We start from the raw sequence: 144,179 nt of genomic DNA on the forward strand, positions 1-144,179 counted from the left end.
GGGGGACCTTTCAAGATTTAAAGGCCCTGGGGCTCCAGCTGTGGCTGGGAGACCCAGGGCCTTTAAGTCACCCCGGAGTGACGAGCTGCAGAGGCAGCTGGGAGCCCCGGGGCTCAGGGACGAATTAAAGGGCCTGGGGCTCTGGCCGCCGCAGAGCTCCGGGCCCTTTAAATCACTGCAGGAGCCCAGCTGCCGGAGTCCGGCAGGGATTTAAAGGGCCCGGGGCTCCCCACAGTGGCCGGAGCTCCGGCGGGGATTTAAAGGGCCCGGGGCTCCCTGAAGCAGCCGCAGCTCCGGGCCCTTTAAATCCCCGCCTGAGCCTGGCTGCCAGAGCTCCAGTGGGCATTTAAAGGGCCCGGGGCTCCCTGCAGCGGCTGGAGCCCTGGGCCCTTTAAATCACCGCCGCGGAAGCCGGTCCAGTCCGGCATGGCGAACTGGCTCTTGCTGGTGCGCCGTACCGTACTGTACCAGCTTACTTTCACCTCTGGCTGGATGGACCTTTGGTCTGACCCAGAACAGCCATTCTTATGTTCTTAAACTGATAGCTGGGGTATAGATTTATTGTCAGTAAAATACTTAATTCTCAATTGTAATAAAATCCAGCACATAAATATAATATTTAATAGAACAAGCTGAACATAAATCAGAGAGCGAGCAGTGAAGCTGTGTGACCACTCCAGTTACCTCAGAAAAGTAATCATGGTTGCTGGATGTGCTAAATCACTCAGAAAATTTGTTTACCTGGACATTCTTACATGCTCCCAAAATATTCTGAGTGATTAACACAAAGGCTATTAGCTATAAACTCATAAACTACAATAAGATTAAGCAGTGAAAGTCTTTAAATGAAAAAAATGGTTTGTTTTAATGCCTTAGGCTCTATTCTTGCAAAGACTTACACGCATGCTTTACTTTATGCACATGAAGAGTACGACTGAACACTTGGGTAAATCTCTGCAGGCTCAGAGTCTAAGAATAAATCACAGCTATTTTAATGTAAAGACTTATAATGTTTGATCTTACTCTGTAGTTTATGTATGTATCAGTTTATGTGCAGTATGAATGGGACTGCTCATGTATGTAAAGTTAAGCACATGCATAGGTGTGACAGGTTGTACCAGCCCCGCACTGGTTTCGCAGGGGTTAATCCTACTCTGTGGGCCGAAAAGGGCCCACCCTGTCTGCTCGCTGTGCATGCGCCATCTGGAAACAGGATATAAAAGGGAGCAACTCTGCTCAGTCTGGGCTGACCGCTCGAGGGAGTGGAGGTGTGCTGCAGGCTCCTGTGGATTCCGGCACTTCGGGACATGAAGGGCCAGCCAGACTGTGATGACCCATGACCCCCAGGATCCTGACACCACAGAGGGAGGAGAGACATTGGGAACCCCGAGATGCCAAACTGCAGCGTACCGGGTAGGTAGTGACTCAAGGGAACTTTGCAGGGAATTGTTCATAGAACCATAGAATAGATTGGTGTGTTTCCCCTGCCGAGCTGGTGGCGTGCAACTCTGCCACCCCCAGAGCCATGGGTTGGGACCCAGTGGAGTAGGGAGGCCCTGGGTCCCCCTACCCTGGCCGATGCCCACCTCTCCAACCCTATTGACTCTGGCCGCTAGACCACACAGCCCAGACAGAAAGGGCAACCATATTGACTCTGACTGCTAGGCCACAGAGCCCGGCATAGGAGGACCACCTTGACGAGCCCCAAACATTAGGCCACACTGCCCCGAGACTAGGGGTGGTCATTCAAACTCAGCCACAGGGACATAATGCCCCTTCGCCCCGCCCCCAAAGCATGACAGGGTGTACTAGCTCCGGGGCAACAGGTCTTTAAAGTATTGGGGCTTAGAATAGTTAAGTAGATAGCTGCTAAAATATGTTTTAAAAATAATTTTAAAACTCTTTTTCAGAAATATTTTTTTTGTTGAATTGTTTTGGCCAAATTCAACACCAAACTTCTAATAAACATGGCTAGAATTGTAACCATGAGGCTGCAGTTTATTTCTGTCATGAGGGAATGAGTACATTGGTAACGGAATGGTTCTGGCATGTGTCAATGGGACGGGAGGTGCCATTCTGCTGTTACCAGTACTTGCCAGCATGAAATTCTGTCTGCTGATGTGTAAGTCTCTGACAAAGAAATTGCTCTGCAGCATATGATTGTATAATGGAACTGGAGACTTTCAAATTTATTTTAACACAAGTTCTATTTTGGGTAAAAAAAAATCTAAGTGGATTATATTCAATTATTTTTCATACTAAACCAATTTTAACAAACTTATTTCCAATAAGTAATACAATTTACCTTAAAACATCTGTGAGAAGAGCCTCAAAAACTGATAGCAGATAAACAAGATTGCAACTTCTTGTTTCTTTAGAAATCTTTGTTTTTTATATGTAATTACTTGCACATATTTTTACAACTAGATAAAGTAATTGTAAAAATATTCTAATTAAACTCTGTTCATTTTTTAAAATGGCATCTTATCCTTTCTATACTATCAATAGCTTGTGTGCAGTTTTCTAGTGAATAGCAAAATTACTGACTTTAAGCATGCAGGACTGGGCCCATGATTAGAAGAGACAGTGATTTCTTTCTTTTTGTCAGGGACAATACATAAACACTTGATTCAGTGCTGTGGAAATCTATTTAAGGTTTCAAGATTTCCACACATTCAAATTGTGGTCAATTGGTACCTACAATTTACAGTCCTTTCTTTCTGGCTGTTACCAAATTCAACCCTAATGTTTGAGAAAAATGTAATAAAATGAGGAGTATTGTATAACTATATATCTCTGAAGGAATGAAAAAGTGGATAATGCATGTGTACAATGACAAATGTTTGATTAATATAGTTTTGGATTCTAGAATCAGTCATCTGACTTTTTTCCACTATTTATTAATTAGAGTTACATACTAGCTAACATATTAAGAGCTTTATGTATCTGGTAACTTAGTGCATAAGCTTATTTGCTTCTGTACAGCCAATAAAATGCTACTTCAAAGGGCAAATTAGAGTAATTAGTTTTAGAATTACACATATCATTCAAAGCTCCACAGGCTCCTAGGGAAAATGAATGGGAGACCTGGCCAAAACAAAACTTAAATAATGTTCTGCATACATCTGCCAAGACAATTTCTCAGTGTGACCTCAGAGCAAAGATCCTACAGTTACACACATTCATGCACACTTTTAGTGCAATCTCAAGAAAGAAGGGAACATAACGTTATGATGGAAGTTGGGAGAAACCTCATTGAAGTTGGTGAGAGAGAGCTGCTCTTCATTCAGGATAAACGTAAGAAGTAGTTAAGCTCCCTTTTGGATAAGATAGCTGAAACAATAGGAGCTACTGCCCAAAACACAGGCCACATGCAACGCCAGTCAGTTACAGAGCTAGGTGGGTGGAGGGATTTTGCTGGGGGCTGAATGCAAACACAGGGAGCTGGATATTGTTGTTTGTAGGTGTTAGCAGTCAGATCAAGAAGATATAGTAGGCAGCAAGAAAGCCAAGGAGACAGTGAGAGAAGTACTTGTAGAGTGGCCCTAAGAGAAGGACAAAGATTTTTGGGCAGAGCGCTGGCTGGAATGAGGCTTGGAAGTGCGGGCAAAGAGACTGCCTCCTGTTTGTTTCCTATTCTGTTCAGTGAAACAGGACTTGGTGTACATTCTTTGCAAATAAACAAGATTGCATCAAAGAAATATTTGCTTCCATCATCAATTTCTCCTAAGAGAAAAAACTTGCAAAATCTTCAATACTGGCTAACTGCTTGATGGTAATTATTATTACCAAAAGAGGTAATAATAATTTCACACGCATTCACAGTCCATTTTAGATTGTAAAGAACAAGGCTGCTTACAGGATGATCCATAAGTAAAAATAGTGTGATCTCAAAAAAGAAAATTTTGTCTCTCGCAGAGCTGCACCTTGCAAAGGAAATTAAAACCAATAATGAAAGGTTCTTTAGTCATATAAATAAAAAGAAAACAAGGAAAGAAGTGGACTGCAGAACACTGAGGACAGGGTGGAGATTAAAAATAATCTAGGTATGGCCCAACATTTAAACAAATACTATGCCTCAGATTTTAATAAGGGTAATCGGGAGCTTGGGAACAGTGGCAGGTTGGCTAATGGGGACAGGGATATGGAAAAAGAAATTGCCACATCTGAGGTGGAAGTCAAACTCAAACAGTTTAATGGGAGAAAACTGGGGGACCCGGGTAATTTCCATCCAAGAATATTGAAGTAATTTCATGTGGCAGTTCCAAATCCAACAGCAAGGATTTTTAATGAATCTGTAAATTTGGTGGTGATACCCTCTGACTGGAGAATTGCAAGTACAGTACCTATATTTAAGAAAGGGAGGAAAAAGGTGATCTGGGAAACTACAGGCCCATTAGTTTGACATCAACTGTATGCAAGGTCTTAGGACAAATTCTGAAAGAGTAATTAAAGACATAAATAGTAATTGGGATAAAATACAATATGGTTGTATAAAAGGTAGGCAGATAAACCTGATCTCTTTCTTTGAGAAAATAACTGATTTTGGTAAACAAAGGAAATGCTGTACCAGGGCCGGCTCCAGGCACCAGCTTACCAAGCAGGTGCTTGGAGCGGCCACTTCGGAGAGGGGCGGCACGTCCAGCTGTTCGGCGGCAATTCGGGGGATGGTCCCTCGCTCCTGCTCGGAGCGAAGGACTTCCCGCTGAATTGCCGCCGCAGATCGCGATTGCGGCGGTTTTTTTGTTTGTTTTTGTTTTTTGTTTGTTTGGCTGCTTGGCTCCTTGGAGTCGGCCCTGTGCAGTACATCTAATTTGCCTGGATTTCAGTAAAGCATTACTGATATATTTGACATAGTTCCACATGGGAAATTATCAGTTAAAAGGGAGAAATGAGGATTAATAGATGGAAAGATGGGCAAGGAACTGGTTAAAGGGAAGATTACAGCAGGTCATGCTGAAAGGTGAACTATCAGGCTGTCTTGAGACCTATCTTATTTAACATTTTCATTAATGACCTTTGCACAAAATGTGGGCGTGTGTAGTAATAGCTATAGAAGACACAAAGTTGTGAGATATTGCCAATTCAGAGGAGGACTGGAATATCATACAAGAAGATTTGGACAATCTTAATGGGATGAAATTTAATTTAATAATGCAAAGTGCAAGGTCATGCACTTATGGAGTAACAGCAAGAGTTTTTGCTATAAGATGGGGATTTACGAGTTGGAAACAACACAGGAGGAGAAAGAGCTGGGTGTATTGGTCAGTCACAGGATGGTTATGAGCCATCAGCAAGTTTAGGCTTGGAATTAGATGAAGGTTTCTAACCATCAGAGGAGTGAAGTTCTGGAACAGTCCTCCAAGCGGAGTACTAGGGGCAAAAAACTACCTTGTTTCAAGACTGAACTTGGTAAGTTTCTACAGTGACATATGGCCTATCTGTGTCTGGTGTTAACAAATATCTCTAATGGCCAGCTATGGGACACTAGATGGGGAAGGCTCAGAGTTACTGCAGAAAATTCTTTTGCAGGTGTCTAGCTAGTGCAAGGGTTCTCAAACTGGGGATTGGGACACCTGAGGGGGTTGCGAGGTTACATGGGGGGTTGTGAGTTGTCAGCCTCCACTTCAAACCACGCTTTGCCTCCAGCATTTAGAATGGTGTTAAACATATAAAAAAGTGTTTTTAATTTATAAGGGGCGGGGGGTTGCACTCAGAGGCTTGCTATGTGAAAGGGGTCACCAGTACAAACGTTTGAGAACCACTGAGCTAGTGGGTCTTGCCCAAATGCTCAGGGTCTAACTAATCACTGCATTTGAGGTCAGGAACCTCCATAGGTGCGCCAGCTGACTCCATGGGTGCGCCAGCCCTGGAGCACCCACAGAAAAAAACTAGTGGGTACTTAGCACCCATCGGCAGCCAGCTCACCCCTCCCCACCCAGCACCTCCTGTCTGAAGTTGGCCCCACCGATCAACTCCTCCCCTTCCCTCCCAGCACCTCATGCCCGCTGCGATCAATTGTTCTGCAGTGTGCGGGAGGCACTGGGAAGTGGACGGGGGGAAGGGAGGACAAGCGGGGATGGGGCATGTTCAGAGGAGGGGGAGGAATGGGTGGGAAGAGACAGGATGGGGTGGGGACTTGGGGGAAGGGGTCAGGTGGGGGCGGGGCCTGGGGTAGAGCAGGGGGTTAAGCAGCCCCCAGAACCAGAGGAAGCTGGTCCTGTGTCCAGGTCAGATTGGCAGAGATCCTAGGGTTTTTTCCACCTTCCTCTGCAACATGGGGCACAGATCATTTGAAGGTTTGAACTAAAGGAAATGGTGAATTCTCTGTAACTTGAAGTCTTTAAATCAAGAATTGAGGACTTTAGTAACACAGCCAGGGGTTATGGGCCTGTAGCAAGTGTAACACTGATAGACCTTGGTCGGCGGCGGGTGGGATTGAACCTGGGACCTCTGGAGCTAAATGCGTGGGTCTCTACTGCATGAGCTAAAAGTCATGTGGCTGTTAGCTAAGGCTTTAGCAGGCTCATTAATCTCTAAGTGGTCTCGGTGCCACTAGAGGGGACAGAACACCACACCCAGGAGTAAGGGTGGCAAGTTGGTATATTTTTTGGTGGTGCCCAGAATGCGTCTAAGTTCTGTTTCTCCCCCGCCTAAGACTCTGGGAGGGAGTTTGGGTGCGGGATGGAGGAGGGGTCGGGCTCTGGGAGGGAGTTTGAGTGTGGGCTCTGGGTTGGGGTAGGGGGTGTGGGGTGCAGGAGGGGATGCAGGGGGCAGGCTCTGGGAGGGAGCTAGGATGCAGGGTCTGGGCTGGGGCAGGGATGCAGGAGAGGGTGAGGGATGCAGCGCTTACCTTGGGCGGCTCCCAAAAGCGACCCACACCCCCCTCTGGCAGCAACTCCTAGGTGGTGAGCCGGTGGGGTCTCCATGCGCCGGTGCCCGCAGGCACCACCCCAACTGCTCCCACTGGCCACAGCTCTGGGCGTGCGGGGAGACATGCCCCCCCACAGGGGCCACAGGGACATGCCATCCGCTTACGGAAGTGAAGTGTGTGTGTGGGGGAAGCTCCCTTAGCCCCGTTGCGCTGTCGGTGGTGGCGGCGGCAGCCCAAGGCCCTTTTAAATTGCCTGGCGGGGGGGCAGGCAGGGCCAGGAGGACGCTCCCAGGAAGGCACGCAGAGTGGCAGGCCAGGCCGGGGGACAGACCTGGTCCTGAACTTTGGTGGAGCTGGGCCCCCCGCTCTCATATTGGTGGAGCACGGGCACCATGGGCCCATACAACTCGCCGCCCCTGCCCAGGAGGTGTGTGGGTTACACAAGCACAAGAAATGGTGGTGTGCACTTTGCCTTTGACTCTTTTTTGTGTATGTCTACACTGCAATTAAAAACCCATGGCTGGCTCACGCAGTCTTGGGCTAAGGGACTGTTTAATTGCAGTGTTTGGGCTGGCACCAAGGCTCTAGGACCTGCGAGGTGGGAGAGTCCTAGAGCTCAGGCTGAAGCCAGAGCTGGAACCTCTCTACACCAGTAGTTCTCAACCTTTCCAGCCTACTGTACCCCTTTCAGGAGTCTGATCTGTCTTGCACACTCTTAAGTTTCACCTCACTTAAAAACGATTTGCACTGCTTGAAGATGGTATAGTGCTTACAAAAGCTTTTTTAATTTTAAGCTGGCAAATTTGGAACTCAAAGCTTTTTTTGAAAAAATCTACTGGCTTATCTGCATACACAGGTTGTTTTGTCTTCAAATGTCATTGCAAATGCGCCAGGTTCATACCCATAGGCGTGCGCAGCACATTTCATTAGGGTGTGCACCCAGGGAGTCTTGCCCTAGCCCCGCCCCCCATCCTACCTCCATCCACTCCCTCCTACTTCCCGCCCCCTACTGCCACCCTCAGAACCCTCAACCTCCCCTGCTCCTTGTCCCCTGACTACCACCTCCTGGGACCCCTGCCCCTAACTTCCACCCAGGACCCCACCCCCTATCTAAGCCTCCCTGCTCCTTGTCCCCTGACCATCCCCTCCAGAGACCCCCCCACCCTAACTGCCCCCCCAGGACCCTCCTTGCTCCCTGTCCCCAGACTGCCCTGACCCCTATCCATCCCCCACCCCTGACAGACCCCAGGACTCCCATGCCCCATCCAACCCCCCTGCTCTGTGACTGCCCCCTCCAGAGATCTCCCACCCCTAACCACCCCCGCTGGGATCCCACCCCCTATCCAACCCACCCTGCTCCCTGTCCCCTGACTGCCCCCACCCCTTAACCAACCAGGGCTGGCTCCAGGTTTTCTGCCACCCCAAGCAGAAAAAAAAAAAAAAAAGCTGTGGCACTGCGATCGTGCCGCTCCACTCTTCAGCGGCAATTTGGTGGCAGGTCCTTCGCTCCAAGAGGGACTTGCCGCCGAATTGCTGCTGAAGACCCAGACGTGCCACCCCAATAGCGGCCGGAGTGCCGCCCCTTAGTATCTGCCCCCCAGCTGCCAAAGGCTCTGGGATGGAGTTTAGGTGGGGGAGGGGGTTTGGGGTGCAGGCTCTCGGATGGAGTTTGGGTGCTGGGTGCAGGCTCCAAGCTGGGGCAGGGGGTCGGTGTGTAGGAGGGGGTGAGGGGTGCAGGCTCTGGGACGGAGTTTGGGTGCAGGCTCTGGCCTGGGGGTGGGGGCGTAGGAGGGGGTGAGGGGTGCAGGCTCTGGGAGGGAGTTTGGGGATAGGAGGGGGTGCAGGGGTGAGGGCTGTGGGGCTGAGGATGAGGGTTCATGATGCAGGAGGGGGCTCAGGGCTGGGGCAGAGGATTAGGGTGTGGGGGGATGAGGGCTCTGGCTGAGGATGAGGGGTTCACGATGCTGGAGGGGGCTCAGGGCTGGGGCAGAGGATTAGGGTGGATGAGGGCTGGGGTTGAGGGGCTTGGGGCGTTGGAGAGGCTCAGGGCTAGGGCGGAAGGGCAGGGTAAGGGCAGCCTGCCCTGCCATTAGGGATGGGGGGCACTAGGACCCTGGGGCAGCAGACAGTAGTTGAGCAGGAATGTACTACGCCAGCAGCACAAGCAGGCATGGGAGAGGTGCACACTGCTTTCTTTCAGGCAGGGATGCTCCGGGTTGGGGGGGGGGGAAGACCCGCAGGGGGGTGGCAGGCGAGACCCATGGGGGTGGGGGTGGCAGGTGGGGGTCAGCCCAGGAAGGTGGGGGAGGGGCCAGCGGCTTGCTGCTACCGGGAGAGTGAAGCCATTTGCCCACCCCTGCATTAGGGTGTGCCTGTGCACGTCTGGCACACCCCATGCGCACGCCTATGTTCATACCGTTATTTGACAGAGTTTGTTTGCAAAGGAAACACAAAGCTTGAAGTGGATTGCTAGCTGTAGATGTGAATCCAAAAGCAATAGATTCCTTGCAGAAGCCACAATTTTTTTTCCAGTTGTTTTCAATTTCTTACTATTTTCGGTGTGGCCACTACTGCTGCTTCCAGCTTCTTGTTTTAAAAAAATCTATCCATTTTTATATCGCAACTGCATACATTCCATGACAACTTCAATTTCATTAATGTGCTTGCATGCATAAGTAAACGACATAGAACATGTGTAATACAGTGCGTATACACGTTACTTTACAGTATAATACAGTATATAGAACAGCATAAACAAATCATTGTATGAAATGGGCATGGCTACACTTGCGAGTTAGAGCGCATTAAAGCAGCCTGTGCGCTCTAACTCACAACGCGTCCACATTGGCAAGGCACATAGAGCGCTCTGACTCCGCAGCTGGGGCACTCCTGGTAATCCACCTCCGTGAGAGGCATAATGCTTGGTGCGTCCTGGCTGGAGCCCCGCGGCGCTAGTGTGGACAACCTGGTCTGTTAATGCGCTCTGATCGGCCTCCAGAAGTGTCCCATAATGCCTGTTCTAGCGACTCTGGTCATCACTTTGAACTCTACTGCCCTGCCCTTAGGTGACCAACCGTCAGACCCGCCCTTTACATTCTCTGGGATTTTTGAAAATCCCCTTCCTGTTTGCTCAGCAAGATGTGGAGTGCACTCAGTGCATCTTTGCAGGTGACCATGCCTCCACCTGCCAGGTGATCCCCACTATGGAGCAATGGCAAGGTGCTGGACCTCATCAGTGTTTGGGGGGAGGAAGCTGTCCAGTCCCAGCTGCGCTCCAGCCGTAGGAATTACGATACCTTTGGGCAAATATCAAGGACATGATGGAAAGGGGCCATGACTGGGACATGCTGCAGTGCAGGGTTAAAGTGAAGGAGCTGCGAAATGCCTACCGTGCAGCCCGCAAGGCAAACCGCCGCTCTGGTGCTGCCCCCGCGACCTGCTGTTTTTACAAAGAGCTGGACACAATATTGGAGGGCGACCCCACCTCCATTCCAAGGACCACCATGGACACTTCAGAGCCCAGTTCAACAAGGGAGGAGGAGGAAGAGGAAGAAAGCAGGAGCGAGGGTGCTGAGGAGGAGGAAGACACCCCAGCATCCCTAGATGCATGCAGCCAGGAGCTGTTCCCAAGCCAGGAGGAAGGTAGCCAGTCACAGCGGCTGATGCTTGGGGAAGGACAAACACCAGAGGACATGCCCGGTAAGCGGCTTTTATTTTGGGAAGAAAGTTATTCGGTGCAGGCTTTCGGGGCGAGGAGGGTTAGGGCTGTACACATACCTACAGAATAGGGCGTTGATGTGCAGGAGCGGTGCCAAGGTTTTTGCTGCCCTAGGCGGCAGTGCTCCTTCTCTGAGCATTTGGTGACGGGGGTCCTTCCGCTCCACGTCTTCGGGGCACTTCGGCGGCGGGTTCCGGAGCGAGTGAAGGACCCGCCGCCAAATTTCCGCCGAAGACCCAGAACGGAAGGACCCCCCCGCCGCCTAATTTCCGCTGAGGATGGCAAAATGCTGCCCCCCAAATCCTGCCGCCCTAGGCGAGTGCCTAGGGTCGCCTAGTGGAAGCCCCGGCCCAGTTGATGTGCTCTCTCACATCTCGGTAATCGGCCTCAAGTGATCTCTTCAAAGGTCTCATCCAGTAGCTGTGCAATGCGCTTTCACAGGTTCCTTGGGAGCGCTACTGTGGTCCTTGTCCCAGTCAGGCTAACATGTCCACGCCACTGTGCTGTGACGGGCAGGGGGACCATTGCTGCACACAGGCAAGCTGCATATGGGCCAGGGCAGAAGCCACATTGTAGTAGAAGACACTTCCTTGCTTCCCAGGTCACCCTTGGCAGCGAGATATCTTCCAGGATGAACTCCTGTGGAAAATGTAGGGACAGTGTTCAGCATAGGGGCCCACTGCAGCTACTGGCTCTCCCCAAGGCACAGAACCCCAGAGGACAGTACAGCAGTGAAACCATCAGTTCCCCCCAACCTTGTGCATACTCACCATTTTGGGGCTCCTGTGGGTTATATGCACTTGCTTTGGGATGGGCAAATTCTACTATTGTGTAGACTGTGCTTGTCTTTAAGTATGGGCAAATCATTGCTCTGTCTGGTAGGAACAATGCTGCCTCTGTTAAGTGTTGCATTTTGCCTTATAGATGCAACCTTGAGATCTCAGCCGTCCATGTTATCACCGTCCGAAAGACTCCAAAGAATTAGGAAGAGGCCACGTAGATGCAACGAAGACATGCTGCATGAAATAATGCAGCAGTCCCTTCATGAAAATCAAGAAGCGCAGGAATGGAGGGAGGGTGAAAGGAGGTACCACCAGCAGAATGCGGCATACCGGTACCAAAGCGTGGAGCACCAGCACCACAGCATGGAGTGGCTAATAAGCATTATGAAGCGCCAAGCAGACTTGATCCAGGCGCTTGTAGTCATGGGGGGGGCGCCCCCCCCGCGCCACTCCCCCCCCCCCCCCGCAGCCTTTGTCTCAAAACTGTTTCCCTTGTGCCCCCATGTCACTGCCAACCCACTTTCCCCAACATCCAGGTTCTTATCGCCACCAGCTGCCTCCAACACCTGTAGCTTCACCACCCAGCCCTGCAAACTATGACCCTTACCCACTGCACTCAACCCCCATCATCATGCATTTTAGCCAGCCTGAAGTGCAGCACTCATTGCATAGCACTCCAGACAGGAAGGCTGAGTATGAGAACAGGACATACACAAATCTGTGATTGAACAGTTCCCCACCCCTTACCCTTTCTGTTTCCCAAACAGTTGTGTTTCTTTTCAATAATTTTCTTTTAAATAATTGGCTTTGAAAACATTCTTTATTAATGCATTAAGTAAAAGATACCTTAGCCCAGGAAAGCAACAGGCACTGCAAGTCAGTGTAGCAAGCACAGATTCCTACTAACATTGAAACCACTGCACTTCACTCCCGTGTAGGGCACCAAACATTTCTGGTGGCTTTCAGCCTCAAATTGCTCCCTCAAGACATCCCTAATCCTTGCAGCCCTGCACTGGGCCCCTCTAATAGCCCTGCTCTCTGGCTGTGCAAATTCAGCTTCCAGGTGATGAACCTCCAAGTTTCATGCCTGAGTGAATCTTTCTCCCTTCCCTTCACAAATGTTATGGAGGGTACAGCACACGGATATAACTGCGGGGATGTTGTCATCAGCCAGGTCCAGCTTCCCATACAGAGAGGGCCAGAGGCCCTTTAAATGGCCAAAAGCACACTCCATGGTCATTCTGCACCGGCTCAGCCTGTTGTTGAACTGCTCCTTGCTGCTGTCAAGGCTGCGTGTGTAGGGTTTCATGAGCCACGGCATTAAAGGGTAAGTGGGGAATCCAAGGATCACAATGGGCATTTTGACTTCTCCTACAGTGATCTTCTGATCTGGGAAAAATGTCCCTGCTTGCAGCTTCCTGAACAGGCCAGTGTTCTGAAAGATGCGTGGATCATGCACCTTTCCGGGCCAGCCTGCGTTAATGTCAATGAAACGCCCATGGTGATCCACAAGCGCCTGGAGAACCATAGAGAAATACCCCTTCCGATTAACGTACTTGGATGTTAGGTGGGGTGGTGCCAGAATTGGAATATGCGTTCCATCTATCGCCCCTCCGCAGTTAGGGAAACCCATTTGTGCAAAGCCAGCCACAATGTCATGCATGTTACCTAGAGTCACGGTTCTTCTGAGCAGGATGCGATTAATGGCCCTGCAAACTTGCATCAACAAGATTCCAACAGTCGACTTTCCCACTCCAAACTGGTTAGCAACCGATCAGTAGCTGTCTGGGGTTGCCAGCTTCCAGATTGCAATAGCCACCCTCTTCTCCACCGTTAAGGCAGCTCTCAATCTTGTGTCCTTGCACTGCATGGTGGGAGCGAGCTCATCACAGTCCCATGAAAGTGGCTTTTCTTATCCGAAAATTCTGCAGCCACTGCTCGTCATCCCAGACTTACATGATGATGTGAGCCTACCATTCAGTGCTTGTTTCCCGAGCCCAAAAGCAGCATTCTGCGGTGGTGAGCATGTCCGTGAATGCCACAAGCAATCTTGTGTCATATGTGTTACGCGAGTCAATATCATCATTGGACTTCTCACTGTCAGTTTGTAGCTTAAGGAGTAACTCGACTGCCAAACGTGACCTGCTGGCGAGACCTATCAGCATAATTCTCAGCACTTCGGGATCCATTCCCACAGACCGAAAGGGAAGACAGAGCGCACAGTACAAAAGTTGAAAGATAGCACCAAAGGTGGATGGAAGCACAGGGATTGCTGGGATGCGAAGCGATGCATCACAGGGCACTAGGATAGGACCCAGAATGCCCCGCACCCCTTACCCCCTTCCAACAAGCCACAGTGCCAGAATGGGAAGAGGTGCTCTGTGGGATAGCTGCCCATAATGCACCGCTCCCAATGCCGCTGCAAATGAGGCCGCACCAGTGCACTTGCAGCTGACAGTATGGACACACTGCAGCGTTTTCGCTACTGCGCTGTCCGAGGGCTGGTTTAACTCTCAGTGCTCTACATCTGCAAGTGTAGCCATGCCCTTAGTTTGTACTGACTTTGCTAGTACTTTTTATGTAGCCTGTTGTAAAACTAGGCAAATACCTAGATAAGTTGACATACTCCTTACAGAACCTCTGCATACCGCTAGGGTACCCCTGATTGAGAACCACTGCTCTACACCACAATTAAACAGCCCTGAAGCTAGCTGAGGGTGTCTACTGCACCGCAGACATACCCATCATTTCTATTTTCATAATTCCTCCTTTTTCATCTTCATTTTTATTAACTATATTGCTCCCTCTTTATAATTTTATATACATCGGTATTTTAAAAAGAACATGAAGATACATTTTTACAGTGTTTGAAGCTTAATAAAACAGCATCTAAACACTACAGAAATCAACTTCTTGGTGTCCATTCACAAGTAATGAAAAAGCAATTTAAAACCCTCGTGCCTCATCTTTTCAAACGTGCAAAATCAGTAAGTTTCTACAAGGAAACTTCTGGCAGCCCTTCTCAGGAATGGGGCTGGCAAACGCACTTCTCTGTTGCCCAGCAGAAAACAGTAACGGACACAGGCAAAATTCCTAGTTCTTCTTCCTAGGCCGCTTCTCTGTTTTCTTTAGCAACTTCTTTGAGGCCTGGGCTGCGACTTGTACACCACCAAAGCCACTGTCAGCGCTTAATACGCCGCGAGGATCCGAGTCTCCTGGGGCGGCTCCAGCATGAGATGACCCGCAGACCCTCGCACAGCCCAAGCGCCTCACTACATTGTGCACTGAGAGTCCGCGCAGTGACGCGCCAGATGGTGCAGCCTGCCCGACCCCAGGTGGGGTGCGGTGGGCAGGCTCAGCCCCGCACGGCGGCCCGTGCGCTGGAGTTCAGGGTTACGTAGGAATATGTAAATTAGCTCAGGCAGGCAGCACTTGGGATAAACAGTTAGCGCGAAAGCGAGGCCCCCGCTACCCAAGCGCGTGCTCCCAACGAGCGGCTCCTCCCGCCCCGCGTGAGCCCATGGCTCTCCCTACCAGAGACGCCCCGAGCCCCTTCCCAGAATCACACCCCCTCCCTGGCCCCGGAAGAAGTTGTGGTGGTTGCCCCGGAAGTTGTCCCGGGCAGAGTCCGGCCCAGAGCGAGGCCCTGCTGCTGCCGCTATCGAGAGTTGCAGTTGTTCCCGGGGCTGTGGAAGGACAGAGCGCCGCGGTCTCCCCGCCCCCGGAGGCTCGGCCCGGTCCGGGCCGGTCCCGCCCCGCCCCTGCCGGTTTCGCGGCCAGTCCTGGGCTCATGGAGAATGTAAGTGCTGGGCAGGGCCCGGCGCCTTCCCCCGGGTGCCCGCAGCCGGCTTCTGGGGGCGCAGCGTCCTGGGGCCCGGCCCGGCTCTTCCTGGAGGTGACTGGTGCCAGCGGGAGAGTCCTGGGCTGCGGGAGCCGCTGCTCCCTATTGGCCCTGTTCTGGGCGTCCCTTGGGGAGAGACGTGCCGCTGGGAGAGGGGGGCCGGGCTGGGGACGTGTTTCTGTCAGTGGGGGGAGGGGGACCTGCCACCGTGCTTGGGGGGCCGAGCGTGGGGTTGGCAAGTCGCTGAGGTGAGTGTAGGGCTGGAGATCATCGCCGTGGAGGGCTCAGGTGAGGGGTTGGGTTTGGTTTGCGGGGGGGGCGGGGGGCTAACCTGTCGTGGCGTGTGTTGCCAGTGGGGGTGGAGTGTGTGTTGGGAGGAGTTGGGGGAGGTCAGAAATGACTGTAAAAACAAAGGTGAGCCCTAAAAGCTGTCTTGAGTGTGGGTTTACTGGAGGCAGAGCCTTTATGGTGTGGTCCCTGGGCTTGCAGACCATTCACCAGCTGATTTGCGTGCTGGTCAGCCTTACTTACCCTGTGTGTCCTGTCAAGGTTCCCTCTATAGCTATTACTGCTTCCAAAATGTGCATTTTAGGACTAGTATGTTTGCTATTGCATGTCCCTGATTGTGGTGTATTAACTCCAGGATGCCCAGTAGTCCTGGAACTTTAAAGGTACTGGTCCTGACTCTCAAAACTAATTCTGAGTTTAACTAGATTGATGAGTTAGTGCCAAAATAGCAGAAGTGTCTGATATATGTGGATGGGGCGGGGATTCTGAAAATTTACCTCTGTCAGTGAAAATATATTAAAAGTTATACCTAACAGAATATATTTCAAGTAGAAAATTCCCTTTTTGTAATCTCCTGCTAGGATTGGGGGGGATTGGCCTCAGAAAGTTAAACGTACAAATGGTGTCTCACATCCTAGTTAATTATAGTGGACCACCAGATCTGCTATAGCTAAGGTTTAGACCAGCTTTTTGTTTAAATCAATTCTGTGACAGTTTTGCAACTTTGTAAGTGCTATGTCTGCAATACTGAGTTTTAACATTTTGAGAAAATTCTTAGCTAATTTTAATCTTCCTTTCATTGGCAATCCATAGAAACCAATGATCATATTCAGGTACCACTTAAAATTTTATTTGACACTTAAGTCATAGAATGATATACCTTTCAGTTGTGGTGCATGTACATAATAGAAGTCAGGCTTAATATTGGGAAGAGTTTTGTATTTGTAATTTTCTCCAATGTAACCTCAATATTTTGTATTAGTAGTTTTTTCTGATGATTTCATTTCCTAATGACTCTTTTGTAAATATACTCCTCTAAAACTTCTTAACTCTTTTGACTGAACACTAATACGTAAGTGACATTTAGCATAATGTGCATATAGTTTTTCTGAATAACTTATTTTGGTCTTAAACAGCCTTAAAATATTTGTAGCCCTTCTACATTAAAATACCACTTTTATAATCTGGTAACTATGTTGTCATTTTTTTCCTTTTTGGGAGATGAGCTGTATGCATTATTGCATGTTTTTGTGGTGCATTTGCGATGGTCTGGTATTAAGACATGTGGGTTCAGATCCAGTAAATGCCCTGTATTCCTACTGAAGTCAGCATGAATTCTGCAAGTTGACTCTGTATATTTTCCTTGGTTAAATACTGCACTGAAAACATACAGTGCTTTATAAATGTATTTGCTGGTTTTTGTTTGTTTAAAAGGAAATGTGTTTATATTGGAATAAATTTACTAGTGCAATACTAATATTAATAAATTTCGTTCCCTTCCTTATTTGACTCTAATTTGGATGTCGCTCCTTAACTAACAACCCCTTAGTTCATATGATTCTGTGTCAAGAAAAAATGAAAATGCTTATTGAAACAATATTCCTGCAAATATATGTCTAGCTAAACTTCTTTCCATGATTTTTGCTTACTTTCATGCTTGTTTATTTTAATCACAAGGTGGTCACTTTAGTTGTTTAAGATTATACTGCAATTTTTCTGTGGACCATCTCCTTGTAAGGTTGTCAAGACTTCAGATTTGAAATGAGCATGGAGGAAAGAAGTTTAGTTTAACTTTACCTGAAAATTTGCTGTATTTGGTGGAATTATGTATGCTCAGAGTAGCAAGGCTAATCAGTTCATTAGAGGACAACCTGATCCTTCCCAGGGTCATCCCTCTGCAGAACTGTCGCAAGCACTACTTTGAGACTAAAAGTAATTTAGCACTCAGACTGATAAGTGACAAATAACAGAGTCATCTGACATAGGTAGGTGGGGAGGGGATTTTCAAGATGTACCAAAAAGTAATCCTGTATGTACACATGTATGAAAAGACATCCCTAACTGAAATATATTTATAGTGGCAAATTCCCCCTGGTTGTTTATTAAGTAATCAATAAATAGTTCTAGCTTGTTTTGACTTACTGTGTTCAACTACCTCATTTCTTTGTCTTCATAGGTACTCTACTACTGATTCATGGTTGCCAGTTTGCCATCTTTTAACATTAAAAATAACGCTAAAAAGTAAATAAGTGCTGATCCTATCTATTGCCAATCATTTTTGTCAGGAAAAATAAAATATTTGACACTTAATGTATATTAACATTTGTGTTTGTATAATCTGTCCTGCAAACACTTTTACATATGTGCTTAATTTTACACATTAGTTCCTTTGGAGTTAGTCGGGCTATTCGGGTACGTAAAATTAAGCATGTAAATTTGAAGGATTTTGTCTGCTTGAATTGATATGATTATACATGTCTATTCTGTGTTCTGTACTGTTGTTAGTGCTCAGTCAGTGAACTACCTGGAAATTATACCCTGCTAAATCGAATGTCCTAAAAATAATAGTTAAATTATGTTACAAAAAGTAATCTTGCTGCATATATTCTTTATTCTTATTCAGTACTTTGAGAGACTTCTTGGTGGTTCCAAACTAATTATGAATGCAGTTAGATCCATTTCGCTATGTGTCCAATCAGAACCTGTTGAAATCAGTTCATTCCCATTGACTGCAGTGAGCAGTGGATCAGGCCTTATAGTTTAAAGAATGCAGCTCTTAAGATAGTGGATGAAATTCATGCCTGATTAGAGGGGCCAGTTAACAGGGCACTTCCTAAAGCAACATTTAAATACCATATAACTTTAATTTGGAGTTGAAGTGGGCATAAATGGTGCATAGGGCCTTGTGTTGATGTTCGGCATGTTAAAAAACTGCAGCCAGTTTGAGCTGTGACTATTTGGATCTCTCAGCTAGGGGTATAATAGTTAACTCAACATTTATGCTGCTGCTGTTTTGCATTTTATTCAACATGGAGAATGAAACTAAAACAGTGAAGTTGATCAGTTTGTAGTTGATTTCATTTTCTGGGTTTTGCACGTCAGCAGTTAGGTTTCTAAACATTTCCGACAACACTTAAACTTTAATTGAAACAAGTTTATTTTTTAACTTACTAAAATCATGAATAGAGCTCTATTTGTGTTAGGTATTGGTAAACTTTTTAGCAACCTTAGACTGAAAAATACTACATCTCTTTAATTCTGGGGTGTCAAACTCATTTGGCTCAGAGGGCTGAATTGCATGTTAAATTATGGTTCATGGTCTGGGGCATAGAGGACTTCAGACTCTTCTCGATCCAGACCAGTCTGACATTGATGTCACTAGGAGCTTTGCAGTGAGATCAAGGGAAGGATCTGCCCTTTTTGTAGTATCTAAACTTAGGCATTCTTCATTTAGTACTTTGTCACATTCAGTAGGAAAAATATGACCCCCTTTTAGAGCCACTGTTTCTGCCCTCTCTCCCCCCCCCCGTCTCCTTTCTTTCTCTCTCCATCTTCCCTGTCTGTTTACTCTGTTTTTCCCTCTGCATTTCCCTACCTGAAGCAACTCCCAGTTCCCACCTTCTTGTAAGCTTACCTCCCACACCTCCTTCCCCATTCTATCCATGAAAATGATCAGCTGAAAATAGTTGATGTGGACACTGAAATGTTGTCACTGGATTTTAGATCTGAGCCACCAGGCTCCTCCCCCGCACCCCATGAGATTAATAGGAAGAAGGGGAGTGCATGCTCCTCAGTCACTGTTTCCAGCTGTCTGCAGACTCAGGCACCTGTCATTGCAGCAGTTTAGCTAAGTTCACATTTACAAACTTGTTTTTTTTTTTTTTTTTTTTTTTAACTATTAGGATTAGGAACTTATTTAAAGAAGAAAAAGAGAGCTGAAATTCTACACAGTCTGAACATGTCCTGTGGGAAACGTAAATACATCAAGCACACCATATCCAGCCCATGGGCATTATGTTTGACAACCAGCTTTAATCGGTTTAACTGAGAAACTTTTGGTGGTGAGGTTAGGAGGGACAAATCTGTTGAATATGTGCATGTTCTTAAAGGCATGAAGAATCACAACATCCCTACCACCTAAATTAATAAGAGGCTTCAGTATAAGTTGAGCTTTTTAGTGTTGCTACATTTGTTATAATTTTCTATGTATTTACATTAGTGTGGTTTATATTTTGGCAGTGATCATTCATAATGCAAATAGGTTCCTGAAACAATGATTCTTAATTTAGCATTTATAGCAGATGCAGCAGTGAATTAAAACGTCTACCAAGGAAATGGTAAGACTCTACAATGTAGTAAAGGGGTGTGTGTATGTGCTCTCTCTCTGTCAGTAAAATTGATCACATTGACATCTTCAAAATAATTGAAATGGTTTTTATCACCGTAACTCTTACACATACACAGAGAAACGATTGTCAACGGTGGTCAAATTTCTTGGTATAACAGAAGTTAATATTCTGATTGTGTGGAAGTTGAAATACAGCAGCTCTAAACTGTTCCACTATAAAAATGTTTAAGGGGGATGGATTTAAAATTTTCTGTTAATAGCCTTTTTCTGTCGTAATCAGTGTATACAAACTCATTCTCTTTATACTTGGATCTGTGATGTATTCTCTGGCATACCACTATCTTCTGCTCTTACCACTTCATTGCTTCTAGCTGAGTTGCAAAGCAAAAGTTTCTAATTGTCATGTTTGGGGAGAAGAGTTTGCAAATATGGATGCTAATGACTCAGAAACCAAAGAGTGAATAAAAAGAACCCCACATTTATTTAGTTTTAAAAATCTCATGATTTGTTTGGGGGCTTGGCTCATGATTTTGGTGTGGTTGGCCTTGACAATATTCTGCACACTGCTTGGTGAGGACAGAGTGGTGCTCCTGCATTGTTGTGACCAGCTGCTGTCTTTCTGTCTAGGACATCACATCTGTTACCCACACAACTTGTTTTGGCTTTACCCAAGGTGCTGTCAAATCCATGAGCGTGGTTCAATGGTTGGAGCAGAGAATTGGGTGTCAAGACCTGGGTTCTGTTCCCATATGTCACTGATTTGCTTTTAAGTTAATGATAGCTGGTTTGTGTGGAAACAGTCCTATTACAGTACACTTCTGAATCAAGGTCTCAAGTACATTTTTAGGTTTTATCTACCTTCTCTTTCACGCTATGTAGTAAGTCAAAGAGGAAATATTCTCTACTGCAAGTGAATTAGTTTGTTGGATGTAAACTTCATTTTTTAAGTTTATGTTCAATAAGCTTTTGGCTTTTTTTCAGGTATTCAGATTTCTTTCTGTGTATATTTGACTTTGTGACTTTTGTTCAGGAAAATGTGTGCTTCAGAACTACTACTTTTTTGAAATATCTATATCTATAATAAAAGCCAAGTACTATACAGCAGTTGGCATATTTGTAATACTGCAAGATTTTTGGATGACTACTCAAATTCAAGAGGGGTTTGATCATCACATTTTTAGTTCTAAGAGAAGACCTTCTTTTTCCTTGACTCCTCTCCGTTGGTTTTTCTTCTTGGTGGTATTGGTACTGGCAGAGCTGAGATGCTGCTGCAGTCATTCATATAGCAGATGACGGTTAGTGTAAACCACTGATCCATTACTGTGTGCTGGCTCAATGGTGAAAAGTTGCTGTAATTTCCTGCCTCTCTTTCAAAGCGAAAATGGACCCTCTATCCTGGTATTCTGGAAGCTGGAATTCTGTAGTTTGCAACAGTTGATCAAAGTTCTTTAACGTCTCTTCAGAGCTGGAATTTAAATCATGTTGCCTTGCTGATAATTCTGGTGATTACTATTGTGTGGTCCAACAAACTTATGTCACCCCACAGACTTATTTGCCGAATTGCTTATCCTTGATTGATCCTATAACTGCAAATATTATTTTTCAAGCAAGTTGGTCTGTAAACACTTTGGGGGAGAGGCCATGCCTTCCAACATGTTTGTACAGCATCTAGCACAATGTCATCCCACTCTGGATGGAGACATTTTCAGTATTACCGCTATACAATTACTAATAATGATTATAATTAATTGCTTAAACATTTGGATGATTGTACTTAAATGTTAAAATATGGATGTCAATAATCAATATAATACTAGTTAAGAACCTGACAATTGTATTTTCATCTTCATGCTAGTTGACAACATTTCCTTAATTATACAAGTATTCCTAGTATGGAATGGCTTTATTTTATTTTTTGTGTGGTAGAACAAGCGTTTTAGAGGAAATTTTGAATGTGTTGGAGAGTTGGCTGTTTTTGTATGTCTTTAGAAACTAGTGACACCTTTGCCCCTCATGGAGACATTGAAGCAATAATTTTAGAGGAACTCCCACTGTACTTCACAGAAATGCAAACTTGGTTTTATATATAAACTGTTTCAAGTGAAGAATGAATGATCTAGTGTTTGCTATATTCCAGTTCAGTACAAATGCATCGTACGCTGAGCTTACTTGAAGTGACAGCAATAGTTCTTTATTTAGTTGCATAGCAGAGCAAAACAGAGCTGACTATACAGCAGTTGTCTTTCGGACATGTCTAAATTTTTCAGTCTATTTATGACTATCAACAAACACTTTGTGCATAGTTTTGCTATGTGTTGAATGCTTCTATTTTCCTTTAATTTAGCTTAAAACTAGTAATGGAATTCCTGAGGTTTTGAAAGGAATAGTTCTTGGCAAGCCTACAGTTTTGAAACCAAAGGCAAATTAAGATACCAAGCAACACAGGGAGGACTAGGACTAAGTCAGAGAAGAATGTTAAAATTCTTCTGACATTTTAGAGACAGTCGTATTTATATATATAAAAAAAGACTTTTCTTTTTTAAAATAAATGTTTAACAGTGCAAATGTAAATATTATTTTTTTTTTTTCAAAAACAAAATATAATCCTCTAGCTCTACTCAGTGTCACTTAGATGTTAGTTTTTTTTCAGCCAAACATTAAGGCTACAGAATATTTCAGACTTTTGAGGTTTTTCTCTGATGGACTGTATTAAATATTATTTCAAAAATTGATTTGCAGATGTAATTATTTCCTTAATCTATAGAATGATATTGCTTTTAAATTACAGCAAAAATGGTAACTGAAAAACAAATCTAATCCTCCTCAGCAGTAAGAACTGTACAACTATCAGAGGGGTAGCCGTGTTAGTCTGTCTCCACAGAAACAATGAGGAGTCTGGTGGAACCTTAAAGCCTAACAGATTTATTTGGGTATAAGCTTTTGTGGGTAAAAAAACCCACTTCTTCAGATGCATGGACTGAAAATTACAGATGCAGGCATAAATATACTGACACACGAAGAGAAGGGAGTTACCTTACAAGTGGAGAACCAGTGTTGACAGGGCCAATTCAATCAGGGTGGATATGGTCCACTCCCAATAATTGATGAGGAGGTGTCAATATCAAGAGAGGGAAAATTGCTTTTGTAGTGAACCAGCCACTCCCAGTCCCTGTTGAAGCCCAATTTAATGGTGTTAATTTTGTGAATGAATTGTAGCACTGCAGTTTCTCTTTGAAGTCTGTTTTTGAAAGTGTGTTTGTTTTTTTGGAAGGATGGCTACTTTTAAATCTGTTATAGAAAAATTCTCTATGTTATATCCAGGGAGATTGAAATGTTTTCCTACTCGCTTTTGTATGTTACCATTCCTGATGTCTGATTTGTGTCCATTTATTCTTTTACGTAGAGACTGTCCGGTTTGTTCAGTGTACATGGCAGAGGGGCATTGCTGGCACATGATGGCATATATCACGTTAGTAGATGCGCAGGTGAATGAGCCCCTGATGGTGTGGCTCATGTGGTTGGGTCCTCTGATGGTGTTGCTAGAGTAGATATGGGGACAGAGTAGGCAACGAGGTTTGTTACAGAGATTGGTTCCTGGGTTCGTGTTTCTGTGGTGTGGGGTGTAGTTGCTGGTGAGTGTTTGCTTCAGGTTGGGGAGTTCTCTGTAAGAGAGGACTGGCCTGCCTCCCAAGGTCTGTGAGAGAGAGAGTGAGGGATCATTTTCCAGGATAGGTTGTAGATCATTGTTGATGTGCTGGAGAGGTTTTGGCTGTACGTGATGGCCCGTGGTGTTCTGTTATTTTCCTTGTTGGGCCTGTCCTATAGTAAGTGACTTCTGGGTACCCGTCTCACTGTCAATCTATTTCTTCTGTTGCCTCACTTCCCCAGGTGGGTATTGTAGTTTTAAGAATGCTTGATAACTGTACAACTATTAACCAGTGCAATATGCCAGTCCAAAATTTATTTAAAACTGGGTGAGACACACCTGACTGCCCCTCTACACACCACTTCATGCACCATTTCTATGAATCACTTACGCAATACTCAGCCTTTTTTGGTGACTGCATCACCTCCTGATTTGTGTGCCACCATTCAGTCTTGCGTCTCCTGCTTGATTTCTTGCAGTCATTTTAAGACTAATGTGGCCTAAATTGAACTCCTCTTTCCTTCCAATCTCTGCTCATTCCCTCACCATTCTCAATCACTGCTGACAAATACCACCATCCTCCCTATCACTCGGGCCAATAACCTGGGAGTTGTCTTTGATTACATTCTCTCCCTGGACCTGCACATCCATGTTTTTTGTCCAAATACAGCTGCCTCTTTCTCCAAAATGTTTCCAAGATAAGTCCTTTCTTTTTATCTTCACAGCTAAAGCCCTCGTTCAGGTCCTTATGTGACTTAAGGTGTCAGGGTAGCCCACACTGAAAATGCCAAGATCAGGGCAGGCAAAAAGGAGAGCAGATTCTCCCCAAACTTGTGGCTAACACTAGTTAGTTACTAGTCAGTTCACAAACTGAGCTCCTGATCCCTCATACTGGTTATCAAGAAGCTTAAAAAAAAGAAATCACACAGCCCCCTTTATTGCATTCCAGTTTCTGGCTCCCAATCAGCAAATAAGTCTAATAAAGTGAGAAGTTATTTAAAACTCTAGATGCTACAAAATGTTCTTCTGATCCCTGAAAGGCCAGTCACATTACCAGATCAAGATAGTTTGGATCTTACCCAAAATACCACGCTGCCAGTCAATCCTTTAGTATCTAAAACTAAAGATTTTATTGTAAACAAAAAGAAAGAAGAGAGTTGTTAAGTGGTCAACACAGTCAGATAAATATATAGACTTCAGAGTCCATATTTCAGGTTCTTAGCAGCATTGGTGAGTTTGCTGTCTTGTAAAGTCCCTTTGGAACACATGCAAAGTTTGAATGGTTGTATCAGTCCTTTATTCAAAGCTTCAGTTTGTGGAGAAGTTACTCCAAGGTGAGAAGCAGGTTTGAAGACAAAATGGAGAAGATGCAGCTGCCTTTTTATATCTTTTGCTATGTGGCTTGTACATCCTCTGTCCCAAACACAAGCTCTCAGCATGTGGAAAAGCACTCGGAGTCCCCTGTCCACAGGCATGTCCCTACATGTCCTGTAGACTGATAGGTGTAGCCACAGTTTCTCTCAGTGGGTTCATTGTACAGCTGAGTGCCCTTGATGGGCCATTAAACAGGCTGGATAGTGTTGATGCCAATCTGTTTTGGTGTGTCACCCAGATCCACAACACGTATTTGAGATCTCAATATATCACACACATTTATAACTTGCGATACAAAGGTGATACATATAAATAAGCATATTTAGCAAATCATAACTTTTCCATTGGTACCTTACATGGCACCTATTGTAAGATTCATTGTGGTCACCCATATTCCATACAGCGTCACACCTTATTTACTACTTTGACTACTGTAAGTGCCTCTTTTCCAGCCTTCTTGACATCCATATTGCTGCAGTCCACACAGAAGACAGATGCTAAGAATTACTTCTGTAGTTGCTAGGTCCCCCTTGTGTACTGCATCAAGTTAGAGCTCTTTTTCCTTACCATGAAAACACTGTTTAATTCTTATCCTCCCTCCTTCTCTGCCCTTGTTCTTTTGTGCATAAACCCAACCCCACTCCTCTGCCATTGATGTCACTCACCACCCTATATGTCTGTTGCCTTTCTTTCCATGCCACATTTTATATCTTCAGAATAGGGACTATCGCTTAATATGTGTTGCACAACACCTATCACAGTGGAGCCCTGATATTAGTTGGAGAACTGTTATTTATTAATAAGTAATATACATCTATGCCTATGCACAGCAAGAAGACCAAGTTGTTGTCCTAGTTGTGTCTCAACCGAGAGTAGGTCAGCATAGCTATGATGCTCAGGAGTGTGGATTTTTCACACCCCTGAGTGGTGTAGTTATGTTGACCAGACCTCATGATGTTCAGGTACCCTAGCATGTCTGTCTGTCTCTGTTTATAAAGCACCAATTCCTGAAGCCTGCCATGGGCTGCCACCTTGCCTCCTTAAACTGATAAGGAGGCAGGCCAACTATGCACCTCCGATTATAGACACACATTTGGTCTCTGTCTTGTGAGTGTAAATTATTCCTTCTAATAGGCGTATCCCACAGTCTTATACTTAAGCACATAACTAACCTGCCTGAAAAAGTGTGTTGGGTGAGTCTTCCAAAACTGGTTCCCTTTCCTAGTAATTCAAAGTGCTTTTTACCTGTCTCATAGAACTGGAAGGGACCTTGAAAGGTCATCAAGTCCAGTCCCTTGCCTTCACAGCAGGACCAAGTGCTGTCCCTGACAGATTTTTGCCCCACATCCCTAAATGGCCCCCTCAAGGATTGAACTCACAATCCTGGATTTAGTAGGCCAATGCTCAAACCACTGAGCTATAGTGGTGGGCTCATTGGTGACACTATGACAATGCCATACAATAAAGGTTTTGTGGGAGGGGAAGATGGCTTTTTATAACCATAAGTAAATGGTTGCTAACAGTGATTTCTTGCATGTGGTTTGTCTCTGAAACACTTTTGAGCCCAGGGTATATGGTTTGGTGAGAAAAGTAATACAGTAGGTTGTCATCACTAATCTGCTGATCTAGGTGAAAATGACCTAAATATTTGTTTAAAACTTGAACAAAATTAATATTAAACAAGTTGTCCTTTAAATGGTCTTACTGCAGAATTAATGAGGGAAACACATTTTTGAAATTGGGAAGGCCAAGTGGATATTTTAGTCACAATGTTGCCAACTCTCATGATTTCATTGCAAGTTTTGTAATATTTGGTGTTTCTTCTTAAAGCCCTGAGCTCTCGGAGTTAAGTGATTATGGTTAACTCTTTTTATCGCTTTTCTTTCTTTTAAAAAAAAAAAAAAAAATCCTAGGTCTCACATTTGTGGAGAAAAGCTTAAACATGAACCCTAAAGGCTCAAAAACTAAAAGGTAAATAAAAACATCAGAATATTTTTAAAGTTTTAAATCTATTCCAATTACTGTAAAGAGTTTTTGAGGCCTTCATGTTTTGAATGTTTGCAGTTCACGGACAGTGAAAAGATGAATTTATTGTTAAGCTGTCAGTTGAAACATAGTTACAGTTTCTAAACTTATTTTAAAAGCAGTTTGGTTCTCTGTTCAGTAGGAGGTCAAACTGTTAGAAACAAGACCTACTTTTAAATCAAATTAAAGTCTGTTAAAGGCCCTCTGTTAGGGGTATAAACAAGTTAGACAAATGCTACAAAAGTTACTTCATCAGTAGCTTTTGAAGATGTCCTCCTGTTGCCTCTTTCTTCAGGAATTTATTTTGTTGACATTCAGATTGATTGGGGCCTAGATTCATCATAACATCTGACAAACTTTACCTGTTGCATCTGACTTTTATAACTTGTAGAATTTTAGAACTTAAAGGGGCAGATCCTCATCTGCTGTTTTGGCCGAAAGTGTTTGCCTTTTGCGTGTTTAAAACCTTTAATCAATTAGGATAGCACTTAATATCGTAGCTTTTATTGTACAGCATTTAGGCTAGTCATTGGTTTGGGAGTTTCCAGATAATAAATTGCAAAAGTAGAAGACATTGGTCATTTGAGTATTAATTTTCTTTTTATACACAAAACATGACCAAAAAAAATCTAACTGGGTTAATATGGTAAACTGGACGGTCTTCATCATCCTACATGATACTCATATTGGTACAAAGGATTATAGTTAAAACAAATAATTATTCCTTAACCTCTGCTTTAAATTTTTTAAAAGTATTTAATTGAGGCATGGTTGGTCTGAGAGGATGCCAGCTTTTAATGCATTCTGGGACCTTGCCATTATAACTGACTGCAGTTTTTCTTCGTTCACTGTGTTTTTTTTAGAAGTTATGATATCCCAGTTCCTGATTTACCCTCCCTCCCCCAAGTTGGAGTTTTGGTGGGACAGATAATACTGCATGAGCCTTATTAGTTATAGACGCTTCAGATATTAAATAAAATAGTCAGTTTAATTTTAATCTTAAACTGGAATTTTAAAGTAGAGATGTTTAGGTCTAGGTAGGTGGTGGTTTAGGGTATTTGCGGGTCCCACTTCTGCAATGGGGTGAAGCATTGCCCAACTCTGTACCAAACCTGTATGTCCTGGATAATCTCATGTTGGCTGCTATTTAGTATTATGCAATAAGGAAAGGAGTTGCATTAAAACTGGGCATTGACAAGGACAGGATACATTTATGATAATAAATGGAGTGACATTAACCAGCTTGTTATGCCTTCTGTATGTTTTTCTGTTAATTATATAAGGTAAATGGATGAAATGGAACTCTAGAGATCAACTGGCTTCTATACTGATTTAAAGTCAGAATAGGATTGAGTGTAATACTTCTCTGAAATGTTAAATCCTAGGCATAAATTATTAAAATTTGAATGAATGCAATAGTGTATGTATAAAGCAAGTAGTTATATTCTTCAATAAGGATGTCTTCTGCTTTATAAAAATTCGGAAAGTTATTTTTGTTCCATTTGCTATATCTTTAGGTGCCGCAATGTTTGACAACCATATACAGTTGCATAGTTCCTTTCTTAAAATAACAGTCAACATTTTATTCCAAAACCTGTACTCTGTTCTTCATGCGAGAAAATCTAGACGGGATGTTCACATTTTTACTTTCAGTCTCAAATATTCTACATAAAAGCTTGTGGCTCTTTTTTTAGAGAGATACTTTATTCTAGTTATGAAAGGTACTTCAGTCTTTATGTAGATTTATATCTAAAATTATGGTTTTGTAAAAAGAGGCAATTTGCTACAATTTAGATGACAAATTAACTTATGTTTTCTTGATAATGCTCATAGTTTACTGATTATATACTTTTTCTGTAAAACAGATTTTCAGCTTTCTCTGTTTCATCATATGAGTGCATTCAGGCTTAAATAAGTTCAGCTCTTCCATTACTAGAGTATACAAATGCTAGTCATTCAAAATGTCAAAATTTGGATGTAACCCAGAAGCTGAAAAGAATGTAAGCTTTCATGTATTGAGAGATATTAAGCCTTCCTAGTGGGGAGGGATAAGTGAGATACTGTATTTATGAGGTTATTTAAACAGTTAGGCTTTAGAGTTGTTGCGTGCCAAATGTTTTTCTGAAGTGTATGGCATACTGTACCAATTAAAGAAATGTAGCTGCAGAGTCCTTTAGTGTTCTTGACTTTTTTTCTTGAGTTTTTAAGATTAATCATGGAAACATAGCAGAACACTTTGAAAGAATGATGGAATACTAAAAACTAGCAATTTATGGTGAAAAGTTGGAGTATTTCTGTGTCTCTGCCACTAACAGTATACGTTCTGGGCTGTCGGTTGGAGTTCTTTTGAGAATGAGCTTTTTTACTTACCACTACAAATGTTTGATATGAATCCAGCACCAAACAAAGTATTAGTGGATTTTTCAGTCAGACTACCTTCCATGAATGCTCTACTTGAGGTAGCTGGTCAGGAATGAAACTTCAAATTATAAAGTGACCATGTTTAACATTGTGGCATTTAGGAAGATTATAGAAATGGAAGGAAAGAGAAGATGTTTCATTTTGCTTATAAACCTATAGTTGCTATAAGTGAAACTGTAGCAAAGACTATTAGTAAAAAGTATGGTGTTAAATTCTTTTATATCAAAGGAAGCTTCCTGCCAGGTGCCTCATAATTTAACCCTATTGACAAATGTAAATTAACTCTCTTCTTGCAAATTCTAATTCTAGATTGGTTGATTGCTTTTTCCTAATCTAGATTGACAGGGAGCAGAGATTGCTAATCTCAGGAGTTTTGGCTCAATTTCAGTCTGTTTTCCAGTGCTTCAGGAGACAGTGGTACCATACTGCTGCCCCTTCACATTTACTTTCAGCATGGAGAAAAAAGCAGCACGTTTAATCTTGAGAAAAGAAGGTAGGGGTGTGTGTGTATGTATGTATATATTTGGGGGCGAGAGGGGGAGCTGATAACACATTTCAAATAGGGCTGTTATAATGAGGATTATAATTAATTGATCTCCATGTCCACTGAAGGTAGGACAGGAAGTAATGGGCTTAATTTGCAGCAAGAGAGAGTTAGGTTAGGTATTAGGAAAAATTTTCTAACCATAAGGGTAGTTAAATTCTGGAATAGGCTTCCAAGTGGAAAGCCTCATCATTGGAGTTTTTTTTTTTTAGAGCAAGGTGGACAAACAGACAGGGATGGTCTCAGTTTACTTGGTCCGGTCTCAGTGCAGGGCGATGGCCTTGATGACTTCTCATGGTCCCTTCCAGCTGCACATTTCTATGATTTTATGATAAATTGGTTTTAATCTGAGCTTTCATCAGAACAGTTTATAGTTCTAGCATTTAGGATTCTGCTGTTAGTGCAGGAGCCCAAGTTAGAACTGAACTTTGAACATGAAGCTAGGAAATCTCAATTTCTCTCTTGGTGCCACTACAGATTAGTCCCACTCACGCTTCCCCTAGATGTGTGCATTTCTGTTTTGGAAGTTAACCTTTTGTCCAGCACCCTTTAAGTGTTAGTAGCTGTTCTATGAAAAGGGGTAAAACAGAAAAGGTTTTTCAGATGACATCCATTAGTGATATGATAGGTAGCATCTTGATTAGATCTCCAGTTATACCAATAGTTATTTCCTGGAACCTCAGTTTGGCTCAGAGGAAACTCTGAAAGCTCGCGTTTGAATGGCCTGGTTGTGTATGTTAGACTGCATCTTCCATAGAGAATTGAGTAAGTGGGATATGTGGTACTATACGTACCATGGTAGCCCTGCCATTTTAGGTGCAGTTTTATCCTGAGTCTGCATTCATTTAATTACTTCATTGCAGTTGCATTGGGTTTTTTTGGGTAGTTATGCCATAATTTCTGGCACAGGTCTCTGAAGCAGTGATCTGAGAGAGATTTTGAAAGGCTTTTTGGAAGTCGCGTAGCATTGTGGAAGATGTCAACCTCCCATGATTTTAAGGAAACGTCTGTAATTTCATGGCCACTCTGTAACATTCACCTCTGCTAGATGCACTGACAACCAGTCATAAACCAAAATGTTCCAAGTGACTAAATTCAGGTGGGTCTGGATCTCCTAACTCCCTTGATGGCTGGTCAGCAGCAGGGTGATTTTTTTTTTTAAATGATTTTTTAAAAAAATAGATTTTTATTTTATTTTTTTATTTAAATCAGATTTTTTTTGATAAAATGCTTTTTGAGGCAAAAACTTAGTTTTAATTAAGTTACATTATAGCTCAAAGATATCTCATCATGGAATAGGGATTATAAATTCTAATTCTATAGTATGAGACAATATATTCATGTAATGTTTAAGAAAATTTTGTAAATGAGTTCCAATAGTTCATAGATTAGGGACCCAATTTTATGGGGTTCCAGGGGCTTCTGTATAAATTATTTAGGTTAATCTTTCTATCTACCCAGTGGTGCTCAGTCTAGAAGATACCATCAGAGATGCTTAGTTTTGCGGTTCTCAAACTGTGTATTTGTGTCTCCAGAGATAACATGCTTGTTAACGGCAAAAATGTTTTTAAATAAATAATGTGTAGAGCTGAGAAATAACAGATCTCAACCCTATTGTCCCTCTGGAAATTTGTGTACACAGAGTCAATCCTTTACCTCTCTCTAAAAGTGCAAAGTTTCAAAAAGTTCAATGAATAGAAGAGTTTTGGGGGTGGAAGTCTGGAGATAAATGTGAGAAGGGAGGGACAGGCAGTAGAAACAAAAGTGAAACTGTTTGAGCAGCATATTCCAGAAGACTTGGGCTGTGGCTACACTGGCACTTTACAGCGCTGCAACTTTCTCGCTCAGGGGTGTGAAAAAACACCCCCCTGAGCGCAGCAAGTTACAGCGCTGTAAAGTGCCAGTGTAAACAGTGCCCCAGCGCTGTAAGCTAATCCCCTTGTGGAGGTGGAGTACCTGCAGCGCTGGGAGAGCTCTCTCCCAGTGCTGGTGCGTGACCACACTCGCACTTCAAAGCGCTGCCGCGGGAGTACTCCCATGGCAGCGCTTTGGAGTTTCAAGTGTAGCCACGGCCTTGAGGTCTTTCTGAGTGTAGCCTTCATTGATTTGAGATCTACCATACCATTCTCTTGCTAGAAGGGAAAACCTATAATGTCAGCAGGCTGTAAAAGAGATCCAGTTTGGGGAAAAGAACCATTCAAGAAATAAATGTTTGATGATGATGTTTTAAAGAAAGTCACACCAATGAACTGGTGGAAGTCACTTAAGCACTTGGATTCAGAGACTGTTGAAGTGATAATCTTACTTTTAACAGCAGTAGCTTCTTCTTCTGATGTAGAAAGAATATTTTCTTCCTTTGGACTAATTCATTCCAAATTGAGAAATCATTTGGGACCTGAAAAAACCAGGGAAGCTTGTTTTTCTTTTCCAGGTTATGAATAAACAGGAAAATGAGGTGAAGACGCCTGAGTTAGTAGCAGGAGCCAATATTTTAAGTTTCTCATGTTGACATGGCTGACATAGTCAATTAAATTTTTGTTTTTGTAAAAAGTAAAAAAAAAACAAAAAAAAAAAACAAAAAAAAACAATTTTAACAAAACACGAATTTAAAAAACTTGAATATTTAACTAAATTCAAAAATTCATATGCTTGTTTTATTAAAATATTATGTTTTCTGTTGAAGAAGAAAATCCAGAATACATAATGTTGTTGTTTTAGTTAAATAAAACAATTTAAACGTCTGTCTGGTGGTGATCTCCTCCTAATACAGCATGGCAAGAAAATCCTCCAAATATTAATGATTAACTTGTTGAAATGGAGATAGTTCACCTCCCAATGACTTCATAAATATCTGCTTCCATTACCTTTGATAAATTCATTTTCTGATATAGCTGTAAAACTAATCTGAAAAGTTTTCAGAGTAAATCACTTAAAGTATAGTGTGTATCTTCTAAAAATGAAATCTACATCTATCTCTGAGTTGTGAAGAATATGTCTTAAGGTTATAACAACCAACAAGAATGCACTTTTATATAGAAATCCATGATTAAATTGAGTCTTCCTGCCTAGTGATTTAAATCAAATCCACCCTGGTCAGCAGTTCCAGTGTGTCAGCTATAGGCCAACTGACAGTACACTAAATAGGAAGGCTGCGATGTGCTATAGATTGAAGCAGAACAAAATCTAATGAAACTGAAGAAATCAGCCACTCCTTAAATAGTGCATAAATGAATTCCACAGTGTTTGCAGAATTAATTTGTACAGGGAAATGTCTTCTACCTAACTCAACTCCCATGTAGTGGAATGTAGAAACAAGACCACAGACTACCTTAGCAATGTGGGGTAAATGCATGTGTGGTAAGGTAGTGGGAGGGTTATTTTACACCATTGGTGCCCATCCAGACTGACTCTACACTGGTGGACATTGATATGGTGGAGGATTATATGCTGATTTGTCTTGCTTGAAGAAAGTCTAAATCAAAATAGTGGTGTGACTACCTGTCTACTGTTGGGATATTTTATGTGAATGAATGGAGCCAGATCCTTAGCTAGTGTAGACTGGCATAATTTATTAACTTTAATGGAGTGACAACAGTTTACAACAGCCCAAGATCTTGTCCAGGAGGTGTTGCAGGTGTGCTATAGGAACCAGTTGCTGATTGTCATGCTAAGTTTTTCTAGGATAGACTCAGAGTTAGGTTTCTTACTTGAAAAGTGACTTTTCTGTTAGCCCTATACTTATAGAATGATAGTTAGGAACTTTATCATATAGATTACAATTTATAGTTTTATCGCTGGTAGGAGGACATGATGTACAACTTCTGGGAAGTTGGCTGTTTGAAACTCCAAGATATTGCTCTTCAGAGTTTCAGCAGTTGTTCTACTGCAGAGGTAGGCAACCTATGGGACGTGTGCCAAAGGCGGCATGTGAGCTGATTTTCAGTGGCACTCACACTGCCCGGATCCTGGCCACTGGTCTGGGGGGCTGTGCATTTTAATTTAAATTTAAATGAAGCTTCTTAAATATTTTTAAACCCTTTTTACTTTACATACAACAATAGTTTCATTATATGTTATAGACTTATAGGAAGAGACCTTCCTAAAATGTATTACTGGCAAGCGAAACCTTAAATCAGATTGAATAAATGAAGACTCAGCACAGCACTTCTGAAAGGTTCCCGACCCCTGTTCTACTGTAATACCGAAGGTAGTCCATTTAGAATACTCTTAATTGCAATACCTCGATGCCTTTCAGAATTCCTATTAACTGAACACATATTAATAATACTGCTGTTCAGGAACTGTAAATGCGATCATGCTACTGGACAGGCCCATGGAGTTTGGAGACTGCAAATCAGTACTGGGACAGAGACTGACCTTGCTGTCTGGCCAGGGGTATCTGTGGGATGGGATGCCAACCTTGATTTGTTGGTGTGGAAGAAGCAAACAGGTAGTGATGAGCAGCTTGTATGCTCTTTGTTTGTATGGAGCAGGTCGAATACAAATCATGATTTAAAAAATCAGTTTGTATTTAAATCATTTTTTTTGTTTAAATTTGCTAGTTCTTTTCTTCCAATTTTATTATCTGAAATTGCTAATATGGATATCTTGTTCTTGTTCCTTTAGTTTTCTAATGTTCAGATCTTACTTAGATTTTTTTTTCTACTAAAAAGTTTCAAACTTAAAATGTTCATCATGCTGAAAGAGATGAGTCCAGAAATTCAACCACCATCTTCCAAAATATTGAACCATCACAATTCAGGAAAGCAAAAATGCTTTGATCAGGCTACACTCCTACAGCAGGGTTTGAAGTCAATTAAATTTGTGCTCCTAAATCACTTGTGATTTTGAAAATCCCACTAATGGGTACCTAAATATGAGTTTAGGAGCCTCGCTTTAGGCTCCTGTTTTTGTTAACTTTGGGTTGTGCATATACAAATAATTGTACTGCAGATCTAAGTAACTTGAGCATTTTTGTTTTGAAGTGACAAAGATTTTTGTGCCAATCAGAAGTTTTTAATAAAAATACATCACTTTCTGATGCTGGAAGCACTTATTCAGTTATTGTACTTTAAGTACTTAAATAATCCCATTGGAATCCACAGGACTGTACATGTGAGTTAAGTTCTTGTTTGTGTTTGTGGTATCAAGGCCTTAATTTTCAATATAGTGTGTTTTGCTTTTAGCCTATAGCAGTTTTGTAAAATTCAAGTAAGAGACCCTATCAGTACTGGCATTTAAAAAAAAAAAAAAAAAAACAACAACTTAGCAATATATAATATAGTTGAATATACCTATTAATCTAAAATTGGTATAGCAAAATTTTCAATATAGTTTTATGAAGTCCCAATCTGATTTAAATCAATGACTTCAATTGCTCCACCCTGCTATGGATATTGAAAGTTTTAAGAGCAAACTGCCAAAACCATCGTGACACACTACTAAATCAGTTGAAGGCATCTCCATTGAGCAGAACTACTGTCCCATGCCAAATATATCAGGATATGTGAGGAAACCTTTGTTGAAGGAGTTCCAGTTTCTAACATCCTAAAAGCCCATTTCACTGTTTGTACTTTTATATATTTTAATACAGTATGATTCTGGTAAAAAATTAAACATCCAACAAAGATAAATAGTCAGAATTCAATAACAATACATGTACATGGACATATGGTCTACATAATAGTATGGCTGCATGACAAGCAGCAATGATCATGGAACAAAGAACCCATATGTAATGACCTGTTGCAAGGTTAGTGAGCCTTTCAGATTGTTCAGGTCCCAGCTTTCACCTGAGCTTAGGTTCCTTAGCTTGTGTAACTGTTGGCCTCAGCAAGGCCTGGACTGGGCTAGAAAAGATCTCCCTCTTGCTCCTTGCTGTTAGTACTCTTGTAGCAAGGGGTCTGGAGCCAAGACTGGTGTGGTTCCGTGCTGAGAGAGAGTTGTAGAAGGAGCAATAGAGGTCTACACCTCGGACTGGCCTGGAGAGAAGGTCTAAGAGGAGACAAGCAGATGTTTGACATGGCCCTGGGGAAGAGTAAAGTAGAGCAGTTTGGAGTGAACAATTACTTCATGGTTTTGGGTCCTAAGGCCATAGATAATGGAAGAGAGAAGCTCCTCTGTAGTGCCACAAGTAGGTTGTATGAAAACCCCTACAGTTTAGGGGAAGGACTTGGAGGAAGCTGTGGCCCACCAACAGCAAAGTACTTATTTGTGAAAGGCTTTGTTGTGTTTTTGGTCTTTTGTTTACTCCAGAAAGGAACTTTTTGGTTTGGCTGCAGTCACAGGGAGCCCAGGACTGGTGGGGAAACCAACGCATGGCCATCAGGCTCAGACAAGGTAAGCTACATCTTCACTGTGCCCAAATAAAGTGAAACAGACCTCTAGAAATAAGGCATAATACAGTCACTCCAAATCCCCTGTATAGTTCCTAGGAAAGCCTAGAAGAACAGATATGTCTTGCATCATGCCTGGGAAGTTAACAGACTTGGGGTCTCTTGGACCAACAGGAGAATTGAGTTCCAGAGTCAAGAACACATTCTCAGTAGTAATTAACTTTTAAAATGAAGTGGCTGTGAGCTTTGTTGCCTCTGATTGCAGCTGCTGGAGCAATGCACAAGGAGAGATGTGATTCTTTAGGTAGTCCGGGCCCAAGCATTTGAGCAGGGATTTTCAAAAGAGCATATGGGAGTTAGGAACCCAAAAGTCATTGAAATTTGGGCTTGTGGCTAACTCACTTATGGTTTACAAGTCCATAACTTGTAAATTCCCTCTGGAGTTTAATTTAAAGGCAGTGCAGCTCTTGGAGCATGCTAATGTACTGTCTGTATAAAGCACTGCTTGCTTGTTTTCTGCAACTTAAATATCACCTCGGTTCTTCATTGTGTCTCAGCTGGCTAGCACATCTCCATCCTTCAGTCTCATAAATTAGGTAAGTAACTCAACTGCTTCAGCAAGTTCAGATGAGATTGAGAAATAAGGCTGAGTTTTAGTGTACTAAATGTGCTGTAGCTCATACTATCTCACTAATTCTCCTAGCAGCCTCGCATACACACTGAACATGACCAGCTGAGAAACCTGTAGCACTGTAAATGAAAAAGCTATGGGGCGTGGAGTTATTGCTCAGCATAATCAAAGTGACTCCATCAGTCACTGCTAGTGACTCCAGGCATGTGACCAAAACCTCATGATCAGTAGTAACAAAGGCAGTAAGCACCTAAAAGAATCTGCTTGCATACTCGATCGTAATCCATCACCAGCAGGAGATTTACCAACAAATCCATTGCAGCGACTGTATTATCTAGGCTTGAAACCAGGGTCACATGGATGAAGGGTATTTGAGGATCCCAGATATTGAAATGCTGTCCGTCATCTTCTCCCAAAAATATTTCTGTACTTCCTCCATATTATCTTTCCTCAATGGTAGGCCTATGAGATGTGCCTAAAGGGATCTGGAAATACCTGAAGTGAATTTAAAGGTACTTTACCATATGAGAAGAGAATAGCCCACTCTTCAATTCAGAATTGTTAAGATAAAGTAATCAAGCAGGTAGAATTTTCCTTTTTGTACTTTGCATTCACTAATCTGGTACCATATTTCTGTGTTGAGGGTTTTTTGGGCGGGGATGGAAGGAAGGAAGTGTATGTCTTTGTATATTTTTCTATCATATTTTTTGTGAAGGAAGGATTTATTTGAATTTCCTCATAGTTTAAATTTATTCCCGATTTTGATAGCTATTTCTTAAGTATACTATGGAAGCTGCAATTTCAGATGCCTAGTGAAGGCAGGAGTGCAAGTTCCTAGGGTATATAAAAACCTTTCCTAGGCACTGGTTCTGCTACCTTTCAATGTAGATGATAAATGCTCAGCTGACTAGTTTTAGACTGGTATACTGAGATGCCAATGGGACAAAATTCTACTGGTTCTCCTCTAACAGCAGTTGGCCACCATATTTTTACATTTGCTGTTCTAAACTACTTTTTTAACTTCTTTAATATTGCTATGTACTGTTAAACGGCTGCTGTGCTCCATTTTGGAGGTAGCTGGCTTCCAGTAGTGGGCAAAATAATCACAATATAATTTGTAAAGCATCTTTGGGATCTATTTGGATGAAAGATGCTGTGTAAATAAGATGTTAAATAACTTATCTGAAAATAAACTATAGTACAATGGTACATCAGGTGTTTAAAATAAATTCTTATGAATGCTGAATGAAGGGGAAAAGTTGTCAACAGTATACATATACTGCTCGTGGTGGCTATGAACTATAGAGCTTTATAGTCCTATTTCAATACAGAGCTTTATGTCAAGATCTATTCTTGTAAAATTTGCCTCCATTCAAGTGCAGAAGTGAGGTTTTTACTCACAAAAGCTTATGCCCAAATAAATCTGTTAGTCTTTAAGGTGCCACCAGACTCCTTGTTGTTTTTATAGATACAGACTAACACGGCTACCCCCTGATACTAGTAAGGAGGAAATTCTGTTGAATCCATTGACTGTTTTAAGAAAAAATCGTTACCTTCTTCCTCTATAAAAATGTGCTTGCTTGCTATTGTGAAGTATCTGAAATGTGTGGTTTTAGTACTCAGGTTTAAGTTCCTCTGTGAAGAATAACACCGAGAGCTTTATGTTGTTTGCTTGAGAGAAGGGAGAGCGGAGTGATGAAAATCTTCCTAATGTTTGTAACCACCTTCGTGTTGGCCATAATTGGATAGACGTAACAAATAAAGAATTTCCAAAGGGACAGTCTGTTCATTAATGCCAAGTTTTACATAAATGCAATTTTTACTGAGTCAAGTCAACACTTTTGAAGGCAGCCCTTTAAAGGCTTGGCTTTCATTTCAAAGCTGCTGAGCACCCACAGTTCCCATTGACATTTTAATGATGCTGGGAGTGCACAGCATGTCTGAAAATCGGGCCAGTAGTTTCATTTTGATGGGCAAAGGTTTGACCAGAACTTCCTGGGCATTCAGGTGAGAATACACCTCTTATTTCCAAGAAGAAATAGTTTGCAGCATTTAGCTTTATCTTATAAATTTCTCCCTGCTAGTTAAGTGGGCTATACTCTAATTCCTAGATATTTGGAATTTTGTATTGGTTCTGTCATTTTTGCATGGTATATGGTTTTGGATGCTTCTAATGCAATATAAAAATAAGTTTAAAATATAGACAGAGACAATTTGAAGGTCACCATGCTATTCACGTATGTCTAGATTTGCTAAGTTTTAAAAAGATGTATAAATGCCATTTCTGACATTAGAATTTAAATTTCTATCATAAGCCCTATTTTTCAGGAGTTTATAAATGGGGTTTCAGTATTTGTTTGAAATGAAACTTTTCTTATGTGACTGCAGGTTTGTGAAGAATTCACAGAAAAATCTTATTAAGCAAGCTTAACAAACTGGCTATTTATTTTATTTTACTGTAAGTTTAATGTATTTTGGTCAAACTCTATGTGAAAAGTCTAAAGTACAAAAAGTCTTTCTTAAATTTGATCAGATGCCTCTTGGTATCTTTCTAAACAGTCTAGTGATTTGTTGATTTTGTGTGTGTTTAAAAAAAAACAAAACTACTGAACATTCATAGTAACTTTTTTAAAAATAACTGCTTTGGGGGAAAAATAAAGCCTTGATTTTATTTTTATTGGCAGTTGATCAGCAATAGATGGTTCATCAGAACGAAACATTTTAACACATCTTTTAGAACTGTTAAGATACATCTCCTTGGGTCTACTTAATAACATCCTTATATTATAGAGCAAGGTGCTTTTTTTGTGTGTGTGGGTACTCTGTTCCATATAACTGTCTTAAGAGAGAAACTACAAAACCTGTTTTAAAATCTTTCAGGTTCTGACACAAATCCAAAGCAAGCTATTTGAAATGCTCCAGCCTTCTTTCTAGGTTGCAGTAAAAACAGTATGTAAGATCATACATTTTTAGCAGATCCATGCAATACCTTAATAATAAAAAAAAAATCATAGTGAGATAAAGGAAAGAGATCCTTAATGTAGAATTTCCTGACTTAAGATTTTGACTTGAGTGTTTAGCATTTTAAAGTTTTTCATTCAACCCTTTTATGTCCTTAACCTGACCTTTTCTATGTGGTTGGAGTATCAGAACCCCCACTCCCACAACCATGGCTACAGATTTGTATACATTTAATTTGTATTACCATAGGAATAGAAGAGCTTACCTTTTGATATGTGCATACTGATAATTACTGAAGCTTGTATAATTTACAAAAATTTCAATATTCTTTTGGTATACTAAATGTTAATGGTGACCAAAAAAACCCAACCCCAGCAAGTTGTTTGGGTGTGATTAAAGTATGTAAATATTAATCCTGAGTCACTTGGATTTCTTTTGAAGTATTGAAGATCATAGCAGGAAAACTAGTCTGAAGTTAAGGTAGAAAAAAGAGCTGGTAGTCTAATAGTTTGCGCAGGAGCCCTCTGCAATATTTGTCTGTGAGCTGTATTGAGTCTTTTGTCTTTTATAAAATGCAGTTGTTGGATTGTTTCTGGATATTCACAATATTTTGGCTTGGTTAGAATTGGCTTTATAACATATTTTCAACTTAAGATATAGTACTTATTGAGTAATATCAACTGCTCTTGTTGAAGTACACAGATTATACAGTCATGGGTATGATAAAAGAATAGCATATACTGCATTTCCATTACAAACCTGATTTTGGTCCCTTTCTCATTCCTCCTTGCCTTCAAACCACCAAGCCACCACACATTCTCTAAAATGGTCAGATTTAAGGTAGTTTGGCTTCCTTAACTGTGAATTTTCATACTTCCAAAGGTTTGAGTTTTGTGTATGTTTTGAACACTGAATTTATGGGAATTTAACTTTTTTGCTAGCGCTAACATTTTTTGAAAGATCATATATGCTTTGCAACGTTAGCTTCACTGAACAAAACCTTTTTGTGGTAGGGGTATAAAATGTGCAAGCTGCTCAGTTAAATTGTCTATGTACAAGAGCAAAAGAAACTTGTTTCTGTAGTCTTCGGTATTCCTCTCCCTTTCACCCCAATAGGATGACTTGTTCCTATGGATAAACTTTGGGTGCCTGTGCAAACTACATGTTGTTCTACCCTGAAGTGTGAAAGATCATATAGCCTGTAATTACATTTTCCAGTTTTTTAAGACTTCCCTTTGTTAGCAGAGGTCAAGGTTGCATTGCGTGGTCTCCGCTCACTCGTCTTGTGAATATAGACAATTAAATTTTTTTGAAGGGATCCACCTATTAGTGAACTAGGCAAAGTGATCCTTATGTCAGATTACAGATGGGCATAATGGGGGAGGGCCAATCAAATCCCAGTTCAGTCCAAGGAATAGGTACCAGAGAGAGAGTGTGTGTGTGCGCAGCATCCACCAGCTGGAGTACTGTGTCCAGTTCTGGGCACCACACTTTGGGAAAGATGTGAACAAATTAGAGAGAGCCCTGAGGAGAGCAACAAAAATGATTAAGGTTCTAGCAGATACAATCTCTGAGGAAAGATTTGAAAAAAAATTGGGTTTGTTTCATCTGGAGAAGAGATGACTGAAAGGGGACATGTACTTGAAGACTTGTTATAAAGAGGATGGTGATAAATTGTTTTCCTTATCCACTGAGGACAGGGCAAGAAGCAATGGGCAAATTGCAGTAAGGGAGATTTAGATTAGGCATTAGGAGAAACTTCCTATTTGTAAGGGTTAAAGCCTGGAGCAAATTACCTAAGGAGGTTGTGGAATCTCTGTCATTGGAGGCTTTTAAGAACAGGTTTGACAAACACTATCAGGGAAGATTTAATCTAGATAATACTTAGTCCTATCTCAGCACAGAGGACTGGATTAGATGACCTATCAAGGTCCCTTCCAGCCCTACATTTCTATGATTATATGATTGGAGGTTTACAAGCACTTTTTCTTCCATGGATATAATGGACTTGGGCTGGTTGTGACAGTCAAAATGGTTGGTGCGGTTTTCATACATCAGCTAGGAAAAACACGATTGGCCCGACTCCATAGAAAGTATCAACTCTGCTCTGCTCAAGACAGAAGTTTCCTTTCTCTGTGTATGCTACCCCTCAAACGAGACATGGAACACCAAGGCTTATGTAAATCAATTTGATAGGCTGATGATTGACTTATTTGCATCTAGAAACAGCAGTGAAGTGCCCTGTAGTCTCTTCATATGTCAGGACCTGGGATGTGAGGAATTGAATGAACTGTTCTAAAACTGGGCCATGTCTCTATATTCCCACCTCTTCCACTACTCCTCAGGACCATACACAAATAGTAAAGAGAGAGCAGCAGTCATACTGTTTGCTTTTCTGGCTGTAGAATTTATGGCTCTCTGGCTTTATGAACCTACTGTGACAGTTTGGAATCTGTGTGATTTCATGAATTCCAGTTAGATTTTATGAACTCTGTTTATTTCCTGGCTGTCTTCCACTATATCTCTTGTATCATATTTATTGTAATAAAGGGAGGGTATTGGCACCTGGTGACTGCTCCTGGATGGGACAGTGGTGAAGGGCCATCAGCAAATGAAAACTTTGCCGTAGACCTGAGGAAGAGCTCTGTGTAACTCAAAAGCTCGTCTCTCACCAGCAGAAGTTGGTCCAATAAAAGATACTCTCTCACCAACCTTGTCTCTCTAATTTGACATATCAGGACAGATAGTGAATGCTCAGTGTAATCTGTTCTTCCAGGTAGCTGGGTAATCAAGCAATGGATCAATCAATGAGGGATTGGGAGTCACTGAAAAGTAGTCACCTGACAAAAGGACCTGCAACTGTATAAAGGAGGCATTCTGACTGGACACTTAGAGAGAGAAGTGAGCAGATCAGGACCAGAAGCAGGCAAGGTGTATAGGACTGAAGGGAGAATCCTGCACCCCTGAAAAGGCACTACCATATCCCAAATGACACTTGGAATTGTTAAGAACTTGAGGTAGGCTTTTGTTGTTTTTTCATAGATCTGTATATCTCTTGTACTTTCTCCAAGTGCATTCACTGTCACATCTCCTTGGGGGAGAATAAACTGGAATGCAGCAGCTGCTTGTGAGGTTTGGGAGAGCTGGTGCCAGTTTCAAGGCCTAGGCAATTGGACTGTAGGATCTCTGCAGCCAAGAGGAGTATCACTCACAGGTTCTGCACCTAGTGAGGGTGCCTAGAGGCAGAGCTAGAGAGATGGTGTCTAAACTATGTCAAGTCCCAGCAACCCAAGGTCATATGGGATCATAGTTCCACCAGTAAACAAGTAAAACATAACCTTGAGTTTCTCTAGGAGGGTCTTAATGTAGTTATGAATGTCCAGGAAAAAGCCAAATCTCCATAGTGTATTATCAGCATGTTCAGGAAAAGGAAGTTTTGTACAAATCCCATCCTTAAATGCTTTATTTGGGCAATGATCCTTATTCCTGCCCCATAAGGTCATACAGAACAGCCTTGGAACCTGGTTCTGCTCCTTACAGAATTGCTCAGATTGAGTTCCTGCAGGAGGTGTCATATTTCCTGTCCATTAAGGAAGACATCTCGATTGACACTACCTCCAATCATCACCAATCAGGAGGTGTGGGGCTTTTTTTATTTTTTTATTATTATTATTATTATTATTTTAAAGTTAGGAGCTTTCTTGGATAAAACCCAGTATTGTACTTCTAGTTCCAATCAGTAGTCCTTTCAACTGTCATAATATTAATTTGCAGAGTAAATCAAGAAATATTCTTCCTTTGGCGAAGCGTCAAAGTCCAGTCCTTTGCAGCATTGAATCTCAGAGCAGAATAGTCATGTCTCCTGTATTGAGAACTTCAGATGGCCACCTGGCCATGAATACAGAAGTTCACCTAATTTTATACATCTGTCATCCAGTCTTTAACCAATGCCATTTTTTGGCATAACTCACTCCACATCTTAATGCCAAGTGGAAGATAAGGGGATGTATAAGCCTTATGTCCCTCGGTTTCTCAATCTGTAAAATGGGGATAATGCTACTGACCGCCTTTGTAAAGTGCTTTGAGCTCTATGGATGAAAAACACTATATAAGAGCTAGGTATTATGTATTATTATAATATACTTAATTTTGGATTTCCATATTTAAATGATCCCACTTTCTATCCTGGAAATGTGCTGCTGTGAGAATCACATTATAACAAATCTGTTGACTTCAGCATGATGAATAGGCGAATGTTTCTCTGCTTATCTGAAAACTTTCTTCAAGTATTAAGGTCCACAGATCTGGGCCACCCGGAGACAAATGGAGCATTCAGAATAGAGACAGAAATTGACCTCCAAACTTTTGAGAGCGTTTTCCACACTCTACAGTAGGAGAAATTATTGTGCTTTTTCCTAAAAGTATACTTAACACAATTTGTAAATTAGGAAATGAGAATTGAATTAATCTGATTGTGGAAGTTCACAACTGTAAGGAACCTTAGTAGTAGAACATTTTTGTTTCTAGTGACTGACAGTTCTGGTGCTGTTCCAGGAAGTATCTATTGCATTGGTTCTCAAACTTTTTTGTATTGGTGACCCCTTTTACATAGCAAGCTTCTGAGTGTAATTAATATAAAAAAAGTGTTTTTAATTTATAACACTATTATAAATGCTGGAGGTGAAGTGGGGTTTGGTGGTGGAGGCTGACAGTTTACAAACCCCTCCCCCCAAATAATAACCTTACGACCCCCTGAGGAGTCACAACCCCCAGTTTGAGAGCCTCTGACCTATTGTAACAGATTTGTGGACTTCATTATTCAAAGGAAGGAAGTTTTCAGATAAGAATAGATAAATTTCTCTATTTGGCGTACGTTTTTATGTTTATGTGAATTAAATGTTGCACAATAATTCTCTCTCGCTCAAATTGGAACAAGTGATTTTATTTTCCCTAGATGAGGAGCTTGGTTTTTAATGAGTTTTTCCCCTGCAGTTGGGTGGATTGATTTAAATCAAAGCTATTTAAACCGTCAATTGTAATCACGATTTAAATCAGCAAGCAGGGAACCTTGATTTAAATAAAAGATTTTAATCATGTTTTGCAGTAGTACTTTTTTAGTTATTTTCCTACGGAAAGGTTGATTCTCATTGGTTGGTAACCCATTAAAACGTTAATTTTCAACTAATTACAGTTTTTTCTCTAAATTTGGTGCTGCTTTTTACAAACCAGGAGAATACATTATATCTATACACTTGTATAGTTTAACATATATTCGTGCACATTCTTATTTTTTTTATATTGTTAGAAAGTGGTAAATGATGCATTTCTTTAATTTTTTTATTCATGATTTGTGCCAAACTGAGTGGAAATTCAAATTCAATTAATGCACAAAACAGAATTTTGAAATTATTCAATAAAACAACTAAATGTGCTGGATACATTAAAGTTTATGAAAACATATTTTGCATTTAAATGGATTTATTAAACAAAGGAAGTATTGTCTGTAGTTGGTGAATGGAACTGATTGTTTCTGGTCACTAGTCCTTCAAGATTTTAGAACTACTAGATCTCATCCTTCTACACCTACTTTTTACTCATAGCTTGGAAGGGGAAAACAAGCTTTCCTGATTTTTAACTCCAATTTTAAATCCAATTTAAATAAATCCAATTATTCTCTTTAAAATAATCTTCCCCCACCCCCCATCCACCTTGCCAGGTAGTAATTAATCAGATTTGATTGTTCTGGATTGGAATGTGTGACAGTCGCAACATTCACCATATCACTTGAAAAGATATGTTTAAACGTGTTGTTGTTTTTTTACTTCTACAGAGGTATACTTTGAGTGATAGTCATACCATTATTTTATCATACTTAAGCCAGTATGTCATGAATCTGAAGTCAAAGCTAGTAGTGTACACTTAATCATCAATGGAAGGTAATCTCATGTTTTTAATTATACTGTACATATACATAGAATTTTCTTGAGTATGTCATGCTTAACAAATATATAGTAAGAGTCTTTCCTCAATAAACCCTAGTTTTATACTGTTCAGGCCCCCACCTCCACAAAAATAACCTTGTTAGAATATCATTTATGAAGGTCGGAAAGTCAAGGATATAGAAGTTAGGGAATTCCAGTATTTTGTCTTACTGATTTTACTCAAAACCTGTGTGTGTGTGTGTGTGTGTGTTCGTTCGCACACACGTACATATATATATATCGCTAGTGTCTCTGTAACCGTGTTTCTGTTGCTGATACCTGGTCTTCCTTCTGAATCCTTTTACTGTACAAAGAGGGTCCTCTGCCATTGCTTTTTCTTTCATTGTTTGCTTTGCTACTGTTTATCTGTAGAATTGCACATAAAATCTCCTCAGTGCTGCAGTTTCATTTTAAGGTAATCTTCAAGAGGTGTGATCAACTTAATAAATGGAATCCTTTCTAACATTAGTGGAAATTACAGCCTGCTTAACAGCAGCTGTTGTATACAACAAACTTTTACGGTCTGGGTAGTCCAAGGCAACAGGTTACTCCTGTTGTGAGGAGAGGAGTGCAGTAAAATGGGCCAGCCCAGTTAAACAGACCTAGATTGATGGAAAGCGCTGCTCCTTAGGGAGCTAGATTTTCAGGGAATTTTGACTGTTGACACAGCTCATCGACCAAAATAGTCAACCGTCTGGTACACATCCCCCCCATTGATTCGCTGAAACCTCCATTGTTTATAGGGGAGCCAGTTGCTGCTGCCAGGTATCACTCAGCTGAATCGGAAATTCTCTTAGGAGAAGGAACAGTGTGTTTTCTCTCTTGAGAAAAGACAAAAAACATATATAGATAGAGAAGGCAAGGGTAAGAAAGAAGGAAATTGAAGAGATTACTGTTTTCAGTAGTTAGGTTTAAGGGATCAATTATTACATATTATAGCTTAGTTGGAATATGCACTCCTTGAGACTGTTTCCTTATTTGTAATTACAGTGAGTCTTGATTTTTATTTATTTTTTCTGTCTGTGCACACTATAATTGGCAAATTTGAAAATACAGGTTTGGGCAGGCAGAGTATATATTTAACTTTTATAACCTTGCTGCTTAGTGAAGACTTTTTATGTACGAAATCTGTCTAAAATATATTTGGTACTCTTTCAAGATGCATATACATACATACACGCACGCTAACATTGTCTTCCCCCATGCTAACAGTTTAATTTGGTCGTCCAGTAGCCACTTACATGTTTTTAGTCAGTCTGAGAAGTTTGACAGTGGGATATTCCAAATCTTATTTAACAGAACAACATATAAGGTAATTTAATGTTGCAATGCAGTCACCGACTGTTCAACCTTGCAAGGTAAAATTTGAACGGTAGCTTTTACTTTTATGTATTTCAGAATTCTGTGTAAAGCCTGTGTGTAGAAGTTCAGTAGTATTTTGTCTTATGGTCTTTAAACATTTTGAAGCACAGTTTTTGTTTCAATAATGTAGACAGTGTGACAGATTCAGAGGGTTTAAGGTCAGAAAGGGCTATTAGATAATATAGTCTGACCTCCTGGTTATCATAGGCTATTGCATTTCATCAGCTACCCCTTTATGGAGCTAAAACAGGGGTGGGGAACTTTTAGCTTGTTTGGCTAAAACGGGTGGGGAACCTACGGCCGGTGGGCTGGATCCAGCCCATTGGTTAATGTCATCCGGCCTGTGGCGGACCCGATTTTTCCCCCCCCCCTCGCGCTCCCCGGGGCTGGAGCCATGAGCACTGGCTCGCCCCATGGGGGGGTAGGAGGAGGGAGGCCTGAGTCTCTGTGCCCCCTCCTATCCCCCCATGAGCACCAGCTGGCCCCGCTGAAGGGGAAAGCCCTGAGCCTCTGTGCCCCCCGAGCTGGTGAGTGCTCTGTGATTGATTTCCCCAAATATGTCCTCCCTGAGTTCTTGATTACCAGATACTTGGACTGTTCCTCTCTGTTTCGTCACTCCCCAAAAGTGTGAAACCAGTCCCCAGTTCACTTTGGGGTATACACTCCACACAGTTTGCACATCAGAGACCTGCTTAGGATAAATTAAACAAAAAGCTAATTTAATAGAAAAACCACAGATTCAGAGATGAAATAATCAGGAAAAACAAACATATACAATTTCTTATAAAGTCAAAGTTCAAGCTGCAACCTCAGGCTTTACACTTTCATATTAGATAAAATCCCTTTTCTAATAAGAGTTACCTATTGCCTTAAAGTAGTTTCCTAGCATAATCCTAGCTAGGGATCCAGTGTTCATGGACTGCCTTGAGACTGTCCCCCAAGTTCTGGATACTCTTTTAGTTCAAACCCCTTCCATTTTAAAAGGTTTTACATTATTTCTTTTCCCTTCAATCACTATAGACTGGGGTTTTCTTTTCAGTTTCAAGCTGTTCCTGTTTGCTTTGATGGTTCCTCACTCTTCTTTTCTGCTCTGGACAATGTCTAGTTGCTTGAGGCTAGTCACATTGGGTTGGAGAGGTAGCCCCTCCCTGTCTCTCTGCTTCCCAGCGCTGTTTTGAGGTGATGCTGAAGTTGCATCACAGTTATCATTACAGGTGGGTGGGTGGTACACATACATTCACACCATCGGTATACATATCTCATAATGTCAAGTTCCATGCATTACAAGCTTTCATAAAAGAGCTTACTTGATGTACTTTTACAGTAAAGTAAAGTAGTTGGTTTCACTGATTACTTTTGGAGATTTAAACCTTCTGATCTCCCCTTGGTGTCTTTACCCTGATTGTCATAGTTGTCTTTTTAGAAAACAGTGTTTTGGTTTTTAGTTATTTGTGTTTTTAAAAGACCCTTACTCTTAAAGGTGCTACCATGATGCCATGGGGTGTAAGCAAAGGAGCAGCCCAGTCTCCATTTCTAACACATTTGAATGTTTGGGGTTGGCAATACTGTCTAGATTGCTAAATCTAGAAATCTATTGCCAAAATCTTATTTAAGGCTCATTTGCTCATAGCAGTGACAATCACATGGGCTATAATATCCTACATCTCCTGTGAAGACATTATAAATCATTATTGCCCTCCTTCACAAAATAATACAAAAACAATGTACATTTCTCACCTGACAGTGTTCAGAGGGAAAAATCTACATGCAGTGGTTCCCCAATAATTGCTGTTAGATTAGTGTACTTAGTTACTAAAGACAGCTAATTATTCCAGTTAAAATCACCATCTGTATTTTGAATGCTGTTGATTAAATTTGATTTTAGGATCTCTGAACCTATATTTGTTGATGAATGGTAAAACATGCTACCTAAATTGTCCTTCCTTCTAGTAGATGAACCAGTAGATCTGGGTACCTCTATCAAAAGCAGAGAGAGAAATCTAGTCAACTGTCTATTTTGTGTTTAGAGTTTTCCTGTCTCTTCATTAGAGCCGTCTACTTACAAACTAATCATTTAACTTTTAACAGAATTAATTGGTTTTATCTGACATAAAACCTAAGATATACTAGCTTTGACATTTGTTGCACTGAGTCATCAATGAGTGAGGCTTAGCACCATGCTAGTAGCCTACAGATATAGATCTCCCTCCAGAGCTACCTAAAGTAGTGTCTGTGGACCTGTCTACTTGAAGAAAGGGATTTTTAAGATAAGTAAACACATTTTCCTATTCTAATTAGCACATTGTCAATAAACTGATAGAAGATCCATGGTGTTACTTTCCGTTTCTAACTTGATTATTTTGTTTTTGATGGTGAGATTCTGATCAAACAATGCATTAAAAGAGAAAAACCATTCCTGGTTTCTCATGGTCTTAATTGTATTTAATTTCACTGTCTTTCCCGGTGGACTGAAAAATGTTCTGGAGTGTGAAAAGGTGTGGATATTTAAAATAGTGACAAGAAATTCCTTTTAATTGAAACAATTTTAGTACAGCTTTATTTCAGAAATGGTAATAAAGATAGACGCTAAGGGCTTGTTTACACTAGCAAGCTTACAGCAGAGCAGCTGTGCTGCTGTAAGATGGCTCATGTACCGCTCTAAGCCGATGGGAGAGAGCTCTCCCGTCAACATAACACATCTCCCCGAGACATGGTAGCTACGTGGGCAGGAGAAGCTCTCCTACCGACATAATTGTCTGCCGCTGCGCTTCTGTTGGTGTAAATTTTTGTTGCTGGGGGAGGGGTTTCACACGGGGTAGTGTAGACAAGCCTTAAGTCAATGAGCGAGTCTACTTTTGATTGTAAGCTCTTGAGGTAGGGGCAGTCTTTGTCTGTTTATAAAATGCCTAGCATAGCGGGGTCCTGGTTCATGACTAGGACTCCTAGGTGCTACAGTAATTCATAATATATGCATATTGCTGCTATGGTTTCTCACCTAGAATAGTATATATAGAAGAAAATTACTCTTGAGCTTCTAAATTGGTCAGAATTTTGTCTAAATTTGACTTGATTTTTAGGTTCAGCACTATTTTGGATCTGATCTTTGTATATTTTGTGATAGACCCAGACCAGTTGGGAACAGTAGAGTAGTCGAAGGGAGATATACTGTTCACTGGATAAGCAGTTTTCTGTTCCCTGAGTGACCAGAACAGGGGCTGCTCCAGGCTAATAGACCACCTGACTCCAATTAACCTGCTAAGAGTCAGGTGAGGCAATTAAGCACCTGACTCTAGTTAAGGCCCCTCTGATGCTATAAAAGGGCTCACTCCAGTCAAGCCAGGGGGAGCCAGGGAGCGGAAGTGTGTGTGAGGAGCTGGGAGCAAGAGGTGTGCAAGAAGCTGAGAGTGAGTAGGCGTACTGCTGGAGGACTGAGAAGTACCAGCATTATCAGACATCAGGAGGAAGGTCCGGTGGTGAGGACAAAGAAGGTGTTGGGAGGAGGCCATAGGGAAGTAGCCAAGGGAGTTGTAGCTGTCGTGCAACTGTACCAAGAGGCACTCTAGACAGCTGCAGTACACAGGGCCCTGGGCTGGAACCCGGAGTAGCGGGGGGGCCCGGGTTCCCCGCAAACCTCCCAACTCCTGATCAAACACAGGAGGAATTGACCTGGACTGTAGCTTCTACCGGAGGGGAAGGTCTCTGGACTGTTTCCTGACTCACAGGGTGAATCTGTGAAGCGAGTAAATCCGCCAATAAGCGCAGGACCCACCAAGGTAGAGGAGGAACTTTGTCACAGTTTCTTTACTTGAATTAATGTATAGCTAACCAAATTCTAGTATAATTGTTGGACTATGTCATCTAATTTTAAACTTAAAAAAAATGCTGGTACTAAATGGGTGTGTTCTTAATATTAGGCACATTTGAACTTTTCTTTGAGCAGGCTGTAGTGCAAATACTTATTTCTAAATGTATATGTATGCAGGCTTATGCATTTTTTAAAAATACTTTACTACTAAAAATATTTTAAACCAGCTGTGTTAGGTTTTGAGTCGATTAAAATAAAAGTCTGGCATCTGCTTTGCTCCAAACTCTGTCTTCAGCCATACGATCACATTGCTGAAGCTGTGGGAGCTGTGAAAAATCTATTTTGTGTGGAACTTGGGGCAACTTTTAATCTAATAATGCCCTTAATATGTAACTGACTTACTATTCAAAAAAAGCTTAAGTTTAACTGGAAACCTCTAAATTTTCTAGAAAGTGACTGTCATAAAAGAAAATTGCATCCACTTTGTTCATTCCAGTGGCTTAAAATTCAAAAGATGAAAGGATCATTATGAATGAAGCGTGAAATTTGTTTGAGAATAAGTTTAAATATAAATTCTATTCTCCTTTTCATCAAGACAGCAACCAAAAATAGCAAAGCATTTGTCACACTTGCATTACTAGGAGGAGGCATATGAACAGTGGAAGAGAATGAAGTTTGGGCCTCGACTGTGGCGTGTACTTTTGCAAACGCTTGCAATATTTGGTATTTTTCTTAAAGCCCCAGCTCCTGGAGTCATGTGATTGATTGCATGAAAATCTCAAACATACCTTTAAAAGAAATAAGTATCTAGCTTTCCTGGCTGCAGAGGAAAAACTTGAAAATGTGACCGTAAAGGCTCAAAAAACAGATGGTCAGTACAAAGACCCCAAATTTTATTATGTTTTAAACCAATCTCATAACTGTTGGGGGACCTAACTCATGATTTTTAGCGCCTTTTGGGACTTGGGACTATGATGTGTAAAGCTTCAATTTGATGCAAAAGACAAGGGGATTTGAAGAGGCAAATTAGTGTATTGACTATGTCGATCCTGCATAAATAGGGCCCTACCAAATTCACGGTCCACTTTGGTTAATGTCACAGTCATAGGATTTTAAAATAGTAAATTTTATGATTTCAGCTATTTAAATCTGAAGTTTCATGGTGTTGTAATTGTAGGAGTTGTGGGGGGGTCGCAAGGTTATTGTAAGGAGGTGTTGCAGTATTGCTACCCTTGCTTCTACGCTGCTGCTGGCAGCCATGCTGCAATCAGAGCTGAGCGGCAGCTGGTGGTGGGAGCCCAGCTCTGAAGGCAGAGCTGCTGCCAGCAAGCAGCATAGAAGTAAGGATGGCATGGCATGGTATTGCCAGCCTTACTTCTGTGCTGCTGCCTTCAGAGCTGGGCTCTCAGTCAGTAGCCGTCACTCTCCGGCTGCCCAGCCCTGAAGGCAGCAGCGCATGGTATGGTATGGTATGGTCACCCTTACTTCTGTGCTGCTGCTGGCAGGGCGCCGCCTTCAGAGCTGGGCAGCAGCCAACAGTCACTGCTCTCCGGCCGCCGAGCTCTGAAGGCAGCAACGAAGTAAGAGTGGCAATACTGCAACACCCTAAAATAACCTTGTGACCTTCTCCCCCGCAACTCCCTTTTGGATCAGCACCCCCAATTTGAAAAACGCTGGTCTCGCCTGTGAAATCTGTATAGTACTGTATAGTGTAAAAGCACACACAAGACCAGATTTCACGATCTGTGACACATTTTTCATGGCTGTGAATTTTGGTAGGGTTCTATGCATAAATCCATCCAAATGATTCGATATTTAAATTTATTTTAGGATTTTTTTCGTCTGGTTAACTGGGCCCATCTCTTCTCCCAGCACCCTCTGGGCCCAGAACTGTATTGAAGAGACCCCCCCCCATACTTTGGTGGCTCTAGGACCCAGGTGGTGCCTCCCCTCCACCCAGCCATTGAGATTTGGGGGAGGGGTTGTAGAAAGGAGCCAGGTAGAGACTCTAGATGATAGGTTAAGGAGCAGCTAAGCTCTTTGGGGCAGGGACTATCTTTTAATTCTCTGTGTTTCTACAGTGCCTAGCACCGTGGTGCCCCATTCTTGGGTGCCCCTTAGGGAGTGCTGTAATAAACACAATTAATAATAATTTATTATTAAGCCAGAATTGTGGAATGTTGGAATCTGGCCTACACTTTAATTCTGGGCTTCCAGACAACCTGACACATGAATGATGTCACCTCTTAGCCAGAGAGTTGCTCTGAGTAGTGGCTTAAGAAATGCCAGTTATAATTAAAGCTTTATTTTTTAAAGTAACTTCAGTTTGTTCATGCAGAACTTTTCTTACCTTTTGAACTTTCAAACTGCTGGACTGAGCAAAATGAGCATGATTTTCTTTTATGCTGGGGACTATAAAAGGATTCTTCAGTCCCTCTATGCAACCTAAATTGGCTGCAAAGTTGAGTATGTTTAAAGGCTATTTTGGAGTCATAATCATATTTAAATAAGCTGTTTTTAGCCAATTGTAATCTAATTAGATGTTCTTTGGATTGAATATGGAAATAAGTGCTGTTCTAACTAGAAAACTGTACTTCACTGTTTTTCTTAGTGTTGCCTGTCCCATGATCCAGATTTTTTCAGACTACTTTTTTGTTTGTTAGAAACCATGCAAATCAGAGAACAGCTACTCTGTATACAAGTAAATATTTAGTCCAAAAATTACTCTTCTGGGCTGAAATTTCGACTTTTTAAAATGTTTTCGCAAATCAGAAACTGCAGTGGAAAAGGTTGTCTCGTTCTCTCTCTTTTCTCCCCCTACCCTCCAAGTTTTCTTACTGGTTCTGCACCACCTGTATCTCCTGTGTCATTATGAATGGGTCTTTGATTGTAGTATAAGATGGTGAGAGAGAATCTCCAATACATCTTTGTTATGTATGGGGGTTGGAATAATACTATTGTGATGTTGTCCAGTGGGGGCCATTTGTTTATGGTACTCCTTAGAATGAACATAATGGTATTGTTCCTTTATTTTAGGCCTGGATGTTATAAGTATAAGCCAGGAAGGAACAAATTAGTTCTGAATTGTGCTCACAGAATGTTTTGGTCAGGTACTTGAGAATTATTTGCATAGTTCTCCTGGCTAGTATAAGATATTAGGTTTAATTGGGGCTTGGGTTTCAACAAGCTGGCTGGGAGGCAGTCCTAATAAGACTGAGGTGATGCTGGTTGTTTGAGAGAAGTAGTGAGTAGGTATGAATGGTGACTGCCTTCATGATTGAGGCATCTTGCCTGTTCCTAGTCAACGAAGAGCATAATTTCAGGGTATTTCTGGATCCCTGATAGTTCCTGGAATTTCAAGTGGCTTTGGTAGCCAGAAGTGCTTTTGTTGGTATCTGCAGTAACTGATTATCTGATGTGGACCGTGCTGTAAGCATCCTTGCTTTTTGTAACCTCCAAACAAATGCGTTCTACCTGCCAAATGAAGATATCTTAGATATTACAGCTGTCACAGAATGCAGAGAGTTGTCTCTTTGCTTACTTGTGTATATATAACATAAACTTGAAGGCTGGCTGTATTATTTAGCTGGTGCTTGTAAACTAATTTTTGTACTATTTTAGCATGTCCGCTCTGGCTGACTGTCAGCCTGCGTGGGGCTCACAGCTGCTGGGCACACTCTTCTCCTTTGGCCAGGGGCTGACAGCAGGAGCTCGAGAACAAACGCTAAATAGCAGCCATGAAGCTGACAAGAATGACAATTTCACTGCTGGTAGACTTCCTGCTGTGAAGCTGAGCCCCGCCCCACACTGGGCTCACAGATGAGGCTGTCAGCCAGGTGGCAGGAAGGGGGGGCCTCCCACTTTGAGCCTTGCTGCCAGGGCAGGGAGCTGCGCTCAGGCTTTCTCCCATTCGTCACTGGGAGGTGGCAGCAAGGCTCCCAGCCAACAGGCGATATAAGTAACCGTGTCTGTATAGACACTATGTTGCCCTAACTACGTGGACCTAAGCACTATGCTTCTCGCAGAGGTGGAGTTATTAGATTGATTTAGTGGGCAACTTACATCGATGGGAGCACAATTCTAGTGTAGACACTTGCATAGTTAGGTTGAGTAAGCTGACTTATGTCAACCAAACTCTGGAATGTAGACCAGGCCTGAGTACCTTTCCCGGGCCTGAAGAAGAGCTCTGTGTAGTTCAGAAGCTTGTCTTTCATCAATAGAATTTGGTCCAATAAAAGATATTACCTCCCCCACCATGTCTCTCTAAAGTTACTATTTGGCAACTTGACAATATTTTGTTAATTACATTACATTACTATCTTTGATCAAATTTTCATGTGTGTACATCTGTTTTAATTTTGGCATATACATTCTGTACAATAGTTATGTATGGGATAAAACATGGTTTTAAACTGCTTAATAAACAAATGCTTAGAATAAATAAAACATTGGATAAGACACATTCTTGAAAAAAATGTTTTATAAATGGGAGCTAGCCAACATGGAGGAATAGAAACATTGCAAAAATAAAATGTTGTTGCAATATTGGCTCATAGGTTGTGGGTAAATAGATATGTGAAATGACAGCAATAGGCTCTCAATCATAATTCATAGGAAGTAAATATAAAGATTGTGTGAAGGGAGGAGGGTTAAAGTTTTATTTTAATGTTTTCTTAACCTAGTTTTTAGAACTAAATTCCTTATTTTTAATAATAAAGGCAGAAGAGTGAAATGAGAGGGCTTGAGACCTTGCATTATTTTTGAAGTATTTTGCAGAATGTTAACACCCATTACCAAATTTAATTTTTATCCATATGGAATGTTGTTAGAAAAATTAGCTTTTTTTCTCTTCACCTGCAGAGCCATTAATTATTATGCACCCCCTTAAAAATAGCAAATATAGAAATCCATCTTGCCATAAATAAAATTGGGTCAGTTAGAATAGCAAGGTTATTTCAGTTCAAGATTATAGCACATGTCCAAGTGAACAAACAAATAATGAAAGCTTCTCTTAATTTGCAGTTTGTGACATAGTCCCTCCCCCCCCCCTTCCCGCCCCCAAAGTACCTTTACCAGCTAAGAACTGGAAACCTTTGCATCTCATAGCAATATGTATTGGACTGATATGGCCTGTGCAACAACCTTCTTGGAATGTAGGAATGTCCAGTCAATGAAAGATGGTGTGTGTGTGTGTGTGTATGTGTGTATATATATATATATATATATATATATACATACACACACACCCTTCATCAATCCTGAACTGCTTTATTTCTTTAGTAACTCGTGGTGATGCACACTAAGGTCCATAGCTCTGTTATATTGGGTATTGCAGCCTCTATGCAGTTTAGGGACAGAACCAAATCTGTCAGAATTGACACCCGGAGAATGTCCTACCCCAGAAGTTCACTACAGTTTTATTTGCCTCCACAGTGACAGGCACAAACAAGCAGATCTCTCTCCTTCAGTGCTTTTTCTAAGGAAAATGCTAAACTTTATTTCAAATTTCTGACTATTTGGCTGATTAATTCCCAGCTGTGTGCCAGGGATGAATTTCCCTTTTCTCACAATGCAGTTGGGTGGATAATTCTCAGCACCTGGTTACATTGTTCACCTTCATGGAGTGTAACATGGAATATTAATGCAGAAAAGACCAGATTACAGATATGTTGATTTTTGTGGCGTATGTGCATACACATACGTAGGGAAATTCTTCCTTTGGAGAGGAAGGCCAGCAGAGTATTGTTTTAACCACGATCAGGAGGTCTGCAGCTGTCCTAAACAATAGTTTATATACCACTCCTCATTTTTTCTAGTAAAATGTAATAGAAGGGTGGGGGGAAATATTGGGCTGTCATCACCTGCCGCTTCTGTGGGTTGCCGTGGGCTAACTATTGGCTGTCATTTCCAACTAAGGGCTGGTCTACACTTGGGGGGGGGGGTGTCGGTCGATCCAAGATACGCAATTTCAGCTATGCGAATAGCGTAGCTGAAGTCGAAGTATCTTGGATCGAATTACCTGGGGTCCACATGGCGCAGGATCGACAGCCGCGGCTCCCCCATCGACTGCGCTACCGCTGCTCGCTCTGGTGGAGTTCCGGAGTCGACGGTGAGCACATTCGGGGATTGATATATCGCGTCTTAACGAGACGTGATATATTGATCCCAGATAAATCGATTGCTACCCGCCGATAGGGCAGGTAGTGAAGACGTACCCTAACACTGTGGGTCACCATACTTTAATGTCCAGGATATTGTCCCCAGCTTCTGACTTCCCTTCCAACCCTCCAAGCAGCTGGCCATGAAGTAATGAGAAGGCAAGAACTAAGCAGGCAGTAGGAGGCCCACCATTTATCTTTCTAGTCCCACTGTACACTATTTTATTAGGTCAGAAGATTCCTTTGTGTGCACCAATCCATATTCAATGTGGTATCACTAACGGAATTAAACATGGCTATCTTTCCTGGTGACTAGAGTTCAACATTTCTAAGTGGGGGATACTTTCCATTGACAGTCTGCTGTACAGGCCCTTCACAGGCAGCCAAGACCAGGCAGGCATCACCTCAGCCCTCTCCTTTGGCTATGAAAGCTCTGAGGTGGCATCATACCAACCCAATAAAAAGGAAAATATTCTGAACTGCTATCTGACATTGTAGATGCCTCGATATGCTTTCATAAGGAGGGATAGTATTGCAGGTATGGTCCCTCTCAACCTAAAGATCCTATGTCCTAACTGGGTTCTCCCTGGGAAACTGTGTGGGTTACAAATCTGTTTCATGCAAATATATGGGGCTTTGAACCTTGAGATTAGGCACTCAGGCAAATGAGTTTCCAAGTCTCAGTGCTACAATGAGAAGCTTCATGGAAAGCTGAGGCTACTCATAGTAATTGGAAATGTCTGCTTACAATTTTTGGCTTCTGCCAGACACTATAGAAAGAAATACATGTAATATAGCTAGTCGAAATTGTCTCTGAAGTACACAAGGGGAAAGACCACTCTGCAAGTTGTAACTAGAATAAGTACAGGGTGCTGAGGTAAAGTTGGCAGCGGCTCTCAATTGGCAGACAAAGAAGGGGGAGCCAATGGATGGAAGGAAAGAGAAGGGTAACATGCTGAAAGAATTCACATAGATATTGGAAGTTTTTTATAGTACATATCAAAATTACACTGCCTTACTTTTGGTAAATTCTGCTGCATTTACTGAATCTTATAATAAGAGGGTAGAACTAACATTTAAAAAACCAAAGATCTACTATGGCTTTAAAAGACTGTGCAGACTCTGTGCTCAAAAACTTAAAACAAAGTTTAAAAAATCTGTATAAAAATGTTTGGATGAGTAATATTCAGCCATTAAAATATAAAAAAAAAAATTTCATGACACTGAAAGATATAGTTAAACTGACAAGAATTCAGAGGAGACTAATACAGTGATTAAGGGTCTGGAGGGATTGTTCTATGAAGAAAGATTAAAATAGCTTACACAGGTATGGATTGGCTAAATAATTATATCAGATGGGTTGGACATGGACATATCAATCTATAAGTATCTTGAAGGTGTGAATACCAAGGAAGGAAAGAGTAAATTGTTCAGACTGGCACAAAGGAGTGGAACAGGGCATAGTGTGACTAAATTAAGCAAAGGAAAATTTAGTTAGAATATTAGGAAAAACCTAACAGAAAGATGTATTTGATTATGGAAAAGTCTCCCTAGACAAGTTGTGGAAAGACCATTGAGACTGTTAAAACTAGACATACAGAGGACTGAAAAGCAAAATGTATGGAACAATCCTATGCTACAAAGGAGGGATGGGCTACATGACCTAACTGGGTCTCTTCTGTGCCTAACTACTGGGACAATAATGTGGCTTAGACAGCTCAAAATCCTCTTGGAGTTGATGTCACCTGACTCACGTAGCAGATGGACCAGTCCAGCAGCCCACAATGGTGTAATCAAATCACAGGAAAGAATTGATTATATTTTATAAATTGTGTTGTGCATATTGCTCCAGTTCTCACAACAAACTTGTCTTTAAGGTTAATTTAGATTTCCTGCTCCATATTTAGGATTTATTTTAATTATTTCTATTTTTATCCCATTTAATTTTTATTATTTGTATTGTGGTACCATCCAAAAACTGCATTCAGGATCAGGGTCTCGCTGTGCTAGGTGCTTTACAAACACAGGACTCCAATCTGCAAGTAGTTAGTTCCCTAGTCCTGTAGACAGGACTGAGGAAGTAAATGGGGACTCCACATGTGATCTCTGGGTGTATAAATGTGAGTAGCAGTAGGGTACTGTGTCCAGTTCTGGTGTCTACATTTTAAAAGGATGTGAAAAATAGAGGGTGCAGAAAAGAGCCAGAAAAATTATTTGGGGGGCTGGGCTTTACAGTGAAACACTTTTAATATAGTCTTTTTTAGTTAGTTTTTAAGTCTTGACCCGTCTTAGTATTTGTCTTGCCGTTTTCTATTTTTCTATTTAATCTTAGCCTTATCTAGCTGTTTGAATTATACCCTTTTTAATGTAACACTTGCCTTTTGCTATTGCATATTTTACCCAAATCTTTTCTATTTTTAATTTTGTTTTGAACTCTTGCCTATTTTCAAGGTGGATGACAGATGAATGATGGAAAGCTTGTTGTTGCTGCTGGAGGTGTTTGAATTGCTGTTGAACTTGGTAGAATGCAAGGTAAATCAGAAGAGTAGATTAATAGAGTCCAGAATCAAGGTGCTATGCCACTGGGAAAGCTGTGGTCTTTGAAGATTGTCCTGCAGTATATTGCCTACGTTGTACTGAAATATGATGGAATAAATGAGTGAGTGCTATCATCTGAGGACTTTAATAGAAACAGTGTGTATTTAAGTAAAATTTTAAACAAATGGAATGGTGAAGATTGAAAATTGTGTTTAACATACAGGAACTTCTGTATTGCTATTAAATAGAATAATTCATACCCAGCTCTCCCCTCAAATCCAAAGTATGGTTACCTCTTTTACCACCTGAAGATATGCCAGAGTGTATTTACCTTACTTGATAACTTGATATATATTCCGAGTGGTAGAATTAAGGGAGTAAATGATATAGAGTGGAAAAAAGAATCATAAGAGAGATCTTATGAAAAAGATGTCATATATTTGGTAGGTTCAGCAGTGCATAAATCTTGGTCTTTATTAATCCCTAAGTATTTTGAGATTAATCTTTGATTTTATCAATGGCCAGTTCTCCACACTCTCTCCTATACCAACCCCCTGATAGTCTCTCTCTCCGGTCCTGTCCCCCCCCCCCCCTCTTTTTTTTTTTTTTTTAAATGAGCACAAAGGCATCCTCAGAGTGATTGCCCTTGCATGGTTTAAGTGTGTGTTTGTAAATGGCCATTAGTCAGGAACAGTTGCGAAACAAAATTTAGATAGCTTCTTGCAGTTTAATAAAATCATTATTCTCAGTTTTGAGAAAAATGCTGTGTTTTTGAAATCAAGAGAAGTGAGCTTTCTGGAATGGATGTTCTCAGTTTTACAATTTAATATACTGGCACTTCAAGATTTTCAGTTTATTTTTACAGGAGGATCTTCAGAGATCTTTCCTTACAGCTTAGTCTGTTCTCTTTCCTTCCCTCCCCCAAATATTTTCTCAAACTGTGTTGTTTTATGTACTATGACATTTACTTTGATTAACAATGTTTGACAAATACATAGGAAATAGCTCATCAGTTTTTTTTTTTTTTGGCCCAAATAGCTTGAAATGCTGCACAAATCTCTGCAACAGAACAAAAGTGCTGATCAAGTTTCAAAATTTTAAGTGAACCCCTGTGATTAGTAGTTTGGGAATTAAGAGGACAAACTCTTCTGAATTTGAGGGAATAACCATTTCAGTTGCCATCTGAGGCTGACTTTAAATGGACCAGCTGTCCATATTAGGAGCCAGAGGGTTGCTAAGGTTACAGTGCCTGTTTTGAAGAAGAATGCAGCTGAGAGGGCAAGTTCTTGATGTGTGAGCTGAGGGAAGGAATTTAGTGTGATCATGCATCAGCCCTCCTAATCACATATTCAAAAAGTGCTGTGTGGGCAGTATGTAGAAACTACAATTGTGTGTGCTGGCACTTGTGTGTGGTTACAATAATTTTGTTTTTCTAGGAGTCAGATTTATTACAGTTTTATCATGAAAATGTCATGATTTTGTTCTGGGAAAGGGGTAGAGAGAAAAGCAGTCTAAATTCAACATAATTTGAATAATTAGTCTGTGAATGTATTTAATTTAAAAAAAAAATCTTTTACTTAACACTTCTTATCAGAGACAAAGATATAAAGTACACTTTTTTTAATACCTTCAGCTCCACCATTCAGGATTTTAGATTTTATTCACCTTTCATAATCGGGCCACAGCACTAATCAAAACAATTTCCCAGTACCTTTACTTCCCACTTGCATCTCCTTCACTGTAGTTTTGGGTCTGCTTTAGTTTGATATTAGCGACACTGCTTTTTTTCCCTCAAGTACTTATTCTCTTTTTGTTATGACTGATGCCAGACAGATGAAAGTGCAGGATTATGCTCAGTGACCCCACTCAGCTTTCTTAACTGTTAAAATGCCCCTATTGTCTCTCAAATAGACAAAATGGGAAGCTAGTTGCTGTTAGATCTTCATGAGCCAGAGAATGCAAGGCAAGAACTCAGCAGGACATCTTGAAGAAACAGTTAATTTGAAGAGAGGCTGAATTATATGGGGGTGTATGGAAAAGAACATCATGACCCTTCTGAATCTTCTTTCAAGGGTTTCTGCCTTTTTAAACATCCATATGCCCCTTTAAACTACTCTCTTTTCATGGGAGAAGTTTCCTCCTCTGAAACCTATCACTTTTTCTGTTTTATTTCCAAATTCCTAGTGAATGTTCCAGTCTGGGCTAATAAGCACAAATCTGGTTTTTCTTCAGATAACTCTTAAGAAGTTCACCGCTGTGGGCCAGCTCCAAGAGGCTTGCCTGCACAGCTAGCAATTACTGGTTGGAAGCAAAATTTTGATACAGAAGAGATGTTGCATGTGATGCCTTATCCCAGGATAACCTCATAGCAGCAACACATGCTCTCATGACCGTAAACTCAACTGCAGTCCCCTCTCCACAGGGCTTCTGCAGAGCTTGCAGCTTGTGCAGTGTGTAACAGCACTTACTTATTTTCAGCATTTTACACCAGCCCTGCCTTCTTTATATTGCCCTAAAGTGGTGAATGGACTATATATCGATACTGTTGGTTTTTCAAACTCTTACACCACAAGCTGGTGTAATCTAAAGAATTTGGCATCATTCTAGGAAGACACTCTAGCCAGAAAAAAGACAAAGGTCAAAGTAAGAGCTACTTAAGTCTAAATAGGATACAAGACTTAATAGGATTTGCCACATCTGAGCAGCCAATGGTCCCTCTTTTCTTCCACACTGTATTCTACCAGTGTCCACTACTAAGTTATTCAGATGAAGCCTAGAGAAAGAATCTAGGGCCAACAAGTAAGATAGCCATCAACTAAGTTCAGAGTGTTGACTGTATTGTCACCTTATGCTCCTTATCTTCTGGAGGGAATAAGGTGGTTCTTAAGGATAGTCCCTTTGTTTTACTCAATAGCATTTTTTCTATATGGTAGGTTTCCCATCTGTTTCTGTCTATCCAATTGCTGACACTAACTTAGTGTCTGGAGGGCTTTCCAGTTCTATCTGAACACAAATCTGTGTTCTGTGTAGGCCACCCAAAGACATCAGCATTCAGAGTACTAGTTTCTTGCCCAGAGAATGAAGTCAATTCCCATGCAGCCTATCTGCTGCATTATATAGCAGGAATCTGACATAATGTAGTCACACAATACAGTCCCTCATTTTGCAGACCTTCTTTGAGGTGTCAGTATTTCAATGGAAACCCTGCATTTCACTGAATATTGATAAATGGCACAGTGGAACAGTGATTTTGGTGGGAGTCGGGAAAACTGCAAGATTTATTTTAAATTACGTAGAAGCTTGACTGTATTTTCTCCAGACACTACAGAGTTAGCACTTTTTTCATTGGGCTGTTTTTGGTAATAGGGTCCTTAAAGCAGATGGACTCTGGGTATAAATCTGTCCCATCTAGGTTTCATAAAATTGAGGTTCCAAGTAAAGACAATGTTATTAACCACTATCGTAATAGTCAAACAAATAAAAAGCAAATAAGGCCATTAAAAAATGTTGGTGGAGGGAAAGGAATGAGAGAAATATAGCAGGGACCAACTGTGATTGTTCTTTTCTAAGGGAGGAGATGACAACTTACACTCTTTGCAGACAGATAAAGATATTTTAAAAAATTGTGAAATAAGTATTGGGATCAATTTCAGAGTATTTCCATGCTCTGGAACCCTCCTCAGTAAAGGCATGTTTGTTTTACCAACCTGAGAGGCAAAGGTGGTTCATTGAAAGGCAGTTGGTGTATGACTGCAGACACCTGTCAAAATGAGGCCTCAGCCTCTAATATAGCTTGGGCCTATAGCATTAAAAGTTTAAAAAACCAACAGTGTCAGTTTATGGTCCATCCGTCAATTCAGGGCAATGTAAAGAAGGCAGGACTGGTGTAAAATACTGAAAAATAAATGTGTGCTGTTGCAGTCTGAATGAACTGGAAGCTCTGGAGAAGCCCTATGGACAGTGAATTGCAATTGAGTTTATGGTCATGAGAACATGTGTTGCTGCTACAAGGCTACACTGGGATAAAGAAAGATGTAATCTGTGCAAATTGTGCAATTGTAAATTTGTTCTGTGTCTAATATGGCAACTGTTGTGGCAAACTGAATGTTCCTTAAAAGGGGAATGTTTGAAAATAGGATTTCATAACTCATGAACTCAATCCTTTAAAAACGCATTTTTTCTCCTTAGTTCTGTGAGAGCACCCAGTACTCAAGTATTTTTCATTAAGTATGTAGGTTGATTTATAAAATACACCCCTTATGTGCTACTTAAGTATTTTTGCAACACAAAAGAATTCGGTGTTAAACAAGGTTCAGTAAAATGGATGTAACTAAACAAATAGCAAGTAATCTTAATGACTAAAAGTATAAGACAGTTGTGGATGAAAACAAGACATGTCAAAACTGAAGGGAAATCAGTTACAATGTAACTAACCTGTAGATAATCTTAAACGAGATTTTTTTTTTTTGTAATAGGTCAGGCCTCAAAAATCCAAAACCAAAACAAAAAAACCTCTTGCGCTCAAATTTAATGACTGTGTTGTAGGAAGAAGTCAGCTAATAGTGATATGAATCAGTAAATGCTGCTGTTAGTGATGTGACATTCCATATTCTTGAGATCAGAGCTAGTTTACTGTTAGAAAACTGATTTTAGAAGTATATGAGAAGCTTGTTAAGGTGGGACAACAGTGGGGATTTCACTTTCCGAAGCCAATCATCCAAGTATGGTAGAAGTGTATTTCTTGTCATCTTGAATGTGCTGCTACTACTATCAGATACCTTGTGAAAACTCTTAGGTTGTAGACAAGTTAGCTGTCCCAGACAAGCGGCAGTGATAGTGGTTGAACTGAACCTGCGGCCTAATCAGCACACAGCTGTGGCCCATGTGACCTCCTCAGGGCCATACAGGTAGTATTGGATGAGGCCCACAATGGTAAATGGATTGAGAACCACTGATGTATTCTGTGGGCTGGATGAATCACTACTTGAAAATAAGCATCCTGAAGGTCAAGAGCAGAAAACCAATTCTATGCTTCTAAAGAGTTGATTATGGAAGCTAGTATCTCCATTCTGAATTTGAGCTGGTATCTGAATTTTAATTGTCTGAGGTCTAGGATATGATGCACTTGCGCACACGCACACTTTTTTTTTTTTTTTTTTAAATAGGGAAGTAGTGTGGCTAGAAATCTTTTCCTCTAAATTCTTGAGTTGGTAATTCTAATGCTTCCTAGCTGAAATAAGGAATCCACTTTCATCCCTCTTCTCCCCCCCACCCCCCACCCCCATGTGAGATTGGTTCTTGCAGAGGGATGGGGAAGGGGACTAAAAAGGGGGCAAAGACTAGAATGTAACGTTATAGTTATTCATGCATAAGATACCTACATTTAAGACTATTTTATGCAGGAATTGTTTGGCAGAGAATAAGCCATTTCTTCAGCATACAGCTCTTTAAAAGAGTTCTACAAGAGGCAGTGTCCAAGCAGCAGTAGGGTTGTCATTTTTAGAGCTAGCCTAATTTGAGTTCTCATTAATACTGAGTTAAATATTAAGTATTAAAAATGGTCCATTTTTGGGCCCCTCCATGTCATTTTTCAAAGTGGGATTTTCACCATCTCCATGACAACTAGAGCTGGATGACATCTTTGCTCTAAGGCTCTTCCTGCATGCTGCGCACACAAGATTATTGCAGGAGCTTCTGCAGGATTCTTAAGACTATCAACTGTGTGTCTCAAATTCTTCATTGGCTCTGAGGTTTTTCCTGAAAACAACTAAACTTAAAAAAAAAAAAAAAAAAAAAAAAAAATAGGTTGGCTTTCTGAGGAGGGTTTGGAGAACAGCACCTTGCCTCCCCATCCTCTCCAGAAATGGCAGACAGCAGGCCACAGGAATTCAGCTCCCAGCTAGCATGTGGGCAAGGTCCATATTGAGACAGTTGAGCAGACTGCATGGAAGCTTCTTTCACAGAGACCAGGCCAGAATCAGTGTCATTAAACTGGGGGTAAGTTTCCCCCTTCCCCAAAACATGGGATCTCTTTTCTTTTTTGCTTGTTCTGAAAGCTGAGTTTTCACTGGAGCCCCCTGAATCTTGGGGTAAGACTTGGTCCCACTCCATGACAAATCAGGAGGAAGAAATTCTGGTTTCGAGCCAGTTAGTAGGTGTAGACTGTGCCGAGATGGCCAAGAAGGCTACAAAGCATCCCCCCTTTCCCACAAGCTCTTTTACCTGCAAGGCCACAGCCTGTGACCTCCCTGATACCAATGGGTCACTTGTCTCCAGTGGCCCCAGCTCATACCTCATTCTGTGCAGTCAGTTCTTGCTCAACTTGGACCCAGCAGCAAGGAGCACGGGGTAAAATGATTTGAATCCCCTCCTTGGGAGATGAGCCTACTACATCTCCCCTTCTATCCTCCAGAATTCACAAAGGTCATAAAGTGGCTACTCTTTTCCTTGTATAGAAATGAAGGATATATGCCTGCAGACTGTCATTTCAGTCTCTCTTGTAATGCACTTTCCCTCTCAGAGGGCTCCTCCCCACTTCTCTCGAAGGTTTGATCCAAGGACTGGTGAAGAATGTTTCTCACACTCAGATCTTAAAAGGAAAGCACAAAGTCTTAAAACCTTTCATGAGTGTCCATCTAGGTCCTCTAGGAGAAATCTCTAAAGTTGAGGCTTTTGAGCAAGATGCTCAGACCGTTGACTAAGCTTTTCACAGTCAAGCACAAATTGCGGAGGGAGGGGGGTCTAACTTCACAGATGCTTATGGATTTTTAGAAAATGAAACACAAACAAAACAACTTGCAAAGTTAAAGAAGATTTGTGGTGTTAATCACCTGATTTGTGGGGGTGTGATTTTAAGATGGAGTGGCAATTCCCTACCTAAAGTCTTCATTAGTCTGCCTAAGGTTAAGCCTGTTGTGACCTCCTTGTTAAAGGGCAGAGTCATACCAACTGAAGGGAGTAATCTTGCTAAACCTGCAGATGAGAATAAGATGACTCAGACTAAACTTGGATACAGTAGTCTCAGCCTGAGCATTTGGGTGCAGTCATATTGTGGAGGTCTATGCTTAACTGTTAGCAGCTTGTGACCACGCAGGAGGAAAAAGAAAAACAATCTACTCTAAACTAGAGTTCTTTAGTAGCTTTTTTTAGGATTGATGCTTCACCTGATTCTGACTTGCTGTATGTAGTGTTGTTGTAGCCATGTTGGTCCCAGGATATTAGAGAGACAAGGTAGGTGAGGTAATATCTTTTTATTGGTCTGAAGCTCTGTGTAAGCTCAAAAGTTTGTCTCTCTCACCAACAGAAGTTGGTCCAATAAAAGAGATTACCTCATCCACCTTATATCTCTGACTTGCTGAACATTCAAAGCTTCCAAAGTTGTGTCCCGGGGGCAGCTATGGCTGCACTTGAAGAAACTGGAATTACGGGCTAAACTCTGATATCCTTCCAAATATCTTGTTGTAAGCATTTTGGGAGCATAGAAGCAAAGCAGACACTGAGACTTTAGACAAGGGAATAATTTCCTCCTAGTGAGAGAGACTTCAAATTACCTTATCTCAGCAGGTATTTCCTTTGAAGCCAATCCTCCTCCAGATTCCAGCATAGATATTACAATTGGGAAGAGGCCATTCTCTCTCGTGGACTTAGAAGACCATCCAGCCCTGAAAGCTGGTCTTGGTTTTTTTTGGTTTCCCAAGTTTGGGAAGAACTCCCTCCCCTGAGCAGGGATGCTTCAGGGTGGGCCCTGATCTAGAAGTGAACCACCTCCAGAGAATAGGAGCTTGAGATAATCAGGAAAGGATATTCAGTAGAACTCACTTATTGTCCTAGGGAGAAGTTTATCTTTTACTCACAGTAAATTAAAACAAATCCGCACTATCAGCAAGAACCTTTGTAGCATCAGAAGATAAAGCGTGGAATAGTCCATCTCCCATACATTGAAACAATAAGAACCAGTTCTGTGAGAGATGAATATTTTGGAAGAGGCAAAAGATTCTTTGTGGTACAAATTTTAGATCTCTGGTCCCTCAGCAAGTCCAGAAGATCATATATTCCAGTTAGAAATACTAAAATCCATCATTGCAGCATTTTCTTTCCAAGACTTTGGAATATGAAAATAAACCTCCCAGGGCTCTACTGAAGATATGATTGGGGAGACTTGCCCAGAGATACTTTAGTTTCTGCTACAACAAAGTATCCTTTTTTGGACTTCTAACTTCTACATGGATATTCACAAATGCCATTTCATTCCTTCCTTCTACTGAAAGGGATACACATTTATCCTAGTCTGGACAGTCTTCTCATCATATTACACTGGACCCAGCTGCCATTGCTAAAAAGTCTTCAGAAACATGGCTTTGAGCAAACAGGTTTGAAGAGCCAATTACAGCCCTCACAAAACTCTAACATCTAAGTTATTGTCCGGGACAATCTTTATTTGGGAGCGGCAGGAGGGAGAGAAAAGAAAATAGTGTCTTATTTGCCAAACATTAGCACATCTCTCATAGGAAAAATCTGACTCAGCTCCTGGGCTAGTTGGTCTTGTGTGTATGCCTGGCACAATTCTTGCTTCGCTTTGAGCCAGCAATTGCAACAAAATAGTATATAAAGTTCTTGGTCCAGATCCAGTATTGGTATCTCAATGAACTTATTCTTAATATTATTTAACAGCTGCCTGATGTTGGGTCTGGAGGAACTGGTCATCTGCACAGATACCAGACCCCATGTAAGGGGAACATAGCTGGACTCCTAGTTGACTTGGGAGAGTAATATAGCCCAAAAACGAGACATGGAGTATAACCTGTCTCATTCTGTGGGCTGTCAAGCTTACTCCTGCATTTCCAGCATTTTTGATTCTTTGGAAACATAGTCTGTATGTGCCTGCTAAGGCTGAAGATCTTCAGCCCTGCTGGGAGAAGTATTCTTGCTTGTGCCCTCGGCAGAAACATGCATGTATGCTCACTTGCTCTCCCTCGCTCCCCCCATGGTTCTACACAAAGAAGGAAAGTCGGCATCTGAAGATGCACTTAGAACCAAAGGAATGCAGTTTAGATCAGCTAGCCTTTCTGTGCTTCACGGGTCAGGCTTAAAGCCTATTCATGAACCCATTTACGTCCAACTTCAGTTGGAAAGCCAAGAGGTATCATGTGAGCTGCACACTCAAAAGCGGAGGCTGTGGTCCCCCTATCTGTGAAAGTGGGCTAAAAGTCTCCTTTTTGTTTTGTTTCCTTCCTATCCCCAACTTCCTGCAGCCACTGAGGTGGTACAAAATGGTAACAGATTGTGAAGGAGCAGACTACAGTGATTACACCTCATTAACCCTCACGCCTTGGTTCCTAGACCTGACCCATTGGAACCTCATCTCAGACCCCACTCCTGCTTCTTGTGCCCCTCACCCTTCGACCCAATACTGCAACAGGGACCCATCTTGAACCAATATCCAGTGCTGCCTAATCAGTCAGCTGGGAAGCAGATAGAATGAGCATCTGTAATTCTTTCCTAAGAAGTTGATAAACTTTCTCCTCGAGAGAGAAGGTGGGTGAGGTAATATCTTTTATTGGATCAACTTCTGTTGGTGAAAGAAACAAGCCTTCAAGCTACACAGAGCAATTCAAGTCACATTCTGGGGTACAATCCAGCCCAGTGAGGGTTTGTCACTGCCTGCCCTGTAACCATGAGTGCCTCAAAATGCCTTTCTGCTGTAGCTCTCTTGACGGGGTGTTTCCAGCCAGCACACAAGCACGCACCGAGTAGCTGTGTTAAGAAGCTCGGGTTCAGCGCTCTAATTCCAGTAGCCTGCTTATTACACCACTCCACTCTGGCTTCCATCAGCCTTGGTTACATCTGGGAAGAAGAGCTTTGTGTAGCTCAAAAGTTTTTTTTTTTTCACCAATAAAAGATACTACCTCACCTACTTTGTGTCTCTAATGTCCTGGAACCAGTGTGGCTATAATAATGAGCATTAGCCTGCTAAACCCAGGGTTGAGAGTTCAATCCTTGAGGGGGCCATTTAGGGATCTGGGGCAAAAATCTGTCTGGGGGTTGGGCCTGCTTTGAGCAGGGGGTTGGACTAGATGACCTCCTGAGGTCACTTCCAACCCTAATAGTCTATGAATTCTGTAACAATGCAAAAAACATTCTCCTAGCATTTTGGAGGAAATTCACAAATGATGTCTGTGTATCATGTGGTGTTTATATATTTGTGTTACAAGGGATACATATCAGGGAAAGTCAGATGAGGCAAAGAACAATGTTGGTTGTGGGGTTTTTTTTGTTTTTTTTGTTTTTGCAAGACACCCTGACCATGGATGTCAAGGTCAACACTTTTTTGTTTTAGAACAGTGGTCCCCAAACTTTTCATGGTTGCCCCCACCCGCCCAAGCCGGGGCCAGAAGCGGGGCCACTGCTCCCGGGAAGAGGGGTGGGCGCGGACAAGCGTAATGGGGGGCCATGGCTGAGGTCAGGAGCGGAGCCAGGATTGGGGAGCTGCGGTGGTCAGAGGCCAAGACTGGGAGTGGGACTGGGGCAGGGCTGGAGCAGAGCTGGGGATGAAGAGGGGTTGGGGGGCACTCCCTCCCTGTCCCCCATGGGGACTGGCCCCAGGCCCCATTGTGACCCCTGAATGTTCCTCCATGCCCGTCTGGGGGGAGAACCACACAGTTTGGGGACCACTGTTTTAGAAAGACAAGTCAGTTTCTGTTAGCATATTGCACAGTAAGAAAGGCATAAGAATCTCTCATTATTGCCATATAATAGATTCCTAACAACCACCACTTTTATCAGTCCTCTGGCAATATGCAGGCTCTTGGCATGAATTTAATCTATGTCTTACAAGTACTAATAGAACTACCTTTCAGTCTCACAGTTGGGTAGGTGCCTTTCCCTTCTCACTCAAAGTATCTTGCTTATTCACCACTTTCTTGTCCGAGAGTTTGTTTTTGGTAGGATCTTGATGAAACCTGACTTATACTTTCTCTCAAATGTGGTTTTGTGAATTAGCCAGCCCTCCATCCCCAAGGTCACTACAATCTTTCTTGTATAATAGGACGTTTTATATTGCCCTTCTGGTTGAATCCAGACATCCTAAGGAAGTAGAAATGCATTAAGCTGGATGGGAACAGAGCCTACAGATAAAGATGTTCATAGCAGAGGCATTCAACACTCTTCTCCTTTTATTTCTGTGCACTCTGTGAAAAGAGGAGTGACTTTTTTGTGGATGGAAATCTTAAAAGGAAATCCATAAGGCTACTACAGGGTTTTCCATCAACTTTTTCAGACACTAGAGTTGACATCCTGCAGCATTTGGTAGAAGGGTGTTAAGGATTACTGGGGTACCCTGTTCTGTAAATTCCTTTTTAGTTCTACAGGAGTAAATGGAATCCTCCTTCCCAAGGGATTATTTGCTGCTTCCCACTGTGAAGACTCTTGATATGGAAGGGACTGGAAGGGAAAATTCTGTCTTATCCATGAATTTTCATTTGAGGAACCTCCATGTTGCAGTCTGACTCTCTCCCTCAGAGAATTGATTAATGTCCAGTTCTCCCCCTCCCCCCGACTATTGTTTCAAGCCTCTTAAGAAGGTAAACAGAAGAAGGTATTCTTCCAGGAAATTTCTAAATTTCTTGTCAAGGCTCTGCTGCAAATGGTTTGTGTTGACTAGCACTTGCAAACTTTTATATAGATTCCAAAACTGGAAAAAAAATACTCTCCAGAATGATTGTTAGTTCTTCCTGAGGTGTGCCGAAGCCCAGGCTCAGGGAAGAGATTTAGTAGCCTTCTCCTTGCCATAGAGATGGGGATTGCCCTACTACAAAGACCTGACATGGAGGGTTCTAGAAAGAAAACTCACAGGTAAGACCGAATTTTTCCTTTCCAGTGAAGGGACTTGAAATAATGTACACTAAATGTGGAGTCTGAACAGGTTGCAGACTCAAAAATTTGTTTTTTCTTGTTTCAATAACTTAGAAAAAATAACCGGCCTTTTTTGTTCATTCCCTTACATAATTCATTGTTGGTGTTACCACTGGTATTTTTAGCAGAATTCTTCCGTTAAATCAGTGTTTCCCAATCTTGGGACACCACTTGTGTAGGGAAAGGCCGGGCCGGTTTGTTTACCTGTTGCGTCCGCAGGTTCGGCCGATCGTGGCTCCCACTGGCCGTGGTTCGCTGCTCTAGGCCAATGGGAGCTGCTGGAAGCAGCGACCAGTACGTCCCTCGGCCTGCGCTGCTTCCAGCAGCTCCCATTGGCCTGGAGCAGTGAACCGTGGCCAGTGGAAGCCGCGATCTGCTGAACCTGTGGACGCGGCAGGTAAACAAACCATCCCGTCAGGGGCTTTCCCTACACAAGCGGTGTCCCAAGTTTGGGAAACGCTGCGTTAAATAATTGACAGCAGTGTTTTTTCCACATACTTGCCCAGGATTTTAAAATGATTTCCAGTTTTAAAAGTCAAGTTATGATTTTACCAAGAAGAATCTGAAAGAAGAAAAATATGTTTAGTAATCTGCTTTGTGATTGTGCTACAGTAGCATACTTAATTTAACCTGAAAAGTGAGCAAACCAGACACTTAATAAAAATGTGATAAAATGACAGTTTACTCTGTAGCTAAAAGAGCAGTTTTGTAACGTGAGTTTGAAAATTATTTGAGGTATTGTTGTATTTCAGTTTAAGTAGAAGTAACTGTCCGGCAGGCAAATGACTTGAATTCACTGCCCAGAGGGGACGCCATGAAATAGAATTCTTCCCAGGTTCAATCCACATCACAAACATAACATGTTTTTCCAGTTATTCAACTTTCCTCCTTCAAAATCTCAAGGATTTATCTTGAAGCTTCAAATGCAACTAATTTCCAAATTTTTGTTTAATGAGCTGGCCCTAGAATTAAACTATGGTGTTTAAGTGGACCTACAAATAGAATGTAGTCCTTTGCTTGTTTTTGACAACAGGCAGTTGTGAAAACCCAGTTAAGTATTTCTGAAGCCTTTGACCATGGTAGTACTACTGCAACTGAAAATTCTTAATTGTAACATTCAAGGAGTGCTTGTAAGCTTTTTGGCATTGCATGTTAAATATTTGCTTTCAACTCTGGTACAAACGTAGTAAATTAATTGTTGGCTAACTAGTTTAGAGTTTAGACAAACCATGACTTTTGTTTTACTGTTTTAATATGATACTTATTTTGAGAAAAAATATTTAGGAATGGGAAGAATTAAAACTGTTCGAGGATTTGATCCTTGTTCTATTACATTTGTATTTTCTTGGATTTTAGTACCCAGGTATCCCAGCATTAGTTATATTATTAAAATGTGTACTGTAATATAAATTAGTGATCTCAAAAACATTGTTTATCCAGTATCTCAAATTAACTGTTAAGGAAATGCACGTTGTGGAAAAAATAGTTTTTTAGCTTCATTCTCTTCACTCTTTTTGACCACAAATTTGCAGTCATAATGGAGTTCCTAAGTTTAAAAACCAACAAACAAAAAAACCTCACACATTACACACAGCTTTAAGCTAAAGTTGAATTAATGCATCTCAGGAGCAATGGAATAACCTCATTGTTTACACTGATTTCTGTCCTAGCTATTCTGCTTTTTGGTGCTAGATAAGTTAATGTTCAAAACCAATTTAATTTGACTATCCTTTATCTTCTGTACCTTTTTAAAATCAAATATATATGATATGTAAAGTTAGAATTTAAGGTAAGCATTAAAATAAAAGCACAGCAGTTCTGTGTTCTAGTTTCAGGATTAAGCCCCTTCTTAAAAAAGAAAAATATCATAAAGTAGAAAGCTAGAGTGTGTGTGTGTGTGTGTGTGTACATATATGTGTGTACATGCATGCTGACACTTTAATTTTAAGGTTAAAAAGTAGATGTGGTCTTCTAAAGTGTTGCATTTAGAATGCTCTAGGTGAAAATGATGATGTAAGTATATTTAGCGTAGCTGTGGTCAACCACTTATCTCATGGTTGAACACTAAAAATCTGCCAGAGAGAACTGTTTTTTTTTTTTTTTTTTTTTTTTAAAGGGGGGGGAGGGGCTAAACTTCCTTTCCTTGAGGTAAAAATGTGCTAGAGAAGAAAAGATATCTTACAATGTCTTTTGACTGAAATAATATTTTATAAACATGTTTTGCAATGCAAGAACTTAAAATTGAGTTATTGGGCAAAGTGGGCATGATCACAGGACTACTCATTGCTCAGTCAAAACTGGAAGCTATGAGCAAATGGACCTAGCCATGTCGTAGCTATTGGATTTGAAGAGCCATACTCTCCTTAACCAACTCCCAGATGACGGGAGAGCTTTCAAAGGAATGAGGGCTAGAGAAAGAAGGCTCCTTTTCTTTTGCTTCCTACACTAATAACTCAATTTTTTTTAACTTGGACGATTGCACACTTTATATCTTTTATCACATACAACCTCCGCCCCTCCCCCCCCAATATTAACAGGTTGCAAAGGCAAGCAATCAAAAATTAGGAATTGCCAGTTTTATGTCCATTCAACTTTAACTCTGCCCCCTTGTGCATCAAATAAGCTGGGGGTCTTGTGGAAAAATGTGATTGTGTAATTAAAAACTGTATCATAATGCATAAATGCAAGGGGGCAAGATGAAATTATATCAAGATTGGAAGATGAGACGCATGGGGGGTAGAGGTAGTGAAGTTTATGTAGTCTAGTAAAGAAGATTGTGAGGAGGACATGAGTTTACAAATAACTAAGTTACAGTGAAAGCTAGAATAGGCAGACTTCAGGTTGGGTGTTAGGCAGTTGTCCCTGAAAGAGCAATTTGAATGGAAAATTTAATGCAATTATATAAATCATTTATACATCCTCACTTGCTGCAAGGCTTTGATATTGACTACCACATGTCTTCGAGGCAACAACATAGCCATGTTAACCATGCTTGCACTATATAAATTTCTTTCAGTGTGTTTGTGTGTATACACACACTTAAATGTACAGCATATAAACTGTGATCATCCTACATCTCTGCACAACTCATATTTTATTGAAGTTCAGCAAAGCTTGTGCAGTTTTGTATGTAATTGTAGTGTCTTAAATGTGATCACTCAAGTTTTTGTTAGTCTAATGAAAAACAAGCAGTATTATGATACTCTGCTTTTGAATGTCCACTGTGGTGACTTTATATAGATTAAAAAGTAATTTAAAGATGGGGGTCATCCATACTATCCCTAATTATTAATTTGTATTACCGTGGCACCTAGGAGCCTTGCCATGGATCAGGACTCTGTTGTGCTAAGCACTGTAAATATACAGGAAAAAAAGACAGTCCCTGTCCCAAAGAGCTTACAATCTAAGTAACACAGCAGATGTACTCATTTATATAATATTTAGACAAGGGAACAAAGAGACAGCATTGGTCAGCTTGATAAACAGTGCCACCAACAGCCTAACCATTGTCAAGTTTTTGTAGGCATCACATCAAAGGAGAGTTTCAAGGAGGGAGTTGAAAGTGGTTAATGGGGTAGCTTTACAGATGTTCCCAGGGGTACCTGCGAAGAGTGAAGGACAACATGAGAGAAAGCACAAAGGTGCTTGTTTGAAAACAGGTGGGCAGTGGAAGTTGGCATCATGGCCCAATGGAAGGTGGGAGTCAACCTTTCAATAGTAAGTGAGATGATCATTCGTGAAGGGCCTTGTAAGTGAAGACAAACCACTTATGTTGTGATAGAGAAGGAGAACCTAGTGGAGGGTGCAAGGAGGGTTGGCATGCTAAGAATACCCATTGATACTATCCTACATGTTCTATAGGACAAGGAATAAGAGACATACATGCTCCTCTGTGCAGCCTCCCCAGTGTGTCTGTTAGCTCCTGCTATACACCACATGTCTGTGTATCAGGTACTTCCCTTCTCTCAAGTAGTTGGGGTGTGGGTAGCGAGTGAGTATAGTCCCCCGTTGCAATGGTTCTCAACCTTTCCAGACTATTGTAGTCTTTTCTGGACTCTGAATCCCAAACCCCACCGCCTGGGGCTGAAGCATGTAACTTAGCTTTGTGGGGTCCCTGTGGTGTGAGGCCCAGGCAGTTGCCATACTTGCCACCCCCTAATGCCAGCCTTGCACTTGCAATCCCACCATAATCTCTCCGGTGACTCCTCTGGGGCTGATGACTCCCAGGTTGAAAAACACTGATCTATATGAATTGACGTAACCCCTGGAAGATCTCTATGTACCCTGGTTGAGAACCACTGCTCCAGTGCACCAGTATTAGCAGATTTCTTCTCCCTGCAAGCAAGATGGGAGCAGGAAATGTATTGTGACTCTGAGACCCTGGGGTCCTTCTGGGGTAGCACGGTTGTGCAAAGATTTGCCTCTTACACAAAACTGTACCTAAAGCCGTCTAGCCCTATACAATGCCTCCAAAATACAGTGTTGACTACGTATAAATGCACATTAATAGCAAGTTTTTTCTGAAGGAAAGGATGTATAAAGACAAGTTGTTCAACTTTTCCCCTCCTCACTTATATTTTTAGTTCAAGTGGTTGCTAATGTGAGAAGACAACATGCCATTTTGAAGTATGACAGAAGTCCTGATGCTGCAGCAGAGGTTAGGAATATTAATGGCCAAATCTAGGTGAGTGAATTTAGTTAAGTTCTATCAGTTCTCAAGCTTCCATACTGTGGGCCTTTTAACCTCAATTCCACACGGTCCCTGAAATAGCTTTAAGTGCTCTGTGTCCTAAAACATTAAGGAGGCAAAACCATAAACTCCTCTGACTATTGGATTATATTTCCCTTCTCCCTTTTTGTATGTCTATTTATTTCCTCTTCTTGGGGGGGTAGTGTTGAAAATTAAGTACCAGATCTCTTCACTTCATCTGCAACTCCCATTGCTCTATATGTGCAAGTCACACTTCCCCATTGTAACTGAAACAGCTCTTCACCCATCTGGAAGTGCTCTGTGGACGACAGAGCGAGCCCTTCTGTTGTAAATGTGTTTATTTGTATTAACTTTAATATCTATCTGCATTATAGCTACCTTTCATAATTGTTTTCAATAATACTTCCTCAAAATAAATGAGCAGCATCAATAGACTACAGTAGGGGTTCTCAAACTGGGGGTCAGGACCCCTCAGGGGGTCACGAGGTTATTATATGGGGGGGTCGTGAGCTGTCAGCCTCCACCTTAAACCCTGTTTTTCCTCCAGCATTTATAATGGTGTTAAATATATAAAAAAGTGTTTTTAATTTATAAGGGGGGTCGCACTCAGAGGCTTGCTATGCAAAAGGAGTCACCAGTAAAAAAGTTTGAGAGCCCCTCCCCCAGTTCCAGTGTCCCTGGATGAGCTTCTGTGCTATGTCTCCAAGGGCACTCCCAATACTGGGATGCTTTGAAGGCTGGAGAGGTCCCTGATGTAGCTCAGACATCCCTGGGGCCTGTCTAAGTTAGGGCAGCCTTCCAGAGCTGCCCTAGAAACTTCTTGTGCTGCCAGCTACTGGGACACTGTCCTGGTGCATACTCCTTATAACTGGAGTTTGCGTAAGGATCCATAGGCTATCTCCATGGTGCCTGTGCTGAGGAAACTCTCCCTGAGCCAGAACTGGGCCTTTTAGAGCCTTTTGGCCCAGTTGTGAATAGTTTGGAGAGGGGTGAGGGTCTCACCAAGAAACGTTTCCGAATGTTGTCATGGGAATTCAATTCACAGCTCAAATGAGTCTATTTGGTTACTGCAAGTTTTACTTATGGCAGGATTCTCACAACTTTGTATGGACATTTTTTTTCCCAGTCAAATTGTTAGAAAATAACATTTTAAAAAAGGGCATGTTATCATTATGTAATGTTTTAATATTTTTATAACAGCTTGTGTGACTGCTGCAAAATACGTCAGACATTTGTCATCTCAAGGAGAAATATTAGTGCATTTGGTTTTGTTGTGTCAATGAGATGTATATATGGTTAGTGGCTGTTATTGGGGTGTCTGAAAATTAATTTTAAGTTTAAAAAGGGATTTAAATTAAATAGGTATATTTTTAAAAAGAAATATATTTAAAATTGACAACCTATCCTAAACTTACTAAAATCTATTAAAAATCATTGAATTAAAAAAAATCAGTGTGTATTAGATGCTGAAGTTTAAAAGGTAGTCAGAATACTGACTTGGAGAAAGTCACTGATTAAATACCTAGAACCAAAGTGTGTTGAAATGTGAAACCAACTCTTGATAGCAGTAGCCTCTTCTGCAGATAGAGGGAAAATATTTTCTTCAAATCAGTTTATTCAACTAGTTTTAGTTCAGTGACAGGTTCATTCAAAGTTAAGAAACTGGTTGGGAATCAAAAAAGCAGAAAAACTTGTTTTCCCTCTTCCAATCTATGAACAAAAATAAGATATGAGAGAGTGAGATCGACTAGTTTTAAAATCTTGAAAGACATGGTGACCAGAAACTATTAGTTCAATTCACTAACTACAAGTACTTATTTTGTTTAATCAAATTTAAATACAAAACATGTTTTGGTAAGCTTACTTTTCCCCTTAGATATCTATCATATTCAGGATAGTTTTATTTAATCAAAAACAGAATTTTAAAATTATTTTATTAATCGAATTGCAATTTTCGTCCAAATACAACTTGACTCAAATCATGAGTAAAATATTAATCTAGTAAATAAATTCATCATTAACTATTTTCTAACATAATATAATGTAAAAATTAATCTGAAATGTTAAGGTATATAATTGCTTAAATAAATATGAACAGATATAATGTATACTCCTGATTAGCAACAAGTACCAAATTTAGTGTAAAGGCTATATTTAGTAGTTGCAAATGAACGTGTTCTTAATGATTACATGAACCAGTAAGAACCATCTTTGTTAAGAAAATAAAAATGCAAAAAAAAATGACCTTAAATCAAGCTTTCCTGCTTGCTGATTAAAATTGTTGATGTAAATGTCTTTGATTTAAATCAATCCTCCCTGTGTATTCTTCGGTTCCCTTCTCCCAAGTAAATTACCACTTTCTTTTTTGGCTCTAGAGAGTACATGGTCTTCTAAAGAAGCCATGGGTAGCTGCTGTAGCTGTCCAGATAAAGAGACTGTCCCAGACAACCATCGAAACAAGTTTAAGGTAAGCAGTTGATTTTTTCTGTTGCAAACTGTTTTGTCATTCCCTTGCAAAATAGAACCCAGATATAAGAATTGGAATGAAGAAAGTGTTTGTAATGTTTATGAAAATCAAGCCATCAGAGACTTACCAGTTTATATGGCTAAGAAGTCTTCTTTATCCATAAGGAGCCCTATATTCGGTCCAGTAAAAGGAATATTTTAAACAGGTCTGGTTTTGAGTAGTGATGGATATTCATAGACCTTTGGCCTTCTGTAAGGTGAAAAGCCATGTGTCTTAGGCAATTCTTGGGTGGTGTATCTCCATTTAAACAGAAGGTCAGTATTAATGTAGCATTTTTGAGAAAACTTGCTTTACTTGAAGAAGTAGTAGTGGTATTTCCAAGTCCTTGTTGTCACATGCAAAGAATTCCTAGGAGTTTTAGGCCTGCAGATACTTTTATGCATGTGCTTAACCTTAACCATAAGTAGTCCTATTGACTGCAATGGTCTCATGTTGCCCAGTTACACAAGATTGATATTTGATTTTCTGTCCCAGTCTGTCTCACCGAGATCCCAGGAGAATGAGGGCGAGTGGCTGTACTTTCCATCATGAACAGTGACTCTTGCAGACAACTTAAGGGGATGTTGTTAAATACCACATTAATGTCTGGACATTTTTATTTACTTTTGTTACAAATAGCACCTAATAACCGAAAGATCAGAGACTTTATTTCTGCTTTTTCAATTTGTGCTTTGACAGCATTTTGTTTGGTAGTCAGTTTCTCTTTTCCCCCTATACAGTTAACTCCTCTGTTGTTTGTGTGAGTCTTTTACTTAAAAACCAGGGAGAGAAAAAAGAGACTATTTGCGAAACCACAGAAAATGTCAGGAGCCTCAGTGGCAGGTGAAACAACTTCTCCTTTTTAAAAATTGACTAGATTTCAATTTGACAATATCTCTTTTTAAGAAGAAAATTAATTCTAACCAGTTTTTTTTATTGAGTAAGGAGTGGTTAGGACAAAAGGCACTGAAATAGGGGCTGTTACACTGAATAAATGTGGGAATTGTCCAAGTTCTATCAGGGATAAAGAGGGTGCAGTGATAGTTTTAATGTGCACATTATATATAAAAAATACAGACTCAGATTTTATTGGATTTACACTTTCTGCTTCAAATGTCTGTCGTGTTGAGGTAACAAGTTACAGTAATGGTTTGCGCCTTTTGATACACACTTCTTTAAACATACACTTCTTTTTTTTAAAAAGAGGCAAATACTCTCATCTAGAGAATTAGCACTTCCTGACTTGCTCTTATACAAAAACATTTTATTTTCAAAAATAGTTAAACCTGTAATGTGTTGTATCTCACCAGCAGCTATAAACTTTTTTCAAATTTGTATTTGATGGGTCAGATGCTGTATGTTAATGAAATGTCCAAGAAGCTTATATAATGGTATATAACTCTTATTTTAAAGGTCATTAATGTAGATGATGATGGTAATGAACTGGGTTCTGGCGTAATGGAACTTACAGATACAGAACTAATTTTATACACCCGTAAACGGGATTCCGTAAAATGGCACTACCTCTGTCTCCGTCGCTACGGCTATGATTCAAATCTCTTTTCTTTTGAAAGTGGTCGACGATGTCAAACTGGACAAGGTAGGTAGCACCTATATGTGTGTATATATATAAGTATTTTAGCAACCTATTTCACAAGTCTGCAAATGAAATGCAGCTCACTCAGTTTTGCCTTCTTGAGAGCAAGAACGGAAAGAGTGGGTTTTTTCTCCTTGAATGTAGGCATCACAGAAAAATCTTATAGGTAGCACTTTGGGGAACAGTTCTGGTTAAATGGCCAGCATTTTAAATAGAGTGCGCCTGATTGCTCTGGAGCAGTTTGTCTGCACTATATGAAAAGATCTGGGAGACTTCTAGTTTCTGAAATCACCAAAGACTTGGAATATTTTGTACTCCTTTGCTGAGCTCGCTAATCAGTTTAGGAGCTGATTTAATGGGTTTTGTAGAGGGTTGCAGCCAACTCTCCTTGCTTGAAGTGTTGACTTTTCTGATGTTTCTCATTTTGGGGAAGGAAAAATATAAAAATGAAGATTGCAGAGCAGCCTTTCTGAAAACTAACAGATTATTTTAGCTGAATTCATCACTACACCTGTTATGAGGGCAGCAAGTGGGGGGGGAGAGGGAGGGGGAAGGGAAGTATAATAAACCTGAGCACTTGCATGATCAGGTCTGTCTGCCTTGTTTATTTTTAAACATAGTATTTAAAACACACACTTGCATTTTCTATCCTTCTACCTTAAAAAAAAATACAATTTTTTATAAAAGCCAAAAACATCAGTGAAATCATACTTTTTCCTAAATTCTGTTTTTATTTTAAATATGAAGCACTTAATTTCAGCACATTTGAGAAGTATGAGGGAAAGGTGGCTCCTACTATTCCATTCCCTTAATCCTGAGCTGACTGGGGCATCAAAATGGCTCCCAGTTGAAGGGCCAAACAGCTACACTAAGTTACACCCACTGCAGCAGTCCCTATGTGACAGCTGCACTGGTCAAGGAACAGGTGAAGTACCGTGTGCTCCATGACACCATTTCTATGCTTCCCTATCCCTGACGCACCACCTTCATAAAGGTATTGGGGTGGTGGCTACCCCATCTCCAACGTTCAAAATTCCTCTGTGTCAAGGGGAATCTATGGCTACCCGTTCATTGCAGCTTCTTGCAGCACAGTGCAGCCAGACGGGCTGGAGATCTGGCTTGAAGTGATGATTAACTTTACCTTTTAAAAAGCAACCACTATTTAAAGCAGGTGAGAGTAGTTGGAGTCACCCATTTTTACTATTTTGTTAGATTAAGTTGCATTCTTAATCGCCCTTAACATTGTTTACTCACTATTTTTTTTTTTTTTTTTTATTATTATGAGGCTGGTTTAAAAAAAAAAAAAAAAAACTCCACACCCCCTGAGTGACATAGTTATACCTATTTATCTCATAGAACTGGAAGGGACCCCACAAGGTCATTGAGTCCAGTCCCCTGCCTTCACTAGCAGGACCAAGTACTGATTTTGCCCCAGATCCCCAAGTGGCCCCCTCAAGGATTGAACTCACAACCCTGTGTTTAGCAGGCCAATGCTTAAACCACTGAGCTATCCCGCCCCCTCCCAACTGAACTGTTGCTGTAGACCGTGCTATGTCGACAGGAGGTCATCTTCCATCAACATAGCTGCAGCCTCTCAGGGAGTTGGAGTACTTATGCTGACAGGAGAAGTTCTCCAGTCAGCGCAGGTAGCATCTTCAGTAAGCCCTATAGCAGTACAGCTGCACCACTATATGTGTAAACAAGAACCAGATTATTTGTTGTCTTTCTAAACTTGAAGCCCACTTCAGAACCTCACTGACCACGCAACATTGTTTCTGTGTTGGTAAACTGGGTATAGTACATGATATGAAAAAACCCATGGCATCCTAGCTAACTTGAGGAGGGGAGGGAGTTTCCTTTTCATAGTTTGGCTTAGCCACAGGTAGTTTGGCTTTTAAGATGAAAATATTTGAGAAATTGCTGCAGTAAAAAGTCTTGATTTTTTTTTTATTTACTTTCTTTCTATATATGCAATTTAAGTGTACCTCATGTTCCGAAGAACTAACAATTTGGGAACAGAACACATTTTATTCTTCCTTTTTAATAGAAGGGCAAATTTGAATTTCTCAAGAGTACACAGTTATTTCAAGTATTAATACTATATCAGGCAAAATGTCAAAAAATTCTGGAGAGGTTTCACAGAAATTGTTTAGATCTAGAGTACTGCACATCTTGTAAGCTTCTACCTTTGGAGCATTTTTTTTATGATTAACACCAAAATATAGTCAATATGTTAGATCGCTCCTTTTTCCATGGTATTCAAATCAATCAAAAGCTTGTAGATCACAAGAAGTGAATGTCATGATATATAAACATAATTGCATTGTCAAAATGTAGTAGGATGTAGGTATCTTAAAATAAAGATACTTTTTAGATGTATTCCAGTCTTCTTAAAAAACACAACCACACACACACTCTTCTTTTAACAAGAATATGTCAACTTTAAATTAATGCTTTCAATGGAAAGAATAATCCAAAGCTGCGACTTCACTGCTTGTCTCTTTGCTTGGGATGGTAAGTTGGGCTCCCTCTACTGTTCAAAGACAAAGTGGCACAATACTTGGGCAAAATGCATAGTATTGCTGCCAACTTTGTATTTTGTGTCTATCCCTAAGGCAGAAAAAAACAATTGGTTTGTTGCTGTTTGTTTCACACAATCTGTCTTCTAGCCCTTCATTTTAACCTTCTTTAAGAACCTGGACTTTTACCCTGTGTCAAAACCCTTCTTCCCTATTGTGCAGGTATTTTGTTTTTATGGTAACTCACTATAAACCTGATAAACACATAACCTTGCAGCACCAAAATTCTATTCTTTTTACAGGTCTACTTATCAGATTATTCATTTTAAAACTTCGCTGTTTCGTGAAGTGTTTTTCCTCATTTAGCAACCAGAAATTTTAAGATTTTTCTCTTATTGGATCTTTTATTTTCCAATCTGTTTTTTGGTGCATTGGAAGCTTATTCATTTATCAGGTATTCATTTAAAAGGGTCTCACTGTATATTTTTATTTTGATTGTTGCACAAAACATATAATAGCTCAGTTCCTTTAACAGGTATTCGTTAAGTGGACTCCCGTTTAGTTCTTAAAAATTAATTGCATAACTGTTTTTAGAAGCAGTTGTTGTTTCACGTAAAGGGATCTAAAACAATTTATTGTGTGTTTATAGGAATCTTTGCCTTTAAGTGTGCTCGTGCAGAAGAACTATTTAATATGCTACAAGAGATCATGCAGAACAATAGCATAAATGTGGTAGAAGAACCAGTAGTAGAAAGGAATCATCATCAAACTGAGTTGGAAGTTCCAAGAACCCCTCGAACACCCACCAGTAAGCATGGTTCTGCTGTCAGAAATTATACTTTGTGTGTATCATGTTACCTTGCTTTAAATTTGATTTAGCTCTTCAGTTAGCAGCATGCAAGTAATCTAGTTAAAGAATGAATACTGATTTAAATGCTATTGCCAGCTAAAGTGTTTGCGGTAGGTTTTTTTTTTCTTTAAATACCATCACAGAATTACATAAGAACATACATAAGAATGGCCATACTGGGTCTGACCAAAGGTCCATCAAGCCCAGTATCCTGTCCTCTGACAGTGGCCAATGGCAGGTGCCCCAAAGGGAATGAACAGACAGGTTATCATCAAGTGATCCATGCGCTGTCACCTAATCCCAGCTTCTAGCAAACAGGCTAGGGACACCATTCCTGCCCATCCTGGCTAATAGCCATTGATGGATCTGTCTAGCTCCCTTTTGAACCCCTTTATAGTATTGGCCTTCACAACACCCTCTGGCAAGGAGTTCCAGAGGTTGGCAGCACATTGCATGAAAAAATACTTTCTTGTGTTTGTTTTAAACCTGCTACTTATTAATTTCATTTGGTGGCCCCTTGTTCTTGTATTATGAGAGAGAGAGTAAATATACCACTCATGATTTTATAGACCTCTATCATAGCTCCCCTTAGTCGCTTCTTTTTCCAAGCTGAAAAGTCCCAGTCTTATTAATCTCTCCTCATACGAAAGCCGTTCTATACCCCTAATCATTTTTGTTGCCCTTGTCTGAACCTTTTCCAATTCCAATATAACTTTTTTTGAGATGGGGTGACCACATCTGCACGCAGTATTCACGGTGTGGGCATACAGTGGATTTATATAGAGGCAATGTGATATTTTCTGTCTTATTATCTATCCCTTTCTTGATGATTCCCAACATTCTGTTTGCTTTTTTGACTGCTGGTGCACATTAAGTGGATGATTTCAGAGAACTGTCCACAATGACTCAAGCTCTCTTTGAGTGGTAACAGCTAATTTAGACCCCATCACTGTATATGTATAGTTAGGATTATGTTTTCCAATGTGCATTACTTTGCATTTATCAACATTAAATTTCATTTGCCATTTTGTTGCCCAGTCACCCAGTTTTGTGAGATCCTTTTGTAGCTCTTCACAGTTTGCCTAGGACTTAACTATCTTGAGTAGTTTTGTATCATCTGCAAATTTTGCCACCTCACTGTTTACCCCTTTTTCCAGATCGTTTATGAATATGTTAAATAGGACTGGGACAAATACAGGTCCATGGGGGACACCACTATTTACCTCTCTCCATTCAGAAAACTGTATCTCCTTGCCCTGGGGCAGGACTGGCTAGAACTCCCAAAACTGAAGAATTTGGCTAGGCTCTATTGGGACCTAAGATCACTACACAAAAGCACCACTTTAGAATGTGCACATATGGTCGCTTTACGAGATCTTGTCTAAGGATTGCCTTATTGCAACCACAGAAAATTATTTGACAATTGTAAACGTCAGAGTCATTGTCCAAAATGTTCATGCTTTAAGTGTGTCAGTGGGCCCCGAGGAGCTGAATGAAGGTGGAACAGCAGAGTTGGATCTCTCTTCCTATCAGTGAAACAAGAAATTACTGACCTTTTCTTTATAGGGAAGGCTCCTGTAAGCATTTCCAACGCTCTGTAGCAGCAAAGGGCTTGGCAAAGTTTGAATCTTCTTTGAGTATTGTCCCTTTGGCACCTTTGACTGGAGGTTTTCAGTAACTGCCCATTTGGCTTGCGCATGCATTCCAGACATCCTTGTGCCCATACCAAGGAGGATATATAGAGCTGCATAGGAAAAATGCCCTCTGTTCCTTCTCAACTGCCCTTACACCAGAGACTGAGCACCAAGCGTGCCTGGTTCACTTTAGGTGTAGTTTAGCTTGGTTTGTTCTTCTGTTAGTTTTCTTACATTTAATCTAGTTCTTATTATTTAATTTTGGGGGGATTCTGTTTGTTTTATTTTCCCCTCTCTTCTTTCTCCACTTGAGGGGTTATTTTGGAGATCAGCACTTCTGGGGTACACTAAGATCCCCAGGCTTCAAGAACTCTCTCTCCTGCCAGGAAGTAATCAGTCAGTGACGGCTATTCTCAGTGCCTCCGCTCTTTGGGAGACATCCATATACTGACCAAGTGTAAGATCTGCACCTCTTTTAAAAGCAGAACTCGTTAAGAATAGAGTGAGAAAATTTAGATTGATTATGACGGAACAAGCCCTAAGACTGGACTCTGATCCAGGCTCATAGAACCCCTCTGTACTCTGGCCTCTGAGTACACTTAATCTACCTCTGGGTTCAGGTCACCAAGAGCCTCATGAAACAAGACACTGGGTGCCAACAAGAGGATGAGGAAAACTAAGTTTCCTACCTGGGCCTTACTAATGGAGTCGGCATTGACCTCAGCACTGGCATGCTGACGCTATCTGGCGCCAGGTGCGTTGTCGGTGCCCAGTGACGCCCCATCAACTAGTCAGTACCGCTCCCCCCGCTAAGAAGCAAGGGAAGACTCAGTGGCGCTGAGAAAAGGACAGGGGTGAGGCCGCACCTGAGTTGGGCAGCCCACGATCCCCCTCGGGACCCAGACCTCTAACTCGTGCTGAGCGGAGTATTCCGGTCCCATCCACGCGTGCCTCCCCTGTGGGGAGAATACTGTCAACGCCAGAGGTAGCGCAGGCAATGCGTGATATCCTCGCCCTTCCGGTGCCGAGTGTGCCGCCCGAGATGGGCCCTCACTTCAGAGGGAAGCCGCCCCTAGGAGCTCATCGGCCCTCTCAGGTTTGGCATAGCCCCTGCTCCGGGGTGAGCTGCCTACCCGTTCTGCAGGGCCATCTCGTAGCCCGCGTCAGACGCCCACGCCATTGGCCGACTCACCTGAGAGGGAGTCCCGAGGGTCCTCCGCTACCAGGAGGGGTCGCAGGCACCGAGGCAGCAGGCATCGACACTCCTCTTCCTACAGGAGTTATAGGAGCAAGTCTCGACGCCATTGGCACCGACGCTCAGACTCAAGTGATCGCTCCGACAGGCGTCGTTCGCAAAGCACCCTTCGGCCGGCACCGGCACCTAGCCATCGTAGCCACGGTTGCCGTGGTGACTCTGGAAGCAGTACCTCTGATGGGTACAGGTCTTCCTCGTTGAGATCAAAATCTCGAGGCCTGCACCGACAGGGCCATGGATGCTCCCGTCGCTCGTTTGGCACTGTGCGCTCGGCAGTGACGTCGGCCTCAGCACCCCGCCACCCATCCCCGGGGCACGCCACCCTGCATGATCAAGCGGCTCTGCTAGGTCCCCAAGTGGGGCACTGGCAAGGGGCAACCTGGCAAGGGCAATGGTGTCAGTGGGCACCTTGGCCCCAACCGCCGGCACCGGCGAGACCCCGTTTGATGGCCAGGGCATCATAGGTGCATTCAACGTCCCCGCCTCGACACCGGGAGAAGTCAGCTGGCACCGAGGCAGCGGCACCGCACCCAGGCTTGGATTCGGGGGTTGAACCACCGGTACCACCCGATGCCCTGGGAGCAGATCCGGTCCCTTCACCGGCACCGGAGAAATTCATTGTGGTGCCACCACCCGCCTTACAGGAAGATTTTAAGGCTCACCAGGAGCTCCTTAGGCGGGTCGCCTCCAATCTCCAGCTCCAGGCTGAAGAGATGGAGGAGCCGTTAGACACGTTGTTCAACGTCTTGTCCTCCTCGGCACCGGGCCATGTGGCCCTACCTCTCCACCAAGGGGTGGCCAATATCTGCACATTGCTTTGGCAAACCCCGGTGTCCTTGGCGCCTATTTCAAAAAAAAGCAGAGAGAAAGTACTTTGTTCCAGCAAAGGGGCACAAATATTTGTACTCTCATCCGGTACCCAACTCTCTGGTGGTGGAGTTGGTAAACCAGCGTCAGAGACATGGCCAACCCGCTCCCACCCGCAAAGATAAAGACGCCAGAAGACTGGATATCTTTGGCAGGAAGGTTTATTTATCGGCGAGCTTCCAGCTCAGGGTGGCTAATCATCAAGCCCTCCTGAGCCGCAATGATTTTAACTTGTGGGGGTCCCTGCGAAAGTTCGAACCTCTTCTTCAGGAAAAGGATAAGAAGGAGTTCAGAGCTCTGGTCGACGAAGGTGCGGCGGCGGTGAAAGTGGCCCTCCAAGCAGCTTCGGACGCGGCGGATACAGCAGCCCGTTCGATGGCCTCCGCTATTGCCATGTGCAGGGCATTGTGGCTCTCGCTGTCAGGGCTGTCTGTGGAGTCCCAGTCCCTCATGCAGAACTTGCCTTTCGACGGGAAGGCCCTGTTTGCAGATCAGACAGACCCGAGTCTACACGGGATGAAGGACTCCTGCATCACCCTCAAATTCTGGGCCTATATGTTCCACCAGCTAAGGACAAACCCAGGCCACAGACCTCAGCTCCTCCAAGTAGGGGCAGATATGAGCCTCCCTCTAAGAGGCCGAGGGAGCAGAGACATAGGTCCCAGCACCAGTCCCGCTCGGCCCCGTGACCTGGGCCCTCCAAGGGCAAAAAGCAGGGGAAAAGGTGCTTTTGACTCTTTGTGGGGGGCCACCGGGCCTGTTGCCAGCGGAGCCCCCCAGTTAATAAAGTTTGTGTTCTGCAACCATTTTATCTGCCTTCCGAGTGCAATGGTCCCATATAACGTCGGACCAGTGGGTCCTCAGCACCATTTCCAGGGGCTACATGTTGCAGTTCACTTCGCCCCCCCCCCAACCCCCAGAAATCCCTGGGGACCCGGAACACGCCCTCCTTCTAGACCAGGAAGTGACGTGCCTCCTCACCCTGGGTGCAGTGGAGAAGGTGCCTCGAGAATTCCAGGGCAGGGGTTTCTACTCCCGGTATTTCCTGATTCCAAAGGCAAAAGGTGGGCTCAGACCCATCCTCGACCTGCAGAGCCTCAATCAGTTTATGGTTCGTTACAAGTTCCGCATGGTTTCCCTGGCCTCTATTATTCCATCCCTGGACCCAGGGGATTGGTTCGCAGCTCTGGACCTCCAGGATGCCTATTTCCACATCCATATTTTCGAGGGTCACAGGCGCTTCCTCCGCTTCCTGGTAGGGCGGGATCACTACCAGTTTACGGTCCTTCCCTTTGGCCTCTCCATGGACCCCAGGGTTTTTACCAAATGCATGGTGGTAGTGGCAGCCTACCTCAGGAGGAACGGGCTGCAAATTTTCCCCTGCCTGGACGACTGGCTGCTCAAAGGCAAGTCTTGGTCCCAGGTGCAGATAGAATTCCTGCTGGCCACTTGCTAGAGTCTAGGCCTAGTGGTAAACGAGGACAAGTCCACGTTAGTGCCGGTTCAGCATAGGAGCGCAGCTGGACTCAGTGGTGGCCACAGCCTCTATTCCCAGGGACAGGTTCGAGAAGCTCAAAAGTCTCATAGCCTCGGTCATGCCCTTCCCCGTGACTATGGCAAGGGTGTGCCTTCAACTCCTGGGCCACATGGCAGCCTGCACCTCCGTGGTGCGACATGCCAGGCTCAGAATGAGGCCCCTCCAACTCTGGCTGGCCTCCCAATATTCCCAGGCCAGTGACGGCCTGGACAAGATTGTCACGGTACCTCCCAACGTAGTGGCTGACCTACAATGGTGGTCCCTCCCGGGCAATATGTTACAAGGGATCCCCTTCTGAGATACCCCTCCCTCACTAGATCTAGTTTCGGACGCCTCGGACCTGGGGTGGAGAGCCCATGTGGGGAACTTCCAAACCCAGGGCAGATGGTCAACCTCGGAATTGTCCCTGCACATAAACATCAGGGAACTCAGGGCGGTGTGCCTAGCGTGCAAAGCGTTCAGCTAGCACCTTCGGGGAAAGATGGCCAGAGTCCTCACGGACAATACGACCGCGATGTATTACATCAACAGGCAAGGGGGCACGTGCTCCTCGGCCTTGTGCCAGGAAGCCCTGGACCTATGGGAATTTTGTATAGCCCACAACATCTCTCTAAGGGCTTTTCACCTACCCGGCACGCGCAATACGTGAGCCGATCACCTCAGCAGGGTTTTCTCCCACCAATACGAGTGGTCACTCCACTGGGAGGTCGCGCAGCAACTCTTCCGAGAGTGGGGAGCTCCCCAGGTAGATCTCTTTGCTACTGCCCAGAATAGTCTCTGCCCCCAGTTCTGCTCCAGGGCAGGGACAGAAAGGGGGGTGATCTCGGACACATTCCTCCTACTGTGGTCAGACCAACTGTTCTATGTCTTTCCAATGTTTCCACTGATAGGCAAGGTCCTGCAGAAAGTAAAGGCAGACAGGTCGAGGGTCATCCTCATAGCCCCGGATTGGGCCCACCGGCATTGGTGTGGGACCCTCCTGCAACTGTTAGCGGCCCGTGGAGGCTGCCACTCCACCCGGATCTCCTCTCCCAGGAGAGGGGATGCCTTCTCCATCCCAACTTAGCCGCACTTCACTTGACAGCATGGTTGCTCCATGGTTAAACCAGGAGGAGGGAAGGTGTTCAGAGGATGTCAGACAAATTCTGCTGGAGAGCAGAAAGCTGTTTACATGACCGACCTACCTTGCCAAATGGCTTAGGTTTTCTAGGTGGGCAAGGGAGCAGGGCACCTCCCCATCATCCGCATCCCTCCAACTTATTCTAGATTACCTCCTGTCCCTTAGGACCCAAGGTCTAGCTTCGGCCTCCGTCAGGGTACATTTAGCGGCCATTTCCGCCTTTCACCCTCCTTTGCGGGGTCACTCAGTGTTTCCCCATTAGATGATCTCCCACTTTTTAAAAGGACTAGATTGTACATTTCAGTATGCCAGGGCCCTGGTCCCGCAATGGGATCTGAACCTAGTGCTATCCCGCCTCATGGGCCCTCGCTTTGAACCCTTGGCCACGTGTTCCTGGTCCCATCTGTCCTGGAAAGTAGCATTCTTGGTGGCTATCACCTCAGCCCGTCAGGTCTCAGAGCTTAGGGCCTTAATCTCGGAACCCCCGTATACGGCCTTCCATAGGGATAAGGTCCAGCTTTGCCCACACCCTGCGTTTCTTCCCAAGGTGGTCTCCGCCTTCCATATGGAACAGGACATTTTCTTACTGGTACTCTGTCCTAAGCCCCATTCCTCTAATGAGGAGCGCCGCCTACACACGCTAGATGTGCGTAGGGCGCTTGCCTTTTACCTGGACTGTACCAGGCCGTTCAGGAAATCCTCGCAGCTGTTTGTGGCATCGGCTGAGCGTATGAGAGGGCAACCAGCCTCCACCCAGCGCCTTTCCCGCTGGATCACCTCGTGCATACGTACGTGTTACGACTTGGCAGGGGTTCCCCCGCCGCCTATTGTAAAGGCACATTCTATGAGAGCGCAGGCCTCGTCAGCTGTCTATGTAGCCCACGTCCCTATCTAGGACATATGTAGGGCTGCCACGTGGTCCTCTGTCCACACCTTTTCCTCACACTATGAGATCGTCTCCCAAGCATGGGATGACGCCGGGTTTGGTAGGGCGGTACTCCATCCCGATAACCTTTTGAACTCCTACCCACCTCCATCAGATTTAGCTTGGAGTTCACCTACTGTGGAATACACAGGAGCTATCACTTGAAGAAGAAAGGACAGTTACCTGTTCCGTAACTGGTGTTCTTCGAGATGTGTTGCTCCTGTCTATTCCACACCCCGCCCTCCTTCCCCTCTGTCTGAGTGGTCTGGTAAGAAGGAACTGAGGGTGGGGGGAGTGCACAGCTCCCCTTATAGCGCGATATAGAGGCGCTACTCCAGGGGTCGCAGCGGTGCTCTCCTACTACGGGTACTGCTAAGGGAAAAACTTCCAGCACCGGTGCACGTGGCGAGCACGCACACCTACTGTGGAATAGATAGGAGCAACACATCTCAAAGAATGCCAGTTATGGAACAGGTAACTGTCCTTTTTGTTATGGCCACACCCTAAATTTGTCTAAAGTATCTTCTGAATTTCAGATTAACCAGGTCACTTATCTCCCAGTTTCCTTTTCCTCCCTTCTCCGCCCCCCCCCAATTACATCAGACCAGGGATGTCTTCCATATCTTGGATGTCTGAAGGGCATTAGCCTTCCATCTGGACGAAACTAAACCGTTTAGAAAATATCCCAGACTGTTTCAGTTGCAGACGGATCTAAAGGACCGAGAGTCTCCTCCCAAAGACTCTCAAGGTGGATCTCTAGAGGTATTATTTCATGTTATGAGTCTGTCAAATCCAACCTTTTTCCATTGTGCTAGCCCATTGTACAGGTTGAAAACCTGTTATGAAATCAGCAAGGCTGCAACCTGGACCTCTCTACATGCTTTGGTTCATGCCTATAGATCAGATGCTGGAGTTGGTAATGCAGTTTTGTCTTCAATATTAGACTTGGCTCTGAAGCTCCTGCCTCTGGGTGAGGATACTACTTGGGAGTCATCTGAAATAGAGAACTTGTTACAGGGAAACTACTCAATGAAGGAGAGGTTACTCACCTTGTGTGTAACTGGAGTTGTTTGAGATGTGTCCTGAGGGTGCTCTGCTACAGGCCCTCCTTTCCTTCTGTTTCGGAGCTTCCTTTCATGGAACTTTGTGGTAGAGAAGGAACTGAGGGCGGTTTGTCTGTGCAGCTCTCTGTATCCCCAGTACAGGGCACAAGGATGTCTGGAGAACATACATAGGCCAAATGGGCACCGCTACTGAACATCTCCGGTCAAAGGCTCATGGGGCTATGTGCACCTCAACTGGAGCACCCATAGGAACGCATACCTTGAACTCCAGCCACTGCATAGTTGAGTTATCTCTCCTTTTCCAATATCCCCATATTAGCCAAGACACTGTGGTTTTTGACTTTATAAATATCTAAGATGAGCTTTTTCAGGCTCAGAGTGTGGTTTTGAAAGAATGCTCAGAACTCCTGTGACCTTGTTCCATCCCAAATTGAGCTCTCCTCTGACACTTGTTTTTGACAGGATGTAGTTCTGAGGGCATGGTATGTATAGTTGAACAAATGGCTTGAATTCTGGCTTTTTTGGAAGACCTTTATCTCACAGATGTTGTGGTCATAGATATCTGCATCATGGCTTGCAGTCAGCTTCCATCTCTCATGTCTACAGAACATATTTCATAGTAGGGGAGCCCAAACTCTCCCACCCCTATGAGTTTTGTTTCTCAGGATATCTTTATCTGGGTATATTTGTGGATAATTCTTGCTTATTGAGCACTCATCCTCAAATCCCTCTGCATTGATGCCTCTTGGTTAGTAGGAGGTGACTCATCCTCTCTTTTACTAAAGAAAAAAAGAGCTGCTTTGCATCTTGCCTGAGGTACATGTTAATCACTGCCTGATGCAGTGCCTTTTGTTTTATTTTGAAACATCACATCCCTTAAGCTACTTACTCACCCAGAGTGAGAATCCCATAATGATGGTATCTTTAAAGAAGAGAAAATTCTTTCTACATCTTACATGATTCTCACTCACCTATGCATCTTCTTTCAGAATCTGGGAGTTCTCATATGAAGAGGTGTGCTCTGCCTTGTGGTGATTGTGTATTTGTGCGTATTTATATACAAAAATAACATTGTCTGCTGGAAGTGTTTTTTATATGCACTCACCCTTTATCCCTGCAGACTTAAGGATATGTTGATATTGATCATGTTCCAGCCTTTCACAAAAAAAAAAAAGGGTGGGGGGGAGGGAATTGGCAGTTAAGTTGTACCTTTTGCGCTGCAGGGTTGGACTGTTTCTTCTGCTGTTGTGGGGAGGGTGTGTGTGAAGCCCTCCAAAACTCTGTTTTTGGGAGTTTTGGCCAATCTCAGGCTGGAGGCTTGAGATCTAACAGTGAGGATCCTGTGGTGATGATGCTTTAAGAAAGTAGAATTACAGGCAAGTAATTTTCTTTTCCTTAAGGAGACAGCTTCATATTGGCAATATTGAAAAGAAGTTTGATAAGAACTAAGTTCTGTCAGAGGGTTATGGTTCATTCTCCATCTAGATCTAAAAATGTAAACTTCTTGTTTCAGTGTTGCCTATACATTCACTTCAGATGATAAACTAGAGTTGTAAAACTGTGAATTTGAAAAGTGGTGGAATTAAGTTCTCAAAAGTAGACACTCTTGTGACTAGTGACATTACAGGAATATCTCTTGTGACAATCTTATATAGTTAACTGGAAAATTGCATTAAAATTTGGCAGTGTGAAGAAAAACTGAAATTGTCCAGAAAATCCATTGGCTTAGCAATTTTTCTGATGAAATACTTGTAACCAATGAAACTAACTTATTTTCCCATTGTATATTTATCTTGGCCTTTGTTGCAAACTCATTTATTTTATTCAATCATTGCTGTCATTCTGTATCCTAAGTATACTGACAAACAATGCAATGCAATGCAATTACGAAAAACAAATTAATTTTTCAATAGTATTTATATCTAATATATATTCCCATACTGTTTTCTTGTTTATGCATGCAAACAATACAGCTTAAGAAGGCTGAACTTAAGAAAATGAATGTTGATGCCAGTTCCACTTTGTTACTCAGTGATAGTTGCTTTTCATATTTTCCTGAGGGGATTAAAATTTTTGGCACATGGTTTGTCAGTTAAATATTGAGGAGCTCCAATCTAGATTTTATTTTTTTTTAGGCACATATCTGGCCCTGTGAGCATTTGGGATTTGTTAAATATATTTATTTTGATATTGCGCACAATGTACAGTGCACTTTCCAAAGACAAAAGAAAGCAGCTGAATGATACATAAGGGGTCACTTTGAATATTTTTTTAATGCATCTTTTCTTAAATTGAATTAGCTCCTGGTTTCGGTGCACAAAGTTTACCTAATGGGTATCCCAGATATCCCTCCTTTGGAGATGCTTCATCACATCCTTCCAGCAGGCATCCCTCTGTAGGAAGTGCACGGCTTCCTTCAGTAGGTGAAGAGTCAACGCATCCATTGCTTGTCGCAGAGGAACAAGTAAGCATAGTCTTTATTTTCACATATTTTGGGTCCAGTATTAATTCTACTGTTCTTGTACTGATCCTGTAGATTTGTATTTGCACTTATTTTCCTAGCTCTGTTTCCATGATGGAAAAACATGGGTTTTTTTCTGATCTTGGCTGTGCGTATCTACATAGTATGTTGTATTGCTATAGAATGTTTGCATGTGGTACCATTTTAGGATGATGATTAAAGCTAAGATTTTGTCATGGGTATTTTTAGTAAAAGTCAGGGACAGGTCACTGGCAATAAAGAAAAATTCATGGAAGCCCGTGACCTGTTCCTGACTCTTACTAAAAATATCCATGATAAAATGGGAAGGGACCGGGGCAGCTGCAGGGTGGCTGGGAGTTCTGGGGTCCCAGCACTCATGGGGGCTCAGAGCTCCAGGGTCCCCCTGCCACCAGCAGTGGAGGGAAACTGCGAGAATCCCTCCTCCCCAGCCGCAGGGAACTGCGGGGGGCCCCCTCCCCAGCCGCAGGAAGCTGCGGGGGGTCCTTCTGCCCTGCCACGGCTGCAGCTGGGAGCTGCAGGGTACCCCCGCTGATGGTGTCTGAGAGCTTGGGGGCCCACTGCCTCAGGTGGTGGGGGTACCTCACAGCTCCCTGCCGCCAGGGCTGAAGTCACAGGGGTCTTTGGAAGTCATGGATTCCGTGACTTCCGCAACCCCTGTGACAAAACCGTAGCCTTGATGATGATGTATATGGTGTGTATCTGGCGAAAGAACAACTTCTTGTTTTCTTAGCTACTTGATTTAAAATACACATTATTATGCATTTATTTGTATTGTTCCCAATCATGAACCTAAGTACCTTTGTGATCAATACTGTGCACACATGTATGACAGTTCCTGCCCACAATCTTAATATGATAAGAAGCAGGTGCTGAAAGGAAAATGAGCCAAAGTACCAGGAAAACATATTTTGGTGTAATAAGGACAAGAAGATATGTGGGTAAGAGTCATATGGGGAGTCAGCATGGAAAAGTCACTGAGGATGATGATGAGACTGGGCGGAGAAAAAGAGGCAGAGCCAAAAGTCAGAGAGGAAGATAGATGGCGATGAGTCAAGGGAGCACCTGCAGGGAAGGAAGAGGAGAGAACAAATGGTTGGAGTGTTCAAAGGAGAATGAATTAGGTGAGAGAGGGAGAACAGGGGTTGGAAGCAACTGGAGTGGGAGAGAAGCTGAGTGCCTCACTGTGGCTTTTTGAGCATGTCACTGGGTAAGTGGTGTGGGAGAAATTACATCTTTGTATTTGATTCTCAGCAATGCTCTTTGGTAAAAACAAATAACTTGAAAAATTAAGACACACGTGACTGTTGATGTGTGAGGCAACCCAGAAAAGTAATAGTTGTCACCATCTACTAGTGTGCCCTACACACACTCAGCAGGCAAATCCTGGCAGAGATCTGGTACAGTGTGGAGCATAGAAGGGAGTTGTTCTCAAGCAGTACCTTTGCCCTCCAAGTTTCCAGATCCAGGAGTGGTATTAGGGGATGAGAGCACTGAAGGGATAAAGTGTGAAGCTAGTGGTGCGCTTTTAACTCACCCAAAGTGCATCTGCTACCAACACCCTGGTCAACACTTTTTTAATTCTGTAAATGTACAATTTAACATACCAGTCTGACCTCTTCCATCTTTATTCCTGAAACAGTTTTATCATTTGACAATTAATTAATAGACTATATGCTCTTTGGTGGAAGAGCTGTTACTTTACTATGGGACAGAGTCTCTGGTATGATCCAGCACTTTTCCACCATTCAGTTCACACAACAGGTTGGATTCAGGCTTTAAGTGGCCAGCAGAGAAATTTCCTTTGCAGAGGGGAACTCTGCTCATGTAAACTTAGCAAAGGCAACTCCTGCACCACATTCCCCGTGTGTGTGTGTGTGTGTGTGTGTGTAAGGTGGAGATCTGCTACCCTGACCCTCCAAGTATACCAGTGGCTTTAGTCAGAGCAGCCCCAAAACTGTTCTGACCAATGTTGGGGCTAGCTTGGCCCTGGATCAGGGAGCTGTAGCCTCAGCAGAGCTCAGATATAGGGTAGAATTGAGCTTATTATTACATTTAATAGTAGAAAAAGATTCTCATTGGCTAGTCTGGGCACCTTTGACATTATTTAAAACAACATTGCAAAAATGAGCTGAGTAGCAAACCTCTGGCAAAGCTCCACGTTCAACACAGCCCAATAGTCTGGACTTTCACCACAAAACTCTGTCCCCCGAAAACAGTTTCCTTTACTCTTCAGATAGTCAGGCAAACAGGTTGCAAGTCTTTGAGGGGAGGGAAGGGAAGGGCTAAGGAGATTAAGAAAAAGTGCAACTAATGTTTGAATTTGTTCTCTACAGGTGCACACCTATGTCAACACTACTGGTGTACAAGAGGAAAAAAAAAATAGATCAAGTGTGCATGTACCGCTGGAATTAAGGCTTTCTAATGTTGAAACAAACAAGACAACAGAAGAACAGAATTGCACTGATGACCGAGATGCTCAGGTTCTTCTGGAGCCTGAAGGAGTCAAATTTGTTTTAGGACCAACACCTGTTCAAAGACAATTAATGGAAAGAGAGCAACTGGAGCAACTTGGGAGAGACCAAGTTAGTGGCAGCAGTACAAACAACTCTGAATGGGACACTGGGTACGACAGTGATGAACGTAAAGAAACACCTTCTGGTAATAAACTAGTGTATGAAAATCTAAATAGATTATCAATCCCTAGTGCCTCAGGAGTCAGGAGAGGTCGTCTGACATCAACAAGTACCTCAGATACCCAGAATATTAACAACTCTGCTCAAAGGAGAACTGCATTGTTAAACTATGAAAACTTGCCATCTTTGCCTCCTGTTTGGGAAGCCCGCAAGCTAAGTAGAGATGAAGATGACAATTTAGGACCAAAGACCCCATCTCTGAATGGCTACCACAATAACCTAGATCCAATGCATAATTACGTAAATACAGAGAATGTAACTGTGCCAGCAAGTGCTCATAAAGTAGAATTTACACGACGTCGGGACTGTACACCAACAGTCTTTAACTTTGATATTAGACGTCCAAGTTTAGAACACAGGCAGCTCAATTATATACAGGTTGACTTGGAAGGTGGCAGTGACTCCGACAACCCTCAGACTCCAAAAACTCCTACCACTCCACTTCCACAAACTCCAACCAGGCGCACAGAGCTGTATGCTGTGATAGACATTGAAAGAACTGCTGCTATGTCAAGTTTGCAGAAAGCACTGCCACGAGATGATGGTACGTCTAGAAAAACTAGACATAACAGTACTGACCTGCCTATGTGAGCCCGGGAAGCGTTAAATCATTTGCACCTTTTGTGAAGTTTATAAAATTGAAGATGCAAATACTTCATTTGCATTTCTTAACACTAACGCCTTTTATAGAGTAATAGACTTTTTTCTGAATATTTCATGTGCTTGCCTAACAAAAGGGAAATAATGTAGAGCAGGTACTCATTAAATGACACCATTTTATTCTACAGTAATAGTAATTGCTGTGTAGAAGCATTGCCACTTTTCACAGTGCCTCTTTACTTGGTTAGAGTTGGAGTGACTGACAGTTCTGAAGTTACCAATATTCTGGCCATGTGCCTATAGTCATTAATGGCATTTATAACATTTTATAAAGCCTCTTGATGTGCATTACTAGCTGATAGCCCTAATCTTGCAAGGTTGATATTTGTACCTTCACTCTCTTCATTCATGTGGCCTCCTCCAATATGAGAGGTGTCAGTAATTCATTATTCAATCAGTTTGACTTATCTGATATATTTTGGCTCATGTGAAGGGATATAAACACTAAGCTTCCTCGTATATGTCGGTTCATTTTTTGAAGTCATCTGGACAAGCTTCAGATTCTTGAAGGTTTTTTTAATTTCTGTAACATTGAGGGGTTACATCAAGTTCACTTGGTCAGAGCTGGAGTTGGGTCTGAAATAAGCCATAAGTCATTTCCCCTAGAAAAGATTTCCAAGTGATAATACCTGAACAGTTTTACAGAATTTTAATCTGAGTTTTCTAAAGGAATACACAGGTTGGTTGTATCTGTGATTTTAAGGTGTTCTTTAATTTCACAGTTCTGCTTACCTTTCCATCTTCATGTGTGCAATGTCTTCTTTGACCTATTCTGTAATATCTATAGGTTAAGAACAGTCAAGTTTTTGTGCATAACTTTAATTATTGTTTAGGATTTTTGTGTGTTGCTCCTATTCAGTCTGCACATTGTCAAAGAAAAAATCCAGTAGGAGCTTTTTTACTTAATAGGGTTGCCTTTGTCCAGTGTTTTATTGATTTACTTTTTATGTCTGACAGAAACATCCCAAAAGTGTTAGTGTCCAGCAGCATACAGCATTGCACAAGTGGAAAGGCATATTATGCATTTTTGTCTTCCTCTGAAGCATCAAATATAAGTCACCATGGGAGGCAAGATACTGCATTTGGTAGTTCAGTGTGACAGATCTTAAATTCTAACTGTGGATCTGTAGATGATGTACTTGGATTTAGAGAGAATTAGTTACTTACAATATGTTGAGAATTTTTTGAAGGTAATATCTATGGGCATACATATTTTCCCTTTTCAGCTAGTTAACTCAGTTACTCTAATGGCTTAACTGCTGATCGATGTTACAATACATCCAGGCAGAATGCATCTGCTGAACGTGCCGGGTATGCCCTTGACAGCCCCTTGTTCTATACTGAATATTAATAGAATTGATATCAGTATTGCAGGTGCAGTGCAGGACCGGAAAGAAAACAGATTAAGCTTGAGCCTGTGATTTCAAAGGAACTGACTGTTATGTGAACTGGTGTGATGTATAATAATCCTCGAGCTGTGGGTGAGAAAAATCACATGTAAGAAACTGGCGGGAGGGGAGGTGTTTGGAGGTATCTCAAAAATGCTTAGGGTCCTCATGTAATATTTAAATTGAGCTTTCATTTAAAACGTAACACTATTTCCAGTCCTTTGAATTGTGTGGAGGGTGTTCCTGTTTTCCTATTAAATTTTCCTTTTGTCTTCAGCCAGATAAATAGTAAGGAAGAGTGATAGCTGAAATACAGTTTTCCCGTTCACACCAGTGAGATAATGGCAGGCTCATTTATATAGGTCAGGCCTTTTTATCCTGAAGGATTTCCAGTGTTCTTTATAATACCGAAATGCATCCAGGCGCACAATCAGTACACTTCACAATAGTAAGGGAACAGGAGTCTTAGTTGGGACAATTGTAAGAAAACTTCACTGAAAACTTTTCCATAATCATTTCACTATTAGTCTGTGCACTTGTATACATTTTTTTTTTTTTTTTTTTTTGTGATTTAGGTGCTCGAAAAGGTGAGGGACTAGTAGCATTCACTAGAACCAGAGGTAGTGCAGATGCATGGTGCTATAAGTGTCCCTTGCTTCTCCCTGACATTGCACCTCTGTTGTGATTTGCAACACATCATGCATATACTAATCCTGGGTCTGTCTTGAAGTGTTATTACCAGTTGTTGCAAACTGTGTGGTGGATGTGTGAAGGTGGGCTAGGAACTAGAATCAGACCAACAAACTCTCGCTAATTTGTAAACTAAGACAAGATTTCAGCGCACATTTCAAGCAGTTAAAAGGCTAGAACACTTAACTCACCAGCTAGCTTATCTAGAAACTTATATGGCCCTCATCACCATAATATCGGAGTGTCTCAATTATTAATGTATTTTATCCTCAGACACTCCTGTAGCGTAAGGAAGTACTGTCCCCAGTTTATGGATGGGGGAACTGAGGCCCAAGTAAACTATACACGACTTGCTGAAGGTCACACAGAAAGTCTGTGGTTGAGCCAGGAATTCAACCCAGCTCTCCTGAGTTTTAGTCCAGATCCACTAGATCATCCTTCCTATCCAACACCTACCATAGACAATTCAGAATAACATTGTTGCCAACTCTTGCAATTTTATGAGTGTTGGCTTTTCTTAAAGCCATAGATCCTGGAGTCATGTGAATACTACAAAATCTCACTTTTTTCCTTTTTTTCCTCTTCCCTTCCCTCCCTGCCCAAATAAAGCTAAATTTCTTGCCCTTGGGGAGAAAATCTTGAAAATGTGATCCCTAAAGGATCAAAACCAGAAGGCATCTAAAAAGAAGCCAAATCCAATCTTGTGATTCCCCCCCCCCCCCCCCGATTCATTATTTTTTGAATGCTTGGTGTTGGTAATACTTTTAATATGACAAATGCAAAAATACATCATGCTGCACCTAAAGGGAAGTGTATCTCTAGCATACAGAGTGCATTTTAGCATTAATGGTAATGATGGTGGTTAGGTTCAGGCTGATCCCTTCCCCCACATTTTCCATTTCTCTAAGCAGTACTGAATATATGGAGTTATACCTATCTCATAGAACTGGAAGGGACCCTGAAAGGTCATTGAGTCCAGCCCCCTGCCTTCACTAGCAGGACCAAGTTCTGATTTTGCCCCCTCAATATCCCTAAGTGGCCCCCTCAAGGATTGAACTCACAACGCTGGGTTTAGCAGGCCAATGCTCAAACCACTGAGCTATCTCCCCCTCCCTTGATTAAGCAGGAAAGAGATAGAAACTACTCAATTCATCTATTGCATTGTTTTTATTTAATTTTCCCATGAAGTAGTTGCACTTTACCCTTAGAGACTTGGTTGTATCTTAGTCTCTTTAAAGTTGTGGTGTTAGATTCATTATCTGCAGATCTGGGGTTCAGTTTTTAGCTGAAATTTCTCAACTGTATTTTTAAGCATATTTATTTTGGACCCACAGATGTACAGAGCAAGATGCAACAAATATGTAACAGTTTATTGGAAAATAACTGGCCTAATATGTGAAGATTACCTAACCAATGCCCACAAAAAGTGGCAAAATTTCTTTTAATTCTGTTATTTATCCACAGTGTGCAGCTGGCCCCTGCCTTTCAGGCACATGACATATTCCACACTACTAATCCTCCAATGTGTAAAGCCTTTAAGCTAGAAATCACTCCACCCGATGCCATGACTAGTAAAAGGTGCGGTGTGTTCATATATTGTACTTTCAAGTAACTGCTCTAAACAATTCTTATTTGCAGTATATAAAATAATATTAGGAGGCACTGTCCAAGACTCCATTGTTAATGTTGCATTGAAAATGCAGTTAAAGTGGGAATTTAATCCACTGGTTACACAAAGAAAGATAAGTATTTCCTTCCGAAATTGATACTGTATACTTAAGAGGTCCAGAATTATATTTTGTGAAAGTTTTTTTTCCAGTGATTCTATCAAATACATTTTAAAATAACCAATTCTGAAAATTTTGATTGGCTTTATAACGTTCTTTTGGTTTCTCCTCATGAAGTGTCTAAATTAAAAAATAAATAAAATGTACTCATGTACTGATGATGTATTCAGTATATGGCAGGTGTTGAATATAACAAGTTACACAGTAAGGCCCTAATCTTGCTCTCATTTAAATCAATAACAAAACTATTATCTTCAGTAGTGTAGTATCAGGCCCCCAACTATTTTTCTTTACATTTTGCACTTACTACTTAAATGCTGAGATATTTGACTGTCAGTGTGTTCAAATCTCTGACACAGAAAGCATTTTATTGCAACATAGAATGCAGTTAGTCTGGGCCACAGCTATGATATACAGGGCCCAGGTCAAGATTTCAAAGCAGGGCCACTCTGTGGCCCAGCTCCCTGCAACAGCCGCAATGGAGGCATCTACATTCAATTCATTTAACGTAAGGTAAATTAAATAGTACTTTCATGGTTATGACAACCTGAAAGTGTTATCTAAGTGTGAGAGAGACAGAGACAGATCTCCTTGTGTAAATCAACAATTGGTTTAAGTGGAGTTATGGCAACCTACACACACTGAAAATCCAGCCCAGAATATTCGTGTTGGTATCTGGGGTAGATCCATTTTGTCTAGGATGAGGCAGTATCAGTAGAGGACAGATTGCCTTTGCCGTCTTTCACTTCAATTAAGAGTAGGGCTGTCAAGCGATTAAAAAAAATAATCGCAATTGCGCAATTAAAAAAATTAATCGCAATTAAAGGATAATAGAATATAATTTATTTAAATATTTTTGGATATTTTCTACATTTTCAAATATATTATTTCAATTACACCACAGATACAGTGCTCACTTTATATTTATTTTTTATTACAAATATTTGTGCTGTAAAAACAAAAGAAATAGTATTTTTCGATTCACCTCATAAAAGTATGTAATACAATCTCTTTATCATGAAAGTTGAACTTACAAATGTAGAATTACGTATAAAAATAACTGCATTCAAAAATAAAAGAATGTAAAACTTTAGAACCTACAAGTCCACTCAGTCCTACCTCTTGTTCAGTCAGTCAGTCACTCAAGCAAACAAGTTTGTTTACGTTTGCAGGAGATAATGCTGCCCGCTTCTTGTTCACAATTGTCACCTGAAAGTGAGAACAGACGTTCGCAAGGCACTGTTGTAGGCGGCGTCGCAAGATATTTATGTGCCAGATGCGCTAAGGATTCATATGTCCCTTCATGCTTCAGTGACCATTCCAGAGGACATGCATCCATGCTGATGACGAGTTCTGCTCAATAATGATCCAAAGCAGTGCAGACTGATGCATGTTCATTTTCATCATCTGAGTCAGAGGCCACCAGCAGAAGGTTGATTTTCTGTTTTGGTGGTTCAGGTTCTGTAGTTTCCACATTGGAGTGTTGCTTTTTTAAGTCTTCTGAAAGCATGCTGCACACCTCATCACCTTCAGATTCTTAAACCTTGGGTCAAGTGCTGTAGCTATCTTTAGAAATCTCACATTGGTACCTTCTTTGCGTTTTGTCAAATCAGCAGTGCAAGCATTCTTAAAACTAACGTGCTGGGTCATCATCCAAGACTGCTATAACGTGAAATATATGGTGGAATGCAGGTAAAACAGAGCAGGGGACATACTATTCTCCCCCAAGGAGTTCAGACACAGATTTAATTAACGCATTATTTTTTTAATAAGCGTCATCAGCATGGAAGCATGTCCTGTGGAATGGTGGCTGAAGCATGAAAGGGCATACGAATGTTTAGCATATCTGGCACATAAATACCTTGCAACGCTGGCTACAAAAGTGCCATGCAAATGCCTGTTCTTACTTTCAGGTGACATTGTAAATAAGGGGGCAGCATTATCTCCTGTAAATGTAAACAAACTTGTTTGTCTAAGCTGAACGAGAAGTAGGACTGAGTGGACTTGTAGGCTCTGAAGTTTTACATTGTTTTGTTTTTGAGTACAGCTATGTAACAAAAAAAATCTACATTTGTAAGTTGCACTTTCACTTTAAAGAGATTTCATTATGGTACTTGTATGAGGTGAATTGAAAAATACTATTTCTTTTGTTTATATTTTTTACAGTGCAAATATTTGTAACAAAAGTAATTTAAAGTGAGCACTGTACACTTTGTATTCTGTGTTGTAATTGGAATCAATATATTTGAAAATGTAGAAAAACATCCAAAAATATTTAATACATTTCAGTTGTTTAACAGTGCTATTAAAACTTAATTAATCGTGATTAATTTTTGTTAATCGCGTGAGTAAACTGCAATTAATCAAGAGCCTGAATTAAGAGTGAACAAGTTTTCATTAAATTGTTACTACATAGTGTGTGATGTTGCATCCCTGATGGGGAGCTCTGTTTCTTAACAGAACTGCCTGCTTCATATAAGGTGGAATCTGTAGTAGAACTCCCTATCTGCACTGTACTGTGTTATTTATGGCTGCAAATAAAGATGAATTTGAGGAAACGTACTGTAGAAACTGGTAGTGGATCTAATTGGTTTCTTAGAGGAAAATTTATTTTCTCTCAACTGTCACTAGAAGAGGCTAAGACAAGTTTGAGCCTGCTTGTTGGCTCATAGAAATTGATTTTGGCATTTAAATGTAGGTTTTTTCCATGAATAGCAATTCAGGCATTCAAATTTGACAGTATTTACTTCATAAAAATATTTAATCAAGCTCATGTAAGATGTGTTCATGTTGAATTCTTCATTTACATTCTCAAAACAAACAAACAAAAAGCCATGGGGAAATTCCAGCACAAAAAACTGCGTTAACATGGAGCTAAGGTTGCTGATGTCCATTCCTAAATAGTACTCATTAAAAAGATAGGAAATCTTGAGTGAAGGTTCTTTCACAATCTTTAGAAATTATTTCCTCTTCTAGGCAACACACACATAAGATTAATAGGAAATTAAAATTTACATAGCCAACTTAACTCTGACCATGTATATGTTAATGTTTCTTGTAATTGTACTTTAAGTATGACTTCAGACATTTGTCAGATGTATTATTAGGATATTTCCTAATGTTGTTTAGTCCAATTTAACGCAGTATTTTGTGTGGAAATATGTAGGTATATAGGTGGAAATACGTCTGAGATATCTTTAAGTCATGAAACAAGTATTGGACATTTTTATATTTTTTTATATATTTACAAAGGGCATTTAAAATTTTTCTTGCAGTTTTAATAATTATCTAGTGTGATAATACACACATTGTGACAAAGTTTTCTGATATATCCATTACCTTGGTGTATTTCTATTTAATGTAGCAAATATGTATATATACAAATGAGATGATGTAAAAATATAATTAAGAATTAGGTTGTATGCTCCTTGGGGCAGGGACTAAGTCTTCCTTTGTGTTTTGTAAAGAACCTAGCACAATGGGACCTCAGTGCTGACTGGTGTCTGAGAATTAGTGATAAAAATAAGAGATGATGATGAAGATGTAGGGCCAGAACTTCACCTTTATTTGAGAAGCATGAGTACTAAGGTGCCATGAAGCTCACCTTTCCACTCCCTGATTCTGGGGACCACAGTGTGCCTGGCTGTTTCCCAGGAACATTCTCCCTATCAGCTGCAAACCAGCCCAAAATCACAGCAGGTGAATGATAGAGCATAGCCATGCTCCCATTCCTCTAATCACATCCTCTGTGCTGGCAGCAGAGGTGGGGGTGTGAGGTAGGAGCCTCTCTGTGGATTACTTTTGTACTGGCGTGATCTTGAGCTGGATACACTGTCACTGGGCCTGTTGAAGCCTAAAGAAAGATTTCTGTTGATTTCAGTGTCTGGACCAGGTGCTACCTGATCAGATTCAGCTGGCAATGAGTGTGAAATGGCTGCACTATACCAGAAGATCTGGCTGATCAAGCTATTTGGGAATGGCCTAAAAATACTGTAAAAGTATAAATATATTTAATTACCTATACTAAAAAAAATTCCTATTTGTGGTGGCCAAAGTTAAAATTACTATATAAATTTTTATTTTAGTCATACATATGTGTACATTGAGTTGTTATGTATGAAAGAGGAAATGATTATAAAGAGTGTGAAAGAAACAGCTCAGGATTGCTTGTATTTTTAATTCTAGGAATGGACATCAGCAGCCTTGACTCCAAATTAATGCAAATTTTGGTATTGGATTGTGGATGTGTATGTGTGTATGCGTACACACACAAAATATACTACATATTGGTACTAACTTTGTACTTTCCCTGAAGTTGCCAAATCTTTAACACCTACATTCTCACTTGTAAGATATTGGTACTTAATTACTGAATGTATAGGATATGCTTCTGGTTTGAAAAGGAAAATTAGTGTTGTATGGTATCCCACAATACAGTGTGTCCCAACTGTAAACATTGCCTTTTTTTGCATGTAACACCTCATTCTGTAGTTGCATCACCTAGGACTATTACTTCTGAACCATTGTCTGCATCTTAACTAAACTGCAAATTTGCAATTACAGTACAACTGAATACGGCTCTAGCATGAAAGCTGACTGGTAGTAATAGTACAGCAGTCACCATTGTGCCACAAATGCATTTATTAAATGCAGAAATATATATTTCTATAAAGGCCAAAATCATGTTTTTATGTTCCTTTATTGTCATTACATTGTATGATATTGTAAGATTATTTTATGTTCTAATTTGCATTATAAAATGTTTTTTCCTACTTAAAGGCATAAATATAACAACTTTGTATAAAGGTAGCTTTCTAGATTTTTATTTCTTATAAAAAGTCTAAATAGTGGGAGTACCATTGCCAAATTGTTTATACAATTTCCATGAACTTTGCCCTGTTTGGTTAATCTTTTACAGACATTCCATGTTTCTTTCTATGAGAAAATTGACACTTTCTGCATAGTACAGTATTTTTATGCTGTTCCAAATCAGCATATTAGAATTTTAATTTAATTTTGGTTTGCATTTTCATTACTGATAGCTTACCAAATGTTCATTTTTAAAAAATGTATTATGTAATGTTGACAACATTGTCCTCCTCCCTCATCAGTGCCAACTTCATTTTTAAAAAAATTGTAGCATGGCAATAAAAATGATTTTACATTGTAGGGAGCATGTGAATTTCTTGTCTGAGACTGGGTTCTGGTTTTCATTATTCAATATTGCGTGTGTTGTACCTTCAACCCAATGGAAAAGATATTTGTCCTTTTTCACCATTGTCCCTGGCATATCCATAGCCTTATTAGCTGGCATTGTGTATTCACTTTATTTTCTGAATCTCATTTATCACAAAGATGCCTCTATTCTATTTCTGATGTATTACTAGGATATATAATGTTTTAAGTTTGGAAATTTTCTGTGGTGGCCCTGGAAGTATTTCTGTGAATTTTTTTGAGTAGTGTTCAGGCCTTACATCTTTGTAATATATAGAAAGTTGTTGCTTTTTCAGTATGGTTCCATTTAAATTGATACATACCCCATATTTCTTGAAGTAAATAATCAGTTCTATAGAAAATGAACTCAGTCTTTTTCAAGGCAGATAGCAAAATTAGGTCAAGAGTCATCCCCTTAATCACAAGAAGTTAATATGTCATTACTGAATTAACAGCACCAGTAAAGGTATCAAAACAGCCTTGTAAAATCACAGTGGCAAGGACTATAAATTTTAATTTGCGATAGTTTAACATACAAAACTGAACTACTGGTTCAGCAGTAAGCATAGGGTAAAAGACTGTATTGATGAAGCCCCAATGATAGTCATTTATGCTCTGACTCAACCGTCCATCCATACGCAGCTAAGCACTTAGCCTGTGCTTAACTCTAAGCCCTTCCTTATGTTCCACTGACTTCACAGAATCATAGAAATATAGGGCTGGAAGGACCTCAAGAGATCATCTAGTCCACCCCCACCCCCTATTCTGAGGCACAATTGAGTATACCTAGACCAGTCCTGACAGATGTTTCTCTAACCTGTTCTTAAAAACCTCCAAGGATGAGGATTCCACAATCTCCCAAGATAACTTGTTCCAGTACTTAACTTCCTTATCGTTAGAAAGTTTTTCCTAATATCTAACTTAAATCTCCATTGCTGCAAACTAAGTCAATTACTTTTTGTTCTACCCTCAGTAGACATGGAGAACAATTGATCACCATCCTCTTTATACTAACCATTTACATATTTGAAGACTGTTGTCTCCCCTCAGTCACCTTCTCTCTAGAACAAACGTGCCTCGTTCCTTTAATCCAGGGGTAGGCAACCTATGGCACGTGTGCTGAAGGCGGCACGCAAGCTGATTTTCAGTAGCACTCACACTGCCCAGGTCCTGGCCACCGGTCCAGGGGGCTCTGCATTTTAATTTAAATTTAAATGAAGCTTCTTAAACATTTTTAAAACCTTATTTACTTTACATACAACAATAGTTTAGTTATATATTATAGACTTATAGAAAGAGACCTTCTAAAAACGTTAAAATGTATTACTGGCAAGCGAAACCTTTAATTAGAGTGAATAAATGAAGACTTGGCACACCACTTCTGAAAGGTTGCCGACCCCTGCGTTAATCTTTTCTCATAAGTCATGTTTTCTAAACCTCTTAGCATTTTTTTTTTGTTTTGTTCTGCTCTGGACTGTCTCCAATTTTTTCACATTTTTTAAAAGGTGGTACCCCAAACTGGACTCAGTACTCCAGATGAGGCCTTGCCAGTGCTGAGTATGGCGAAACAATTATATCCTGTGTCCTACATATAGGGTGACCAGACATCAAGTGTGAAAAATCAGAATAGGGGTGGGGGATAATAGGAGCCTATATAAGAAAAAGACCCCAAAATCGGGACTGTCCCTATAAAATCGGGACATCTGGTCACCCTACCTACATATGACACTCCTGTTACTACATCTCAGAATTGCATTTACCTTTTCCACAATAGTATTATAACTTTGGGATCCTTTTTCTGCAGTACTACTGCCTAGCCAGTTATTCACATTTTTATTTGTGCATTTGATTTTTCTTTGTTCTGCAGGTACTTTGTATTTGTCTTTATTGAATTGCACGGTTATTTTGAATTCTGATACTTTGAAGGAAAGTATTTGCAACCCCTCCTTGCTTGGTGTCATCCACAGATTTTATAAGCATACTCTCCACTCCATCATCCAATTCATTAAAAATATTGAATAGTACCGGACCAAGACAGATCTCTGCGAGATACGCTCCTCCCAATGTGACAGCAACTCATTGATAACTATTCTTTGAGTACAATTTTTCAATCAGTTTTGCATCCACTTTTTAGTAATTTCATCTAGACCACAAACCCTAGTTTGCTTGAGAATGTCACATGGGACTGTGTCATGTCATCATCTTGATTTTTAGTAAGGCTTTTATCTACCACTTCACCTCTGTCCACTAGGCCAATAACCCAGTCAGTGACAGAAATTAGTTTGGTTTGGTATGTTTTTGTTGTTGATAAATCTACATTGGTATTCCTTATAGCCCTATTCTCTAAGTGTTTACAAATTGATTAATAAGTTGTTCCAATATCTTTCCAGGTATCAAAATAAGACTGATTAATCTATAATTCCCTGAGTCCTTTTTCTTTGCCTTTAAATATAGGTACTATGTTTGCCCTTCTCCAATTCTCTGGGATCTCACCCATCCTCCCTGAGTTCTTGAAAATAATTGGTAACAGTTCTGAGATTTCTTCATCCAGTTCCTTAAGTACACTAGGATGAAGTTCATCAGGCCCTGTTGACTTGAGTACATCTAAGTGATCTAAATATTTAACTGTTCTTTCCCTATTTTGTCTTACATACCTCCCCCCTTGTTGTTAATATTAATTGTGTTATCTGGTCACCATTAATCTTTTTAGTGAAAACTGAAGCAAAATAGGCATTAAACATGTTAGCCTTCTTGATGTCATTTATTAGCTTTCTTTCCCCACTAAGTAGAGAACCTACGCTTTCCTTAGTCTTTCTCTTGCTCCTATTATATTTAAAGAACCTCTTCTTGCCCTTTATGTCACTTGCTAGGTGTAACTTATTTTGTGCCTTAGCCTTTCTATTTTGTCCCTACATGCTTGTGCTATTTTTTTTAACTCCTTCTTAGCAATTGGTCCATGTTTCCACTTTTTATAGGATTCTTTCGTGATGTTCAGGTCATTATAGCTCCTGATAGAGCCATGTTGGCCTTACTGTTCTTCCTCTGTGTTCTTCGTGATGGGACAGGTTGCAGTTGTACCTTTCATATTGTCCCCTTAAGAAACTGCTGGCTCTCCTGAACTCCTTTATCCCTTAGATTTTCTTCCCATGGGACCTTATCTCCAATTCTCTGATGTTAGTTTGCTTTTGTGAAGAATGTAAGACTGTCAAAAGCCTTACTAATGTCAAGATAATATCACATCTACTGCTTTTCTCTATTCACTAGATTGGTACCTTGTTAAAGAAGAAAATTAGATGGGTTTGGCATTTGTTCTCAATAAATCCATGTTGGCTGTTACTTATCACCTTATCCTCTAAGTTTGAACAAATTGATTTTGTTTAGTTCAGTATCCTTCCAGCTATTGATGCTAGTCTGATTAGTTTATACTCCCCCCCCCCCCGTCCCCCCTAAAGATAGGTATGTTTGTCCTTCTCCTGTCCTCTGGCACCTTACCCTTCCTCTGAGTTCTCAAAGATAGTGGCTAATGATTCATTGATGCCTTTGGCCAGTTCCTTAAACACTCTAGAGTGATTTTAATCAGGTCCTGCCAACTTGAATACATCTTAACTTATTTAAATATTCTTTAACTTGTTCTTTCGCTATTTCTATCCTGTTCTTTAAATGCCCCAACTTCTCTTTTGATGGCTGCTGCACAATGCACAGATGTTTTCATTGAGCTGGCTAAAATGCCTCAGCTATTTTAAAAAGTGTTTAAAGTTATCAATTTAAAAATAACAAACTGTTTTAATAGTAGATTTCTCGAAACCTTATATTTTCCCAGACTACTTCTCCACAGAGCCTATAAAACAGTTCTTAGAGCCTATGAAAGTTTCATAAATATTGAATTCAAACTGTGGGAGAGGGGGAAGAGGAATGATGAGCATGGGTGATTAAAGAAAGAAAGGCAGCAGTAGCTGCTTAAACACATTTTCCTTTCTATCTCATACAGCGACTAGCTATACCTAATACAGGCTTTAAAGGTAGTAAAACATGAGGATAAAGTTTTAAGCAGTTGAGTATTCATAAAGAGGTACATGAATAATATAGGGTTAGTGATAGTGTGGTTTCTTGTGTGCCAAAAATGGCATCAGGCCAAGGCTTGGACACCTAGTTGACAGTCTGGAAAATATAGGGACAGATGGCTGCTTTTCAGCTCTCTTTGTAAGAGACTATGGGTAAGACATTTAAAAAGTGCACTATAGTACTTTAATGAAGATGCTACTACACCCATGTATCAGGGGGTAGCCGTGTTAGTCTGTATCCACAAAAACAACGAGGAGTCCGGTGGTACCTTAAAGACTAACAGATTTATTTGGGCATAAGCTTTCATGGGTAAAAACCCACTTCTTCAGATGCATGACTCCATGCATGACTCTGAAGAAGTGGGCTTTTTACCCAGGAAAGCTTATGCCCAAATAAATCTGTTAGTCTTTAAGGGGCCACCGGACTCCTTGTTGTTTTCCTTTTCTTGTTTTATAATCTAGCGGTTGAGAAGTCCAACATCTACAACATAAATAGAAAGCTCCCCTCTAGCCTGCCCCCCCCCCTACTGATTTGTGTATAGGAACCTCAGCTCTCCATGCTATTACAGTGGCTAAAGCCTGCTGAAGCAAGATGAGGTCTTCAATTAGCCTATATAAACTCTTACTATTCCACCTCTGTGCTGGTAAAGTGCCTATATAAACAATTCTTAACAGTAGTGAATAGTGGGGAAGCAGTGTGATGCATTTGCTATTGCAGCATGTAGTTGCAAGAGCCAAAGACTAATGCTATAGTTCCAGTGGCATGTAGAGTACATATGCTCATTGCATGGGTATAAATAGCAGTGTGGAGACAGTGAGCCACTGCTTAGGCTAAGGCTTCTGTGTCTTTACTCACCTATGTACATGTGTATACTGCATGCCTCACCTCTCTATGCTATTTTTAGTATGGTTCCTGTCTTACTGCCTTCCCCTCCCAGAGCCTGTCCCTCTACAGGGAAAGGCTCTGGAAACCCCAATGCCTCCCCGTGCCAGAGCCTTTCACTGCCAGGTCTAGCTACACCCGGCAGCGTGGATGCAGTGGCTAGCTGTCTCCAGAGCCCTTACATGCCGCCGCAAGCGTAGACAAGGCCAAATGCCCCATCCCCATTATCATACTACTGCCCCTCCTCCAACAAGCTTTTGGGAAAGGGGCTGGGGCCTGCTGCATGGGCCAGGCCCGATTGAGACAGGGAGAAAGGGGGTGGTTGCTGCTGTGTGGGGTCTGCTAGGTTGGAGGTAGTCCCCACTAGGGTGGGCACACTGCTACTGCATTACGGGACAGCCACCAGCTCTTAGCGTGGCAGTGGGCTGTTCCCGCCCTCCCCCCGGTGGCGTTCTGTGGAGTCCAGCATCACCACAGCTCCACGCCCTGTTGCCAACTACATGTAGCAGGAAGTCACCAGAGAAATCCTGAAAAGTCGCTAGATATAGCAGTTTAAGCACTCAAAAGGAGTCAAAAATGTCACTAAACAAAATTTCCAGAGAATTTAACAGAATTTTTACTTTTATATGAAGGCCCAGGTGAGTATAGTTTCAAAATCATTCACAAGCAGCTCAATCATGTTCATAAAATCCATTCCATGCTCTTCTTGCTTCATTCTGTTGTACACCAAGTCAATGTCATTATGTCTTAATTGAGCATGTCCTCAGAAGGAATCTCATTCCAGGGGTTCTTGGGTTGAGATCAGTATAATCTGCAGGTGAGAAAAAGAAGGCAATGGACAGCGTCAGCAGGTTTGTATAAGTTTTGGTGGTGCCTAGAATAGGTCCAAATTCCACTCCCCCCACCGCCTGCCTAAAGTTCCGGGAGGAAGTTTGGGTATGGGATGGGTGTGGGCTCTGGAAGAGGGGGTGCTGGGTGCAGGCTCTGGGCTGGGGCAGGGATTTGGGGGTGCAGGCTCTGGGAGGAAGTTTGGGTGCTGGGTGTAGGCTCTGGCCTGGGACAGAGCATTGGGGTGCAGGAGAGGGTGTGGGGCTGGGCCAGGGATGAGAAGTTTGGGGTGCAGCAGGCAGGCTGCCCCAGGGTTGGGGGCCAGAGAGGAGGACTCTCCTCCCCCCCCCCCCGCCCTCTCTGCCAGCAGAGGTGAGCTCTGGGGGAGGGCCTTCCCCCCTGGCCTGACACCCAAGGCCCACCAGGCTGCTGCTCTGGAGGTCCAGCCAGGATAAGGCCCCCCCTGGAGTCACCCTGGAGTCATCTGCCAAGGAATGAGGGGGCTGCCCTGCACCTCCTCTCCTCCTCAGGTGCAGCAGCCACTTCAGCCTGCCCCCAGTGCTACTCGCTTGTAGTTGGCAGCAGCCGGCGTGGGAGCACAGCATGGAGAAGCAGGGCAGCCACAGATGCTCGGGGGAGAGTCCTGGCCCCGAACATTGGTGGAGCCAGGCCCAATGGGCCCTGAATTTGCTGGAGCCCAGGCACCATGGGCCCATACAACTCACTGCCGCTGTTGGTGGAAGCTAATTAAATACTTTGCTAAGGCCAGGTGCACTGTGGAGAGAGCAGCACATTAACCTGGGCCTGTTTTTACCCAAATGTGTTCTTTCTTGCTGCTCTGTAGTAGGTAGCAAACCTTGTGATGCAGGGAAAGATGGTTAATGAAGCGGGCAGGCCAGGGGAGGCAGGAGCGCTGCAGGGATGGATGGTGAGATGGGATGATAGAGGGCCATGTTCCCCAATGGAGCAAGGGCCACGGTGCTTTCAGGGATGAAACCTTTACTACAGGATCAAAGATGGAGTTATCTTGATTTTGGCTCCCTTTTACTCCTTCCTCTGGCTTGACCTGGGCTTAGCTTTCCAGCTGTTTTCAGAAATCAAACCCTATAAGCGGGGGGAATTGGGGAGGGGTCAAGCTAGCAGATTTTTTAAAAATCTTCTTTTTTGGCTCCCTGCAGTGCAGCACTCAGGTCAGCCAAATGCCCTCTTTCCTCTGGCTCTGGGCACTCCCTTTCATTAATCGGTTGGCTCAAATCCAGACTGCAAGAAAGGGAGGCTTAGCTGCAATTAACCCACCTGCCTGATCTAGGCTGCTTTTCCTTGCCTGCAGATTGTAGTGATCTCAGCACAAGAAGCCCTGGAATGTGATTCCTTCTGAGGCCATGTTCAACTGAGATGTAATGACATTAGGAACAGGAGTATTTGTGGCACCTTAGAGCCTAACAAATTTATTAGAGCATAAGCGTGACCAGTCAGCAAATGTGAAAAATCGGGACGGGGGTAGGGGGTAATAGGAGCCTATATAAGAAAAAGACCCAAAAATCGGGACTGTCCCTATAAAATCAGGACTTTGGTCACCCTAAATGACATTGCCATGGTGGGCAACAGAATATAGCCAGAAGAGCACAGAGTGGATCGTATTAACACTATTGAGCTGCTTGTGCCTGAGTCGCTAGATGTGTCACTGGTCACTTTGACATAGGGTGACCAGACAGCAAGTGTGAAAAATCTGGAGGGGGGTGGGGGGTAATAGGAGCCTATATAAGAAAAAGCCCCAAATATCGGGACTGTCCCTATAAAATCGGGACATCTGGTCACCCGACTTTGACACTTATTTTCTCACTAAAGAAACCGAAAAGTCACTACATCTAGTGACAAAGTAGCTAAGTTGGCTCAGCCTCCACCGGACAGGGCAGACACGCCCCCGCCTCCCCCTCAGGGGGTCCCTTTCGCCAGCGTAAGACCACAACTCCCAGAATGCAACATTCAATAGGGCTGAAGCGCTAGGCTGAGGCAGCCCTTCCGCTTCCTGCTGGCAGGCGACGCAACTTCCGGTGGCTGCTGGGAGGTAGCTCGTGGCCTGGGGACGGATCGCGCGGCGGTGACTCTGAGCGGGCGCGAGGCGGTCGGCAGGACGCTGGTAGCAGATTCACCGTCGCTATGGTAAGGCTGCGGGCCTGGCCCTGGTCCTGGTCCTGCGGGCCCCGAGGAACGAGCGGCGGGGCGAGGCGAGGCGGGCTTGTGCCTGCCCCAGCCCCACATGGGCCGCGCGGAGCTGTGGCTTTCCGCCGTTGCCGCCCGCGGCTCCGGGCCCTCCCCCGCCTTTGTGCGGCGCTGGTGCCGCCCGGCGAGCGGAGCGCTGGCCTAGCCTAGAAGTTTCTAGAGCGGCTTCCCGCGGTGGGCAGCGCCGCAGATTCCTCGCCCGGGGGGGGCCCGGCGCCGAGGCCCGTAGCGCTGGGGCTGGCTCGCCATGTGGGGCCGCTGCCCGGCCTGCGTCACTCTGGGGACCATCGCCGCGGGGCCGCCGCCCCATCCCACGGCAGTGGGGGAGGGCCCCGGGGGCTCTGAGGCTGTCGGGTTGGGGCTGATGTCCAACGTGCCTGCTGGCGAGAGGGCTAGTGACAGCTCTGGGACCGGACAGCGGCAGCCGCTCTCCCACGGGGCACCAGGGGATGTGGCTGAGGCAGGCGGCCCTTGGCAGACTCGAGGTTAGGATTTACCTGGGTAACAAGATCATCCACCTCAAACAAGGTAAAATATGGTCAGGGGAGCGAAATCTTTGTGTTTCTGCACATAAGACTACTAGTAACTGATGGGGACTTGGGAAGAAACTTACTCAGAGTTGGCTCAACCCTATATCAGAACAATCTACTGTGTTAAAAGTTTGCAGTGGTGTAAAATTGAATATACTGTAAATATCCAAACAGGCTAATATCACTGTATCACTTATATTCCCTTTTATCTGGTTCTGAGTTGACTTGAAGCTGCTGAAGAATCCCCAGTTTGTTTCAGAATGCAGCTCAGGGTGTTGTAAAACTTAGTTCTAGTTTGCTGTTGAATTCATGGGGCCCTTGATTAAGTTTAGATTTCTAATTTTAATAGGCTAAAAAATACTGATTACTATTGTGGTGTAATTGATGTGGGAAAAGTAAGGAAGTAAAATTGTGATAATGTTAACTTAGAAGTGTCGTTAAGTTTTTATCTTTGTATTCAGTAATTCCGCAAAACTTTGACATGAGTGGCTCCAATTCTCTGCTGGGTGCAGCAGAGCAGTGGAGAAATAAAGATTCTGGTTTCCCAGTTTTCTGGTGGGCTCACCTCTGCCCTGGTGTAATTAAGAGCTGGCTCCTTTAAACTGTGCCAACTGGTAATGCTCCTCCAGGGCTGTTGGCTAGTGGAGAATAGCTGCATTCACTCCACAAATAGGGGTATTAGAAAGCTAGTTCACTGCCAGCACAGAAGAAATCTCTGCCAGTGAAATCTGGTCAATTTCCAGACAAATCTCCTTGTCACCTGTGCTCTGCAGGACAGAACAGGGCAGGAAATCTTATATTTGCTCGGGTAGTTCATCTCAGCAAAGTTGGAGACAGCATTTGAGTCCTTTTGTGCCCCTGAGGTAATACCTGTCTTTCTAAATAAAGAGGCACTATATAGCATCAGTAAAGTGAAGATTTAAAAAAAAAAAAAAATTTTTAGATAAAAAGTGTGTTAAAGATTAATTCATTAAAATATTCCTGGGAATAGGGGATATTAAGTATTGTAATTCAACAATAACATAAACCATCATTTAATTTCAATTTATGTTTGTGAGGTGTTCTGAAAATGATGTGATAAAGCTAAATTACATTATGATTACTATTATTTCAGGCATCCCTTTCCCTAGCACCTGTGAATATTTTCAAGGCAGGAGCAGATGAAGAAAAAGCAGAGACAGCTCGGTTGGTGAGTTTATTTAAATATCAGCAGAATTGCTAACACCTTCTATAGTTAAGGTTGTCTGACGGTTTTCGTTATAAGTAAAGCCCTGTGTAAATCACACTGTCATGGGGGGCATGGAAACCATGAAGAGACTTGAAGTATAATTCTTTGAAGATTTCATCTGTACTGAGAATGCTCCAGCCTAAGTTTGTGGGGATTGAGCAGGAGTTTCCATGGAGTTGCTGCTCCCAGCTTCTGTGGGTCATTGGGGTGCTGGGTACATGAACTGAGATCGGGCAGACAGAGCAGCATCTCTTGTGCTCTGAGTGACTCCTCTGCTGGCATCAAGGTTATGAGGAGAAGAAGCTGCCTGACTTCCGAGCCGGACTAGGGGCGGGAAAGGGATGGGATGTGGTGGAGGGAGTAGATCAGGATAAGTGGTTGTAATTCCTGACTCTGTTATGTTTTAATCTTCAGCTGCTTACTCTTATAAAATAAATGATGAATCCTTGTCTGATCTTGTTCACTTTTATTCCAGTCATCCTTCATTGGTGCTATTGCCATTGGAGACCTGGTTAAGAGCACTCTGGGACCTAAAGGCATGGTAAGATATCTGCAGGCTTTCAGACACCATATTTTTAACGGTCTTTGCAACTGTTAACACTATGAAGTACATGTTCAAGCAGTATCCTAAATCTTGAATCCTGTAGGACAAGATTCTTCTAAGTACTGGAAGAGATGGCACAGTGACAGTAACCAATGATGGTGCAACCATCCTAAAATCTATTGGAGTTGACAACCCAGCTGCCAAAGTTTTGGTTGGTGAGTTTGACTAGATGTTTGTCATTACAATATTTGAAATCTCCTTGTAGGTCAATTATTAAATAGCATTTACTTTATCAAACAAACAACATCCTCTGAGCAAGTTTCTTTCGCTATGTAGCGGGCTGATAATATGACGCTCAGTTATCGCAATTAATCCTGCCCCTGTGTTTTTTAAAAATCCTGTTTTTGATTTCCAAACTAGTGTACCCATAATATACAATATTTGTAGTTAGTACTGAGCAGTACAGAATATTTGAATAAATAAACTAACATAGTAGTATTCTCTTTTAGATATGTCGATGGTTCAAGATGATGAGGTTGGTGATGGAACTACATCTGTAACTGTGCTGGCAGCTGAATTACTTAGGGTAATGAAACTTTTGTTTTTAAATATTTTCTACTATATCTGGTATGCGAGTGCTCTGATATCATAGACGGAGTAGGGTGCCGCCAATAGAGTAAGCATTAGTGTATCACTTATCAAATTGTTAAATACAGGAACAAAACTTAAATGCTGTCTGTGCTGCTTCTTGGGGGTATCCAGGGTTGTGAAACACCTTGCTACCTCCTACCCTTAATGTGAGGAAGTCTTGTCTGTGCCTGCTGTGTATCAGTTCCTTAACTTCACCAGTCTCTGGCAACGCAAATGCTACCTTCCAGGCCTCTGCCAGCCTCACTCTCTCTGTACAGGCGAGCAATAGGCACTCACCAACCCCCAAGTCCTCCAACCATTCCTCTGGAATGCCCACCCCCATTTCAGTTAACATGTGGAGAACTCTGATTTGCTATTCCCAAAGGAGTAGTATTCACCAGCTTACAAGATTCAACTGAGGATCACCACCTTATTTTATACATAGCACTTTACTCAATCATAACGTGCATTCTAGAGCCTAAACTTAACTTACAAGGCCTCTGTGTCCCACATGATAGCTTGCCCCAAGTCTTTTTTCCAGTGCTTCAACCAAGTTGGCTGAGATCCCTGCTTCATAAGATCAAGCCAACTGGTGGCTTGTCCTCACAAATTAAAGGATAACTGGGGGTTCATCTGCACAGGTTACCAAGAAAACCACCCAAAAACAAGTCTGGTTCGTCCAAACCACAAAAAGATCCCACCGAAAAAAAATAGCAAGGGGCTAGCGGTTTGCTCATGGTGCCATGATGCTGAATGGGGCATAGTTCAAGAGGAGGGGGGTGGAGGGGAGAAGCAGTCCCAGAGATGAGTGGGAGGTGCGGGGGGACTGTGGGTGCAACTGCATGAAAATGGCCTCCTATCTGCACAAAAACAAACCCAAAGCTGTTTATTATATGCTGTCTACTTCTAAACCGGACAACCTTTGTTGTGTTTTCCTGCAATCCCCACAATCTATTGAGTAACATTTTGCTCAGGCTGTAAATGGGCATCCATTGTGAGCCATACAACACTCAATGCACGTGACCAGGCACACAGAGATAAGCATCTCGTCCTTCCTGCCTGACAGGAGCATGTGGATCATCATCTGATAGCCTGCCTTAACTCTTAGACCTAGATAACTTAACTTTTTCTCACATATTTTCTGTACATACATCTCATAGTTATGACCAGCGTGACACAGGCTATCATAAGAGACCTTGCATACTATTCTTTGGTTGACTAGTATGTAGACACCAGACCCAGAGGATCTCTGAAACCCTTATGTACACCTGTTCCCTATGCCAGTTGGCATTAAGAGATCCTTGGGTCACACTGTTCTGTTAATAGTTATAGTATTCTAAACAACCGTATTCCTTATCTATTACTAATAACACTTTGAATTATTGCAATTGAAAGGATTTTAAAAATAAACTTGCTTCCCCATTTATGTTGTCTTCCTCACCCAACTGATATGCAAAAAGAAACAATGAAACTGCCTTTTTAATCATATAATCAGTTTCACTTTCTGGCTCTTGCAGTTAGCAGAATGGTACAGTGTTTGATTACAAACACTTCAGGAAAATACTCCTTTTAAATCTTTTTTCCCAGTGAATTAAGAAAAGGGAAACATTTTTGAGAGACTTTGTAAATGATTGTTTTTGCAAGACCTACATTGATTTGGTAGTGCCTGTTTTAACCAGTTAAATGTCATCCTGTGTACTCTGAAGGCTACTGAGCTTTGACTCTCATGAGCTACCTGTGGAGGGGCAAGGACCTCCTGCTAACAAAGCTCTGCAACAAGGCCTAGAGATTTTAGCGCCAGGAACTGACATCAAGAGCACCTGCCAATCTTAACTAAAAATGACAGGGCTTAAGGTGAGAGATGATCTCTTGGGTAGCTGACTTCCAGGCCAACCAGGGCTTTGAAGATTTCTCACCAGCCCCCTGAGTTGCACCCATAAATGAACAAGAAGCCAATGCAGAGCTTCGAGTAGGTGATGTATTTTTAGAATAACTTGCTTGCCTGTTCAAAATATAGCTATGGCTTGCACTAGATAAAGCTTCCAGATGATCTTCAAGGGCCACCCTGAATAAAGCACATTAGTTGCTTAGGTAAGAAATACTGGCAGCATGAATGACCATATCTGTATTTGTAGTATTAGAGGGTAAATATATATTTCCTAAATCATTCCTGTTAAGAGTATTCTGATTGTTTTGGCTGTCAGGTGGATTAAAAGTCTCCTTTTGATGTTGAAAAGATTCTAAATTTTCTTACTGAATAAATTGCCTTCCTCACTTCAAATTTGACATTGAAGTAAATTAATTATATGTTTTATGTTAATAGGAGGCAGAAGCATTGATTGCAAAGAAGATTCATCCTCAAACCATCATTGCAGGTTGGAGAGAAGCTACAAAAGCAGCAAGAGAGGCCCTTTTGAAATCTGCAGTGGATCATGGGTTAGTAAATACCTTGCATTTGCAGTAGTAATCTTCTTTGGTTGTCCTGATTAATTTCTATGTAAACTGTCACAGATGGGTAGGACAAACTTAAAATATAATATGATATAAGCAATATTTTTTTGAATAGATGTTATCACAATTTTCTTTAAACTATAAAGGCTTTTCAAAAATAGACAAAGTATCTTAAAATACTAAACGATGTCGCTGTTTAACTAGAATATAATTTGCCTTAAAAATAATTTTCCCTTTCAACAAAATTTGCAGTTTGTTCAGATTTTTCAGTGTATTCTGTAAACTTCTAGAGTGGTAGCCGTGTTAGTCTGTATCAGTAAAAAGAACGAGGAGTACTTGTGGCACCTTACAGACTAACAAATTTATTTGAGCATAAGCGTTCGTGGGCTAAAGCCCACTTCATCAGATGCATGCAGTGGAAAATACAGTAGGAAGGGGTGTGTGTGTGTGTGTGTGTGTGTGTGTGTGTATATATATATATATATATATATATAGCCCATGAATGCTTATGTGCGTGCACACACAACATGAAAAAATGGGGGTTGCCATACCAACTCTAATGAGACTAATCGATTAAGGTGGGCTATTACCAGCAGGAGAAGAAAAACTTTTGTAGTGATAATCAGGATGGCCCATTTCAAATAGTTGACAAGAAGGTGTGAGTAACAGTAGGGGGAAAATTAGCATGGGGAAAAAGTTTTTAGTTTGTGTAATGACTCATCCACTCCCAGTCTTTATTCAAGCCTAATTTAATGGTGTCCATTTTGCAAATTAATTCCAGTTCTGCAGTTTCTCGTTAGTCTGTTTTTGAAGAAATGTATAGGTGAAGTGCGAAGTATCAATAATATCTGTATGCAGTAATGCAACAGGCCATATGTGGTTTGTTATCCATTGAGCACAAACTCCTTTTCAAGAGGTGCTTTTATTCAAATTCATATCCTAAGAGGAGAGTGCCTCATGTAGATAGGCATACAATGAACTATTTGCAAAGTGCAACTATTTTGCGACTCCACATCACTTCAAAAATGTTGAGGAAAAATATATAACAATAATGTAAATCTGAGTGTAGTGGTTGTCAGTCAGTTGAATTGCTTCTTCGGTCCTGTCCGTTTAATTTTATTCACTTGGTTACATTGTGTTTGTTTTTAGTGATGATGAAATAAAGTTCCGTGAAGACTTAATGAACATTGCAGGGACCACGTTGTCCTCAAAACTACTTACTCATCATAAAAATCACTTTACTAAACTAGCAGTGGAAGCTGTTCTTAGACTGAAAGGATCTGGTAATTTGGAAGCTATCCATATTATCAAGAAACTAGGTGGAAGTCTGATAGACTCTTACTTAGATGAAGGTATGTTTTTATTCAGTGACCATGTATTTGAGAGTTGAAATTAATCCTATATGTGAGATATATGCATCTGTCTGTATGTGCTTCAGAAAACATTGCTATAGTATTGGTAGGTGAATCTATACAAATTTTTTGACACACTTTAGAACGGGAGTGGGCAAACTTTTTTTTTGTCCCTAGGGCCACATTGGGTACAGAAATTGTATGGAGGGCTGGGTAGGGAAGGCTGGGGGAGGCTATGCCTCCCCAAACAGTGAGGCATGGCCTGGCCCCTATCCAACCCCCTGGAACCCCAATCCAGCTCCCCCTGACTGCCCCCTGGTACTCCTACGTCCTTTCCAAACACCCCTGCTCTCTGCCCCCTGACTGTCCCCTGGGACGCCCGTCCTCTATCCAATCCCCCCTGTTCACCCCCTGACTGCCCCTCTTTGGTCCCCATCCAACCCTCCCTGCTCTTCCTGCCCCATGTTACCAGTGGGGTGGGGGAAAGAGGGGCTCAGTCCTTTCCCTGTGTGTTTCCCCTGCTCGTTTGGCTGCTCTCCCTGGCAGTTGGGCAGGGCTCGCTTCCTTCTGGGCGTGGATGCTGGGGACAGGAGCCAAGCATGCTGGAGGGTGGACGGGGGCCCTGGGTTGCTCTGCCCCGTCACCGGTAGCAGGGCCCAGGCCCCTTGATGGCTCCCACTGCTCCCCGCCCCCTGACTGCGCCACCCTGGAGCACCAGGCCTGGCGGCGCTATAGCCATGCCGCCCGGCCAGAGCTCAGCCCCACAGCCTAGGCGCTGGGGGAACTGTGACTGCGAGGGAGGGGAACAGAAGAGGAGGGGCCAGGGGCTAGCCTTCACCATGCTCACCACGCTGCCAGGGAGTTGGACTGGCTCCTCTGCAAGCCTGTCCTGACTCCACTCCCTGGCAGGAGCTCGGGGGCCAGAGGGAGGGGTCCTGCGGGCCGGATGTGGCCCACGGGCCGTAGTTTGCCCCCCTCTGCTTTAGAATAATAGTCCTTTTCCCATTTTCAGGCCTGCTGAGTTTTTTACTACTTTCTCTTTCACTACAGGCTTTCTACTAGATAAAAAGATTGGCGTCAACCAGCCAAAAAGAATTGAAAATGCAAAGATACTTATTGCAAACACTGGTATGGATACAGATAAAATTAAGGTAGGTGATTAATATAATAGAAGTGGTCTTTATAAATTGAGTTACATTTCAAATAAATCTTACATCTTTGTTTTTAATTTAGGTCTTTGGCTCTCGTGTAAGAGTGGATTCGACAGCAAAGGTAGCAGAAATAGAACAAGCAGAAAAAGAAAAAATGAAAGAGAAGGTTGAACGTATTCTTAAGCATGGAATAAACTGCTTTATTAACAGGTATGTATTTATTGTGCAAGGAATAAGGTATGTGACTGTCCCCCACGCGTTCTCTATTATTAAAAGCTTGCTGCTTCATAACTTTTTTAAGACCCAGCTCTCTCTACCCACACACATAAGAATCATCCAGCCATTTATTATCAGACTTCTTATTTATTGTAACGTCTTCACTGAGTCCAATATCACTCCTTGCCCACCCCGTTCCACTCCATGCAAAACACAATTGTTAAGTAATTTCCTTACCTGTCATTCTGACTGCGCCATGCCCCCTACCTTTTAAATCCTTCCATTCGCTCTCCCTTGTCGCTTGCATGATGTTGAAGCTGCTTGTGATTGAGTACAAGAATCTATTTATATCTACCTCATATCTTCTGAATCGTCTTTGGCCCAGATCGTCAAAGCTATTTAGGCACCTAACTCCCGTGACACCTCTTGTGACTGGTACTCCAGCTCTCTGTGTAGCGTTCCATGCCATTTGCTACATATAGAACACCTTTTCTGAGCTGGTCTGCAGAGCTGCTGCCGCCGCCGTTTTAAACATTCCTTAAGATCTACTTCTTTTGTGATACCTACAATAAACAACTGACTATAAGTTGATCTCTTTATTTATCCATCTCATATACTTATCACTGAGGACTTGCCATTTGTAGGCTGTGATCTTTTGAATAGTAAAACCGATGAGGCTGTACTCTTGCTGAAAGACTCACAAGCAACTCAAAGATCTCTGAGTCTACATTCCTGCACCAAGAAGGAATCAGGCTAGACCATAAATGTAGTCTAAGCAGAGGTACCAAAGGAAGACACTCTGCCTTCCCTTCATTGGCTACTCACCCTGCGGCTACATCAAGGCAGTTAATTGACATCTTGGTTAAGAGTAGTTTACAACATCTGGAGAATCTTTACTCATCCTGCCCATCCCTAAGGGGTAGGGTATTCTATACAATTTCAGTCTCCCTACCTCCCACCCTCCTTCCCCATCCCTTTTTCAGGGACTTCTCTCACGAAAGACAGTTAAGTCTGAAGAAAAAACGGGACTGGTGCCCAATTCTAGACTTTCTCTGGTGCTTCAGATAGCCTCTATAATCCCTTCCTTAGATCTCAAGGACTGACTTGCAGCTCTCAAGATGCCTCTTTTCATATAACAATCCATTGGAAACTTTGGAAATTTCATATAACAACTCATAGGAAATGTCTGAGATTCCAAGTGATAAATTCCCACTATCAGTACAGAGTTCTGCCATTCCAACTATCAACAGCGCTAAAGGTCCTCAGCCGCCTGGCTCTGGTAATGGCAGCTCACGTGAAAAAGTAAGGAATCATTTGAGTGAAATCAACACATGTAAGTGACTCAGTTGACCTGATTCTTGAGCTGTTCACTATCCTGCTGACTCCAGCTTGGCCAATGAAGTTTTCATTATCAGACCTGCAGAATCTATCTATTCATCCTCTGATACTTATCTCTTCTTCCAGACATAATCTCCCAGAACCAGAGACAGGTTCTCCATCTGGACCCAGCTTTGTTATCCCTGACAGTGTGGATACTGACTACCTAATCATGACTTAAGAGGAGCTATTCTGCTGAGGTCCAGAATATACCAATTCATGAATAGAAAAGACTGCTAGGTTTACTCATTCAGCCGAGTGGAAAAGATTCTCTATTTGGGCCCAACAATGCCAATTCTCTCCCTTAGACTCAGATATTGCTATTTTGGGCCACCTTTTTTTTTGCTGAAGAACTCAGGGCTATCTTATCAGCTCAGTAAGCGTTCACTTGGCAGCATTATCAGCCAACCATCTCTCCCATGCAGGGTCATGTGTTGTTCTCCCATCTGATGATAGCTAGATTCCTTAAGGCCTTATGTGGATGTGTTTCCCCTCAGTCAGGGAGTCTCCTCCTCCTTTAATATAGTGGAGGTGGGATTGATATAATGGCTCTACCTTTTGAGACTCTGTTGACCTGCTCACTTTACCATTTGTTTATGAACACAGCCTTCTTGGTGGCAATATGTGACTAAAGGAGAAATTCAGGCACTTATAGCTAATCTGTGTACACTACATTCCATAAGGACAGCGTGACCCTTAGGCCTTACCTGAAATCCTTGCGGAAAGTAGACTCACGCTTCCATCTAAATAAAGTGATCCATCTGCCTGTCTTTTTTCCAAAACCCCACTCTAACCAAGGGCAAGCCAAACTACACTCGCTAGATGTACTTAGGGCACTGTCGTTCTGTCTAGACACAACTAAACTTTTCAAGAATTCCCCAGACTATGTGTACATTTGCAGATAGGATGAAGGGTAAGGCAGTATTTGCTCAGAGGTTATCTAACTGGATTCACAGTTGCACTAGGCCATGCTATGAAACAGCCAGACAAGATCTACCAGTAAAGATTGGAGCCCATGCCAGGTCCTAGCTACTGTGTACCAACCTGAGACCTATAGGGCAGTTGCATGTGCTTGGTGCACATTTATACAACATTACTCCCTTGTAGAAGTATCAAGAACTGATGCGTGCTTTGGCAGACCTGTTCTGTGGTAGGTGTTCAGATACTTACATCACCCACCTATGCTCCAGGTTACTGCTCTTGAGTCACCAGAAGTGGAATACATACAACCTGCTCTCCTTTCCTGTACTACAGAACCTTATGCGAATTGGATTCTGTATTGGGGAAGGAACTCAGGATGTTTGGGACCACTCTTCCCTTTATTCCCTTGGGTGGGGGATCATGAGGACAACTACAGTGCAGGTGCAGTCCCAACAGACACAGCCAAGATAATCTGAATTTGAGCCTTTGGGTATACGTGCACCAGAAGTGGAATATATCTTGATAACCGATTTTAAAGAACCACAGTTAGAAAAACAAGTTACTTTGCAGTGTCTTAGTTTCCAGTTACGCCCCTAGAATTTGTCTGACTCTTCATGCTTTGTGCAGGGACATTTTCTCCATGTTTGGGAAGTGCCTCGCACCCTGAGTGCTTTTGCAATCGAAAGTCTAAATAATAATTGCATTCAAAATCCATTTCTGTTCATGTTGAGAAGCAGGTTTATTTCTGTGGCTATCATGTAATTTTGATGAAAGATGCAGTCTTTCGATAGCATGAATATGTGTGTGTGCTTCAATTGTAGGCAACTGATTTATAACTATCCCGAACAGCTGTTTGGTGCTGCTGGTGTTATGGCTATTGAACATGCAGACTTTGCAGGAGTAGAACGTCTGGCTCTTGTTACAGGTATAGAGAAGAGTGTTGCATCATAGAAATATGTTCTGAGTGTTAACATATCAGTAATTAATTTTCTGCTAAATGTTAATGTGTGATTCCATAGTTGATACAATTGCCTTTAACTTTTCATTTTAAGAAAAGCAGTTAATGTAAAAAGCGGTGGAGTTATATGAACATATTTTACTTGGGGGGGGGTGGGGGAGTTAAATACAAAAAACCCCCTGAAGATCTTTCTCTCAATGTAAAATCTGCCCAAAAGTGATTACTATTTTATCAGGGATGAAACCTCGTGCTCTTGGTGTCCCTAAACCTCTGTCTGCCAGAAGCTGGGACTGGACAATAGCATGATGGATCACTCAATAATTGCCCTGTTCTGTTTATTCCCTCTGAAGCATCTGGCACTTGGCCACTGTCAGAAGAGGGGATACTGAGGTAGATTGAGCATTGTTCTGACCCAGTATGGCCATTCTTATGTTTTTGATGGCTTTTGGCCTCTAAAATAAATTGTTTTGCTAATGGCCAGCTATCTACGTCCCAGTGAGTACTATTGTCATCAGAGAAGAGATGGAAACTGAGCTGAACTATCTTCAATTTACTCTGCTTTAAATTTAAACTTACTGTTGTCATTTGGCACTAGCTCATGAGCCCTGCATTATCATAGCATGCTGATAAATGTACTTTTTTAGGCTTTTCAGGTTTGATAGGGATCAGACTTTATTTTAAAGTTATCTGTAAATAACTTTAAAAAAAAAATCTTCAGAATTATGTTTTTGGTACCCTAAGTAACCAATATAGAATGTCTGAAAGAAATGTGGGATAGGTCTGCTGCAGATAGGCCTTGCTAGGTATAGCATTGTTTGGTTTTTGGGAAGTATAAGTAGTCTAGTTACAATAGTATGTAAAATAAATTAAATATCCCAACAGAAGTATGATTAAGATTGTATTGTTTAAAGATCATATAGGTTTGTAGGTAGTGATCATACTGTAGCTCTATATCACTCGCTTAGCACTCTATAGAAGAGTGGTACGATAGTCTAAAAAGAGCTACACTCATGTTAGTCAAGCATTAGAGTGAAATAAATAGTTGGGTACTGGATATGTTTTTCATGTAGCAGATCAATCAAATAATTGGATTTAATTCAAAATTTAAAGTAATACAGTCGTGTCTTTATCAGATCTCTCAGTGCTTTTCAGAGGTGAAACAAACATATACTTCTATGCATCTGAAGAAGTGGGCTGTAGTCCATGAAAGCTTATGCTCTAATAAATTTGTTAGTCTCTAAGGTGCCACAAGTACTCCTGTTCTTTTTGCATATACTTCTAGACTCTGTTCTTAAAATTTTGGTGCCAGGAGTCTGGAGTTTCACAATATATAGTGTTGAATTTCCCAAATTCTTCAAAGCTGAGCCTCTGCTTCAGGAAAATGAAACCAGTTGCATCCTACCATGTAGTGATAAAGCCCTTCATGTTTTAATGTATACATCTTCCTGACTCCTGTGCCCTCCACGTTCTTTGGGAAGTGGTGGAAACTTTGTCACCTTTCTTACATGGTTTGAGCAGTGAAGTATCAACATTAATTGTCATCATTGGCATCTGAGTTAGCACCCATTGAAAAGGATGGAACAGTCCAAGCCTTGGAGGTATTGTTTCAGGTTCTCTGTAAACTCAAACTTCTTTGCATTGGTTTCAGTTTAACAGTTTGACGTTGTTGTTACTAAAGGGAAAAGGGTATTCTCAGTTCAAGCTAGCTGACTAGTTATCTAACAAGGTGAAATCCTAGTGAAGACGAGACAGTTTGTAGCATTCGCGTGAGATAGCAGGTCAAGTTAAAGATTATGGGGAGCCTAATCTTTAACTTGACCACCTAACTTGTATGTAAAAACTACAAACTGCCTTGTCTTCACTAGGATTTTACATCATGTTAGATAACTCCAGTTAGACACCCCCCCACACACACACCTTTTTTTTTTTCCCTTAGTGAAAACACACACCCTTTAAAGACTGACTTTATGACTATAAAGTAAGTCTAGATTTTTAAAAAAAAAACATGAAAGTGGAGACTCTGGGAATCAACTGAGATATACAGTCCTGCCACCAATTTTAGGAAACATTGGTGTAGTGTTACTATTAGTAGCTAAAGGAAGCTTCAGATCTTCCAAGACTTGACCTAGATCAGGGGTTGGCAACCTACAGCATGTGTGCCAAACATGGCACGCAAGCCGATTTTGAGTGACACGCAGCTCCCTGCCGCGGTCCCGGCCCCCAGCCCCCCCGCCCACCGCTCTCCCCTGCGGGGGCAGGAGGCAGAAGCTTGGTTCTGCAGCAGCCAAGCTTCCCCCATCCCCCTCTTCTTTCCCCAGCGTGGTGCTTTCCGGTCCCTCCTCCTCTCCTTCCCTGCGCCAATCAGCTGATGGCCCTAGCGAGGGGGAGGGGGGAAGAGTGGCAGCATGCACACAGCTCCATAGAGGATACAGAGAGAGGTAGGGAGGGAACCCGGGGGAAGGGGGTAGAACAGGGCATATCCCTTCCAGTCCCCTGCCATGAGCCGCTCAGGGCAGGGGCTGGGAGCACCCATACGAGCCGAGCATCCCAGCCCTCTACCCTGAACCCCCCCACCCCAATACACCCCCAGCCTTCTGCCCTGAACCCCCTCCTCCAGCCCTCTGCCCTGACCCCTGAAACACCACTCCACCTCCCCCCCAGGTATGGGGTCCCTGCCACAGGCCCTTAGCCCGCTGCTGGCCTAGGTGAACAGAACCCCAGGCTGGCAGCGAGCTGAGCAGGCTGGTGCGGTAAGATCAGCATTTTAATTTAATTTTAAATGACGCTTCTTAAACATTTTGAAAACCTTGTTTACTTTACATACAATAGTTTAGTTATATAATAAAGACTTATAGAAAGAGACCTTCTAAAAACGTTAAAATGTATTACCGGCAGACGCAACCTTAAATTAGAGTGAATAAATGAAGACTCGGCACATCGCTTCTGAAAGGTTGCCGACCCCTGACCTAGATGTTACCCGGGGTTCTTTCAACCAAGAGCTTTGGGTTGAAACTTTTACTCTGTGCAAGCTGGTGTCAGAATATAAATCAGGGGAGACACGGCCGTCCGACCAATAGATGGCTGGCACAAACAGGACAATACAAGAGTGCTTTCACTTAAAGCTATACTTTACTTAGTCTCAAGCACTTACATACGTCCACAAATTAGTAAAACACCCTCAACCCTGGATTATTACCAAAGCTGAGTTTGGCTCTAGAGTGAAACAGTAGCAGGATTCCGGTGGCCAAATCTTCAGTCTGCTGGTGGGGACCGCAAGATGTATCCAGAGGGAGAGTCCAAAAAGAGTCCCCAAACAAGTCCAACTATCTCAACCTTTTTTCCCCTTATTTATACATTAGTAATAGAATGACATGTCCCTCAAAGAAAACTTGTAAAGTAAGCAGTTTCAATGGTCAAGCAAGAGGTTCCTTCTGATTATTCATTAACCAGGTGTGGGCTTTCCCAGAGTTTGCAGCCTTGAGACCCCAATAGACATTCCTGGGGCACATCCTGCTCTTTTAAAATGCATGTATCAGCAATTTCAACACAATTCTTATCAGGAAGAACGCGGGGTCAAGCTGCCCTTTCTGTGGCACCCCAAACCCCCTCCCCTTCTGCCTTGGTCAAGCTGAGACTACTGAATGGCCAGTTTAGTTTTCTGACTAGGCTGCCTTTAACAATAAGCCATAGTGGTTTCAGGCTCTTTACTGGTTTGCCAAAGTCTCCCCGTAAATAGACTGTAACCAAACAAGTAGTTTAACATGAACTTACATTCATAGGTGGTGAAATTGCCTCAACCTTTGATCATCCAGAGCTGGTAAAACTAGGAAGTTGCAAGCTTATTGAAGAAGTTATGATTGGAGAAGATAAGCTCATTCATTTCTCTGGTGTAGCTATGGGTAAGTGTTTTACCATTAACCAACCATTATAATTTCATTCATCAATCACTAGGGCCCATCCAATTTCACAGCTATGAAAAATGCGTCACGGACCATGAAATCTGGTCTCTGGTGTGCTTTCACCCTATACTATACAGATTTCACAGCGGAACCCAACGTTTCTCAAACTGGAGGTCCTGACTCAAAAGGGGGTTGCGAGGGTGTGTGTGTGTGTGTGTGTGTGTCAAGGTTATTGTAGGGGAGTCATGGTATTATCACCCTTACTTCTGCGCTACCTTCAGAGGTGGGTGGATAGAAAGTGCTGGCTGCTGGCCAAGCATCCAGCTCTGAAGGCAGAGTCCTGCCAGCAGCAGTGCAGAAGTAAGGGTGGCAATACCATACTATGCCATCCTTACTTCTGTGATGTTGCCTTCAGAGCTGGGTGGCCAGCAAGTAGCAGCTGCTGACCAAGGACCCAGCTCTGAAGGCAGCAGTGCAGAAGTAAGGGTGGCAATACCATACCATGTCATCCTTCCTTCTGCGCTGCTGCTGGCAGTGGCATTGTCTTCAGAGCTGGGCTCCCAGCCAGCAGCTGTTGCTCTCCGGCTGCCGAGCTCTGAAGGGAGCGCTGCTTCCAGCAGCAACGTAGAAGTAAAGGTGACAATACCGCAGTCCCCCTACAATAACCTTGCAAACCCCTCCCTCCCCCCTTTTGGGTCAGTATTCATTCCTACAGTTACAACACAGGGAAATTTCAGATTTAAATATTTGAAATCATGAAGTTTACAATTTTAAAAATTCTATGACTGAAGTTGACCAAAATGGCACGTGAATTTGGTAGGGCCCTATTTATCACTAACCATTATATTTAAACTGTTCATTAAGTGGTTGTCATTAGAATAGATACTTTAGATACACCATGTGACAAGTAACATTTCGTCTTTAAAAGCTTGGCCAACACTAAGGCCCTGGTCCTGCAAAGATATGTACATAGGTTTAATTTTACTGAATTGTGTTATGTACATTCATAAGTGTTCGCAAGATTGGGACCTAAGACTGTGTCCCCACCCCCCCTTTTGGTAAATAAAACAGTGGTGAGGCAAGTGGCAACCTGTTAGCAGGAATCTTCTAGAATAGATTTCAGTAACTTTTATTAACCAGAAAGTGCCAATACTTCTGATCTATATGTAGTTTATTAAATTATTTCTTTGCTATCTGATGCTTCTAAGTTAACTATTTATTTTGTGAAGAAATACTGCATATTCTGTAGTAGGACATGGATGAAAATGGCATGGTTAATGGAGTTCATTAGAAATTTTCATTTGTACTTTGCAACAGAGGGTCCTGTGGCACCTTTAAGACTAACAGAANTTTTACTGACATCACCATGGACAAGTTTAAATTATTAGAAAAAAATGCAGCAGTGGGCATGTCAAAGTAAAAATGTCAGAGGTAGCCGTGTTAGTCTGAATCTGTACTTTGCAACAGAGGGTCCTGTGGCACCTTTAAGACTAACAGAAATATTGGAGCATAAGCTTTCGTGGGTGAATGCCCACTTCATCAGGTGCAAGACTTGCGTCTAATGAAGTGGGCATTCACCCACGAAAGCTTATGCTCCAATACTTCTGTTAGTCTTAAAGGTGCCACAGGACCCTCTGTTGCAAAGTACAGATTCAGACTAACACGGCTACCTCTGACATTTTTACTTTGACATGCCCACTGCTGCATTTTTTTCTAATAATTTAAACTTGTCCATGGTGATGTCAGTAAAACTAGCATAAATGCTTTTGAGACTTTGTTTTTCGTTCTGTCAAAGCTATTCTGTCAAAATTTTGTTGATGTTCTCTTGGCTATATTCTTAGCTCTTTGTTTTTGCTGTTTTTGACCTTAGGTGAAGCTTGCACCATAGTGCTGCGTGGAGCAACACAGCAGATTATAGATGAAGCCGAAAGGTCTTTGCATGATGCTCTGTGTGTCCTTGCCCAAACTGTGAAAGATACAAGAACTGTCTATGGTGGAGGTGAATATTCAAGTTATCTTTTACATTTTCTTTTCAACACAATGTGTGAGTTCTTGTTGTCAGTCAAGGCAGGTTGTAAGGTACTTACATTCTTTTAATATACAGGTTGCTCAGAGATGCTGATGGCTAATGCTGTCACAGAGGTTGCCAACAGAACACCAGGCAAAGAATCAGTTGCAATGGAGTCTTTTGCGAAGGCCTTGAGAATGGTAAGTTAATGTACTTCTTCAAATAGTGTCCCTATGGGTGCTCCGCTGTAGGCGCACTTGCGTCCCTGCGCTGCCGATTGGAGAACTTTGGTAGCAATGTCTGTTTGGCCAGCACATGCACTGTCCCCCACCCTGGTGCATTCCTTCTCCCCTCCTCCTGTCCCCTCCCATGCTCGGTTTGGAGCCCGGGCTCTGGGACTTGAGCCTGGAAGTCTACACAGCAGTGAAACAGCCCTGCAGCCCAAGCCCCACGAGCTGGAATCGGCTGGCATGGGCCAGCTATGAGTTTTTCTTTAGCTGTGTAGATATACCCTAAGACTAAAGGTAGAAGAGAGCAATAGAACAGGCAGCAAACATTGGTTTGTTATACCAATAAAAACTAGCAGGATCTTATTAAAGGGGACAAGATAAAGATGCCACATTTATTATGATAACAATTTGATTTATGACCAATAACTAATATCTTAATCCTTATACACACACATTATACCTAACACACACACACACACACCCATCAGATGTTCTGCAGCTGCTGCATAGTTCCTAGCTTATGGCAGCTAACTGGCCAAGAAAGCCGGGCACAAGGACGAGCTGGGTCTCTGTTGGGCATGCACCGATGCCCTTCCATGTTGGCAACAGAATGTTACCCTCCTCCAAAGTTTTCCATCTCACCCATCCTTTTTGTAGGCTTTAGTTTGAATCCAGAGTCTATAGGTCTTGCTGTGTCATGCTTTTGGTGATTGATCACTCGTCAATTGCAGACATGACTTTCAGCCTGGGACCTGGCTTTGATCTTCCTTCTATTGTACCTTTTCTTTTTAGGGTGGATTCTTCTTACTTTGTTAGGGCTCTTGTCTGCATCTTCAGCCGTTGGTGTTTGAACTCTATTTAATCAGGACAGGCTGGGTCTGGAGGTTGATTCCATCATCCATACATACCTCATTCACACATCTAAACTAAACTAATAAGATTACAGCAGGGTTTGCAAAAATGAAGGTTGCAGCAAGCCCTTACCAAATGGAGTAAACGTTTTAAAATGGGGTTTGAATTACAATATGGCAAACAGTGAACAGAAGTTACACTGTAGGCAAGTGTAATAAATGGTGAACAGAAGTTACAATACTGAAACAGTGCAAGTCTCAGTGATTTAAGCAGGAATTGGATTGATAGTGAAACATACAAAGGCAGCTGACTGAACAGCTATGGCTCTTAACAAGCATCTTAACTGTTAATTAGCCAGTTATTGGGGTAACCGGTTTTATGAATGAATATTGTTTCATTCATAAAACTTTACTTATGAAGTTACATTAATAAAGAGAACAATTAAAAACAATTTCATTTATCAGTTCTACAGGTTCCAGCAGATTTAGGTGGCTGATTCAGGGAGATTACTGTAATGTTTTAATAGAAAAAAATCTCTAGCACTGTCTGAACTTCCCTACATAAAATCTTAGAAAATATTTGTTTCAGCTTGTGAAAAATGAGACACCACTATGGAAAAGTGAATACAATACACATTAATTGCTAACCTCACTTATATTGGAACACAGAGTTGGGAAAGCCTGACTTCCAGTAGCAACATTTTAAACTAGGAAAAACATCTTTTTCAGAAAGTAATGTTTAATTTAGAGAATACTATCTCTTTAATGACCATACACAGTTTGCTCTAGCATCACTTAGACTGACATGTGTTGAGTAGTATCAGGGGGTAGCCGTGTTAGTCTGTATCTACAAAAACAACAAAGAGTCTGGTGGCACCTTAAAGACTAACAGATTTATTTGGGCATAAGCTTTCGTGAGTAAAAACCTCACTTCTTCGGATGCATGTGTTGAGTAGAAGACTCTTCTGTTGATAAATGCTCATCAGCAAGTTTACATTCTTAAAATGGAACAAGTGCCACAAAACCATTTTGAAATGATTAATGAGAAAATGTACTCTTGTGTTCATGTGTTAAATTGAAGGAAAAACCAACTAAAATATTGTAGCTAGCATTCCCTCTAGTACTGCTTACAAAGATCTCAAGCCTGAGGGAATAGCATTCTCATAATAAATATTTTGGTCTATTTTTTTCCAATTTCTTTTATTGAAATATGTACCTTTAATATAAATTAATAGGGTTTTTTTTAAAGAGCTGCTTAATATCTATTTCAGAGTTAAGGTTGCAGTTTTAGACCTTTTCTAAGCTATATTTTCAACCAGTCTAAACACCTCCTTTTGGCCAGCAAATTTGCATGTGTATTCTCAGTGTAGAGAATTATTTTACACACATCACAGGAAATCACTGCAAACCATTTTAGTTGCAGATAAATATTTTGTTTCAAATGGTCATATAGTGTAACTTTACATATCTATAAATTAATGAAAAACATTTGTTGACAATCTCAACTGGTGAATTGCTGCTTGTATATGTTTTTTTTGTGTCTATGCCTTTCTCTTTCACAGATGTTTTTGTAACTGAAGAGTAAATAAGCAACCTTAAGTTTGTATAGAGTTGTTGCAGTAGGGTTATTTTGTTTTTGCTTTTTATTTGTTTGAGAATTTAAAACATCCTCTGATCTGTTGTCATGCATATTTATTCTTTTAGATCCCAACCATTATAGCTGATAATGCTGGTTATGACAGTGCAGATCTGGTGTCTCAGCTCAGAGCTGCTCACAGTGAAGGGAAAACAACTTATGGACTTGGTGAGAAATTTGATAGCATGTGAACTGTATTGAATTTTTTTGTCCTTTTTTATGGTTTGGAATATATGCCTTTGCATTGTTGTGACTTTCTTGCCTTGACTTTATCACAAAGTCCAGTGTTTATTGCATCACAAACAAAATAAATAGAATTTAAAGTAGAATCTTAACACAGTAGCATGAAAAGTAGTCACACCTATTTATATCAATAGATGTCCAATTGAATGGACGTGAATCATGGTTTCATATGATGAATGAAAGTACTAGCTTTTTTCCTGTACTGTCTTAACATGTAATTGCCCTGGTCCTCTGATAATTATACTAGGAGACAAATTCATGGTTTGTTCATGACCATTTGGAATACAGATGGCTATATGGCTATACGGTATTCTTTTATCTTTCTGGTTAAAGTATAAGCATCACATCAGTGAGTGTTAATGCTGTGATTCAATCAAGATTGAGTAGCAGCATTAGGAAGTGACAGTAAATAGATGCAGAATTTGAAACAAAGTGATAAATGACATAAGCTCCACTTGAAAAGCTCCACTTTGACATGGTTGTAATGGCAAGAATGGTTATAGTAAAGAACTTACTACTTCCAGTTCAAATACAGAAGACTACACTTATTCTATAATATGTAAATGGTATCTTCAAGTTCTTAGTTAATAGTGCAAAAGTTAGTAAATATATCCTGAAAATTAAACATATTAATATCCTCATGCATGTATTTGCATATCAATTACATACACATGCATAGAAAGAAAACATGGTATTCATGATGATGTGATGTAAGTTTTATTGGCTTGAGTTTGGGATAATTGGTTCAATGTGGATGCCCACTTTGAAATGGGGGCAAATCAAAGCACACTGTGGCAGTGTAGTGTGAGGTAGGCTTACACCCTAGCTTGTCACAAACTAACCAAATACACAAGCCCTCAATAACAGCTTGTATGTACTTACTATATCATGACTTTAAGACCACCATATTGCAGCTCTGTAGGACATTTCATAATGGAAGCTTCATACCGTTGGAAAGGGGATATTCACAGCTTCCCAAGGGAACCTAGCACTCTCTTCTAGCCCAGGAACATCCCAAGATGGTGAATTTTGGCGTTGACATTTCTGTATGTAGGAAATCTATTTTAGGTCACTTGTGGAGATATTTTACATCCTCTCCCTTTTAGCCCTGCATAGTTGGACTCAGTCATTAAAGCACTCGGCTTTACAGGTGGAGGGATAAAGGTAATAAGTATTGACCCTTTTCTTTAAAATACATAATTTCTAAAATCGTTTTTCTGTAGAATATATGACATATGGATAATACGTGGTTGAGATGTAATCTTTTTATCCACACTTGATTTAGATAGCTTTATGGATAATGCAGGTTAACAAGATTTTCCTTTATTTAAAAAAAAAAAAAAAAAAAACCCTTCTGGCAAAGTATCTTTCTTTTTAAAGATATGAAGGATGGTGTCATTGGAGACATGGCAACCCTGGGAATAACTGAAAGCTTCCAAGTCAAGAGACAAGTTCTGCTGAGTGCAGCTGAAGCAGCAGAAATGATTATTCGTGTGGATGACATTATTAAAGCAGCACCAAGGTATCCTAAACTCTGAATCGAAGTTTAGTGTTCTAGTTATACCATTAAAGAGAACCCTTCATTTCAAGCTAAATATTTTCATCTTTTTTTTTTTTCCTTCCTGGTAACAAAGCTATTTTTGGTTCTACTCTAACATTTTAGTATTTCCACAATTAGTTTGCAATAGCAGAAATAATTGACCCTCCAAAGTCATTGTGATGTTTAAATTAGTCTGTTCAAGCATCATCTAGTTAATGAAAATCCATAGTTGTGACACAGCGTTTGATCAGAACATGCAGAACTAAACTCTGAGTTCATTGGAGAAATATGTTATTTGTGGAGAAAAATGGGGAAGGCAGTTTTTGATTCTCTCCATTGTTAAGAAACCCTAAAAGCTAAAATTGTAGCTGGATGCCCATAATGTATCTGAAATTGAATCTGCTACTGCTTGTTGCTGTTTACTATTATTTTGTCTACTTCGGTTGCTGATTGGTAGATGAACTTTACTCCTAGCGCACCAATCTTAATGTGTAACCCACATTTCTTCATGTCATTGCCCGCATGGATTCCACTCTTGGGCACATGCAAACCAAGAATGGAATCCATGTGGATGATACATCTCTAAGAACTACAGTTACTGTAAAGTAAGTAACACTATTCTTTGGATGATTCAGATGCTGTAACTTAGAGCATGTTGACATCTGTGTACCTGGAAATATTCTACAATTTTGTACGCCACCTTGAAGAGTCACTGCATATAGTTCGTGGCAAAAGATAGTTCTTTCCCCAGTTAAATCAAGTCCTGCACTGGAGGAATTTATTGGAAATAAAATGACTGCTAATGAAGAATCCCTCATTGTTCCTTACTAGTAAAATTAATCCCTGTGGCAACAGCCTTGCAAAACTAATTTGGTGTTATCTAAAAGGTTTTGGTGAGACAAAGGGCTTATGTAAGCCCTCACCACATTGGTGAATTTCAGCCTTAATTTTAACTTTGTAAAAACAGATGTTAGAAAATGTTAGTGGATTGTCATGGGAAAAGTTAATAGTGGGGTGCCACAAGTCTCTGCTAGAACTGTTGTGTGTGAATGATGTGGAAAAGGGAATGAACAGGGGGGTGACAAAAATTTGCAGGTAACACAATTTGCCATTGTTAACCAAATCCGTAGAGGATTCTGAGAAACTTCAGAAGGAAATAACCGAAGTTAGGTGAATGGGCAACATGAATATTGTTGATAAATATGAATAATGCATATTGGAGGGGAAAATTTGAACTTCTTATGCACATTACTGAATTTTAAATTAGCCATCAGCTGGGAAAGATTTAAAAAGTTGAATTTTTGTATGTACATAAATATCCAGTTACATTAGTAAAATTACTACTTAAAGTTTTAGAAGGGGTATAAAATCTAATGCTTTGGGTCTCAACTGAGTTTCTAACTATTAAGAGAAGACTCTTACTGGACAGATTATCCCTACCAGCTTATCATTAGGTTGCTTGCACCTTCTCAGGAAGCATGTGGTGCTGGGTACTGTCAGAGACAAGATACTGGATTTGAGGGAAATAATTAGCATTGAATTTACAGTAGTGTGGAAAACTTAAGTTACTTTAAAAAATGTCTGCTGGTCTTCAAGGAGAAGATACCATTCTAAATCATGTTGATTTTTCTTTCAGGAAACGTGTACCAGACAATCGCCCATGTTAACTGTTCAACCCATAAGGATGTGTGGACCAGATCTCGCCAAGTACTTAAAAAAACAAACAAAAAAAAGCCTCCTGAGAGGTTATGGAACAGAAACTTAAAGTAAAAGAGTGTATTCATTACTGGCATGTCATTGTTACATTTTTCTGCAGAATTAACTTATTTTGTTTTTGTGCTTTAAAAAAGGCATTTTACATCCAAATAAAACATGGGTTGTATGAAACATCTATATTCCTTCTGTTCCTTTCCGAGTTCCCTCAATAGATCCCTGAAATAAAGTTTCAAATTCATATCTGAGGGTTTTCTTCTTGGTAAAGAATGAGTAAGTGTGATCTTGATATATAGAGGGAATTGCAGTGGACTTTCTCAGCATCCGGAGCAGAGAAATATTTAATATGGATACAAATGACCTCTCACAGTGGAAGTTACATTACTACTTTAGCTTGAAAGTGATATTTTCGTGCCCCTTAACTCTTGCAGCCTGAACAGCATTTATTATTTCCAGCCATGGGTTTGCTTTATAACGGATACTGGATATACACTGCATTTTTTGGCAGTTAAAGAAGACTGGGTTTAACTTGGATGTTGAAAAAAATCTATTGATGTTAAGCTTTTTTTTTAATCATTCTGTTAGTACCGAAATTTACAATATGCCATGGCAGGAAATGCAATGACAAGTAGCAGAAAGATTTCTCCTCCTATTGGGATGTTCTTGGATAAAATCCATATTTTTATTCTGAAAGATTTTAATTTAGTAGAGTTGCTGCTTTTTTCATAATTGTGCATAGTAATATAATTATTTAATTACATAATTATAATTAGGGATGACTGAACATTGGGGGAAGAGGTCACACAAGTCTGTAATCCTGTAAGAGATCACACAAGTCTGTAATTTATCTTTTAAATTATTTGTATGTAGCCAATCAAGTGAATGGATAAAGTTATTAAGACAGCTTCATGTGACAAAAGCAGACTGATGTTAATCGGTTGAAAGGTGGGATTGTCTGAATAACTTTTTCGTATTCTTTCTCCTAAGATACATTAGCTGTTTTTGCAGTTAGTAATGCAGTTAACAGCCCCCTGAACACCACAGACATAAGAGGTATTTATTTTGAGCGGTAAAACCCTCCATACTTGGCTGTATTTTGCCATGTTCCCACACTCCCAAATTTAAATACCTCAAGTAATGTTACTCTTATCTGATCCCCTCATTGGCCTTGTCTAGACTAGGATTTAAAGACGTGATGGCAGCACATTTAAAATGATTCCAGTGGAGACAAAACATGCTGCCTTTAACACATAATAAAGAATTCAGTATGTGTTAGTGTGTTTTCTTTACACTAGAATGTTAGAACATTATTGCCTTTAGATATGTGCTGTTGTGTACATGGAAATCCTATTCTAAATGAGGGCACTAGCACACTTGCATATTTTAACAAAATTCCTAGCACACAACATTTCTCCCACTTCTCATTCTATTTCCTTCTGTGATTGGATAATAAATGTGAAGCATGCCCCCATATAAAGCAGGGCTTGTCTAAATTTCCTTTGCTATGTCTTTTTCAATTGATAAGCAATGTTTCTGCTTGCGCACAAAGACCTTGCTTTAATTATAGGCTCACTCTCTTATATATCCTGTTTGGTAGGTGACAGTTTGATCTAGCAGAAGTAAACTACTTGCAAGGTCTGACGCTGCTTGAGTTAAAATGGTTAAGAATACATGTATGGTTAATCGTGGCTGGCACTAGTATTGGTGTATGTAACTTAGGTCATTCTGTATTTATCTAAACATTCACTACTCTATAATGTATTCAGACTAAAACTTCATCTTAGTTTAAATATTGGCACTGTTGGAAGTAGTGGTGGGAAGGGGTTCTTAGCTCTTGGCATTAGGGAGAATCTGAAGTTAACTTGAGTTGCAAATGCAATGTTGTGTATATGTAAACAGTGGTTACACAAAAGAAATCTTATTGTTCTCCTTCAAGTGATTGTGTGCATACATACTACACTGTAGATGGGTGTATTTGTGACAGTGCACTAAGTCAGAGACTTTTGCCAGCAGTACCACTAGGTGGTGCATGTGACCCTGCTCTCTACTCTCAGGCCAGGGCATAAAAGGGACATATTTGCCGCTTCTGTCAGTTCCTTCTAATTGCCTGTGGAGACAATGGGAGCTCCATGTAGCATTTGCGTCTGTTAGCCAGCATTCCATAGCTTTAGTATATATAGGTATAGTTAGTATTTAGTAGTTCAAATAGTTATTAAAGTTTAATAGTTTCCTGGAGGAATTTATTATGGAAAAAGTCCTAGGGTTTTAAACAATGTGCCACATGCTGGGCTGTTTTCTCTGTCACAGATAGGCACAAGAAAAGTTTGATCCATCTTGGTGAGATAGGGATGCTCTATTTGTACTTCCTTCCCCACCAGGACTAAAAAACAGACTGTTATCTTAAGATTCACTTTATGAAAAAGGCAATGTGACTTGCACCTGAGTTGGGCCCCAATTGTGACACAGGGAACTCTAAATCTAGCATGCTTCGTCTTCTGTGTCAGCTTCGAAATGTTCCAAATATTCTGACTAACGAAACCTGTAAATTTTGGTTTTCTCCCAGAAAACCTTCTGGTAAGTCCTCCAGTTTGAGACCTCACACATCTAGGTGCTCACCAGTCCTTTCTGGACTACTGAGACCTGTGTTTTCACCCATTCTGGGTCCTTTTTACCCTTGGCTGATTGTGTGCTTGGCTCCACTGCCACCATCAGTGCCAATACACTTACCTGAGGTGCCTTCTTGTTGGCAAGAGAGCTTTTGTCTTTCCTTACCTGATGCTCATTTGCTGCAGCCAACTTCAGTGTTTGCTCCACTATCGACACATTAGGCACCATTGTAACATCTGACTTCAACGATACTCCCAGTGCTGTCAGTGCACCCAGCACCATAAATGTCCTCTGTGGTTATGCCGGCGCCATCAATTCATCGACATTTGGAGTCTCGTGTGTTTGATACCCAGACCACCTAGAATTCCATTGAGAACTGTTCCTTTTCTGAAGGGACTTATGTTTCATCTTTGGACTTCTTTCAGATCACCTTACAGGTCTTCCACTACCAGTCCTAAACACCAGGACTGGTTTCCCTACAGAGAGACTCCAGCTTGGGGTCCCCTGCCCTGGATGACAGTCTGTACCATATCCTCCATGGCCTTACTGGTCTTGGGCTGTCCCAAGAGATTCTAGATCTCTGTCTCGTTCACTGTCTAGGAGGAAGTTCTCCTGCTTTCTTAGTATGAGTCTTCTCAGCATCCTGCTACCATACATCAACCTGCTGTGCTGGATCCCATGGAGAAGGGAGAATTGTTGGAGGAAACACTAGATATTCTCTCCCCCTCCATTTCTTCATCTTCATGGAACAAAGCAGTTAATCTAGAGCTGACACCCCACTCAATGATTTGAGTTTTCCAGGACCTCAGGAGGAGGAAGACTACTTCTATAGGGGTGCAGGTGGAGAATCTGCACAGCCTTCTGGGTATTGTACGGACTCTTTCTCCAGGAAGCGTTGCCCTTCCTATCAGTAAGAACTTGCTAGAGCCAATGAAGACTCAGGCAGTCCCCTCTATACCTCTTACAGCTAAACAAGCATGCAGACGATATCCAGTCCCTCAACAAGATTTTGGCTATTTCATTACCCTTCCTGACTCCTTAGTGGTCACAGCTACTAATAAGCAATCTCATCAATCCCAAATTAAGGCCACTCCCAAGGATAAGAAATTTGAGATTGGATTTATATAGGCATAAGGTTTGTTCTACTGCCACACTTCAAATGAGAGCCACCAATTATCACACTTTTTTCAAAATACAGTCAGGCTCTTGTCAAAATAAATCTTAACTTTGCTGATAAGTTGCCAGAAGAATATAAAGACAGTTTCTGGCTTTTGGTTTCTGTGGGTCATCTTACAGCTTGTACATCTCTTCCGGCAGCAATAGATGCCTTTGATAGCACTTCGCTTTCTGTGGCCACTGCAGTCTCCATGCGGCGCTCTACCTGGCTGCAGTCTTCTGGCATTTCAAAATTGCTGCATGATACAATAGAAGATTTACAATTTAAGGGATCTAAATTGTTTTCTGCCAAAACACACTATGCTATGTGGACACACAGACTCCTGGGCAATAATTCATTAATTAGGAGTTTATACTCCAGTTGCGGTTTGTTTATCTTAACCAAAAGAAGGCTGAGGGGGGATATGATTGCTCTCTTTAAATATATCAGAGGGGTAAATACCAGGGAAGGAGAGGAATTATTTCAGCTCAGTACTAATGTGGACATGAGAACGAATGGATATAAACTGGCCGTCGGGAAGTTTAGGCTTGAAATTAGACGAAGGTTTCTAACCATCAGAGGGGTGAAGTTTTGGAACAGCCTTCCGAGGGAAACAGTGGGGGCGAAAGACCTCTCTGGCTTTAAGATTAAGCTTGATAAGTTTATGGAGGGGATGGTTTGATGGGATAAAGTGATTTTAGTCAGTAGGTCAATAACGTGCCATCGCTGGTAATTAGCAACAATGGTCAATGATGGGATATTAAAAGTTACTACAGAGAACTTTTTCCAGAGGGTCTGGCTAGAGAATCTTGCCCGCATGCTCGGGGTTCAGCTGATCGCCATATTTGGGGTCGTGAAGGAATTTTCCTCCAAGGTAGATTGGCAGAGGCCCTGTAGGTTTTTTGCCTTCCTCCGCAGCATGGGGCAGGGGTTGCTTGCTGGAGGATTCTCAGCGATTTGAAGTCTTTAAATCATGATTTAGGGACTTCAACAGCTGAGTCAAGGGAGAGAATTCTTCCGGGAGTGGGTGGGTCAGCTTTTGTGGCCCGCATCATGCGGGAGGTCAGACTAGGTGATCATAATGGTCCCTTCTGACCTTAGAGTCTATGAAAAGGGAACAGTTCGATCACAAAATTACTCCAGATCTTCCTTCCATCAGAGATCTCAGTATGCTCCTAAGAAGAGCTCAGGATTGCCTTGACATCACCAGCCGTCTTTGGCTGCACCAGGTCCTTCTCACCAGAGTACTGCAATCTCGAAGCAATCATTTTGACTTTTCAATTGAGGACAGCATACTGGTGGTATCTCCTTTCAGATCAGGCCTGTCTCTTTCTGTGTTTGGGAAAACATCACATCGGACATTCAGCACAGTAAAGGAGGGATAAGTTTATCTAATTCATCTCCCTCCCCTTTCCCAACCCACCTTCCTAGTCCCTTGTCAGACAGGGACCTCTCTCATGATACCATATTACTTCAAGAACTATGGTCTCCTATAGAACTGCGGGCGATAGAAGAAGTTCCTTACCAATATAGAGGAGAAGGCTTCTATTCCTGGTACTTCCTGGCCCATAGAAATCTGGTAGCCTCCGTCCCATTCTAGATCTAAGAAAGCTGAACCATTTCATCAAGAAAGTCAAGTTCAAGATGGTCACCCTCGCTTCTATTATCACTTCCTGGAAGATCGGTTGTTGCCCTCAGTTTACACGATGCATACTTCCATGTGAGGATACATCCCTGCCACAGAGATTTGTAGTAGGTACCAACCATTACCAGTACACTGTGCTTCACTTTGGTCTGTCATCAGCCTGAGGGTCTTCACAAAGTGCATGGCAGTGGTAGCATGGTAGCAACCTCTGCTCCTTGGGTGGTCAAATATTTTCT

General features: G+C 41.7%; 2 protein-coding genes across 3 annotated transcripts; both read left to right on the forward strand.

Annotated features, from left to right (window-relative positions):
• The first annotated feature begins 15,003 nt into the window (after window positions 1-15,003).
• On the forward strand, window positions 15,004-102,680 carry FRS2 (fibroblast growth factor receptor substrate 2). Of its 2 annotated transcripts, XM_034771240.1 has the most exons (7): window positions 15,004-15,173; window positions 76,126-76,226; window positions 78,629-78,720; window positions 80,173-80,359; window positions 83,525-83,683; window positions 94,428-94,591; window positions 96,964-102,680. In XM_034771240.1, exons 3-7 carry the CDS (start codon window positions 78,655-78,657, stop codon window positions 97,912-97,914), a joined length of 1,527 nt encoding a protein of 508 aa, XP_034627131.1. In that variant the 5' UTR covers window positions 15,004-15,173; window positions 76,126-76,226; window positions 78,629-78,654; the 3' UTR covers window positions 97,915-102,680. The 2 variants fall into 2 exon arrangements, with proteins under 2 accessions (XP_034627131.1, XP_034627140.1); XM_034771249.1 differs by lacking the exons at window positions 15,004-15,173; window positions 76,126-76,226; window positions 78,629-78,720; window positions 80,173-80,359 and adding an exon at window positions 82,473-82,870.
• Window positions 102,681-114,845: 12,165 nt separating this feature from the next.
• On the forward strand, window positions 114,846-138,709 carry CCT2 (chaperonin containing TCP1 subunit 2). Its single transcript, XM_034771262.1, has 16 exons — window positions 114,846-114,997; window positions 116,702-116,776; window positions 117,291-117,356; window positions 117,463-117,574; window positions 117,869-117,945; window positions 120,313-120,425; window positions 121,590-121,792; window positions 122,843-122,943; window positions 123,026-123,153; window positions 126,279-126,382; window positions 130,195-130,314; window positions 132,185-132,313; window positions 132,419-132,522; window positions 135,108-135,207; window positions 136,663-136,804; window positions 138,459-138,709. The coding sequence occupies exons 1-16, from the start codon at window positions 114,995-114,997 to the stop codon at window positions 138,487-138,489; spliced, it is 1,608 nt and encodes a 535-aa protein (XP_034627153.1). The 5' UTR covers window positions 114,846-114,994; the 3' UTR covers window positions 138,490-138,709.
• The last annotated feature ends 5,470 nt before the right edge of the window (window positions 138,710-144,179 follow it).

This window comes from Trachemys scripta, chromosome 1 (genome assembly GCF_013100865.1).
Source record: "Trachemys scripta elegans isolate TJP31775 chromosome 1, CAS_Tse_1.0, whole genome shotgun sequence".
NCBI lineage: Eukaryota > Metazoa > Chordata > Testudines > Emydidae > Trachemys > Trachemys scripta.

Excerpts from the sequence above, each read along its gene's own strand:
- CCT2 (XM_034771262.1), top strand. Across the intron at positions 132,314-132,418 it reads AAGAACTGTCTATGGTGGAG|GTTGCTCAGAGATGCTGATG; the intron begins GTGAATATTCAA and ends TTTAATATACAG. Across the intron at positions 135,208-136,662 it reads GAAAACAACTTATGGACTTG|ATATGAAGGATGGTGTCATT; the intron begins GTGAGAAATTTG and ends TTCTTTTTAAAG.
- FRS2 (XM_034771240.1), top strand. The coding sequence starts at position 78,655 with ATGGGTAGCTGCTGTAGCTGTCCAGATAAAGAGACTGTCCCAGACAAC. Across the intron at positions 78,721-80,172 it reads ACCATCGAAACAAGTTTAAG|GTCATTAATGTAGATGATGA; the intron begins GTAAGCAGTTGA and ends CTTATTTTAAAG. Across the intron at positions 94,592-96,963 it reads TGCTTGTCGCAGAGGAACAA|GTGCACACCTATGTCAACAC; the intron begins GTAAGCATAGTC and ends TGTTCTCTACAG.